The sequence below is a fragment of the Meriones unguiculatus genome, chromosome 2 (genome assembly GCF_030254825.1).
Source record: "Meriones unguiculatus strain TT.TT164.6M chromosome 2, Bangor_MerUng_6.1, whole genome shotgun sequence".
Lineage (NCBI taxonomy): Eukaryota > Metazoa > Chordata > Mammalia > Rodentia > Muridae > Meriones > Meriones unguiculatus.
In genome coordinates, this window is record NC_083350.1 from 97,588,748 (window position 1) to 97,704,504 (window position 115,757).

Sequence of the window (115,757 nt, forward strand, 5' to 3'; positions counted from 1 at the left end):
AGTTCAATTAACTTGGCCCCCAAGAACTTACTGAGACAGACTGGGGGGAGGGGCAGAGATGATATAAACACAGTGCTCATGTATGAAATGCTCAAAAACCTTTTTTATAATAATAAAGGAGACGAGTTGGAGAGACATCGTAATGGTTAACAGCAAGCACTGCTCTTCCAGAGGACCCAAGTTCAGTTCCCAGGACTTCTTTTGGGAAGAGCACAGCCACCTGTGACTCTAGCTCTGCTGCCCTCTTCTGGACCCCACAGGCACCTGCACACACATGGAACACACACACACACACACACACACACACACACACGAGAAGATATTTTCTTCAAAAATTAAAATTATTTATTGTACTTACAACACCTTTAACTCCATCCTTCATTGTTCCCTTAAGGTTTGTAACTTCCCACAGAACTGGATTAGAACACTACTGCATCTCCTTGTTGAAAGCAAAGGAATAGAGACAAATGATAATGTTTTGGGACATCAGGCAGTGATGGGATAAGAATCATACTCACGGGCTGGCAAAGTGGCTCAGGAAAAGCACAGACTGTACAAGCCAGCTCACCCAAGTACAATCTCCATAACCCACTTTCTAAACTGATGGCATAGCATGCCTCTGTCACCCCAGCACTCCTCTTGAGAGATGGAGACCAGAGTATTACCCAGAGGCCTGTGGCGGAATGGCAGAAACAAGACAGACTCTGCCTCAACACAGTGGAAGAAGAAAACTGACTCTCAAAAGTTGTCCCCCAACTTCCACATGAGCACCACACACATACATACACACACACACACACACACACACACAACATTTTTTTTGTTTTTTGTTTTTGTTTTTATAGAACTCATACTTATGAGCCAAGCATAATGGCTTGTGCCTTTAATTCTAGTACCTGAAAAGCAGAGGCAGGAGGATCACCACAAGCTTGTGGCTTTCTAGGGTTACACAGTAAGAGCCTGTCTCAAAAAAGCCAAACCAAGTAAATTACACCCGTGCACTTATTTGTCCTTGGTTGCCTGTAACACACTCCTCATTTCAGTTTGGAAAGCATCGCTCTCCATGACGAAGTACATTAATACCTTACTCTATTTTCCGGCGCTGACAATGGAGCTGTCCTTCTCTCTCCTGTACCACCGGCTGCCTGTGGACTATGAGCAAATACCGGTTGGGAAGTATGCTGGACCACCACCCTCCCACCCCATTCTGAGGAAATGGGCAGACGTTGGCTCCCTTCACCATGTGTCATTATGCCATAGGGGGGGAAATGGCTTTGCTTTCTAATCCATGCAGAAGGACTTTAACAGTCTTAGAGATGCTTAGATGGCATCCAAAACCAAAATAAACTATAAAGCCTGGTAAATTTAGTAAATGCAGTTGCAACAGAATAATGCAAACTAAAATGTTAGAAAAAGCCAAGATCACAAGGAATACTGAAATACGTTCATCACCTTCACTTTTCAATTGTGTGTGTGTGTGTGTGTGTGTGTAAGCATGAGTATGGCGGTCAGAGGACAACTTGCCTGAGTTGGTTTTCTCCTCCTATCATGTGGATGCCAGGGATCAACCTCAGGTGATCAGGCCTCATGGCAAGCAGCTTCACCCATAAGCCATTTCACTGGCCCCACCTTTGAGGTCATTGAAGTACAGATAAACCTAAGTGACCAGATGATCTCATCGTGTTGAGAATGAAGAAGAAACTCACACATCTTTCGCAAGGCTTTCTCTTAAGACAAGGGTTTCACCAGCTTATTCATGTTTCAAGAATGCACCTAAGCCACGGGCTAAGGTGATGATCATTTGTGGAACAGTGACATCTTCTGGTACTTCGGAGCATGTACTGTCACAGCATCTACACCTCCTCAGGAACCAGCCACGGTCTTCAAATTATACTATTTGTTCTACATATATTTCAACCCCCCGTGAATTCTTACATTTCTAAAATGCTTTAAAGTATTTCAAAATATCAATGGTTAGAAATAAGTAATACGGTAATTATTTATTTTGTTATTTGCTTTGTTGTTGCCTTAATACAATTTTGTTTTTCGAGACAAGGTTTCTCTGTGTAGCCTTGACTGTCCTAGACTCTCTTTGTAGACCAGACTGGCCTCAACCTCAAAGAGACCAGCCTGCCTCTCCCTCCCCAAGTGCTGGGAGTACAGACCTGCTACACCACACCCAGCAATACAAAATATTTTAAAATAACATTTACTCTACTTTTCCTTATCATCAAAAGTTATTGAAAGAGAGCTGGGGTGATGGGTCAACAGATACAAGCGCTTGCCAGACAAACATGTGAACCAGAGTTCTGCTGCCCAGAGGGCGTGGTAGCCACCTGTAAGCCCAGCACTTTGGAGATAGGGTGACCCAGAACAAGCTGGCTGAAGTGAGAGCTGCTGCCTCAGTACAGAACGTGGAGAGTGACTGAGAAAGTCACCAGGGCCAACCATCCACACCCATACACATGGGAACACACGTACACACATGCATACCACACACACCTGTGCACAGGAAAACATTATTCAAAGCCAGGAGTCCATGGTTCATGCTTGTTATCCCAGCATTTGAGAGATGGAAGCAAGGGGACTGCCAGGACTTCCAGGACAACATGGGCCATAATGTGCAACAAAAGTTATTTGGCCAACCAATGCAGTGGGGCACTCCTGTGAGTCAGCTGTGGCAGGAGAATCTCCAGTTTCAGACCAGCCTAGGATACATAATGAGACCATGTTAAAAAAAATAGTACTGGGCAGTGGGGTACAGGCCTTTAATCCCAGCACTCAGGAGGCAGGGGGAGGCAGATCTCTGAGTGAGTTCCAGGACAGCCAGGGCTATTCAGAGAAACCCTGTCTCAAAACAAACAAAACAAAACAAAAAGCCTCAATGATCCTATTTAGGTAGGCAGTAGTGCTGGCACTTTTAATCTCAAAGGCCAAGATGGGTAGAGTTCAAGGCCAGCCTAGTCCACAAAGTGAGTTCCAGGACAGCCACGGGTACACAGAGAAACCCTGTCTTGAAAAACATAAATAATAATAAAATAAATAATTATGAGAAGCAAATTTTGTCAATTCAATATGACCTCTGATTTCAGAAGGACTTTGGGAGTTAGCTCGATAAATCCCATCCCCAATATCTCCAATTTAATCTGAGAAAACGTGATTCCTCAGTAAACCTTTCACAGCAAAAGTCCCCTTCTAAAAGCATTCCTCATATCAGGGCTAAGCCTCTGCCTCCTCTATGACTTCCCTCGCCTAGTCCGAGTGCCTGCTCAGACTCTGTCTGTGACTTTCCTAGACTGGACGGAGCGCCTGCTCCCTGGCTCCCAGCCACAGCCTATGTGGCAGGGCTCTCTGGCTGCTAACTCAGCTATACCTGCAAAGCCACGGTGCAGCCCTGGGGCTACAGCCCATTCACGTGCCTGCCCCGGAGTTCCACCATTCCCAGGCGTAAGACCTTGGAAGCTTATCTTCTGAAGAGCAAATGTATTCAGATTGTGCCCCGTGAGGCATTTATTTTTCCTTCAGGCGGTCTGAAACGTACATCAGTCCACGGTGAGGAAGCACTGGTGTCTAGGGTGCCTACTGAGCTACAGCAGCCACACCAGAACGGCAGGTACTTTCCCACCCTCCCTGGGCTTAGAAGGTGTGACCCTCAATTTGCCACAGCTCTAAGCTCATTCCCTGTAAATATTTGCTCGAACTCCAAGGCAGGAGCTCCCGTGAACGTCATGTGATTCTATCTTTAAGAAAGGAAATCATGGCTCAGTGGTTAAGAGAGCACACTGCTTATGAAGGACCTGTGTTTGGGTCCCAGCACCCATGCTGTTGGCTCCCAGCTACCCGAAACTCCAGTGCCAGAGGACCGACCTCTGGCCTCTGAGAGCACGTACACTCAGGTGTACAAACTCATACCCAGGCACACACATAAAATAAAATATTTATATAAAAATGGAAGTCACAGCGAAGGAGGATTAAGAGAAACTCAGCTGAAGCCAGAAGGTAAGCATTGAGCCCTGTCTCCTGCTGACACCCTGTGTGCTTGGTATGGTACCTGCAAACTTGGCTGTCCCTTTTGCTTGTCGATATCTCATTTGCTATTTGGAGAGTAAAGAACAAACAACCAAGCAAGCAAGCAAGCAAGCACACTTATTCACATTCTAGTTTCTCTTCCGTTGCTGTGATAAAATACTCTGACAGACAGCAGGAGGCAGCGGGGTCTATTTGGCTTACAGTTCTAGGTTCTAGTTTATTTTTGTGGGGAAGGCCAGGCAGGAACTTGAAAGCAGTTAGTCACATTATATCTACAGTGAGGGGCAGAGAGAAGCAAACGTGTGCTTCCTTGCTTGGGCTCAGTTCATTTCCCCCCTCTTGCACCATTCAGAACCCCCTGCCTTGAGTCTTCCCAGGCCATTTACTTAAGACAACACCCCCACACACACACCGTGTCCATAGGACAACTCAATGTAGACAGTCCTTCACTGAGACCATCGCCTAGGATGATTCCAGCTTTTATCAAGTTGACAACAAAGAACTGACCTTCACTACCCCTGACCAGAAGCCCAACATTTGTCCTTCAGGAACTCAAAGAAACTATTCCATATTAGGAGTCATTCCTGGCACTGATACTGGTTTCACAACACAGTTCAAAGCTAAGTGTGACAAAGGTAACAGCCCAGGGCCCAGACCCAGCCAGGGCACAGGAGGCTCTAGTGGGTTTAATTCAGAATTCCTACTGCAGTGAATACTTAATTTTGAGCCTATTCATAAATATTTCTAAATGAGATTTTTGGCAATTGCTCTTGGGGTAAATGTACATGTATTTGACGCCGGAAGAATATTACTCACATAATCATAATCAATGAAGCAGAAACAGAAAATAACTCCTTAGATGTGAGGTCTCCTGAGGATACTTGCCCCAGTGGAAAACCTTTTCCTCTACTTATAAAAATGACGAGTAGCATAGCTTGGTGATGAATGCCTGTAATCCCAGGACCCATGAGCTGACAGTCATGATTTCAAGGCAGCAAGACTTTGTCTCCAAATAATCAAGTGAACACAAAGAGGACTTCAATTGTTTTTTTTCTTTTTACAGTTTTGACTTTGTTCCAACTCATTAACAAATAAGTAACTTCGGCCCAATTTTTTTTAAAAAACAGCACACAAATACACCTTTATCTGGCTCCAAAGTCCTTGCACTGCATGCTTTGAGCATGCCTTCACCATACCTCACTTTGGCAATTTCATCAATGCAGTTAGAAAGGCTAGCCATAATAAATGAGACATAAATGAGGTTTAAACTTGCACCAATGCTGATTCCTATATCCAGATTCTAGACATGTCTCTATACCATACCTTTGCGTAAAAGCCAAACACTGAGTTTATTAGCAGCCTAGGCCAGGGTATAGGGACATAAAGGGGGTGGTGTGTGAGTGTGTACCTATCAATAGATCTGTGTGATTCTGCATTCTGCTCCCTCCCTTGGGGTGTCCAGAAAGGATGAAGCAGAGTCCAGAACGGAGCAGGTAGGGTCTGTAAGATTGCCGCCCAGCTGGGAGTGTCCGGCAGGGACCAGGAGGGCACCGGACAGAGGACGAGACCGCCTCCGAGGATTTTAGTGTTACAGCCCTCTTAGCTGAGAACTATCCCAACAAAACTAGACGCTACTCAGCGAAACAGCTTATGCCAGTTTACTCACGGAGGACAAGGACTGTATGAACCTTGGGAAGTGGGAAGAGATTTTTCAGGGTGAATGCATTTCATTGGCTGTGGCTAAGATGCTGGCGATGCTCTATTTACATGAAGAGGAATTCCAGGTGCCAAGCTACGTGACCACCTAGAGAGTTTCGGAGACAGGAGGTCACAGCTACAAGCTACAAGCTATTCAGAACAGGGAGCAATCCTTACTCCTACCAATCTCAAGAAAGAGATTTCAAGGGTTAGGATATATATCCACTTCATTCTCGCTCCATGCCAGTTTCCCGGTGGCACAGTTCATGTGCCCCACAGATCTGAAGAAACTGAACCATATTTTTGCTACCATCAGCACATTTCAAAATAATGCTGCTTGTTCTTCCTTTGAGATACTGTATCACTCTGTTTCCCTGTCTTCCCCTGACCTTACTGTGCAGCACAGGCTGGCCTCCAGTGCACAATAATCTGTCTCAGCCTCCCAAATGCTGGAATTACACACACCTGCACTCCCCTGCCCAGCTCAGAACTTTTCAAAGGGGAAACTTTAATATCAAATATGCAGATACCATTCTATGCCTTTTGCTAGCAGCATCTGTAATTGTGTATCATTGGCCCACTTTAAACTAGGTTTGTGGCAGACTCAGGCTCACACAAAAGACAGAAATCAAGCTATTTTGAAATGGGACCTCATGAAACTGAAGAGCTTCTGCAAAGCAAAGGACACTGTCATCAAAAGAAAGCGACCACCTACAGATTGGGAAAGAATCTTCACTAACCCTTTATCTGACAGAGGACTCATATCCAGTATATATAAAGAACTAAAGAAGCTGAAAAGCAGCAAACCAAGTAATCCACTTAAAAAATGGGGAACAGGGCTAAACAGAGAATTCTCTGTAGAGGAATACCGAATGGCAGAGAAGCACTTAAATAAATGCTTAACCTCACTAGCCATTAGGGAAATGCAAATCAAAACAACCCTGAGATTTCACCTTACACCCATGAGAATGGCCAAGATCAAAAACTCAAGTGACAACACATGCTGGAGAGGATGTGGAGAAAGGGGAACCCTTCTCCACTGCTGGTGGGAATGTAAACTTGTACAACCACTCTGGAAATCAATCTGGTGCTTTCTCAGACAACTAGGAATAGCGCTTCCTCAAGATCCAGCCATACCACTCCTGGGCATATATCCAAAAGAGGCTCAAGTACACAAAAAGGACATTTGCTCAACCATGTTTGTAGCAGCTTTATTTGTAATAGCCAGAAGCTGGAAACAATCCAGATGCCCCTCAACTGAAGAATGGATGCAGAAATTGTGGTACATCTACACAATGGAATATTACTCAGCAATGAAAAATAAGGAAATCATGAAATTTACAGGTAAATGGTGGGATCTGGAAAGGATCATCCTGAGTGAGTTGTCCCAGAAGCCAAAAGACACACATGGTATATACTCACTCATATAGACATACAACATAGGACAAACCCACTAAAACCTGTGCATCTAAAGAAACTAAGCAAGAGAGAGGAACCTAACTAAAATGTCCAATCCCCATCCAGAAAGGCAAAGAGGATGGACATCAGAAGAAGAAGAAAACAGGAAACAACCTAGGAACCTACCACAGAGGGCCTCTGAAAGCCTCTGCCCTACAGACTATCAATGCAGATGCTGAGCCTGATGGGCAACTGTTAGGCAGAGTGAAGGGAATTTTATGTAAGAACTGGGAAATAATAAGAGCTGGAGAGGACAGGGTCTCCACAAGGAGAGCAACAGAACCAGAAAATTTGAACACAGGGAACTTCCCAGAGACTCATACTCCAACCAAGGACTATTCATAGAGATAACCCAGAACCCCTGCACAGGGCAGTTCAGAGTCCAATTTGGTTACATAGTAATGTGAAGAGGGACTGCCTCTGACATAATCTGATTGGCCTGCTCTTTGATCACCTCCCCCTGGGGGGGAGCAGCCTTACCAGGCCATAGTAGAGGACAGTGCAGCTACTTTTGATGTGAACTGATAGACTAAGATCAGAAAGGAGGGGAGAACCTCCCCTATCAGTGGACTTGGGGTATGGCATGCATGCAGAGGGAGGAGGGAGGGTGGGATCAGGAGGGGAGGAGGGAGGAGCTTATGGGGGGATGCAGAATGAATAAAGTGTAATTGATGGAAAATTTAAAAAAAATAAAAAATATAAAAAAAAAGAAAAGGAAAAAAATTTTTAATTATATTTGTTTGACAATTTCATGTATAATGTACTGATGACTCTCACCCATGACTCACACATACAAGTCCCACTCCCAGTCACGGTTTCTTTATTTTTGTGACCCATGGAATTTAACCGGGGCCATTCACATGAGCATGGGTGCAAAGCTATCCACTGGTTACTTTAACTGAAGACGATGTCCCCTTCACCAGCATCCATCAGTTGTTTCCCAGGGTAGGATAGGGTCCTGGGAGCCTCATAAAAGGAAAACTAAAAAATAATTATTAGCTAGAAGCTGGTTAACTAAGGAGGAGTAAGATGCAAAAAGACAACTAAATAGCAAGTGCTTTAAAAAGCAGCAAAGGTGCTAAGGAAAGGGCTTTATTTATTTAATCACTTTACCTGACCACAGCCCCCTCCCTCCACCAAGTCCCTCCCTCACACACCTCCTCTCCCCATTTCCCTTTCCCCTTCTCCTCAGAGAAGACGACGACCCCCATGGGTACCAATCCACCCGGGCACATCAAGCGCAGCAGGACTGCTTCCTCTCCCACGAGGCCTGACAAGGCAGCCCAGCTACAGTAAAGGGATCCACATGCAGCCAATAGTCAGAGACAGGGCCTGCTCCAATTGTTAAGGACCCACCTGAAAAACAAGCTGCAGATCTGCTACGTGAGCAGGGAGTTTACACCTAGCCCATGTGAGCTCTCCTAGGCCCAGGTTAGTTGACTCTGTAGGTCTTCTTGTGGTGTCCTTGATTCCTCCGGCCCCCTCAATCCTTCCTCTGACTTCTACAAGACCGCCCACGCTCTGCCTATTGTTTGACTGTGGGTCTCTGAATCTGTTTCCATTTCTCAGGCTTTTGTTCCAGCAACGCATTTCACTACACCTATGGTTGCAATATATAAAATGTGTTCTAGCCAGTGAGGTAGTGCACACTTGCAGTTACGTCATTGAGAAGGCTGAGGAGGGAGAAAGTGGGGTCTGGAGCCAGCACAAGCTACTCTGTGAGACCCTGTATCAAAACAAACAAGTGTATGTCTTACTGCGTTTTTGGCTAGAAAGACACTCACTCCTTGGGTAATCTGAATTGTTACAGTCATTTGTCTATTGTCTGGCATTTAATCTGCACTTGGGAAGCAGAGGCAGGTGGATCTCTATGAATGGACAAATTAACTGAACAGACACTTGTCCAGTAGTAAAAACTATGAAATCGGAACTTAATATGGCAGAGCTTATCCAAGTTAACTTGATGCATACATACTCCGCTTGCTCCCAGGTATTCGTACATACATGCATCCTTTAAGATGTGACAGGGAACGTGAGGAGGGTACAAGCACCCACAGGAAAAACAGGAAAACAAGAGAAGCAATCTATCTGTTTATATATCCCATGCATATCTCATTTCAACCTTCGAGGAGGAAAAAAGGAAAACCAACAAAATCTATCCATCTTGATTGTTGCTTACAGAAGCCCCACCAACTTCCTACTTTAAGAGACTGAAATGCTTTGTTTCTGAAATGGACTTAAGAATGTCTATTAGTTTGAAAACTGGGCTCACACACACACACACACACAAAATTAGCCTAAATACAGGGCAATTTCTTAAAAGCAGCAGCAATGGCACCAACTCAACTAATAGAAATAATGTAAACTCCAATTGACAAAGTCAGAAAAACTGTAGGAACCATTCTCTTAAAAAGATAACAGCACATTCTCCTTTATTATTACTATTTTTTTTAAGACAGGTTCTCTTGTAGCGGTTTGGCCTTGAATTCTCACAGCCAAGGATAACCTTGAAATTTCTCATCCTCTAACTCGAGATTAATGAGATTACAGACAAGCACCACCACAAAGTTTTCTATAATACTGGAGAGCAAACCCAGGGCTCCGTGTGCATTAGCCCCAAAAGCCATCTTTCAAAAATAATTTTTTAATGTGGAAGAAGGGCACACCCACACTTGTATGTGAATGGAAGCAACATCAAGTGTCCTCTTCAGGGACACCATCCACCTCCTTTGAGACAGGGCTTCTCTAGAGTGTTCTGATGAGACTGGGCTGACTGGCCAGCAAGCCCCAGGGATCCTCCTGTTTCCACCTCCTCAGTGGGATTACAAGTCTGCACCACCATACTTGCCATTTTCCATGTGTCCTGGGTATCTAACCCTGGTCCCTATACTTGCAAGACAAGCACTTTACTGGACTAGACTCCCATCCCAATAATCAACATTTAAACGAGCATGTTAAATATACATTATGGGTTTCACTATGACATTTCCATTCTCTTGCTCACCTCCCACTCCAAATGCCCTTCTTCTGTCCAACTACCCCTCTTCAACCTACCCCCAACATGTGTCTGAGTTTCATTAGGGCTATTTACAGGAGCATGGAACTTTATAATGGCTACACCACTATGGAGCCCTTCCCCATCGACTATGCAAATGTCTCTCCCTCCCTCATTGGCTATGCATAAGTCCTCAGGGAGGGGTGACCAATAAGCAACTTTTAACAGGTTTAAGTTTTAACAAGTCTAAGTGGGTTTAAGTGATACAGATGGTTACACTGTTTCCTTCTAATTAGGAATTAGTTACTTTATAAAATAAAGGAAGGCTAGAGAGATAGCTCAGTGGTTAAGAGTGGCTCAGTGGTGCTTTCCCAGAGAACCAAGTTTGAAATCCTAACAAACACACAGTGACTCACAAACATCTTAAAGCCAGATTTACGGTAACTGTGATGGTGTAAATGAGAACGGCCCCCACAAGTTCCTATATTTGAATGCTTGGTCCCCATTTGATGTTTGGGAAGGAGGAGCTGCACCACTGCGGGGTTGGGCTTTGAGGCTTCAATGGCCCACACCATTCTCAGTGAACCCCCCTTCTGCCTCACCCTTGAGGGTCAGGATACTTGCTCTCAGCTACTGCTCCCGAGCCAAGCTTCCCACCATGATGGGGAAGGCCCCAATTAAGTGCTTTCTTTTGTAAGTTCCCTTTGGTCATAACCAAGACAGGATCCACGCCCTCTGCTGCCTTTGCAGGCACTGCATGCACACAGTACACCTATATCCATGCAGGCCAAACAGCCACACACATAAAAAACTTTTTGAAAAAAATTAAAAATGTCTCAATAAATAGTAGTACTGAACTGTTACAAAGAAATGTTCTTCAATAAAAATTTTATTCCATATAAAACATTTCCCAAAAGAAATATTAGCATAGTGTTAAAAATAAATCAGGTAAAGTTGTGAAGCTGTCTGACAAAGTCAAACACCTTTTCATTTCTTGAATGACTCCTTTGCGTCCCCCAGTCCCACGTGCAGCACACTGAGATCCAAAATGAACGCTGACTCCCTGTTTGAAGTGTGCTTTCAGTGGATGCTGTCAGCATGGTAACAGCAAGAATCTGTACTTTGTAATCAAGTACTGTAACTATGTACATCATGTGCACATGTGTGTATGTTATATATATATTTCCATTTAATAAACTTAGTGCCAACACACTAAACTTCACAGGATTTATTTTAAATGATTTCTGGTTCCAGATAATTAAAAACCACAAATTGTATGGCAGCAACTATAATACATACACAGTTTTCTGGGGAGTTTTATGGTTATCACATAACGGTGGCATATACTTTTTAAAAATACAAATGACGTTTATAGCATAAGGCTCTGTGGTAGGATCAGAAGTTAAAGACACACATCAGAGAAAGGGTCAGAAGACCGAGGTGCGTCCTATTGGAAGTGACCCCTTCCTCCCAGTGACTGACTAGACACTAAAATGTCCAAACGAAAAGTTTCTGGGCCGCCTAGAAAAGAACTAAACTTCACTAGTAGTAGCTAGCGAGGATAGACTTATCACATTCACATTTAATCTGGTGGTAGCCAATGGCTCACTCCTTTTAGACTTGAAGCAACATGGCAGATCTCTCAAAAATTTACTCATTAAATATAGTTTAATTATTTTTTTACAAATCTCCTTTTGAAAATGTAATTGATATATGCTGCAACTTCAGAAGTTTGAATTCAAAATCAAGTATGAAGGCAGTAGTTGAGAAAAATCGTGTCAGAATGCTCTGTCTGTTTTCTGTACAAATCAGTACATAGCTCTTCTGTGATACAACAGGGAAGAAATGATCCTAAATATATTCAAGTAACGGCAGAAAAATACATTGCTATTTGAGGCAGATCATGCTAAAATATAATTTACAATGATTAGTTTGCATTTAGAATGGTTACTGTTTTTTAAACCAATGAAATTAATGTTACATTCTGCAGCACTTTTACCGTTTTTCGTACTAAGCATACATTCTTGGAAAACTAAGAGTGGAAAAAGCAAATGACACAACCCTTTCTCTTCGCGTTACCCACTGTCACACAAATGCAAACAAACCGGCACAGCCTCAAGACTCTTCATGTTAAATGAAGACAAATGGATACGAAGGTAGATAACAGGTGAGCTTCCAGCTACCATCAACTCAAGGTTTTTAATAACAAGAAGATTTACAAGGCAAAATAAACATCTGATTTAAAAACTGCCATTCAGGATAACTCTGTGGTCCTTTTGCACTTTGAGACTAGTAAGGACTGGATCTTTAAAAACCTCAAGAGGCCTCTGTAAGAGGGAGAAAATCCTCCATGCTTTAAAAACGTCAACTTGTTAGGATCCACACAACTTCTATGCTGGCTGGCATAACAGCAGGTGTTTTCTGTCACAGAACAACAAGCCATCTCCCACAGAAGCAGTTTCTTCAAGCTAGCCACACACTGATGTCAATCAGCTTGCCCAGGACTGAAACTGCAGCGACCCTCCAAAAAGCAGCGTGGACACCTCACCCGAAAAGGTCTTTCAAATCATTGCTAGCTGAACTGCTACTGGTCATAGTAGTTGGTGGTTGTGCAAAGTTCTGTGGGTTAAAGAAAGGATTTCCCTGCATGCCAAAGGCAGACTGTCCCATCACGTTCACCGGCGTGACCATGGCTGCGCCGCCCATAACTGGAGAACCTTGAGGAGGTACAAACTGATTCAGCCACTGATTTGGTTTCTGCTGAGACAGCTGGTTCATGCTAACTTTGGGTTTCTGTGGGCCGAAGAGATTATTAAGGGCAGACATATCAGCTGGTCTCTGTTGAGTTTGCTTCATGCCAGCAGGAGGGCCACTCAAAGAACCGAAGTTTGACAGAGTGGGAGGCGCTCCCAGTGTCATCGTGGTCACTCCAGCTGTGCTCGTGCCACTGAAGAAGTTCTGGTTTGGATTGACTGGCATGTTGAACCCTGAAGACTGAAAGCCCATGTTGGCGTTTAGGCCATTTGTCAAATTTCTCTTTGTGTTATCAATTGGTGTAGAATACATCATGCTAAGGCCCGTAGAAGGAACAGAAGTGAAGGTACTTGAAGCAGAAAGCTTAGGAGTGCTGACAGAAAGGCTAGTCAAAGATGACATGTTTTCCATCAATGTGTCTGTCAAGTCCTTAGTCTGGAAAATATGAGTAAATTATTTTACCTCCAAGAAATCCAAATCACTTCCCAATTAGTAAGCATTTGACAGAGGACAGGACAAAGGAAACATTACAGGTAATTTGATGACCTACACCAAGTCAGTAAACTATGGCCTGCAGACCAAAACAGTGACTACTTGGTATTTGTATAAGCAAATTCTGGCAATTGACTTGATGGCAGGACAGGGTTAAGTCTGAACTACAGTTAAATGAAATGCTCCCAAGACAGAACCATACTCTTCTCATTAGAACTGTATTATAAACAGGATAATTTTATACTTTTTAATTTCATCAAGATTTTTGGAGATTTATTTCCTCTGTTCTTCTGTAAGTACCTAACAGTTATTCTCGATTTGCCCTTTAACATGAAAACATTTTTGCTCCGAGGAAGAACTGCAGTGACTGAGAGATGACAAGAGGAAGGGAAGTCAGAACTGAGATCTGACAGTGAGTGGACACTCTGCAAGGAGGAGCCTTCTATGGAGCAGCAGACCAGTGTCTAAAACAGCACCCCAAACACAGAGGGCAATCAACACGGTCAGGCCATGTAGGTGCCTCTCCCTAACCACACTGCAAAGCCAGTTCAAACTGAAAGGCTGGACACAGGCCTCCAGCTGAGAAATACTTAAGGACATGATACACAGCACCCCTGAAAACGGCACTATGAGCCCACAGCTTTTCTTAGAAACCACCAGCTCACCCCATTTCTCTTGTAGCCAGAACTGAGACTAAACATTACATATAGGCAGGTTACTCAAGGGTTGCTGAAAAGCCTTTTCAGTTATATCTTTATCATATTATACTTTGAACACATCTGTACAAACACTATTGTTTAACAGTCTACTCCTCTCCAGTAAGCATGCTTCAGATTATGCAAAACCAGCAAACCTGTTTGACAGGGGCAATGGGAGTGTGCACTTGAGGCTTAAGAGGCTGCTGGCTTTTCAACTTCTGGGCCTGCTCCTGTTCTTTCGCTAATTTCTGTTTCTCTTCAAGTGTAAGCGACCCCTTAAAGCAAAGCAAAACAAAACAAAAATCAACCACAACTTTATACCACATTGGAAAACAAGGTTTTTTTTTTCTGGCGAGGTATATGTATCAGTCCACTTAGCAATGCTTACCATTTCAGTGGAAAACTAGCACTCTAGTGTTGGTGACCCTGAATCCACATCTGACCTCAGTTGAAAACCACAGGATCTGCCATACCATTTCTAGTGTAAAACAACGTTCACTAGAATTAGCAATTTCTAGTTCAACTTTAAAATCGTGGTCCAAAAAGCTATTAAGTCAGGTCTAGTGGCACAGACCTGTAATCCCAGATATTCAAATGCCTGAGGCAGGAGGATCACAAATTCAGTGACTGTCTGGAATACAGAGTGAGTTCAAGACCAGTTAGAACAACTTATAAAGACAGTGTCTCAAATCACAAACTAAAAAGAGGAGCAACAGGGCTGGCTAATGGGTAAAGCAGTTGGAGCACCTCAGTTTGCACTCCAGAACCCAAGAACAGAACCCAAGAAAAGCTAGACACATGTGATCCCAGCATCCTACAGGGAGAGAAAAAGTGGAGACAGGAGAATTTCAGGAAGCACAAAGGCCAGCCAGCCTGGCTACACAGCTGCAAAAAAAGAGATTTTGTCTCAAATAACGTAGGAAGCAAGCAGTAAGACCTGAGTTGTCCTCTGACCTCCACATGCACACCCACACACACACCTACACACACACAAGCACACACAGGAAAAAAGGCAAATGAGATGACTCAGCAGGTAAAGGAGCTTGCCACTGAGTCTGATGACCTGGGTTCAATTCCTGGGTCCTACATGGTGAAAAGCAGTCAAAAAAAAAAAAAAAAAACACGAATGCTCTGGTGTGCATACATATAACTACATACAAAATGAGTAAATAAAAATAAATACAGTAAATTAAGTAAATACAGTAAAGTAAAAAGTGGGCTGGAGATGGAGCTCAGTGCTAGAGTGCTTGCCTAGAAATTTCAAAGCCTTCAGTTCAATCTCAATACCACAAAAAATTTTAAGTAAATAAGCAACGACAGAAGAAGTAAACATTCTTTTGCTGTCGATGTCTGCATCAAGTTGATTATGAGGAAATATCAGGCAATTCCAAGTTGACATCATGCTATACTCAGTAACTGGCAAGGTAAGAGAGGTGTGATGGCGTGAGCCCATGACCACCGCTTGTAAGGGTGAAAACAGGAGACCAAGAGATCAAGGCTAGCCCCTGGCTACTTAGCAAGTTTAAGACCAGCCTGAGCAACATAAGAAACAAAAGCAAAAAGACAACCTCAGTGAATATCTGAAGGTCATAAAAGTTAGGTATTACCTCAGAATAAAAAACAAAGAAAGGCAAGGCTACTAGGCTAACAAAGAATGGGTAGTAACTTGGTATTCACCCTGACAGGAATGCAGGAAGAAAAGAATTCCAATTCTGAAAACCTGGGGCTGGAAGATGGCTCAGTGTTTAGCTCCCAGCTGCCTGCAACTCCAGCACCGAAGGATCCAACACCCTCTCCTGGCTTCTGTGGGTCACTCATGTGGGCAACCTCCCGCCACCACACACCCACACACACACCCACACACACACACTCAGCTACTAAAAAGCAGTAACTCAAGAGATGTGACAGGCACATAGCTGCACATGCAGGCACCAAGCGGACTTAAGTACAAAGGAAACCAAAACAGCTAACACAGTCCTTCCCATTCACAAGGATAGTGCAGACCATTCCTTGTTAAGGAGATACAAAGTTTTTCCCAGCAAATATCTGGTTTATAGAAGCCTCACAATAGAAATATTTTTTTAAATAGAGAAACTTACTCTTTTCTGTTTATTCTGCAGCCCATCTTCTTTACTTTCCGATTCACCACCAGTTAGAAGGTCTGCACCCATGTTATTAAAGGCCTTATCAATCTGGTGAAACACAAGTCCAACACTTGAAGACGTCGCAATAAAAGTCATTTTGTTCCTTAAAGATTAAGGACTATTAAATGAGGCACACTCTTGAGACATTTCCTATAAAATAAATGTCTTCTTACCTGGTTTCCTGCATGTATAACTTTTGTCTCCTCAGAAACACTCATTTGATTTCCTATGTCCAAAGACCTACAAGACGGAGGGAATTAAAGGATAGTTAAAAGAAACACTTTAGCTTCAGTCCTTAGCTCAGATTTCTCCACTAATTTCTACTGTTAATGTCTGCTTCCAATAATAATAATAATAATAATAGTGATGACGATGATAAGATCTGGGCAATGAAAGCCTGAGGACCTGAATTTAATCTCCAGAACTATGCGTGCAAGAGCAATGAACAAAGACCAGAGAATCAACTGGACACTCCAGGGCTAAACGGCCTACAGTAACAGCACAGCAGAAAAAACAGACCCTGGTTCAAAAAGCACAAGGACAGCTACCTCCTAAAAGCTGTCCTCTGAGCCCCATTAATGTGCCATGGCATGAATGCATCTGTGCTCACGTACACACATCACGCACACACTCTCCCTTTTTCTCCCTCTCTTAAAATACACAACAACAGACAGACAGACTGAGAGACAGACATAAATTTTAGAATAACTTCACATGGGTTCTTTCTTTAAAGTCAATGTCTAGGATTTGGGCCAACAGCCTAGCGAGATGGCTCAGCAATTAAGAGCACTTGCTACTCCTCCAGCTGGCCTGCATTCAGTTCCCAGAACCCACATCAGGTAACTCCAGTTCCAGAGGCATCTAATGCCAATTCTGCATTACAAGGTACCTATACACACAGGCGATACACACACACTGGCACACAAACATATAGTAGATAAATGAATGAACCTTGGAGAAATATTTAGACCAGTGAGATGGCTCCACAGGTTAACAGACTTGTGCCAAGCCTGACAGATGAACTCAATTCCCTGGGACCCACACAGTGGAGGGAGAAAGTAAGTCCTCCAAGCTGCCCTGTGACTTCCACACACGCCACGCACACACAATTCATACACATCACATACACATTAAAAATAAACACATGCCTTTTACTTTTTTTAAATTAATTTACTAGAAAAATATAAAAATGAAAAACTTTATACTAGTACACCACAAATCAAAGTAAGTCAGCTATTACTGTTGAAGATTTTAATGTCACTGAGCGACAGATATAGGCTGATGATTAAGCTTAGAGTATAGGGGGCTGGAGAGATGGCTCAGAGGTTAAGAGCACTGGTTGCTCTTCCAGAGGTCCTGAGTTCAATTCCCAGCAACCACATGGTGGCTCACAACCATCTACAATGAGATTTGGTGCCCTCTTCTGGCTCACATGCATACATTCAGGCAGAATACTATATACATAATAAATAAATAAATCTTTAAAAAAAAAAAAAAGCTTAGAGTATAACAGGAAATGCTGTGATATGAAAAGATGTACAGCTTGGAGAGAAAGGATTCAGAAAGGAAAACCAAAAAGGAAAGGACTGCTTTGCCCATCCAATACAAATACTCAACATTAAAATTTTGTTTCAGGCTGAAGGTATAACTTAAGGGCAAAGGTCATGTTTCATATGCGCAGGGCTCCACAGCCAATGCCCAGCAACAAAAATAAATAGTTTCCACCTATAATACATTTCAAACAGTAATTTTTTTTAGTGTTAATAACCAAATCTTATTTATTCAAAATGTTTTTATCTCACTAAAAAATATTTAACAACAGCTAGGATACAAAGTGAATAAACTGTAATAAATAAGAATAATAATATACATTTGGGCAAAAAATATTTTAGTTAGTCAAAGGTGTATGCTACATAAATTTGCTGCAGATATCCTGGAAATAATGTTCAGGAATGTTATATGATATTCCTTACATAATTTTATGCTTGTTTAAAGGGACCAAAAATCTTGATTCTTTATAACTTCAAAAACTAACAAAGCTAGTTAAATTAGCTGTGGGGTGCATCAATTGACTGAGTAGTTTGAGGTCATATTGCATGCCAGTCTCCTCATTTCTCCCTGTGGTTGAGCCACACATGCCTGACTCAATCTCTCTCAAAGAGTAATTTTATGGTGTTAATGCATCCAACCTCACAGACATTTAGAGCACAGACAACAGAGATACCAGGGCTGTTTCATCTGTTACTTCTTGGGTATTCATCTCTGTAAGTCTTTACCTTGTAGTGGGACAGAAGCTACAGATTCTGTCTGGAGACCTTTCTCATGATTCATGCAATTCTCTGACTTTCAGATGCCTCTTGGGGTATCCTTCCCTCATGTGTTTTACACTGGGCCAAATAACACAGTAAAGCTTTGGAATGAATAAAATAGCACTTCCAGCACACAATTTCCATCTTGGGCTTCTTTTGAATGCCAGTGTTTTACAGTAATTCTGAAAAACCCTCTCAAAACAAAAAGGCAAACGCTGAAGTACTACATGCTTGATGAAGAAATGGTAACACTAGGGGGCTACAGATTCCAAAAATACCTTTGTCTTTGTCCTTGCTCTTGGTGTTCAGCAGCCAGACGTGACAAGGCCACCGGCTGATGCTCACAACAGGTTTTCTCAGAAACAAAGTTTTCCTCATGTACATAAAATGCTACAACTATATCATATTCCACACGTGCATACTATTTTCAACAACATCCTATTTTCATGAACTTCAGTTTATGACTCTGTTGAAAAATTTTAAAATGCTTCCTGTACAACAAATAAAAATCCACCACTCTTCCTATTTGATGTTGCAGAAAATCCTTGCTGAGCTGCCTGACCTCACTGACCACGTGCTGCGCGCAGCCTGCTCACCTCTGCTGCTCCTGCATTACGTGCAGCTGCTCCAGCTTAGTCCTGTGTTCAGACTCCAGTCTGCCCAGCATCTCCTTTATGACGGCAATGAAAGAACTGAACTGGCACAGTGAGAGACAGATATGGTGAGGACACACAGTCTTCACTGCTTAGGTAATCAATAAAGACAACTCGGTAAATTAATCCCAACAGCCGCCTCCTCCCAGGGAACAGGACTCACGCACACAGCAAAGGCACAATGAGGGTAGTTCACTTAAACCTGGAACATCAGAGCATGTGTCCAGTCTCTGTATAGAGATGACATGCTCCCTAATAAATCCTTTACGTTCCAGAAAACATGTCTTGGGGAGTGTCACATCTTTATTTATCTAACAGCTACTAGTCAGAGGTTTTATGTAAGTTTACTACTGGCAGCACACACCAGTAATTTGTGCCAGTTAAAAAAAAACTTATTTAATGATACTTAAAAATTCTTGTTTGTTAAAAAAAAAAATTTGGCTAAAATAAGCTTTGTTTTCTGGAAAAATAGAAACATTAAATGTTTACAATTCAACGTTGATAATGGAAGTTCATAAAGTAATCAAATACTACTACAATTTAATGTAAGGAAACTTTCATTATTATAAACAATTTATTTGAATGATACCATATATCACTGAACTGAAAACAGTTTCCCCCACTCCATAAATCTTACAGGCATGTGTGAACACATGTTATGATGCTTTCAGTCTTTACAACTCTTCAAACTACAGTTATTAATATTGTGAGGTTTAATGAGGACCTTAGACTCAGCAAGACACAGAAACTCACAAGACAGTAAACAGCATTCCTGGGGGAGTCAGAACTCATTCCCTGCCCCCCGCCCCTGTGCTCTCTCCACCACATGCTGCTGCCTCCCACCACGTTCCCCAGCAGCGACTTCTTCACTATGAGTGATCAACAGTGTATTCACTTAAGTTTGCCATGACTGACTTTCTGCTAATTGGACTTCTTTATAACTAGGTATAGTGGCCGGGCACAGTGGTGCACACCTGTAATCCCAGCACTAGCATCTCTGCAAGTTCAGGGCCAGCCTGGTCTACAAAGTGATTCCAGCACAGCCAAGGTTATACAAAGAAACCCTGTCTTGACAAAACAACAACAACAACAACAACAAACAAATGAACAAAAAGTAGGTATAGCATAGTAACAAAAAAAAATTATGCCCACAGCTCAAATAACGCAGAGAGTGAACCTATGCTCAGTAACTAAGTACCTACGCTCGGTCCTTACAACACTGTCAGCTCCCGGAAGGCTGCCTCCCAACCCTACACCCCATGTAGACACTAGTGAACTCCCCAGCAGCATACATCAGGCGGATACCACACACGCATGAATTGAAAGCATTCGGCAGAGCCCCTCTGTATCTGCCTTCAGTTGCTCAACATTACACTGTGAGACCCAGCCACACTTTCTCATGGCGCTTGTACAGAAACTCATCTGCTGGTGTTGGAAGGATCTGCCTACAAGGTAGACTTTGGCTGTCTTGGAACTCAGTTTTAAGAATGCTCCCATTACTAGTGAATAAAGGTAGCCTGCAGTACTTAACTGCCTATACAAATAGAATCTTTTCCACCTTATATAAGATATATTTACACTACTTAAAACTACAGCTGACAGAAGAGGGCGCCTCGAGTTAGCACGTTTTATCATGAAATGAATGGAGACACAGACCATGCCTATCTGAAACCCAAAGAAAATAACAAAAGGTAGGAGTCAAATGATTTCAGCAGATAAAAATACCCCACCCCAAAAAGCATAAAGCTATAGGAAATAGCATTTTAAAGAAACCTGTGTGTACTAAATAGGTACCTGGGATTTTAAAATTTATTTTATTGTATTTTACGTCTGACTGTTTTGCCTGTATGTATGTGTGCCTGCACCATGTTGCATGCCTGATTTCCAAAGAGATCAAAAGAGGGCATCAGGTCCCCTGGATCTGATTGTTATGAACCACCATGTGGGTGCAAGGAGCCAATCCACTCCTTCAAAAGAGCAACAAGTGCTCTTAACCACCGAGCCCTTTCTCCAGCCAGAATGTTTTAAAATATCCTAATCAGACATGATAAAAATATCAGAAATGACAAAAAGTTGAAAACTGTTTTAGGCATATTGTACTATTTCTTTTGTTATTCACTGTCTCCCATTTGCCAACCCTCACCTGACATCCAAGGTAAAAGAAAGCATTAGGTCTAGGAACAAAGTTCAAAGGCTTACCTTACTACTTCAAAAGAAATGGAGGGGCTAATTAACTACACATTTTCCTCACCTTCAGAACTCTCCCTGCTCGGCACTCTTCCTCAACGCCCAAACCTTCCTCTGCCCCAGCTCTTCTTTCTTCACTGCTGTGAGTCACTTTTCCATCCTAATTTTATGCTGTCCCTGGCTGTCTACAGCTGGCCCTCATAAAACAGTAACTTTCAGTCTTTTACATGTTTCACTTGACACCAGGTTCTACTGTTCTCTTTCATCATCTTCTCCTCTGGCACTCATTATGATGGGGCTCCAAGAAGAGCAAGCAGAAGAGCCAGCCTTGAGCCTGTACTTGCCAAGCTACCAGTGCACACAGCTGTGAAAGCCACAGCAGAAGGCGTGCAGAGAGATCATTCCATGTAATTTCTGAACACACATCTTCTTTACCACACCTTCAAAGTTAAATACTAAAAGCAGATAGATACTTAAGTCCACCATTATTACCTTACTTTATCTCATCTCATTATGCCTGAATTACTCCCTCTCTGTGGCAGGCAGACTCTTAAAATGGTTCTCAATTATCCTCTTGTTCGTACTATTTATGTCACTATGCTCTCCCCTATTGTTGAGTATGGGTAAGACGCAAGCTTTCTTCAAAACAGCAGACTATGACAAAAGTAACAGGGTATCACACATCCTTCATTACACAAAAAGACACTGTGCCTTCAGTCTGGCTAGAAAAGGCTGTTTAGGAAAGAGAACTATGTATACAGAATTGACAGCAACATCTGGCACACAGCTAAGACCCTCAGCCCAATATTCCAAAAGGAGCCAAAGCCTGCCAACAACCATTTAGTAAGCAAACTAAGAAGCTGATGGGTCCCCAGGTGAAGTTTCAGATAAGACCCAAGTCTTTATTATATCGGGGTAAGAAACCTGTGGTTACAAATTTAAACTACGCTAAACCCTGGTGTGGCTGTCTCATAGAAAATATAAGATTAGTAAGTATGTATTACTTAAGTTATGGTCACTTGCTAGGTAGCAATAATATCCAATCACAGTCTGTGAGTATGTTCGTATCAACATGCAGCCCCAAATTTGAATTAGAGGCAAACTTAACACCATGCTCATCCTCCTCCACTAAGGCCTTTAATGTCTACCCTACTCCATAATCTTTATTAACTCTGCGGCATGCTTTACTTGTTTTGGCCACCAATATCTGTAACATAGTAAAAGCATATAATGCAAACAGCATGCAGGGAAAGAAACAATATACATAAAGATATTCTCACCTGATTGAGGTTGAGATTGTTTTCAATACTCAGGGGAATGAGATGAGGCAGTACTTTTCCAGCCAACTGCTCTTTGGTAATTCCCAATTTCTTGTGAGTAAAAGTACATTTATAAATACCTGAGAGAAAATAGTGTAAGTTTTCGAAGTTAACCCTCATGAAAATATTGTATGTACATCAAGTCTTTTGGAAACTGGTGTGGTAGGAATTTCCCCTTCTTAAAATGAGGGTGTTCTCTTCCGTGTGGACCACAGTGACTTTGGTTGTACCACCAGTCCAGGCTTAGAAACACCATGGCATGTTTATCCTATGCTCGTATGTTTAAGAGCACACAGAACTAAAGGTGTGGTTCCTATAATTCAGTAATCAGGGTATAGATACTTATCTATTTCAGACCTCATACTTAAATTTGGAGCATCTATTTCAAGCCATTTAAATATAGGTACAGTGAAGAATAGAGTCTACACTTTCATTTCTTCTCCAAGTAAAACTCAGTACAGTAGCCTTGCCTCTCGTGCTGTACACTACTTTATAGATGAAAATTATACACAATCACATCAACCTAGATTATATTACTTCTCCCCACTCCCCAATCCTGGAAATCAAATCCAGAACTTGCCCATATCAGTCATGCTTCACTATAGCCCGGCCTTCTGGTCTATCAATGTCAAAAGTCTACTTCTTTTGTTACTAAAATAGAGAAAAGTTATACTGTGTTATTTATCTACTCATTCTATAAGTGCATAATGTCACCTACCTACAAATAAAGTGCAATGATTTTATAGCTTAAATAGTTTATTACACAACTGTTATTAAGATGATATCAACGACATTAAGTTTTCAGCTACCTAAAATCCCCATGAGGACCGCAGGTTCCTTGGAGGGAATCTGTTGTAAGAAGGGTAGGATATCATCAAGTACAAACCACTTATCCAAGTACTCCAAAATCTTTCCTAAACAGACCAACGAATTCACCCGAACCTATTCAAAGAGAAAAACTGCATGTAAATTTGTCATGTAACGTTTTTATAATGTAAAATAAAATACTTAATTTAAATTTAACCTTCAAATAGACATATGCTAAAATCTCAATAAAAACAGATTTACTAAAGGAGATTCTATAAAGCACGGCTTTATTAACAGAAGAAATTCCCTCATTTACTGATTTCTCTGACATGTTACAGAAAGAACTGCAGACTGCTTCACACACTCACCCATTCGTTTCTATGGTGCCAGGGAATGAAACGAAGGCCTTGCGCCTATGAAGAAAGCGCTCACTGAGTGACAATCCCATCCTCTAGTTTGTATCAGGACTTTAAATGCTTTTATATTTGTTTACTAGTAAAACTGAGCTACAAAGGGATATATTCCACCAAGTGGCCAATTTCATGGTGATTCAGCTACTTTATGTGAGGTTCAACTCATTCTTAAAACTATACATTTTAACTGAAAATATCCATATTTATCTATGGCATACATCTATATGCTCCCAATCTCATATGAAATTATATCTGTCTTATATTTCTAAATACATCTTTAATATACTTACTAAAGTCCAACATTTGTAAGCTTTTTTTAATTTATTTATTTTGTATATAATGTTGTGCCTGCAAGTACACCTGCATGCCAGAAGGGGACACCAGATCTCATTACAGACGGTTGTGAGTAACCATATGGTTACTGGGAATTGAACTTCAGGACCTCTGGAAGAGCAGTCAGTGCTCTTAACCTCTGAGCCATCTCTCCAGCCCCATTTGTAAGCTCTTAAAGTTTTTAACTCATTCAACTTTTGATACACATCATACCCTAGGTGTAGCTTGAATTTATTACATTTATTGACTGACTGAATGTGGGTGGTTGTGCACATTCCACAACATACACGTTCTCTTCCTCCAGCAAGTAGATTGTGGAGATCAAATAAGGTCGTCAGGCTTGACAGCATGAACTTTTTACCCACTGAGGCATCTTACTGGCCCTTTTAACTGGGATTTCTATGGCAGAATACCTTGGGCTACAGAGCAAAGCCTAGGCTACAGAGCAAGCTCAAGGCCAGACTGGGCAACTCAGGAGGAACACATCCTATGATAACAAGAAGTGGGCCGGGGCTCAGCACAGAGACACACATCTATAACTCAGCACTTGGGAAGTAGAAACAGAAGGTCACGAAAGCAAAGGTCAACCAATATAGCAAGTTCACAGCCAGCTTCAACCTAGGCTACTTTAGAAACAGAACCTGTACAAAAAGGGGAGTACTTTTCCAGCATGATTAAGAGCCTAGATTTAATGTTGAGTATCAAGTCCTTCCCCAATCCCCAAGAAACTGAGTACCTTTAAGACATGTCCATAGTATTAAATAAACCATCTATCACTAAAACTCCAGTCTGAAAAAACTAGGCAGAAAATAATTCTACTAAAATTGGTACAGGAAATTCTATTAAAATTGGTACAGGAAATGAATCGTTTTCCATTTCTGAAAAATATGGACAACTATTTTCTGAAATTTAAGCACAGAATACCATAAATTCTGAAGGTTTAACCTGTTCTCAGAATCAGTTTATTATAATGAAGAACTAATGCACCTGCTAGATATATATTTAAAAACAGTTTAACTTTGTTTTCCTTTATGGTGTATAAAATACCAGATAAATCACAAAAATATTTCTTGAAACAGTTAACCTAGCTATGTATTATTTTTCTTCATTTCTAAGCAATTTCAATGAATTATTTATGTTTTAGGCATTTCTTAACTACACTCGCCAGAACCTAGAGAATAGGTCTATAAATACAATACAGAAATTCCTATCTGCCACACAAAGGTAAGCTTGGAGCACCGTAAGTTCCATCTAAAATGCATTTTCAAAAGTGAGATATAAGACGCATATCTACTCCAAAATTGCTATTCTAAAATGTATTCACTACACATCCTTATGTGGAGCATGTCTTGAAGGCCCAGGGCCAGTTAGCATTCCCAGAAGGCACAGACATCAATGGGCACTCGCACATGTACCTCTGTACCCGTGCACCCGACTTCTACCTACCCCTGCATACTTATTTATATAAATGGCATAAACCATAAGGCTTCTGAAAGAATCAAAACTATTTTAAAAAGTCAATCATAAAATCAGGACTTTCTGGAAGTATTAGGTTGTGCTCAAAACCATAAGCAGTTAATAACAAAGTCAAAATAAACCCATTTCAGTAATAATTTTTTCCTGCTACTTCAGTACTGTATGTTCCATCTCAGAGCTTTTCTACCAAGGAACAGCAACTGAAATAGATTAGACATCTAGAAAAGTAAATTTCCTGTACCAATATTAAGAGAATTTCCTGTACCAATTTTAGTAGAATTATTTTCTGCCTAGTTTTTTCAGACTGGAGTTTTAGTGATAGACGGTTTATTTAATACTATGGACATGTCTTAAAGGTACTCAGTTTCTTGGGGATTGGGGAAGGACTTGATACTCAACATTAAATCTAGGCTCTTAATCATGCTGGAAAAGTACTCCCCTTTTTGTACAGGTTCTGTTTCTAAAGTAGCCTAGGTTGAAGCTGGCTGTGAACTTGCTATATTGGTTGACCTTTGCTTTCGTGACCTTCTGTTTCTACTTCTGTTTCACTTACACTGCTTTTGTCTATAAGTCTATTAAGCTACTAAGGTGTGTTTTTCTAATTTATACTCCACGAGATAAAAATGCATGAGGCTCTTCAAAGATCAAGTTTTATTAAAAAAAAAAATGTATTAAGTTCTGGGAAATACACATTTCATGAAGGGCTGAAAAGACAGCTTAACAGGTAAAGGAGCTGCCAAACTGCCAATGTGAGTGTGAACCCTGGGGTCACAGAGTGAAAGGAGAGAACCAACTCCCACAAACCACATGCACACTATGGCACTAACACATGCATGCTCACATGGCACGCACGCAAATACATGTACAATAAGTTGCATGTAAAAGTGATACTACTATATATGTTGCCTACAACAAAGGCAAATTATATATTAAACCAGAAGAGAGTTATTTGCCAATGGGAAAATGATGTCAACTAGTGAGCAGCGAAAGACAAACTTTAATGTGTAACTACTTACAGCAAGGGAAGATGTTTGTAAACAGGCATTTTTAATTCTTGGAATCAAAGCATTTTTCATGGACGGGTAGTCTATAAGATTTGCAAAAGTTGGGATGATGTTTAGACAGAGCTCCTATTGGAAAAATAAATATGATCAGACTTAAGGAAGGCACTCACCTTCCTCTCCCACACTCAGCTAATTTGTCACAGTATAAAATAAACTTCTGACATTTTACATTACTTTGTCCTCACAGTAACTTAAAAAAAAGAAAGAAAAGAACAGTTAAAAAATGGCGTCGCTATACAGAACCTGTGACAGTGCTTCAAGGTTATCATTACAACTAGTTCTGCACTGTTGTTTTCCCTTGAGACATTGCTTTACATAGTACAGGCTGGCCTCAAACTTGCACACCTCCTGCTTTTAGCCTAAGGACTAGGACTACAGGCCAGCACCCCCAATTATACAGTTATGGTGCTAGAGAGAGCTGAAAAGTACAGGGGAGTACTCTTTTTATTTATTTTTTCTTTTTTGAGACAAGGTTTCTCTGTGTAGCTTTGGCTGCCCTGGACTCGATTTATAGACCAGGCTGGCCTTGAACTCACAGCATTCCACGTGCCTCTGCCTCCCTGAGTGTTGGGATTACAGGCGTGCACCACCACGCATGGCTGAGGTGAGTACTCTTATCCACTTATCCCGTGATTTAGTGACAAAGAAAAAAAAAATCAACCTTATACTCATAAATCAACTTAGAGAAAGACAGAAAACATAAATGTGACTTGAAATACATGGCAGAAACAGATATATCCCAGGCACAGTGTTTTTCAAACAAATTATCATGTAGCCCAGGCTAGCCTTGAATTCCTGGTCTTCCTGCCACTTTCCCTCAGTGCTGGGATTGCAAGTGTGTGCTACCACACTGAACTCCACCTTCTTTTCTTTTCAATTCTGTATTTGTGTGCCTGGATGTGGGTTTATGCCTGTGAGTCCAGAACAAAGTACTAGATCCCATGGAGCAGAGCTACAGGGAGTTGTGAGCAGCCCAAGCGGGCACTGGGAACCAAACTTCTGTTCCCTGCAAGAGCAATACCTACCAGGTGAGCGGCATACATCTTTAATCCCAGCACTGCAGGCAGAAGCAGACGGAGCTCTGGGAATTCATGGCCAGCCTGGGCTACACAGTAAGACCATCTCCACACAGAACAACAGCACCTGCTCTTCACCTCTCAACCATCTCTCCAGACCCCTCCAGCTTATTCTTTGGTTGGAAGTCAATACACAGTAGTAACACTGAATCATCCATGTAATTCAATAAATATGCTAACTACTGAGTTGCGTATAAAATGTTAAGATTTAAATCTAGAGTATGCCTTACTGTTTTTCTCCGCTGCCTCCAGCCTTCATAGAAGAAAAGCAAGCAGATACTGCACCTGGATCTGAATGGAAGGGGCCTCCAGGGCTCTGTAGACCATCGGCAGGACACTGTTCTTTATCTCATCAGGAGGGGTTTTGGTTAACAGCAAATCCATTTTTTGTAGGAAAATTAACAAAATCTATGTGAGGAATGGGAAGATGTAGTAAATTTTATAATCTTTAAGAATTTCAGTATATGCCAAAATTTAAAGTGTTTTCAGAAGAATAAGTTATGTATTTGATACTCACCATGTTGCTAGCCTGAATGCATGTAAGACAAAAACAGAAATCAAGTCTCTTACATTTCTGTAGCAACACTTACACTATTCTCAACACAATCATTTAAATTACGACTAACCTCAAAGTATCTACAGAAACATATGACTTCCCTATAAGTTCCAACTATCCAGAAAGCTACTGTGTTCAAAAAGAAATAAAAGCCAAAGAGAAGCAAAGTTAGAAAGGGAAATTTTATCACTCAGCTTCTATAAAAGTATTCAAATGAAAAGATCTGTGAAGAAAAAAAAAATCTAAAAATAAACATTTTAATTATTCCTAATATTTTTTTCCTAGCTCCCTCTACATACCTAAATTGTAAGACACACACAAAACTACTTGGGTGAGGTTTTTTTTATTATTTATTTATTTATTTATTTATTTATTTATTTTATTGTGTATACAATGTTTTGCCTGCATGTACACCTGAATGCCAGAAGAGGGCAACAGATTTCCTTATAGATGGTTATGAGCCACCATGTGGTTGCTGGGAATTGAACTCAGAACCTCTGGGAGAGCAAGCAGTGCCCTTAACCTCTGAGCCATTGCTCCAGCCCTTATTATTTATTTTTATATGTCTGAGTGTTCTGCTCACAAATATGTCTGTGCACTACATCGAAGCCAGAGGGTAGCACTGTAATTCCTGGAACTGAAGTTACAGGAGGTTGTGAGCTGGGACTCACACCCAAGTCCTCTGCAAGAGTAGCCAGTTCTCTGAACTACTGAGCCACTGTCCATATCCCAGAATACTTAGTTTTGCCAATGCTAACTTAAAATCTTTCAAGAAGGCTTATTAACTAAAAAAATAATAAGAGGAAAAAGAAAACAAAAGTACTTTAGTTTTATTCCCTGTTGAATACCATATAATTTCCTATAAACTTTCCTGTAAAATACCAAGACAAAAGCAACTTAGGGAGAAAGTGTTCACTTAGATCATAATTCCAGATGGGTTCAGTGTGGTAGGGAAGTCAGGGCAGCAGGAAGTTGAAGCAGCTAGTCACGGCCACAGAGAATGCCAATTAGTGCTCAGCTCTCTCCTTTCTTCAACACAGGACACAGGCATCAAGCGTTGCTGTTGCCCATGTTCAAACTGGGGCCTCCCACCTTAACTCATCTACTTAAGAAAAGGCCTCACAAGCACAGCCACAGGACAACCTAATCCAGAGAGACTCTCTACAGAGACAGGCCAGTACTCAAAACTGACCATCATCACAGAAAGAACAGGGTCAAGTAAGAACTGGAATCATGTGAGCCTTGGGATTTTATCATGACCGATGAACAGTTTAGGTGACGTTGTGATGCCACCAACCCTTCCTCCTGACACTGTGACAAATGTCAGGGTGCCCTTCCTTAAAGCTTATATGCTCTGTCTTTTCCTGGATAGCAGGAGCACTTCCCATCCCAGAATGCCTTCTATATTCCCCTCTTTAAGAAAAAGAAACTGGGGAATAAGCCACAAAACTGGCAGCAGGCCTCAAGGTACACACCCTTGACCCCAGCACTCGGAAAGCAGAGGTAGGCAGATCTCTGTTAGTTTGAAGTAAGCCTGGTCTGACTATGCCAAGCCAGTCAGACCTACATGGTGAGGACTTGTTTCAAAAGACGGGGCTAGAAATTATGCATTAACAGGAGGAGAGGGATAGAAGGAGACAAGAACCACTCAAATGTGCACTGTTAGAAAATGTCATGATGATCTTTAACACCTTATATGCTTAATTTTAAAACCTAAAAAATAAGGCAGGAGGGATGGCTCAGAGGTTAAGAGCACTGGCTGCTCTTCCAGAGGCCCACAACCATCTATAACTAGATCTGGTGCCCTCTCCTGGCATGCAAGGCAGAACATAATAAATAAATAAATAAATCTTAAAAAAAATAAAAATAAAAAATAAACTCTCCATTTTCAAGGGATCAATTACAAAGAACACAAAGCCATTACACCAGACAGTTAGTAACTGACTAATAAGCTACTGTCAGCCAGGAGCAGAAACACCTAATGGTATTTAGTATATGCGGACAATTCAACCTTTGAAGAAATGAGGCTAACAGAAGCTTTCAGATGATAATGACTAATACATAGTTCTAGAAAGGAGATAAACCCAGATTCAAATTCGGTTCTTATATACTGCTACATTCCATAACAGACTCTACATAATTTATTTCACTTACACATAAACATTAGATATATACGCATTCTATGTGTGTACATATATAGAATTTGCTTTTTCACCGGCATTCAGACTGCATATATACATATATTAGTCCCATGACAGTTTACACATTTTCCTTTTCTAATCAAAGTATTTATTAGCAAGAAAATAAAGAGAAACAACTGACATAAATCATCTATAAGCTAACTGCTAGAATAGGAAATCAAATAAAAATATCTAAAACTTGATTTTTCCAAACTGCTATCTTTCAATTAGGAATAATGTAACACATACAAATTTGATTGCAATTTATTTTCTAAGATAATGACTTATGAAAAACCACAAGCATTCATTTGCTAAGTTTAATTATAATTTTAGCAATGACTCAAACGACTGTAAAATAGCTTTCTGTTTGGAAAAAAAAATCTGATATACCTACCTCGGTTTTCAACATCATTTAAAATTTTTTACTTATTTTTATTTGATGTGTATGGGTATTTTGCCTGAATGTGTATGTCTGTGCCTGGTTCCTGGAATCCAGAGTTGGATCTTCTAAGACAGGAGGTACAGATGGTTGTAAGTCACTACATGGGTTCTGGAAATTGAGTCAGGTCCTCTGCAAGAGCAGCCAGTGCTCTTAAGCACTAAGCCATTTCTCTGGCTCCACTCACTCAATTTTTAAAACTCAAAAATAGTCACTGTTTTGTTCTTAGTAGTAGTAGTTATCACAATAACTGTATAAATATTCAGAAGTACTCACAACATACCTGGATTGGTTCCTGCTGTTTAAATACAGGACCAAGTTCAGGTAGGATTAATTTGACATATTCTTCTTTGGTGCATTCCTCAGCAATCAGCAAAACATTAGGCAAAACAAAGGGTACCATGTCAGGGTTTACAAATTCTGATGTCAAGCAGGGCAAAATTCTCTGCACGATGACACGCTGAAAGGAAAAATGAAAAACTTACAAATATAAAATTATTTCAGAACTTCAGTATTTGCACTAAAGTGTAAAGTGACCATAAAGCTTATGCTTGGAACTGAAATATTTTTTAGAGCAAAATAAGACTAATTACATCAAGACAAACAGCACAGGCTCAAAATGTGAATGAGTAAAACAGGCTCACACTCACTCCACCATCAGTAAATCTCTAACTAGTGTTCACGGACTGTTTTCCCTCTTAACCCTGTCATACTTATGACGCCTACCACCTAACTAAAGCATTATCCTGACTTTCTAATTGGTGATTCATTGATGACAACCATACCTATGTTTACTAGAACGGCCATCAGAAGAATGAAGTATTCCTGCTTTCTGTTCATTCTCCAAACACCTCAGTAAAGGTGTAGACAGACAATGGCAGTGACTGGCGAAGCTTTGGAAACGATTTTAGAGTCAAGAATTAATAGTTTTAAACTAGTATCTTCTTTAGCACTCATTGTGTTTAAGATGGGTTCTCAGTATGTAGCCTGGCTATTAGTTCACCTGCCCCTGCCTCCCAAGTGGGCAAAGGATGAGCTACCATGTGCAGGCTCACCAACATTTCTAATTCTCTTTGACAATCACTGCTTAGCAAGTCGGGGAAAATAAAGGAGCTGGGAAGGCCTGCATCAATACCAATGCCTCCCGTAACAGCTGGTCGAGTAGTGAGCTCCAGCGCCTGTTCTGTCTAGCACAGGCAGCCTTAATGCAGGCAGCACCCTAAGGTTCTAAATCCTATTTCTTTTGCACCATACCTAAGCTTTGGCTTCAATTTGCAGCATGTTACTGTCATTTATGGACCTCAGGTAAAGTTCTTTTACTTCTTTGAAAGAGTGGTTTATAGTAAAATCCAAGCACACATTAAATTTAAAACCCCTGATGACATAACACTCAGCAACGAACCTTAGGCAGCTTTGGTAGAACCTTTGGCAATCCTTTGAAGAACTGTGATTTCTGGAGATTATCTCTTTGGAATAAGGTATCAAAATATTGAAGTGTTACGGCACCAACATCATCAAAGAATGGAACCTAAGATTACGGAAATTGATTATTTTGGTAGATATTCAGTTAAAATTATTAGTATCTAAAATTACCAAAACAAAGTGAAAAAGTATTCAAAAACATCCAGCAACAGTCTAAATATTACATTAGATTAAAAATTACACTTAGAAAAACCCAAATAAATTTTTTCTTCAAGTGCAAATCACCAGTGCCTGTGGGTCAGCTGAGCACTAACACTATTTATAAAATACAGAAAATTAAAATAGCTTCAATAGCTGGGGCTGGCAGGATGGCTCAGCAGCTAAGAGCACATGTTGATCTTCTACAGGACATGAATAAAACTCCCAGCAAAAACATCGGGCAACTTCTGCACTCGCATACCTTCACACAGACACACGCAAATACAGCATTAAAAACAATAAACAAAATGTCTGAAAAAGAGAATACCCTGAAAACATGACAAGTACTAGCTATTTACTAAGTTAGAGACAACACTTTGACTTTTCTGGGCATCCAGAATGTCTGCCTGCCTGACTGCGACTATCAGGGTCTCTGTTTATTTGAAATCTTAATTTTCTTCACATCTGTGTACATAAATTCCTCAGCTACTTAATGTCAAAAGCTGAATATTTAATACATTCAAGGGCACAGAGAACATCTAAGGACAAAATCATGCATTGTAAAAGCTGTCTTTCTTTTCCCCTTTTTCACATTTCCTTTTGTTCCACCACCGCACACACAATACACGCACCTTTGTCATCTGATCTGCATCAGGTCTTACAGCTGGAGTGACATTTAACAGCAGCTTCACGTGTTCACGGACTTCCTCAGGTATACTTGTAAGTGAGCTAGACCCTAAACGACTCAGCTGTTGAAAAGAGCAAAGACGCATGTGAGTGTAAAACACTCCACACAGCTACCAGCCCTTTCTCTCAGCGCATCTTTTGCTGCACAGACTCTGCTCTTTCAGCATAACTAAACACATCTTCAATACTCCAAACATTTCCACTTCGGAAGTGAGATGGGCAGTATTTTAGATACTCTAATAAATGCCACAATGAAAGCTGTAGTAACTGACATAATCATTATTTACAGAAATTATTTTCAGCCAGGTGTGATGACAAATGATTGTGATCCCAGCACTCAGGTGGCAGAAGCAGGCAGATCTCGGTGAGTTCTAGGCCAGTCCAGTCTACAAAGTGAGTCCAGCACATACAAGGCTACACAGAGAAACTCTGTCTCAAAAAAAAAAAAAGAAAAAAGAAAAAAAAGAAACAGAAACAGAATTACTTTTACTGAATTAAAATTACTTTTACTTTTACAAACTTATAGTCACTTCTCCAGCTCTGACTGCCTGCAAAGACTACAGAGGATCAAGCCAGCCAGCATTCCAGCACATGGGAGAAGGCTCTACCCTCACAGAGGAGCTGTGACAGCTGATGGTTGTGGGGACAGGGTGGTCCCTGGCATGCCAGTTACACCCCAGAGGATAAGCACACACTCTTGACTATATGGACAAACTAAACTTGACAGGTTACTAAAAATCAAACAAAAAACATGAGTGGAGGGCCATGGATCAGGGAGGAGTTAGGGGAAGGGGAGGGGTAAATATGATCAAAATACCTTGTATGTGTATATGAAGTTCTTAGAGAATTAATAAAAATACTATATTTTTAAGAATTTTTTTCTGTCTACATTTTAGACATCTAAAACCAGTGCTGATACCTGATCCAGTTGTCTACTGAAACTCTTGTAAATATCCTGCTTGTTGACTTCAAATATGGGTTTCCCTTTATTAAACACAGCATACATAACAGCTCCTAAGGAATACATGTCACTAGCTGTCTCACAGCTCACAGAGAGGATGTATTCGGGAGCCAAGTATTCAGGATTTGGAAGACACAGTGATGGTAAGTTTGGGTCCCACTCCTTACAAGGAAACTTAGGCTGTAAAAAGACAGAAAGGGGATGGCAAGGTTAGAACTGCAAGTAACAGCAAACCATCACAGGTGACAGTTATCTTTAAATTGTATTGATCCAGCCAATGGTGGCAGGTGGATCTCTTGTGAGTTTGAGGCCTGCCTGTTCTACATATTGAGTTTCAGGACAGCCAGGGCTATGTAGAGACCCTGTTTCAAAAAAATAAAAGAAACAACAACAAAAATTTTGTAATGAGCCAAACAAGTGAAAATGCTACCATCACCATTAACCCTAAAACTCCCAAATCACCAAATCTGGAAAACGCATGCCACAAATACCTGAGCTGTAATAGGTGCCCTGTCACAGCGTCTTCTATGCCATACGGAACCAATTAGTGCAAAGCATGGCTGGTCTAAAGCAGTGCTTTAAGTATGAATGAACAGGTATCCTGAATTACTGGGAAATAAGTGCTTGGGAGCAGAAAAATGGAGCTCAAATCTTAGCTGAACACTCAGCACCTACCTAAACTCATTGTTTCTATACCACACTGATTGTGGTAGGGATGAAATAAGTAAATGCATTAAGGAGCTTAGAAAATAAAAGGGATGGGGGAAATAAGTAGAATGGATTATATGACTTATAAAACTGTCAAAGAACAAATTCAACCAATTTTTAAAATTAATAAAATACTTTAATAAATGTCAGCACATTATCACTGCTAGTGTCTCTGTGACGCCCAAGGAAGATCCCACATTTTCACAGGCAGGAGCATTGGTGTTAGAGGAGCACAACAGCAATTTGTACACTTGGATTTCTAAGAAAGAAATTTCTGTTTAAGTTGCTTGAATTTCTCTCGGACCCTTCTCTTGAGATATCCACAGAATTAATCATGTGAAGAATACCCTCAGGCACAGTCAGACACAGCAGTGCACTATCACCGAGTCTCACGCTTCACCAGGCCACACGACATTTTCTAGTCTGTTGTAGATGCAATCGTAGATTCCCATGATTTTAAAAATCCAAATATTAAAACCATCATTACCTCTTGTTCAGAAGGATTGCTTGATGACACACAAAAATCAAAACCCATTATTTTCCAGGCTCCACTTTTATTCAAAATTATATTTTCAGGAGTAACATTTCCATGAACCATTTTCACACTGCTATGCAAAAATGACAATCCTTCAGATACCTGGAAATGGAAAAAAATAAAATCATTCTTGAAAAAAATGGCTTTTTCTACTGAATACAACACCTGCTGGTTCTCCTACTAAGAGTTTTTACAAGTCAGCTATCTTCCAACAAAACTGAAGTTTCTTTTTATAATAACAGAAAGAAATTTCTGCTGCCTAAATTTATTCATTTGCAGAGTTTAAAACCTGAGAATCCTCATTGAGTTAGATAATATTTTGCTCAGTTTCACTTTATATTTAAGATTCAACTACGTATTTAATGTTTGCTTACTTTCACACTGAATTAACATATGCTAAATTTTATATCTGTGGCAAAGATGACGGTGGACTCACAAGACAGAAAGACATCTGAACCAGGAAGTGGGTTCTGGCAAGTGACTGCTCTCTGACTTCCAAGAAACCTCTATCCTTTGCTTTCCTCAAACTCAACTGGTCACTGCTATTCTGGTCTGCTTTTCTGGCTCCTTATTTCTATCTCAAGATATTTCTGGACTCCTGCTCTTTCTTACGGGTTCTCATTGTCATGACTCATATACTCATTGCTCCCACTGAGAAGCCTGGGTCTGTGTTCTCAGTCCAAACTTCTTGTCTAGCCTCCTCTGCCCTTCACTCTCTTGAAAGCATCTGAATCCCAGAACAATCTGAAACTGGGTTTCTGCCTTTAATGTTTTCCCTAGTTTATAATCACTTTGTCTTTCTATGTGCTAAAAATAAAAAAACTTTGAATTATCCTGGTTTTGTTTGTTTGTTTTTTAATTGAGCCAATCAGCCAGCCATGGTGGCACATGCCTTCAACCCCATAACCCCAGCACTCTGGAAGCAGAAGCAGGTGGAGGACTGCTGAGTTAAAGGCCAGTTTGGACTACATAACAAATTCCAGGCCTACTAGGAATACATAGTAAGACCCTTCACAATAACAAACAAACAATCAAGTTTATTTTTTGTGTGTTTACATTTATACACAAATAATCTTACTTTTACTTCAAAATAAACCTGGAATCTAATGCAGTTTTACCACCTTCCAATTCTGGACCATCACCATCTCTGGCCAGGAGTACCACAGCAGCCACGCCTATCACATCTCTTGACTTCAGCTCTTACCCCTTTTCTACAGCTTGTCAATACAGCCACTTGAGTACTCTGTTCAGACATAACCCGGGTCATCACTTTCCTATTCAAACTTCCTGTCTCTCAGAGGATAATCTGAAGCATTTCTTTGGCTTCCAAGACCTTGCCTCTATACAATTGAACCCTTAAAGGTCATGTAAGGTTAGCATTTATAACTGTTCCTAGAAGCCACAGGTAATTAAATAAGATCCCTCAGACCTCCACACACACACTCCCCACTTGATGGACAATAATGACAAACTTAAAATTGTTTTTAAATTTTTTATTAAGTTTTATAATCTTATTAAAAAAAAAAAAAACTTGGACTTTACTAGTGAATCTTCTCCACAGTGCTAAAAATATTACTCTGGTAAGCACAAAAAGAAACATCTTAAAAATTAGGCATATATGAAAAGACTAACAATACCTCTCAATATAGTCTCAATTTCCTTAAAGGTATTTTAGTCTTATTAAATACCTTTACTTTAATATTTAAAGTTTTGTTTATGAAATGAATTTACATAATTCAAAAGAACTTATCCAACAGCCAATAAGTGACCTTTCTCAGGTTACCAATGTGGTAACCTTCATATATTAAAAACAACTTGGTGAGGCATTGTAGTTCGAGGCTAGCCTGGCTTACACAGTAAGTACCAGACCTACCAGGGCAATATAGTGAGACCATGATTTGCATATTGCTTTGCTGGGAGAGGCAGAGCCATAAAATATAACTTAGGCCTAATAAAAAAAACAACAACAAAAAGTATGTCATGAAAATAATTTTATAAATAATTTCTTGTCAAGGACCAAAGGCTTACATAACACAGTCTACATGGCAGATAAATTTGAAATAACTAAAAATTGTTTTTAAAGGAAAGAAACCTTGTCTCATATTAAATACAACTACATACCTGAAGCAAACCATACTTAGTTTCTACATCATAAAGTTTATAATCCTTAATGTCTGGAGATATTGAAGAGGGTAGATTTTCCCAGTTACCAAGAACATTGGCTAAACTGGCAAAAACTGGTTCTGTACAGAATGCCAAGCAATCCCTGTTTCAAAAGAGAGAGAGTTACTTACTATCATTTTAGACATTATAAAAATCCAATCCACATGAAATAGCAGATAACCTCTCAAACATCAGTGACAGACTATGTGGCTGATGACCCCAGCATGACTACAGCAACCTGAGACCAACAAAAAGGCACATTTCCACTCAAACCACACGGGACAGATTATTCAACCTTTTAACTAAGTACTGTGACAATAGTGATATTTTATTTTAAATTTTAAAAGTTAGGAAACAAAATATTTCAATTGTGCTTTTTAAATGATTGCCTGAAAAAAAAAAAAAAAAACAAAGAACTAACTCAAAAACCGTTCACATATGCCAGAGGGGCAAGTCAGGGGAAGCCAGGGCCTCATCCTTCTTCAACCAAAACAGCTTTATCTATTCTCTACATCATTTTGAAAGGATTCAAAAGTTTTTGAGTTTCAATTACTGCTTTTTTTTTAATTTGTAAGATTTTAATGTTCAGAGAATGTTACCATAGATTCTCCTCGAGCTTTGAAGACAGGTAAGATCAGCCCTAAGCCCTGGCTTTTCTATTGCTTGTCTTGGGGATTCTGCACACCATCTCTGAGCCCCTCTGTCCACTTGTGCAATGGTGATAAAGAGATGCACCCTGGAGGGCTACGTGAGAATCAGAGGAGCTAACCACGGTAATCACAGACACAAGGCAGAGCACAGTGTCCAGTGTGCAGCTCAATAAACTTAGCACTGCTGTCATGCTCACCAAGCATTCGAGGCCCAACCCTAATACTTAAGGTCTTTGGTTTTGGGCTTAACAATGAACACCTACACAATGCGAAGGACAAGGCAAGCTTCAGCTTCAAGACGCCAGTCACTTAACAGCAGCTCTGCGCTCTTATCTCCTGTGTCTGTAATACACTGCTTAGCTTTTCTTCCGCCTGAAGCTATTTTTCAATTGAAAAGAAATGCAGAACTTCAATCTTTCATCTCAATCTTAATAATACATTGAAAACTGAAAATTACTTTTTCTAGTCCTTAAAGTATCCCTCTTGCCATGATTAATGCTTACTATAATTTTCATAAACCTTACAACTAAATGTTATGAAGTAATCTCTGAACTGTGTCTCTCCCTGATGGCAAATAAATTCGTAATTTGAAGGCCAGCAAGAATGCTCAACAGCTGGTGCTTGTCATGCAAGTCTATTGCCCTGGGTTCAATTCCCAGAACCCACATAATGGTGGAAGGAGAGAACTGACTCCACAAAATTACCCTTTGACCTACACACACACACCATGACATGAATGCCCGCACATAGACATCACACACACACACAAGTTCATAAATTGAAAGAAAAATGTTTAAGCTCATAATTCTATAATACTTAAATCACTGCATAGGGAGAGGAGAAAGTAAAGTACATTAATCCTTCTCACCTCAAGAAACTTCAAATGTATCATGAGATAGAAGACAAGTAGATCAAATTAAAACAACAAAGACATTTGTATAATAAGAGCTGTGAACATACTTCTTGGTAAGCACAGCACAGTACAATTGAGAGGCAGCACACACCAGTGAGCACATAGGCTCAGGAACCAACTTGCCAACCCAGGTTTGCCATTTAAATAGCATCTCCAATCCTCTGTTCTGTGCAATCCCGAGTAGTTAAGGAATGCAAGGCATCCAACACAATGGTGCCCATGGTGAATGTCTGTGCCTTTGTTTGGGAGTCATGATGGAGAGACTCACTGAGGATTTCAAAGCAAGAAACTTTCAGAAATGTGGTATGCAAAACAAAGAGAAGCAAAATGGTCCCAGCTGGAGGGAGATGGGAAGCTTAGTATCTGCCACTTGCCTGTGCCTTATCCTCAGCATCCTAAAGGCCACAGAACACAATTGGCTGACAACTTAAGACCTTCTAAATTAAGACAGGGAACAGTGGGCTAGGAAGAGGAAAGAAGTAAGTTTTAAAAACTGATTACGAATAATGTAGAAGTAATTTGCAAGGCTAGGGCATCTAAAGGATTGGTCTAGTCAAGATGCATAAATCTTATTTTCTGATTATCTCAGCAACATTTCCTAAGCTTATCTTTCAGTAAAATCAATGGTAAAATAACTGAGAACTACAGAATGACATAAAAGGACATAAATAACTGGACATTAAAGGCTTAATGTCTAAAACAGCACTAAGACACATACAAAAGTGGTACCTGAATAATTAATGAAAAGGAGACCAGAAATTCTAGCCAAAAAGCAAGACCATCCACTTCAAGCACTGACTTACCGCACAGTTCCCCCGGATCTACTATGACCACTAAAGGCAACTGAACAGAGCCTGTGACGATGAGGAAGTACTATCTCATGTGTTAAACGCAGGGGCTCACTAGTTAAAGGCTTACCAACTGCTCCTGCAGAGGACCCAGGCTCTGCTTACAGCATCATATGGTGGCACACAACCACCGCTGACTCCACTTCTGGGGTGACAACCTCTTCTGCTCTCTGAGGGCTGTACACACATGGTGCACATAAACCCACAGAAGCAAACAAACATACACACAAAAATAAACAGAAACACACATGCACACTGTAGGGAAGTATATGATCCATAAGATCTCAACACTTAGTTTTCAGACCAACTAGTTAATTTTAACTACTTATTAAGGACATTTCCTGTATGAATTTTCAAAATTTACCTTGACTCTTCTAAAGGATGCTGGACAGTAAGAAGTCGAGGGTGTCGTAGCCGGGTTAGCTGTTGGACTCCTCGTTTTAAAGAATCGATGATTTGATCCTTTTCAAATTTTTGATATTTGTCAATCAGCTTTTTATCAAAGACAAAAACAGCAACTTCCTAATTAAAACAAAAATTATGTAGCTAATTTTATCAGGAAATATATAAAAGCAGCAAAATTATATCTGAGTGTTTAACAGTCTATAAACAAATAACTAAAAGTAATGCTATAGAAATTTTAGCAATATTGAAATGATATACCAATAAAAAGCTAAGTAAATAAAGATAAGTAAATCTAAATATATTTAGAAGCTCATATAAGGAAAACAAAGGAAAATCCCCACCCTGAAACTGTGTTATAAAAAATACACACAAACTATGTGCCACTCATTTCCTCTATGCAGTACTTTTAATTCAAACAAACAAAAAAAATTTTTAAAGTGCCTAAAAATTCAAAATGCTGTTTGTAATAACAGTCTTGTACAACCCAAGCTATGTAGGTTAAGGGTGCCCATACTTCTTCAATTGCTAGAATTACAGGTCTGCAGCACCACACGCAGCCCTGTAACAAAATCCTGGGGGAGAAAAACTCTTACAAAGACAGGTTCTCTGTCAGGGATGGTCCTTTACACAAAACTTAGTCTGTAAGGCTCCTTCTTCATGTGAGTGGCCTTCGCTCTTCTCTCCTATCTGCAGTCCTCTATGGCCTGTCATCATGGTCACTGGCCCAGGAGCTGTTGCTTCACTTCTCTAAGACCATTAACAGTGCTTTCATTTTTATCTTCCCAGATACACAAGGAAAATGGGTGTTGGCTACTTACACTATCCTATGTGAACCTAGAAACAGCCTCATCAGTAGGTGACAGTAAAACGTAGTAAGTTATAACTCAGGGCCTCTAAAAAGGCATCCAGAAAGCTGAAAGCAAATTAGCATAGAACAGTAGATGTTTGGTTTGCCAACAGTCTCTGAACAAAGATTTTAAGTAAGTCTTTAAAATGTCTCCTTCACAAGCCTCTAGTTACACCTGCTACATAACTATCACTAGCCCAGAAAGTGCCTTCCCATCTCACTGATTTCTTTTTTCTCTTCCAATAATTTTTGTTTCCCTCCCCCTTATATATTAGGATTACTACTGTTCTTACAAGTCTGGAAACCTATCTCAAGACTTTATTGAAAATTTCCTAATTTTCTCAAATATAACTCTTTTACATGGGATACTCCTCATAAACAGACAAGTAGGCTAAGGATTTTAGAGAATGAAGACCTTAAAGAGAGATGACGCAAAGGAAAAGGAAAACCTAGTAATTCCAAGCACTTGGAAATTGTGACCTGTACCACAGAAAAATAAGACAGAGCACTCAATATATTTATACAAGTTCAGACCACAGTTTTCAGAAAATTTCCCTTCAAACAGCCAGCTGCCACTGAAGAAGTATTCATACAGGAAAATGAAAGATTTGATCACTGAAGATCAAATAGCACACGACAGAAAGAAATGGCCGAAATCCCTGACAACTATAAACATTAACTGTTGGGTATCTTGGGACACCACTGACTAACATCCATACGTATGCTTTGTTTCTTTTCTATTATAAGTATCAGTTTTCTGCTAATACCCATCAGATCAATGCTATTGGCCTGATCAACGATCTGCACGTTCAAGATCAAGAGTATCTGTGAAAGACACAGTTAAGTCTCATCCTGTAAATTTACTAGGGATACATTAGGATTGTGTAAAATGCTGTGGTATAAATCTAATGCAACTCCTATGTCAGAGACATTTAACATCCTAGAATACAACTAACAGTGGTTAAGGTCCAATTTCCAGGGCAGTAAGATAGCTCAGTGGTTAAGGCCACCCATCTTCAAACCTGTCAATGAGTCTGATCCCTGGGACCAATGGTAGAAGAAAAGAACTATCACAAGATGTCTTTTGACCTCCACATATGTGCCATGGTAAGTGTGCCCACATCCACTCTGTCACCCCTCTAAGAAAATACAATTTAATTTTTTTTAAGAATCCAATTTCTGAAATCACACATGTGTAAATACCACTCTTGTTACTTAATCATACACTAACTGTGAACTCAAATCCTGGCTCTGGTGAGGAATAAATTATGCAACAGGACTATAGCTAAATCTGTAGACATTAGTCTCCCAAAGACTGGACAAATGAAGTGTGTATCAAGCAAGCTCATTGCTTACAGAAACAGATAACATTTGCAGTTATGTGCCAAGCACTGAGCCAACTCCTTTTCGGGTATCACTCAATTCTTCACAGGAATCCCATCAGACATATTAATTTATATTCATTCCATTAACAAAGGACATTGGAGAGTAAGTGGTGTAAAAGACTATCACAAGTAAGATGAAGAATCAAGACTCAAAGCACCTAGCCTTTAATTCTAGAGCAAATACATCATTCTGTCAGCTCAGAAATAACACAGAACAGCCGGGCATTGCTGGCATATGCCTTTAATCCCAGCACTTGGGAGGCAGGGGTAGGCAGATCTCTGTAAGTTAAGGCCATCCTGGTCTATAAAGAGAGTTCCAGGACAGCCAGGGCTACACCAAGAAACCTTCTCTCAAAAAACAAAAAGAAAAAAAAATAAAGAAAAGAAAAAGAAATAACACAGAACAAACAGAAAATTCATGTGATGTACACCTTTTAGGTGGGGGGTCAATGAAATTGAGTGGCAGCTTTAAATTTCATATACACATTGCATAACCTTTATTAAAAAAATGTTTGGGACCTGGGCTGTTCCTGATATAGACAAAGGATTTTACAAATGCTTGAGCTCTCGAGGCTGGGATGAAAGTCTAAGCATGCAATTTATTGTTCCACATACACTTTACACACTGTCTCAAGATAATTTTTAAATGGTATTTAGGCACTTGTTTTTTAGTGCAATATGCTACATGAAACCAAATGTATAATTTCTTACTGCACACATCATGTTGTCACTCAAATTGTTGGAATTGGAGCATGTTAGGTTTAGCTTTTTAGAGTAGGCTGCTCAACCGTGTATATATATACACAACATCTTACCTCTTTGACCAGTAAGAATATGGCACAACCAGAAGGCAAAGTCTTATATGATACTAAATAAATCTAAAAACAAATGACCTTAAAGACCAGAACCTACCTAACTATTCACTTGTATTCATATGAAAAAAAATATTTTAGTAAGTGTTCTTCTGTGACACCTTTTATAAATGCATCTAATTTAAATGTGTTTTTCACAGTGTTTTTTTAAAACAGATCACATGAAATGGCTCTAGGGCTCTTGCCATTTCACTGCTCTTAAAGAGGAACATGCCAGCTCGTGAAGAAAAAGAAACAGAATCATATCAGAAGATTCTAAATTTACTGCTGTAGACCAAAGACTACAGATTCCTCCTCCATAGATCACAACAGGTTATCAACTATTTTAAAACTTTTCTGCTTCAACCAGTGAATTACAATTAATCAATTTCAACAAAATTGTGTGGTTAACTACTTCAAGCCTCTTGACGACTGTAAATTAAAACCCTGCACTCTGGGAGGACACGGTGGCACACACCTTTGATTCCAGCACTTGGGAGGCAGAGGCAGGCTGATCTCTGTGTGTTAGAGACCAGCCTGGACTACAAAGCGAGTCTAGGACGGCCAGGGCTATCACACAGAAAGTCTCCAAAACAAGCAAACAAAAGAAAAGAAAACAAACAAACAAAAAGCCTGCACTATGAAACTTCCCATCAGATTGCAGCAATGTAATTTCTAGCTTGTATTTTATTATTTTTCTGAGACTGATATGAAGAGCTGAAGCCTAAAATTTCCTAAATTAAAACCCACATGCTCAAAAAATTTCAGAGTTCAGACATTAGAGGCACTCAACCAGTAAAGTCTACAAACATTCCAAAACCCAAAAAACTCTGAACTACTTCTGGTGGCAAGCACATCACATGGCAGAAGTCAGTGTTCTCCTCTCCTCTAACACTCATCACTTCCACTAACAGACCTTCACCTGTCACACTGCAGTTATTAGAAGCTTTTTGTAACATAAAACAATGTCACAAACTTTAGCAATGTCTTAGACTTAAAAGATTCTGAAATGTTTACTGTGTACTGATTATCAAGAAAGACAAGCCATGAATGGAATTATTACCATTCTGAATTTATTTTTTCATCTTAACAGTATACAAAGTTTCAAGTATACAGGAAAAATGAAACGGTATTCTTCACTACATGATTAAGCAAGAGACACTGGGTGTGGCAGCCCACACCTGTGCCTCAACACACATTGGGCTGAAGTAAGAGGATCACCAGGTTCAGGTGAGCCTGGCCTAAACAACTAAATCCTGTTTCTAAGCTGCAAAAGCTAAAGAGCAAAACAAAAAGCTTGAGCACAAAGTATATATGTGGTGCACTCACATGTAGACAAACACTCATAAAGGTAAATAAATCTTTAAGATGAAAATTCAAAAAGTTGTATTCTGTTGTTTATTCACTGCATACATGAAGTACTACTATTCTGCTAAATGGACACATACTTAATAACACTGTAATACCTACACATCAGAGCATCGAAACCCTCCATCAGAGTAGCTTCACTTTGCAGTAGATGAATGACAATTATCAGAGACCTCAGCTGGTCAATATATAGTGTTGAGATATGGCGTGCTCAGTCACAGATGAGGCAAACATCACACCCTCCCTCCCAAGGCTCAGGGATTTGGGAGGGAAAGGAGGTGGAAAGATTAAAGAGCCAGAAGTAGTTGATAACTTCAAGGAAAGTGTTTTCCAGCACATCTGAGCAGTTGCACATATGAAGTCACAGCAACTCTGACAGTATACACAAGACTTATCAAGCTCCAGCCAGACAAAATCATAGCATAAAGGGGGGAAAGAGGGCATGAAATCCTGCCACTAGTTGAGGAGCAACTGGCATTTGATAGCTGCTGAGAAAGGGAGAGTCAGTTTTCTTCGACAGTGTGACTCCTGGAAGGTCAACCACACACCCGCACTCGCTGGGAACATAAACTGGCCTGGGTGGGGAAAGGAAAAGAAGAAGTAGCAATCTCAAAGTTGGGTGGGAGGAATAGAGAGGTTGGTTACTGGAGGAACTGAGGGAGGAGATGAATATATTCAAAATACACTGTATAAATTTCTCAAATAATAATAATAAAAAAATTTAAGTGCTGTTTTTTACTAGCCTAACTTTAAACTAAAAAAAGACTCTAAGATTACTGAAACAAATGGCCAGGTGTGATATGACTATAACACTACAGTTCTAGAAATAACCCTGAATTATATAACGAAGTGTGCAGTCATCTCAGAGCCACCAGAGATGTTTGCTCAAACTCAGACGCTCTTTCTGAGCTCTGTCTTGTGGATCATTGTGACTCACCAGCGAATACTGCAAAGCAACAACTATACTCATTTTTCATGTGATTTTTAGGCAACAGTTCTTCAAAACAATAAACTCAAATTCAAGTATTACTTACACTAAGTTAATAGGCTATTAAACGGCATGAGGAAGCTGAGATGAGGACTTACGAGTCTGAGACCAGCCTGCATACATAGTAAGTTCCAGACCCATATGGACTATAGTAGGACTCAAAAACTGAGAAAACTGGAGAGATGATAACTCAGTGGTTAAAGGTTTTTGCCACGACGACCTCAGTTTGATTCCTGGATCTCATGGTAGAAAGAGACCAACTTCCAAAAGTTGTCCTTTGACCTCCATACTATCATGATACTCACACATACACACTCACAACAAACACACTCACACGCTCACAAACAAACACACTCACACACAAACAAAGAAAACAGCTAGGGCTCGAGGCATAGCACTTGGCTGGCATGCAGCTGTCAACCATCCTTAGGTTCAATCCCTAGTGTAAAAAAAAAAAAAAAAAAGGTAGATTGCTTTTTAAAACAAAAAGGTAATAAAATATACACATAAAATTTACTGACCTATAATTATTTTCTTTTGTGATTTTTATCTGAGTTATTTAATATATTAAGCTTTATAAAAGTTTCATTTTTAAACTTTTAATTATATTTAAACATTATAACTGAATTATGCTTTTGCCTACATAATATAAACAAACCTCACCCATAAATATTGGCATGTGTATATCACATGAATATTCTGCAGTAATGAAAGTACTCTTTAACTCTAGGCTCAGCAGAATGAATAAAATATGAACAAGAAAATGTTTATGACAACTTTTAAAAGTCAATCTAATCTAGGATGGATTAGATAAGAGATGGAAAAAAGCTAAGGGTAACCCTCAGCCACATATGAGTTACATGCCACATTACTACATGAGACTCTATCTCGGATAGATGGATGGATGGACAGATGGACATGAGACATAGATGGACAGAAAGACGACAGGTAGACAGAAGAGACGGATGGACAGACAGACGAACAGACAGACAGACAACCAAGGGTAAACCTCAGCCACACAGGGCATTACAAGCTAGCCCCAGTACATGAGACCCTATCTCAAATAGATATTGATAGACAGACAGAAAGACAGACCAACTGACCTAAGGCCAGATGGCTGGATGGACAGATGGATGGATAAACAGTTTAAATATACAGATATAGCTTGATAGATAGACAGACAGACAGACAGAGATCGATCAATGGATGGATGGATAGATGGACAGTTTACATATACAGATCTAGACAGATAGATAGACAGATAGACAGACAGACGGATAGTTTAGATATACATATAGAGCTAGTTTTGTTACTGGTAAAGAAAGAAAACAGCTATACAGCAATTTAACCAGAAGTTCTAGGCACACCCTTCCTGAAACACTGTGGGGTTAAGGAGAAACCTTACCATCAAATATGACTGCAAAGCCAAATTAATTGCCCTATTTAGAAAAAAAATCATAAAAATAATTGAAAACCTCAAAATGTTTCTTCTACTTATAATTGTAGAGCTGAGAGATGACTCAGTGCACACACATGCACACACGTATGCACACACACACAAAACTGTTATTTTTAAATGTTAACAGAGGTTAGGTATATAAATAAAACAGAAACTGCATCACGTTTTAATTACTTAAACTAGCAGCCTTGAAAGTTATAACCCTAACATACAAGGCAACATGGTGGGAGCTGGTCTGATTTTTGATACTAATTCTGATACTATTTTGATACTAATTTCTGGCCCTCAAGACCCGGTTACTGCCTGGATAAACCTATCCTTGTTGTGTAAACCTGCCTAAGACATTATACCTGATTGTTTGATTAAAAGGCCTAAAACCTGGGCAGGGCAGAATGGGGTAGACGCGGCTAAGGCTCCTGGGCTTTGGGAAGAGAAGAATCACTGGAAGAAGGCAGACAGACAGAAGAGAGGAGGAAAGAGGACATCAGAATGGGTTAGCCAAAAGAAACCACATGGGCCGGTAGGAAGGGCTCCAAGGATGGTGTGGATTGAAAAGCATCAAATATCAGCAAGTATTAAAATTATGGATGGAAGGTAGCCCTGATGAGGATGGTTAAGGTGGAGGGCACTGGATGGGGCTGGGAAGTGGATAGGGAAGCGGCTGAGACAGCGTAGGTGAAAAATATGCCCAGCCCAAGGTAAATAAGGCAATTATAAAATCTAGCAGGTGCCTGTGTCTTATAATTTGTAATAGAAGGTTAAATAACACTGTTGTAATAATTATAGGGCAAATAATAAACATTATATAGCGCAACACCATTTTATTTCAACAGCAACAGTATACCAATTTTTAAAGGATGTCTATATGCATATATATGGCAAACATCTCCTGTTTATACAGTTTAGCCCAAAAATTCTCACTTTTCTTTTTGTTTTTAAGATTTATTTATTATTTATACAGTGTTCTCCCTACATGTGTGCCTGCAGGACACCAGAAACTGGATCTCATTATAAATGGTTATGAGCCACCATGTGGTTGCTGGGACTTGAACTCAGGACCTTTGGAAGAATGGCCAGTGCTCTTAACCTCTGAACCATCTCTCCAGCTGCAAAAAATTCTCATTCTTGATTATGTCTTTTGAAGGACAATTCAAAGATCAGAAATTATTTTTAAAAAAGAGTAATTGTTCAGAAAACCTCTCAAATATTCTTTTTATAATACATATATGTTTGAAAAAAGATACCTATGTTCAGATAATCATTTTAAACCTAAACATTAGACCCTAGAGAAAGACTCATGTAAAAGGAACTTCAATTCACCTGATTCAATTGCTGTCTTAGAGGATTACTGTACTGCCCAACTTAGTCTGCTAACTTAGTTTCTAGGCTCCCTACAATCTAACCTAGGCCTAGAATGTTCTCAGCTTCTAAGACTTCCTGCTCACCCTTTCTTGTTCTGGACTGCTGGTTCAACTCACTGTTCTGGCTCAAACTGTAATGGAAGTTTTGGTTTCTTTGTAAACCCAATTATGGTATATAAATGTTTTTGTTTTTATCCCAAGTTTGGGATTTTAGTTGGGCTCTAGTTTGTCCACAGCTGTTAACTGTCTCGTGCAGGGTGTGGCTTTTGCCAGCTGGTAACAGCCTGCCATAGTAGAATTCTGGAGATAAACATCTGGGAGCCTGGAGAGAGGTGTGTGGTGTTGGCATGTTGCACGGAACAGTTTGAAGAGAGCAGAGACTGGACTGTGTGGTGGTTTGGAGCAGACAGATGGAGAGAAACGCTTTAGGGCGAAGCGGCTTGAAAGAGACTGCTGGCTGCATTTGCTGTTGACAGCGATTGCTACAGCCCTAAAAGACCCACTGACCCTAAACAGCGGGGAGAAGTAAAGGGGCCCTCCCTCCCCACTAACCTCTCTCCTATGTAGGGTTGGGAGATTGGAAAGGAGTATGAGGCCTAAATTCGGCAAAGAAAAAAAAGAGTTTAAAAACAAGAACTACATCAAACTCCTCTCCCAGCTGGCTTACTCAAGCAGGCTTCTCTCTAGGGCCCCTGAATTGCTCTGCGTGGCTTCAAACTAAGTCCAGCACTCTGCTCTAATCTTCTGCTTTATTCCTTATCATTCTCTGGCTTGTTCTGTTTTCACCCATGACTGGCTTGTTCTCTCTTCAACCTGTCTCTGTATCTGTCCTGATAAAGCTGCCTTCTCTCCCTCTCATTCTCTATGTTGCTCTCTTAGGTAGTTTCCCTTTCCTCCCTCTACTCGTGAGAGTTGGACGTATCCTATTCTGACAATTCTTTCTCTGATTCATCACTTTTTCTGCCACTCAATTAGATATCATTTCAAACATGAATGCTTCCTTCTACAAACTAACTTTCCCTTCATTGTTTGGGATTAAAGGTGTGCACCACCAAGCCTGGATTTAAGCTATTCTTTACCTGAAACTTGCTTTATACCAGGCTGGCCTTGAACTCAGATCTGTTTACCTGTTTCCTGAATTAAAAGTGTGCTTGTATTCCAGTCAGATCACACAGACCTAGAAGGTCTTTGGATGTGATCTCTTGCCAGAACAGCCACGTTCTGAATTAAAATTCCTCTACAGACTCAGTTTCAGAACTATACGGAGACTCCATGAGATAAATGCTATGCCTACAATTACATGGTATTCTAAAAGTTTAGGAGTTGAGAAGCAAATATTTCACTAAAATTTCAAAACTTAAAAAGAACCTCTACCCAAATATCTGAACCTAAAAAGAGTAACTGTGACAAGGCTGGTAGGGTTGTAAAGAAACTAAGAGCTGATGAAAGCCTACATGGATCCAACCACTGAAAAAGCTAGAACAGAACAAACAGACCAAGGTAGGATTCCACAGTGATGTGAGTTCTAGGTAAAGACAAACTGCCGAGCCCCGTATGAGTGCATATGCCAATAATCCCAGCACAAGGAAGGCTGAGGGTTGAAGAGCATGGGGCTGCAGGTGCCGAAGAAAAAGAATTCAGAACTGTATTTCCATTTTGGCAATTTTTGTTTGTTTGTTTTACTTGTTATTTGCTTGTTTTGTTTGATTTTTGTTTTTGTGATTTTTGTGTTTTGTAGTTTTGTTTTTGAGAGACAGAACATAAGTTGAGTGGGTAGAGAGGATCTGGAAGGAGTTGGGTGAACAGGAAAATACAATCAAATTATATTTTATGAAAAATACGTTAATTTAAAAAGAGAACAAAAACAAGCAAACAAAAACTATGTCTACCAAGAACACTGGTTTATTCAGATACTCTACCCGAACAACCACCCACCCACCCCCGCTCCCCCCACCACCCTGTCCCAAGCACACATTTAAGGAAAGAATGGAACAGAATAAAGGCTCCTGGGAGTAGCCAGCTCACACATTCAGTTAACAGGTAAGAACAGGGCTGCGTCTCTACCATTTATGCCTGGCTCTCTGTTGTATGAGCAGCAATACAAGCTCCAACCTCATGGTATTTTAACATTTGAGCCACTAATATTAACACCTGCTCCTAAAACTCTCCGGTTAGGTACAAAGGCAAATATTTTATTTCCATATCTTTAATGAAAATGCTTTAATTCTGTAAGTTTGGTGTGGATTTTCATCTTATTCACAGTCACTACTTAACAATGTGTTAGTCATCAAAGTTCATGACCGTGCTTAACAATATCAACTTTGTCCTTGTTTACTAAGGATACACTACGATAATCTTACAATGATAAAAGCAACATTTCTTACAATATATCTTAGTCGTTCAGCAATTTATTATTGAAAGTGACTAGAGGAGCAATCTGTACTAATTCTGTGAAAGACAACTTCATTAATCATTTCTCTACTAGTCAAAATTGAGTAATCACTCACATTCAGATAGAGTTGGTGAGTTAAAAGAGAAAACAAGTTTCAAAACTGACAATTGAAATCAACCATCATTTAAAAATAAGGATCTACTTTGGATCTCAAAGGTTGAATAAATTTCCAACCAAATGACAAGAAAATCGTTTTTCTACAGAAAATTTAAACCTGAATATTTCTAACCTTAATAATCCCAACAGAAACTGCTGATAAATTTTAGCACTAATTGGGCTAGTGAGATGTAGATAAAAAGCACTTGTTGGGGCTAGAGAGATGGCTCAGTAGTTAAGAGCACTGATTCCTCTTCCAAAGGACCCAGGTTCAATTCCCAGCACCCACATGGAAGCTCACAACTGTCTGTAACTCCAGTTCCAAGGGATCTGACACCTTCATACTAATGTACATAAAATAAAATTAAATAAATAATAGTTTTTTAAAAAGGCACTTGTCAACAAGCCTAACAGACTGACTTCCAATCCTAGGACCCATAAGCTAGAAGGGAACAGGCATCAATTATCGGTTGTCCTCCAACACAAGTATAGTTGTGTGTGCACACCTGCACATACAAATAATGCAAAACATGAAAAAATCAGCCATATTTTACAATGTTAACAGGAGCAGGAGAGATGGCTCAGTGTTAATGTAACACAATGCTCTTCCAGAGAACATGAATTTGGTTCCAGCACCCATGGAAGGGAGCTAAACACCACCTGTAACTCTAGCTCCAGTGGTCTGTCGCCTCTAAAGGTCCATGCATTCATGTGCACAACTCCCCCACCCCCGACAAATACACACAGTCAATTAATTAAATAATCATCCCTCTACATTTCTAAAAACTGTCTCCTGGTCTCTTAAGCCAATTTTGTTTAACATAACTTATTTAAACTACTCCACTAAAAAAAAGCTAATTTGCCAGGCATAGTGGCACATGCCTTTAATCCCAGTACTTGGAAGGCAGAGCCAGGCAGATTTCTGTGAGTTTGAGGCCAGCCTGGTCTACAAAGTGGGTTACAGGTCAAAAACCTAGAAAGAAAAAAAAAAAAAAACTAAAAAGGAAAAAGTTAATTTGAAAAATAATTTAAACAATAAAATAAATATAGCCAAACATACTATCTATTATATTTCACAATTGTAAAAGCTATCAGGTTCAACAATAACCAAAATAAATAAATGAATGAACAAAATACCTAAAAATTAGAGAATTCTATTTTCTGTAATTCTATAGAATACAGCAAAAACACAGCACCTGGGCTGAGGTACAACTCAGTAGTAAAGCCCTTACCTAGCACATTTGAAACCCATGTTCCATTCTCCAGCACTACAGCAACAAAAGTACTTAACTCAGCAGACTTCATGCTGGCAAAATTTAATAGAATATTTTGCCAGTAACATATTAACAAATATTAAAATTTACAGATTGAGAATTTTCATCCTAAAACACATTTTTTACTGATTATTATTAGCATCTAATATGACGTTTTTATTACTCAAACAGAAGAAAACTGCAAGATGATAAGATATGTCAAACAATGAATCTATAACCAGGAGATACATGGATATTTAAAAGCATTTGCTTTGATTTCATAAAACAAAATGAGACCTAAAGAGCCCATTTAAGACTTCATGAAAGGGCTGGAATGATGGCTCAGAGGATGAAGTGCTTGCTGTGCAAACATGAGATCTAAGTTTACATCACTAGCACCCACAGAAAGCAGGCAAAGCAACACATGCCAGGAGAACACAGTGGACAGATGCCTGGGCGCACTGTCCGGCAGGTATAGACCATCAGTGAGCATCAGCTCCAGGAGAAAACTTGTCTCAAAGATAACATGGAGAGTGACTGAGAAAGACAGCCCAGTGTTGACCTCCAGCTTCTTCACACACTCACCCAAACCTAGGAATGCCAAAACCATACCCACCAAAAATGTATTCAAAAGCACTAGCATTCATTCTTAAAATCCTTGCCTGTGGTGGGTAGAAACACCCAAGTTCAAGGACAACCCTAACTACACAGTGAGTTGGAGTAGGAAGACAGCCTGAACGAACAGTGTTTCAGGGAGAAATCCACTGAAGACATGTTGGCATTTCTTAACACAAAAATGAATTTACTTTGTGGTATTTTGTATGTGTACTTTTTCAAATTACGTTAATAACTACCTGTTTTGTTGACTTCTTTGTGCCATTAAAAATCTTCCATGCCAGCCCATTGCCACCACTGGCAATGTGTCGACCAACATCAAATTCTCTAGTGACGGGATTTCCCATAACAGCACTAGTGACATCAGCTGTTACTTTTGTAACAGTACTCTTCAATTTATTGAGCATGGACTCCATGGCTGCAGTACTTGGTAGTTCAAGTTACCTAGAAACAAAAAGACACAGACAAACTGAGCAGTTTTTACTTGTCCTAGGCACATATTCACAGTAAGTTTTAAAAAATGTGGCCCTCCCTAAAAAAGAGCAGTACAACACCATATAAAGTTGTAAGTTGATTTTGAAGAGATTATGATTATTCTCTGAGAGAATATAAATTCTCTGAAGACAAAAGTATAAATTTTATATATATAAGAGTATAAATTATATATATATACGAGAGTATAAATCTTAGTCTAGAACAAACTCTTCACAGCAAAACAATAAACCCCTATTATATGTACATACATGTTTAATATTTACTGTATGCACATACATACACACACATATATATATACACACACACACACACACACACACACACCCTGAAATGATCTGAGAACATTTTCTAAACAGAGAGCATTGCTTGGTATGGTGGTGTGCACTCATAGGCCCAATTATTCATGACATTGAGTCAGGAGGATTCTTTTAATCCTCCTGACTAAAGTTCAAAACCAACTTGGGCAACCTGTGTCTCATACCCATAATACAAGCTCTTGGAAGGCTAAGGCAGGAGAGCTGTTCCAAGTGGAGGCCAAGCTGGCCTGCAGAGTGAGATCTGTCTCAGAAGAGGAGGTGAAGAAGAGAACAATGAGGAGCAGGAAGAGCAAAACAACGACAGCAGAAGCGGGGGTGGGGACGCACAAAAGCTAAGGTATGTCAAACGATGAATCTATAACCAGGAGACACATGGATATTTAAAAGCATTTGCTTTGATTTGATGGCTCCTTGGGTAGAGTGTGTGCCACAGAAGCCTGACAACCTAAGAACCCACAAAAAAATAACAGATACAATAGAGCAAGCACCCAGAATCCAGCACCCCTAACCAGGAGAGACAGATACCCAGAAGCTCTGGGCCAGCTAACCTGGAATGCCATGCTGTGAAGAAAAGATAGCCCACCTCTAAGAGGTAAAAGGCACGGGTCAGCGCCTGAGGCTGACCTCTGACCACCACAGGCCATGGCTTGCCTTCTTGCTTTCTCACCTTCTCACCCTCACACCTCCTCCTCTTCCTCTCTTTCCTCCAAGTCACACACAAAATAGATAAGATGAGGTCATAAAATGTACGTAAAATTTTATGAGGGTTTTTGATGATCATTTGTTGGTAACTGTTTAGTAAAAAGAATCATCAGTAACTTTTTCTTAATGATTAACAATTGTTTAATTTAACTTTTCTTATTTAATAATGATATCTGTTGTCCAAAGTTAATTTTCTTCAAGCAAGAACATCCCTAAAATATAGTTTCAGGATAATTTTTCAAAAAACAAATGGGCTTACACATTTCAAAGTAGAAGTTTCTAAAGTCATATAAAAAAAATTGAGAGCCAGGTGATGGTGACGCCTTTAATCCCAGAACCTGGGAAGCCGAAACAGGTGGATCCCTGTGAGCTCAAGGCAGCCTACACAGAGTTCTACATAGAGTTCCAGGACAGGCAGAGTTACATGGAGACCCTGTCTTAAAAAAAAATTGGTCTTCAGACAAGTAATAAAATGTTACATACTTGATATACAGTGTTACAAGACCCAAACAGTAATATTAAAGATGTTTGTTTTTAAGGCAAGTGGCAAGTGAGTAGAGAATGGGAGCACTGTAGGAGCAGACACATTCAGACAAAAGCCATTCACACAAAGGCAGGAAGAAAAGAAAATATGGCAAAGACACCAGAAAATCCAGATTACCCAGAGCACTGACTATGAACAAACCAGGCTAGAAGTCACAGAAGGCTTCCTGGCAATAAGTAGATGACTAATCAATCCACTGAGAAAGATGGCCAGCTACACAGAAATATGTCTTATAATCACAAAATAACTATGCAATGTAATTTTGTTACACTTCACATTTCAAATTGATGAATTAAGAAAACAGCAGTGAGAAAGGAGAACAAAGAAAAGATAAAACTCTCCTCAGAGTGATGAGAACTTGGTGACTTTATAAAGGTCTGAGACAAAACTAGGAATCCCACTCTTCATAATCTACTCATCTACAAATTCAAGATCCAAGTGAAAAAGAAGTCATTTACCAAGCCAGGACACAACTGCTTTTAGGGGAGGAAGAACTCAATTCTGAATATGTATAATTTGAGTTGCATAAATGACAATAAGGAAATATAGGGATTTTGATATAGGGATCCAAAATTCAGAAAAGAGTCTAAACTGAAGGTAACACATAAAGCATCATGAGTCAGGAGACTGTGGGCTGAGGGAGAGTCATTCAAAGAAAAGTACAATGTAAGTGTAACAAGTGGCTAAAGACAGCCCGCTTACTAATGAGTCTAAGATACACAGCCTGAAACAACCATGACACAAAATAGAAAAGGAGAGTAGGATACAGGCTAATCTTAAATAAGATTTGGTAGGTTAGTTTTTGGGTTGTTTGCTTAAAACAGGGTCTCACTGTATAGCCCTAGTTGGCCTAGAACTCACTCTGTAGTCCAAGCTGGCCTCAAACTCAGAGATCCACCTAGCTCTGCTCCCAGAGTGCTAGGATCAAAGGTTCACAACACTAGCCTGATAGAAATTTGAATGTACAAAACCAGATGGGTTTTATCTTTTCTAAAAACAATAGCTTTTCAATTTTTACTTGGTTAATGAAGAAAAGAGCTGATGTTTTTCTAAAACACAAAATTATAAGTGACAGAAATGTCTGTTTATTTCTCCTCATATTCGGGAGACATCTGAAACTCAACGATAGTTCCCCCCTTAAAGTTCAGTAAATATAAGTGAAAGTAACCGGTCTTATTGCAAGACTGTTTCACTCTACCATCTGACTCAGCATTTACCTGGCTTTCCATGGAAACAACAGGCATATCTGTTGTAATACTAGATTGGCATACACCTGGCAAAAGTGGGCAGCCTGTTACATCTGATACTAATGGCAAGGAGCTGAAGGAGATAGGAAATTACTTGATCATGAATATAAGATACACCAAAAAATTAATATTTCAATTTCATTTACGCTAAAATAACTCTTAAATATCAAATAATTAGAGTCCTTTATTGCCCAAGAATATTAAAATCTAGCATTAACATGCACTTTTGTTAAATGTCTTACAATGAAAACGTTACTTAAAATACATTTGACAACTAAAATATTTACACAGGCTTGGGAGATAAAAGGGAGGGGGAGACAGAAGAAGAGAAGGAAGGAGAAAAGGAGGAAGAGATAAAGAAACCCATCAGGCAGAAAGATCAGTTCAGGGCCCATCTCAACTAAACAGTTATTAGGTTTGGTGCCAACCTGATCTACAGAAGAGTCTACCAAAACGCCTAATGAGATGACAAAGCAAGTAAAGGTACTTGATGAGCGAGTTCCATCTCTCAAGCCCACATGATGGAAGGAGAGAACCTACTGCCCTGACTTCAATGTGACTATAGTACATGGACCCACACAAGTGCACACGCCAAATAAATGCAATTTAAAAAATATTAAAACCATACACACTGAAAGGAAAGGAAGGGACAGGTTGGGACAGGAGGAATGAAAGGAAGAGGAAGGAGGGAAGAAACATAAAGGAGAAAGGGAGAAAGAAGAGAAGGGTGGAAAGGAAGTCTAAATGTGTCATAGCACAATGTGTGAAAATGAAGTCATGAAATGCTCAAGAATTCTACAAGTCAAAGGTTTCAAACTGATAAACGGCTAAATGCCCTGAGTTATCCACATGCCTATGGACTGTCTCAGCTCTAAGGAATCAGAATCTCTAAGCTGCATTTAGAGCATTTGGATCTTCACCAAACTCTCTAGGTGATTCTGACACACAGCCATGTACGAAGATTGAGTTTTGTGTATTTAATAACCAATCCCAAGGACACTGTGGTGTAATCCCAATCCTAATACTTCCTGTGTGATGGTTACTATTGCCTGTCAACTTTACTGACCTGGGACCAACTAAGAGACATGCCTTGGGGCAAGGGGCGGTGAGGCTATTTCTTGGAAGAGTTATATCCTACAGAGTAGGCAGCCCGATATAGAGTTCTGAGGGTAAAGCAGTGCTGCTTTCACCTGCCAGCTTTCATTCCTTCCGCGTGACTGAATCTACCATGCTGCTGCCACTACAGTTGCCATCCTGGCTGACAGCAGAACCCAATTTCTTCGGCCTTTAAATGTAGACTGAAAACAAACAGCTCTCCACCAATCCTCCAAACCTTCTGCAACTGACCGGGCCTACAGAAGCACACAACCTTCGACTGGGCAGCCACCAGGGTAGCCACTCCAGCATGCAGATGGAAAACGTTGAACTACCCCATTACTACTGTGGAGGCCAAGCTAATAATAGATATTGATTCAATATAAACTGTATATATCAACAATATAACATATACATTACCTTATAATCTATATCTACAGATAGATAGATATACTCTCTTTTAGAGAACCCTAACTAATACACTCATCTACCTAACATAATTTCTATTCCATGAAGTCACCCATACTTCCTAGTGATTGTTGTAGGAATTAAAGATGATACATACATTTAGAAAAACTTACTACATTTCTGGTGCATTTAGTAAGCACTCAGTGAATCCACTCATTTAACAAACATTTATTCGATATCAAGAGATGAGGAACTTAACTATAGGTTAATGGTGTCCTGAGGAGAATCTACACTGATCAAAGTCTCCCTGAAGTGAACTGAATGATAAACTGGCATTCACTGGAAGAATAGGAAAAGGAGAACATTTCCAAGCCTTTGTGGACACTTCCAGGAAGTATAACCAAAAGCCATGTACCTGAAGGAGGAAAAGAAAGACAGACAGTAGACATGGTGACAAGGGAAGGAAAAATGTCAAAGGCACTATAGACATGAGGCTGGAAGAGTACACAGAGGGGACAATTGTGCAGGCCATACTGAGCACATCAAGGATTTCTGTTATTCCTTAAGAGGCAATTGTGATCGGATCTGTATTTTGAAAATGTCAATTCTAGCACAGAAATTATAGGGGTTAAGGACTGTAGATGCAAGAGACAAATGAGGCAGTTAAGAACTGATGGTAGCTGAAACGAGAAGCTAATACTCAAGATGAATAAAATGAGGACTCAAGAAACATTAAAAAGCACAATCAACAGAACTTTCTAAGAGATGGACAATGAGGCATAATAGGAACTTGACAATTTTCAACTCCTACAGAAGGTGATAGAAACATAAGACGACCCTATTTTTTTTTCTTGAGAGAAATGATCATAAATTTGAGCTATGTCAACATGATATAATTCCCAAATATAAAATGGATTTGTATAGCAAGGTTCTATTGTATGGAATTGTAACACACCTGTATTAGTTATGGCTCTTACAGACAAAATAAGTGTAAGGTGTATCCAAACAAAAATAAAGCCCCGTATCTTCAATTAGGTTCCTTTCCTTTACATTAGCCCCTTCTCCTCCAACCTTTATTAAGAGAGGAAAAAGCCTTCAAAGTTGAAGGGGAATATTTAAAGCAATCGCCAGATATGCTCGTGTTTTATAATGGTTGTCTGTCTGACTTGCAGCATTTTTGTTAAATTACTTTTTTTCCAAACAAAGGCATACAACTCGGAAAACTTACAGTTTTTTAAAGTGTCACCATACAAACAATCCCTGGCTTTGATGTGCCGAAACTCTAGCTGGCGACTTACAATCAAATCACTTTTAAGTCGCTGGACTGGGGTCTCTCATCAACCCTGTGAGAGAGGGAGATTCGATAATAGCGCTGTCCTTTATTATTGATCACAGGGAATGTGTCCAGTTGAATCCCAAGAAGTTTCTGCAAGCTTTAGCTGTCTAAACCTTTATCTTTTCTCTGTAGCTTAAACAAACAAGCGCACTGGAGCCCCCATGGGGATTTTATTCTCACAAACCTTATCTGCCCCACCCACCTCACACAATAACGTCCAGTCCAGAAAGACAACTACCGCCAGATAAGGACGACCGGAGCACCAGGCCTTAGCTGGCGACCCAGGCTACCGGAACCGAGTCTCAGAATCGACGGGGGCAGTTTCACCAGTCCGAGACAGCCCCGGAGCAGTGTTCAGTTTCCCAGAAGGATACCGAGATCTCCACGGCGGAAACCCGAGCTCCGGTGCCGGCTCCGGGGACTCTCCCAGCGGCGGACGACCCGGCACCGCGTCTCCCGTCACCCAAAGGCCTCGCCCGGAGTCGCCGGCCTCGGAGATCCGCTCCCTCCCGGCTCGTCGCTACCTGGGTCAGGCTTCCCGGGCCACCCACGGCCGGCCCGCGCGCCCCGGCCCGTCACTAGGCAACAGTCGCCGGCCGCGAGGCCGGGAAGGCCCGGAGCCCGCCAGCTAGCTGCAGAGCCAGAGCGCCGGGGCCCGCGCCCGGTCACTCACCTCGCAGCCGGCCACCTGGAGGGGCGGCGCTAGGGCCCGTCCCCCACGCCGGCTCCCGCGGTGCCTCCGGGCTGTGGCTACGCCGGCCGCGCGCCTGACGGCCACCGGACGCTCACTCCATCTCCTCCGCCACCCCCGCGGCCGCAGAACCCCGAGACCGAGGAGTAAAGGGGGAAGAGAGGGAAGAGACGAGGGAGGAAGAGCAGGGGAGGGGGAAGAGCACCGAAAGACCTGCCCGGTGCTGCATGACGTCACTTCCGGGTGGCTCGGCGGGGTGGGGCTTGGCCTCCTCGGTCCCAGCAGGCGGTGGGCGGGGCCTCAGGCCGGGGGAGGAGCCAGGGCATAGGCTGCGAGCCCTACCTTTTGATCTTCCCAGGCGGGAAGGGGTTCCCCGGCCTAGGCGGGGTCGACTGAGTCCCCGGAGCCGTCGAACGGGGTTCTGTAGGACACTGAGGACTGGTGGCTCACCGAAGCGGCTGGAAGGTTGGACTCTGCAGCTCTGATGCTGGGGACCCGCCCCCTTCTTGTTCCCCCCCAACCCCGCCAGGCCACCAGCCCTTGCAGGTCTCAGGACTGAGGACTTAGCCTTCTCGTACTAAAATGCCCTTAGAAACTAGGAAAGCCATGCTTCTCTCACGGAGCCGTGCTGAAATGCAGATGAAGAAGTAGGATGAGAAATTATGCGTTTCTACGAAGTTCTCAGATAACCCCAGTGCCGCTGTTGCGCAATTAGCGCAACAAGAACTATCTATCCTACTTGCTTAATGAAAGAGGTAAATTGTACCGAAAATATACGTAGACTTCACTGCTTACAGCCTCTCAGTCTCCCTGCTATCCATTCACGAGGTCCGTCCGTCATTCTGCCTCTGCCATGACTCTGCTCCGTCCGTGTGTCAGGTTAAAATGTCTAAAAGTCTAAGATGGGCAATAGGACAGATTCTATTACAAGAATTTGAGCGTGAAAGGGTCTGTGTGTGTGTGCGCGCGCGTGTGTGTTGCCCTGGTGTATTTACATGTTTGTGTGGCACAACTGTATGTAAGCGTGCCAGACGTGCACGAGGTGTGTTCCTCAGGAGCTGCCCTCCTTGTTTTTTGAGACAGGGTCTCCAAATAGAGCATGAGTCTTTGCCTCTCCATCTCCCCAGCTCTGAAGTTAGAAGCACCGCCATGCCTGGCCTTTTCTGTGGATTTAGGAGGTCCAAGTCAGGTTCTCCTGCTTAGAAGATAAGCATTGCACTAGCTGAGCCTTCTCTTTCCAGCCCAAGAGTGATGGATTTTTACTTCCGTCATTTTGTCATGAGCATCTTACACTTATATAATTGGTAATAAGTTGTTACACTGCTTGTAATTCTTCATAGTCAAGGAAAGGCTTGGATTCTTGTATTCCATACCCAAAACATCTAGAAATAATGTTCTGTATCTTTCAATTTACTCCTTTTTCATTCTCAAATGTTTTAAAATCAGTATTTACTGGAGTAGAAGGAACTAGTGAATCACTATTAAACATGGGTCTCTTTTTAGAGTGATAAAATGTTCTGGGATTAGATAATAGTGATTGTACAATGTTGTCAATGCACTAAGAAACATTGAATTAAACACTTTGAAGGGATTCTTGTTAGCAAGCCTAATCCTTTGAAGATCTTGTGAAAATATCCATAGATAAGTTCATGAGAAAACAACCATGTCACTTCTGGAAGACAGTATTTCTCTCCATCATCTGGGTCTCACATTCTTTCTTTTGCTCTGCTATGATTGTCCTGAGCCTTGGGGGACAGGGGTAATGTAAGGGCTGAAAACTCGACAGTCACTTATTCTCACCTGATGAGTTTCTGCAGTAATCATTGTTCAATACAAAATGAAGCTTTTGTGCTCCAGACTGAGCACAGCATTAATCTTGCGCATAAATATTTAGAAGGTAGTTTGAAAGTCACCTCATGCTCATTTAGCAAACATGCCATCAGCACTATTTCCACAAGAGCTATAACTTCCCCAGACGTGAGCTTTTGGCCAAGCTCACCTTACCAGGCATGAATTCCCTCCTGTGAAGTGAGTGTTAATTCCAAAAGCAGTTGGTATCCTACATAACAATCATGCCACTATTGTACCAGTGGAGACATCTTGCTTGGCAATTTTGTTGTATAGCAGTCAATTGAGTGAGACTATTGGTGCCTCTTCTCCTAGAAGCCTGAGTAGCAACTACCAGCACCACAAAAGCAAACCAACAGCAAGAAAGGTATCATCTCAGTTCCAATCGGTTTTTCTATCTTACAGCTAAAGCATGAGGTATCTTTAGCAACAGAGTCTTAACATCCAACCAAGAACATGGCAATATGCTATACCATTTTGCTGGCCTGAGACTAAGTTCTATATCCAATCATTGCAAGTTTTGTTTTGCAGTTGTTGTTATTGTTGTTGTTAAAAGGACTTAAGATATATGTTTATATCACAAAGAAACATTATATATGCACATTATAAAAATTACCAAATTGTAACTGGGCATGGTGGCACACACCTTCTATGCCAGCACTCAGAACAAAACCTGAGTCCTCTGGAAGAGCAGTAAAAGTGCTCTACACTATTGATCCGCCTCTCCAGCCACTGACAAAAAGAAGCTTTACAAAAGAAGAAGGAGAAGGAGAAGAAGCTGTTTCTGGGGGCACACCCCCTTTAATTTCGGCATGTAGAAGGCAGAAGTAGTTGAATCTCTGCGAGTCCCAGCCCACTCAGAGCTATATAGTAAGATCCTGTCTCAAAAAAAGGTGGGGGGAGGAGAAAGGAAAATCATGGTGGAAAGAAAGAAAAACAGAAATAGAAATTCTGGTGGAAAGAAAAAACAGAATCCTGGTGAAGCCACAGCTCTGTAACAATAAGGTCTCAAATTTATTTACTTTCATTTGAACTGTGTTCTGAAGTGATCGTCTTCAAGATTAAATATAGCTAATAAATTTTTACTCTTAAGGTCTATAACAGGCACACAATATATTTCATATTAGTAAAGCAAGTTCCTGAGTTTATTCTTTTTTTTTACAGAAAAAAAATCATGTAATTTTAATGACTATATTTTGGTTTATATGAGATGGGAGATGAAATGTAAAAAACTAGCAGTGCCTATGCCATCCAAAGAAGAGTCTGATCAGGTATTGTGGGACATAGCTGTCTAATCTGGTATTATGGGACACAGTTGTTTTCTGAGCACTTACGAGGCTAAGGCAGGAGGCATTCAACATTCAGGCTAGATGATGCATTGCAAGGCCTTGCTTTTGCAGGATATTTGATCACCTTGTGAACTCAGAAATTCTGTACTGGAAAAACCTGTTTCTATTTATGATGTGGCTCAGCCCTAGTACACACCTTTAATCCAAGAGCTTTCTGTAAACCAGATTAAAGTTAACAATAAGTGGAAGGGCAAGCAACCAGTTGACAGGGAGTGAACAGGAAAAACCATAGAGAGTGATAGGAAGTCCAGAGGGTGGATAGAGACGCACAGGAAGTAGAAAGGAGGGACATTCGGTTTGAAGGGTTTTTAAGACTGGAGAAGGGACGTTTTTCCTCTGGGATGTCAGCTGAGGAGGAAGGTCAGTTGGGTGCTTTATCTGCCTCTCTGAGCTAACAGATTTTCACCCCAGCATCTGGCTCCTGAGCCCTTACTGGTTAAGTCAAACATTGGGATTTTGTTTAAAGACAACACCCTGCTTCAAATATTGTTTTTAACTAAAAATTAAAGGAAAGAAAAAAAGGGTCATGAATTTGAGAGAGAGAGAGAGAAAGCAAGAACAGTGTATAGAAAGTATTGGAGGGAGAAAAGGGAAGAGGCAAAATGATGCAATTGTATTTTAATTTCAAAAATGTTTATCAAAATTGAAAAAAAGTAAGTTGTCCAAACTGAAAAGCATACGTGATTATATCTAATGATCTGATTTTGTTAGAATTTTTTTTTTTTTTTTTTTCAGAATGCTCAGGTCCTTTCCATCTCCTCGTCTCTCTGGGGTAGCATTATTTATTCCCTTAAGACACAAGTGAAAACAAAACCAAGTAGGCATCATCTACAAACATACAAAGACCGTTTCACTGGCCCTGGTGCTATTGATGTTGTAGGAAGTCATTTTATACAAACTCCGAGGGGGCAGTGACAACTCTCACTTCAAAGGAGTTGTTTGCGAAGTTCTAATGAATCACAAATTATGTGAACTGGTAAGGAGGATGCTGTTCAAAAAAGAAAAGCATTTGCAATTTGAACATTCTAACAATACTCTTCATAGGTTTCCAGACAATAAATCATCTCGTGGGTTTTAGTGAAAGACTGTATGATGCTCAGAAGGGATTAGTTGATGACATACAAACAAGAAAACGTTTAAGGTTAGTTTTACCTGACTGCTATAAAACACAGTGGTTAGATCCTAGCAGAACTGTCTTCATTGAGCTAAATATAAATGTAGTCTTTCACAGATTTTTCAGAAGTTGATAAAATTAAACTTGCATGCTAAGAACAAATCTACTTCTATATTTGTTCTAAAGCTATCGTGGAGGACATAGTACACACACTTTCTAAAATTTATAACAAGAGAAACTTTATATTTGCTCAGGAACTGCTATACTTTCTCATTTTAAAAACTGGCATCACCAGGGTTATCTAGAAAATCAGAGCAGAAATCTACTATGCCAACTGTGCTAACCTTACAATTATCATGTACATTGACTCTTTATTTGGAATCCTGATCTGTCTCCTTTTGATGATAATTGATGAAAATTAGTAGTTACATATACTGTTATAGACTACCTTAGAATTCTCTTGAAAGTAAAGAGTGTATAAATTAAGTTTTATTAAATTAAAACTTTTATTTGAAATTATGGTTCAAAATTCACATGTTCTCTTTTCACAGGCCAGAATAAGAAATTATTTAAAATTTTCTAGCACAAGAGACAGAGCAGGAAAGGACTAGGGTTTATTCATACTACCGAGTAAACAAAGTTTTAATCTCCAAATGCCGTAACTCACAAACTGTTCTCCAGCTTTCTAAAGAAAGTAATATCGTGGAGTTTTTCCCCAGAAATTTATAAAAAAAGAACTGACTTTTAAAAGCATAGTTTTGCTGGGTGGTGGTGACACACACCTTTAATCCCTGTGCTTGGGCAAGAGGCAAGCAGATCTCTGAGTTCAAGGCCAGCATGGTCTACAAAGCTAGTCCAGGACAGCCAAAGCTACACAGAGAAACCCTATCTCAAAAAAACAAAAGGTAGTTTTAAGATCAGTTTCCATTCGCAGACAAATCAATCGAGTGGAATTTTCATGGGTGTCACAGATTGTTGACCCCTCTCCCAAAATATTAGTTAGTCTTGATGTAAGCAAAATACCACAAAGAATAACTTAAAGGAAAGAATATTTACTTTCAATCGTGGTTTGAGAGATTCCAGTCTAGGTCTTTGGCTCTATTGATTCTGCACCCACGGTGAGGCAGAGAGCCAGGAGTCCAATAACGTATAGGAAAGGAAACTTGTTCAACTCAGAGTGCACAGGAGGGACCAAAGACCAGGCATCCTCTTCAAATGCGTACCCCCAGTGACCCACTGCTTGCAGCGGGGCTTTACCTCCAAAAGTTCCTAGCACGTTTCGACATAGTTTTATCACTTTAGGAACAAGCAAATTCAAATTCAAGCATTTCAAATTCAAGCCATAATGCCCACAGTCAATACCCTACTGTACCAGAGTGACACATTAGCTACATGACACATCATTATCACTCAAATCCCGTGGTTGACATGAGTCCATGATTGGCATTATATGTTGCATGGATGTAGACCAATATAAAATGACACGTAGTCTTTATTATGCTGTCACAGACAGTGGTGTCACTGCCCTAAAAGTCCTCTGTGCTTCATCCAATCATCACTTAAACTCTACAAACCGCTAATATGTCACTGTTTAGCAGAACTGGCTTTTTAGATGTGCTAAAATTAGCATGTGATATGTTGATTCTCCATCTGTGTCGTGTTAGACTTTACTCCTACACGAGATGATGTCAGACTACACAGGTGGAATACCGTAGAGCCAGGTTATTTTAACAGGAACTGTTACCACCTTACCTGGAAGTGTGGTTGTCTGCACTTCCAGAGAAAACACACAGACTTAATAATGGATGTATTTTGTAATCCAAGATCATCCTTGTAAATATATCCGTTGTCCATTGATAAACTCTTCCAACAAATTCCTTGTTCTTTCCCTTTCTCAGTGTATCCAGCCTACCTGCTGGTTCACTCTTCATCTACTTGTGTTTCAATCCTTGTAATTGGTCATGGAAAGAGACACAAGATCATTGGGTAAGTGTCTTAGGCAAGGTTTCTATTGCTGTGAAGAGACTATGACCATGGCAACTCTTATAAAGGAAAATTGGGGCTGGCTTACAGTTCAGAGGTTTGGTTCATTATTGTCATGTTGGGAAGCATGGTGGCATGCAGGCAGACATGGTGCTGGAGAAGGAGCTGAGAGCTCTACATCTCGATCCTCAGGCAGCAAGAGAAAGAGTGAGCCTCTGGGCCTGGATTGAGCTTCTGAAATCTCAAACCTCACCCCAGTGACACACATCCTTCAACAAGGCCATGCCTACTTCACTTAGGCCACACCTCCTAATAGTGCCACTTCCTATGAGCCTATGAGGCCATTTTCATTCAGAGCACCATAGATGGTCAGGAGGGATGCGGTCATATTTCACTCATGGTGACAGCCTTTATTACATTTCATCAAAACATCACAGAACCATGAACATACAGGTATGTAGAGAAGGAGGAGGGACTAGAAGAGACTTCAAGGATAACTAACATTTTAAGCAGAGATACTTAAATGCTTTGCATTTCATCCCCTCTTCACCAGAGAAAGTTTTACACAACCCTGGACACACAAGGAATAAAATGTATACAAAGCAAGTATTTATTGTTAGTATTAAAGATATAGTTTTGAAGTTATTTGCTATCGTGTGGCCTTACTGTTTATTAAAGATGAAAGCAAACGTGCCTACTAATGAAATGGGCATTCTTATTTATTCTTGCTAAAGATAGAGCAGTTGTCTAGCGTGACCTAGGTTCAGTCCCAAGCACAACCAAGCGTTATATAAATGACAAGATAACCTTTCCCATCATTTCCTCCTGAGGGCATGGGGCACATCTAGAAATGCCTATGTAACGCTGGATTAAGTAATTTGTTAGAAATTAAATAATTTGTTAGAAAAGACATTAATAATCTCTACTTATTGGCCCTTTCTCTGTGCTAAAAAAAATGTCTTAGGCATTTTATATTATAATTTTACAATAAACCCATAAGATAAAGGGTAAAAGTCTTATTTTAGTTGAGGAAACTGAAAGTCAGAGGTATTACGCTGAAAAAGAAAACAGAAGGAAGGAGGGAGGGTACAAAAGGGAAGAAAAACTGACATGCTGATGAGGTGTATGAAACATCTTTATTTTATCTTTGTTATACATACACATGATATAAAATACTCAAATAGCCCTACTGGTTTTATTATTTTTAAAATAATATTTATTTATTTATATATTTATTCCTTATTTATATGGTGTTCTGCCTGCATGTGTGCATGCACACCAGAAGAAGGCACCAGATCTCACTATAGATGGTTGTGAGTCACCATGTGGTTGCTGGGAATTGAACTCAGGACCTTTGGAAGAACAGCCAATGCTCTTAACCTCTGAGCCATCTCTCCAGCCCTGGTCTTATTATTTTTAAAAAAGATTTTCTGCCCTTCTCTGCAAACCCATCTCCTCTCCTTCAGAGGTATATATTTACACACATGTTTGACTAACATGTTTATAGTACAACGTTATGAGCTTTCAGTTTGCGGCAAATATTTTCTACAGTGTAAAACATGTATTGGGCTATTTATTTGCATCTATCAACAAGTTTAAATTAATTCATTGTATTATTCTATTAAACTGTATGAAACATATAATATGTATTATCATATTAAACAGTAGTCTAGAAATGGGGTGACTCTATTATGTTGTTTGAATTTGTGTTTTTATTTGTTAATCTTGACCATGGAATTGTTTTCTTGCTCAGCTGTGAAGGACGTCCAGAAACAACAAACATTGTCACATCTTCGTCAATGGATCCGCTTTCTAATCTTTGAAAATACTTTGGAGCCTTCAGTTACATTGCAAACGCTCCAGCTAAGCAAAGATGAAGATCTTGTCATTTCTGACACTTACCCAGAGAGAGGGGTTGATGCCAAACTTAAGTCTACCAGTGTAAGTAGCCAAAATTTTACATTGTCAAATAACTTATTGTGGGCATTTTTGTCAAAGGGCTATTAGGGCTCATGGCCTGGGGAAGCTTCCGTGGACATGACTATGGAAGTAGGAGGATGGAGAATACATGACCTGACTTTGAAGAGTGGGCCAGAGACGAACATCCATTGGCTGGCTTAGAAATGGTGTGGAGGAATATGATTGGTCCCCCAAAGCCATATAACCTGCTGTTTCTTCCTGAATAAATGAGTCTGCAGCTGCTCACCCCTGGTCTGCTCTCACCTAACTCCCAGTGTCCGTGTGGTGACTCCGCCCTGCTCACCCATTGGCCTGAACCTTCTGCCCTCATCTGCAGGCTGGACGGTCAGGAGGAGGAGCAACAATTTATAACTAAAAAGCTCTTCCATTTATTTGTTCTTGGTACCTTAAGATATAAGAACATATCTATAGTATAAGCTGATGCCATCTCTAGTTTATGAATTAATTGAATTTTCAGCTGGTGCATGCCTTTAACCCTGGCACTTAGGAGGCAAGGGCAGGCAGATCTCTATGATTCTGAGGCCAGCCTGGTATAGCAAGACCTTGTCAACAAAGAGAAGACGAGGAGGATGAGGAGGAGGGTGATAAGGAAGAGGAAGAAGAAAAGATGAAGAAAAATGGATGAAAAGGAAGTGAAAAAGGAACCAGGTGCAGTGGCACCCACCTATAAACTCAGCACTCAGGAAGGCAGAGGCAGGTGAATCACTATGAGTTCGAGGCCAGCCTGGTCTACAAAGTGAGTCCAGGACAGCCAGGGCTACACACACACACACAAAAAAAAAAAAAAAAAAAAAAAAAAAAAGGGCAAAAAACGGAAAAATCTCAATTTTTATTCTATCTTACAAAGCCAATACTGGTTATAAAGTATGAGATCATTAGAAATCAGAGTATTCATCCTCTCCCACACCATCCAAATTTATCATTTTCACTTTATGATGCTAAAATAATTTGAACATCACACTCTCTCCCAGCTTATTTATTCTATCCCTACAAGAATCCACGGTTTCATAGAGGAGATAGATATGAAAGAAAACACAGTGCATTTTAATGAGGCTTCCATAAAGTCAGCCTCCTTTGTGGACAAGAGTCCCAGGGAGCCTAGTAAATTGAATGAGACTGTCTTCCATTTTGCTGTGAATTCCAAGGTATTTGTTGTTCCTAGCAAACCAGTCGCTAGGATATAGGAGAACCTTGGCTTTGGTTAGTATTACAGCAGATGGTGAACACGATGTTTCCCCATGAGAACAAAACGGGAGATAAAGCTCTAAAGCTGGGGAACCAGTAAGCTTCAGATCGGGGAAAGATGTGGTGGTTGAAGACTTGTGGGTCCGTGTTATGGTCTAACATCCTGCTCACATATAGCAGATTTCTCTGTTATAGAACAGAACAAGAAAACCCCCAACAAAGCGCTCAGTCTCCCTGACCCTCAGTCGGGGGTAACATATGGGTACAAAAGAGAGAGGGTTTTAGGTACCTCTGAAGTCCGATTTCATTAGCATCTAGTTGAAAAGGGAAGGTTATCTGAAACAGAAGGCAATCAAACTGCCTTTATCATCTGTCTTAGTTAGGGTTTCTATTGCTGGGAAGAGACACCATGGCCACAGCAACTCTTATAAATGCAAACATTTTGAAAGACTCTAACTAGCAGTGTTTTCAAAGCAAAGACTCATGACCAAACCTTTGGCAGAGTACAGGGAATCATAAGAAAGAAGGGGAGTTAGTCTGATGGGGAAGGGATAGGAGCTCCACAAGGACCAAATATATCTGGGCACAGGCTCTTTTCTGAGACTGACATTCAACCAAGGACCATGTATGGATATAACCTAGAACCTCCACTCAGATGTAGCCTGTGGTAGCTCAGTAACCAATTGGTTTCCCAAAGTGAGGGGAACAGGGACTATTTCTAACAGGAACTCAATGACTGGCTCTTTGGTCTCCCCATCCCCGAAGGGAGGAGCAGTCCTGTTAGGCCACAGAGGAGGGCTTTGCAGCCAGTCCTGAAAATACCTGATAAAACAGGATCAGATGAATGGGGAGGAGGTCCCCCCTATCAGTGGACTTGGAAAGGGGCACGGTGGAGATGAGGGAGGGAGGAAGGGACTGGGAGGGAATGAGGGATCAGGACACGGCTGGGATACAGAGTTAATAAAATGTAACTGATAAAAAAAAATTAAAAAAAATAAATGCAAACATTTAATTGGGGCTGGTGTACAGTTCAGAGACTTAGTCCAGGGGACTGGAGAAATGGCTCAGCAGTTAAGAGCACTGGCTGTTCTTTCAGAGGACCCAGGTTCAGTTCCCAGCACCTACACAATTTGTACATCTAGGGAATTTGATGCCCTCTTCTGGTCTCCAGGGGCACTGCACTGCATGCATATGGTACACAGACATACATCAGACAAAACATCCATGTACATAAAATGAAAAAATTACAGTTTCAGAGGCTTAGTCCGTTATCATCATGATGGGAAACATGGCAGCGGACAGGCCTGCATGGTGCTGGAGTAAGAGCCAAGAGCTCTACATCTTGATATCCGAAGTCAATGGAAGGAAAGTATCCCACTGTGAATGGCTTGAGCATATATAAGACTTCAGAGCCCACCCCACAGTGACATACTTCTGCTACACACAAGGCCACGCCTACTCCAACAATATGGCCACACTTCCTAATAGTGCCACTCCCTATGGGCCTATGGGGGCCAATTACATTCAAACGACCACACCATCCTATCCTTGTCTGTGATCCTAAGATCTAGAAAATAATGAATCCCACAGATCCTGCAAGTTACACCGTTTTCATCTATTAGGAGAGAAGGAAGGAGGAAGGAAACGGGAATAGATACTCAAGGATACAAATTCATACAGGGTTGGGGACATAGCATAGAGGTAAGAGTGCATGCCTAGCATGCGTGAGGCCCCTGGGTTTCGTCCCCAGCACAGGAAAGAAAATTATGTATCGCTCCAAACTCCATTCAAAGAAACTGTCTGAGGAAATTCTTTAGTCAGAGCACAAATAAATAACTAGATCCCCGAGATGGGGAAGAATAAGAAGAGGCAGAAAACCAGTAGGAGCTTACAGTTTAACTGGTGTGGCCAAGGTTGAGCTCAAGAAGGAACAAAGTCTAAGCAACTACAAGAAGGGGAGAGTCCACCAAGCTGCTACAGGGAGGGCGCGTGCATGTCAGAGAGCAGAGTTTCTAGAGAAGAGGTCCTAAATCTGTTGTATGCCTGGGTATTGAAAACAGTAAGCAGTGAAAAGCGGAGTGCATAATATGATGAGATCAGAACCCCAGTGTGTACCCAAGTTCCAGTGAGGCCATTACACGAGAGTCACTGCAGAGTCTGAGCCACACAGTGGCTGATTTTACTGGCATTTATGAAGACAGCTTTGGCGTTTAAGTGGAGGGTAGATAAGACAGGAGCAGAGATGACAGCAAGAACACATTTTAGGTGGCACTGAATTGATACAGGCAGAAGGCATAAGTGAATTTTTCTCTTCATATATGTGACATAAATAATTTAAAAGTTCATGACTATTGGTGTGGTTTTGTTTTGTTTTGTTTTCTACTGTTCTTTCATATGGAAAGCAGCAGTATCGTAAAGAAACATATTGGTTCACATTTTGTAGTACGCCACATCCAGAGAAAGGGAACTTGACATGAACTAGAGGAAGTTATGGTGTAGATCCAGGAAGCAGGAGGTTAGACACGGGGTGTTTCAGGAAGCCTGAGTTGGGAGTCTTTATATACAGAGTGTGAGCGTGCTCCTGGCACGGGATGTTTTCCGTTTTCCTCATGCTGTCTGCTCTCCAGAACGACTTTCTTCCAAACATGCCCAGGAATAATTTCTTCTCTCTCTCTCTCTCTCTCTCTCTCTCTCTCTCTCTCTCTCTCTCTCTCATCTGCATGGGATGGAGGCTTGGGGGTTGGGGTGGAGGGAGGGTTTCTCTGTGTATCTGTTGTTCTAGAACTCACTCTCTAGACCGGGCTGGCCTCAGACTCATGGAGTTCCACCTGCCTCTGTCTCTTGATTGCTGGCATAAAAGACGTGCCACCATGCCCTTTTCTACACAGTTGTTCTGACCTCCACTCCAACATTACCCTTCAGAAAGATGGAAGCTTCCTTCCCTGGCCAAAACAGCTGCTTTCTTTAACCTCTGTCCTGCTTTATGTTTTCTTTAGGCACATGAAACAGTACCTAAAATTATGTACTTACCGACGTATTATTCATTGTCTTTCTGTCCTCTGAGGCTGTAACTTCATTAACCTGCTTATTCATCACTTAAAACAATGCTTAGCACAAAACGATCACTCAGATTTTATAACTGAACTAAAGCAGACACCTACAAGGCTAAGAAGTGACTATGGAAAGGTAGCTGGGGGAGGGGTGTGCTACCACTTAGTGCTATAACAGCTGCTTAGCACATATGAGGCTCTAGATTTGATCCCCAGAAACAAAAACAACACAAAAAAAAATTGAAAAGAAAGATGGGGGGAAGGATGGAGAGTATAAAATAAAACTGAGAAGTAACCTGGAATCCAGGATGAAAACACTGCCTGGACATAAGTTTTTGCCCTGGTGACTAAAGAGTGGCCTCTGTGACTGAATGAGCAGAAGTGTGGCTCCAGACTGGTCTTGCTATCTGGAATTACCTTTGGTACAACTGAAACTGGAAAAGGAATAAACTGATCCAATTTAAGAAAATGTTTTGCCAGGTGCAGTGGCACACACCTGTAATCCCAGCACTGGGGAGGCAGAGGCTGGCGGATCTCTGTGAGTCTGAGGCCAGCCTGGTCTGCAAAGCAAGTCTAGAGCAGTCAAGGCTACACAGAGAAAGCCTGTCTCAAAAAAAGAAAAAAAAGAAAGAAAGAAAAAAGAAAAAGAGAGAGAGAGCAAACAAGGCTCCATGTATACTGTGGAAGTTTTCTGCACATAAGAACCACCATTTACAAATAGACCGTGTGATGGTGATATAAAGCTCCCCAGGCAAATAGCATCACCAAAATAAGAGTAAACTCTGTTATTCCAGACAAACATTTCTCTAATAATTCATTAACCTAAGTTCAAATACAGTACAAGGACAACAGCAGAAAATCGAGTTTAAAAATACTAAAAATATTTCCTATTCTGGCTCAAACTCCTCTCCAAGCTGACTGATTCAAATCGGCTTCTCTCAGCTTCGACTGAACTGCTCTAGTTGACCTCATACTAACTTTGGCAATATGTTCTAATCTCCTGGGTCCTTCTCATTCTCTGGCTCTTTCTGTGTTTCATCTGTGTCTGACTTGTTCCTTCTCTGCAACTTGTCTCTGTAAAACTGCCTCCTTCTCCCACTCTCTTTCTTTCCCTCTGACCTGCTCTCTTTTAAGTCACCTCTCTTTCCTCCGTGTTCTTGCAAAAGTTGGGCATATCCTATTCTGTCAAATCTCCCTCTGATTCATCACTTTGTCTCTCAATTAGACACCACTTTTAAACATGGATACTTCCTTCTACAAACTAACTTTACCTTCATTGGGATTAAAGGTGTGTACTAAGAGCATGTCTGCATTCCAGCCAGATCACACAGACCTAGAAGGTCTTTGGATGTGATCAGAGCAGCCATGTTTCTGGATCAAATCTCTACAGGTTAATATTTTTTAATTTATTTATTTTTATTTTATGTGCACTGGTGTTTTGCCTGCATGTTTGTATGCATGAGGACATCAAATCACTTGAATATGTATTATAGACAATTATGAGCTGCCATGTGGATGCTGGGAATTGAACTCTAGTCCTGAAGAGCAGCCAGTGTTCTTAACCACTGAGCCATCTCTCCATCCCATCCTGTTAATACTTTTGAGATACAGTTTCACGCAGCTCAGAAATACCTTGATCTTTCTGTGCAGCCAAGATCAACTCAAACTCCTGATCCTCCTGCCTGTCACTCTCAAATGCTGGGACGACAGGTGTGCCGCTATGTCTTTCTCCTCCTCTATTTTTAAATGATTGTTGTGGTCAAGTATGTTAGATGTCAAAAGATGGGAGCTATGGAGATGGCCCAGTCAGAAGAGTCAGGCCAGGAGTTCAGTCCTCAGCCACCACGTAAACCCGGTGCAGTCCATCCCTATGGAGATGGAGAAGGGTGTTCCCTAGGGCTGGCCAGCCTGGCTAGCTGAATCGCTGGCTTCCATCCACTGAGAGACTTCTCTCAAAAAATAAGGTAGAGAGCAATTGAGGAAAACACCCAATGTCAAGCTGTGGGCCCATACACATACACACCCAGACATATACATGCAACACACACAGAGAGACCCAAAAACAAATAAAAATTATGTAAAAATACATATTAACAAAGGCTACGGTAGGATTAAGCTTATTTTTAAATTATATCTAAAATAACTTTACCTGTGTATTTTTTCTTCCTTTTTGAGGCCCTTTTTGACTGCCTTTGTTGTAAGAAGGTAAAAACAGTTGTGGTGGGGGTTTTTTGTTTTGTTTTAAGACAGGGTAAGTTGTAACACAAGCTGGCCTTGAATTTATCATGTAGCCAATGATGACTTCAAGCATCTGATACTCCTAGTTCCACCTCCCCAATACTGAGATTACAAGTGTGCACTGCCACACTTGGTTCAGCATATATGTGTGTGCATGTATGTACGTATGTGTGTGTGTGTGTGTGTATGTGTGTGTGTGTGTATGAGATAGAATCCCTGGAGCTAGAGATACAAGCAGCTAGCAGTCATTGACTGGTTGCTCCAGTCCTTTGTAAGAATATTTCTTACTCATGGATCCAGCTCTCTAACTCCCAACATATTTATTTTTTTGTATATGGTGTTTGACTGCATGTCTGCGTGTATGCCTATAGAAGGGTGTCAGATCCCCTGGAAACACGAGTTACACAGACCGTTGTGAGGTGCCATGTGGGTGCTAGGAATTGAACCCGTGTACTCTGGAAGAGCAGTCAGTGCTCTTAACCACTGAGCCATCTCTCCAGCCCCCAACATATTTTTAAGTAACATTTTTTTTTTTAATGGAAAACTGCTGCAACAGACGGCCATGAGTGTGAGGGTCAGAATGCCTGGGAGGCTGAAACAGGACAGTCATGAGCTTGAAGACAGCTTGAAATACATAGTGCATTGGAACCTAGCCTGGACTGCATGAGATTTTGTCACACACACACACACAAACACACACACACACACACACACACACACACACACACGATATATGCATGTCTTATTTAAAAGCATTGTGAATTTTTAAGGAAAAAAAACTCACAGAGAGGTTCTAAATTTCTTTGTGTGAAATAGACTCTCTCAGCTGAAAGTGCCTTTCCTGTTCTATAAAGGTGAGGCATATGGCAGTGTGTATATCACCACACATATCCATTTAATGCAGTGAAACAGTGGCACCCAGGAAGTATTCTGAGACTAACATCTGGAATGGTGTTGAAGATTTCAAAACAAATTGTATTTGACTATCATTACTACACTAGTTTATTACATTCACATTTTTATTATCTTTAGTTTTTGAGGAAGAAAATAAGTGTATTACAGATGTTTTAACATTTCTGTTAAATAGTATGTTTTTTTTTTCCCCAGAGGCGATAATGAATATAGGAGTTCTCTATACAGTACCCTACACAATAAGCACTTGGGAAGTAAAGACTTATCTTGAGGGCCATGCAATGAAGTGAAGACACTTGCTGCCAAGGTTGAACGCCTCAGTTCAATTCCCACGACCTCATATTGAAGGGAGAAAACTCTGCAAGTTGTTGGGTGACCTACAGAGAGGGGGTGGGGTAAATTTTTTGAAGAGTTATCTTGGGCTAGAGTTATAGCTCACTAGGTACAGTGAATGAGGAGCAACCATGAGGCTCCAGGTTCAGTACCCAGCACTGAATACGCTATGCCAGTCATCCTTGACTACACAGCAAGGTGAAGGCCAGCACGAGAACCCATTTCTAAAGGATACATATATATATATATATATATATATATATATATATATATATATATATATGTTATCTGGCAATATTTTCCCTAAGTTGTTTCATTATTTTGAGTTTATCTCTTATTCAGTAAAATTGTGAAGTTGTTTCAATTCCACAATTGATTTTTAAAAATTGTCTCTGTGTATTGTATCTCTTGTCCATATGTTTTGTTTTTTGTCCATATGTTTGATTACCTAAAATATATGAGTATTGATTGAAAATGCTCCTGATACCGATGAATCAGGCTGACTCTATTTTAAGATGAGAAGCTATCTTTTCACAAGGTCAAGATAAGTTCATTCCTACTTTCTGTAGATATTAAATCTTACCAGGTCTTGACCTAGTTTCTGGAATTTGATGTGTTCCACACCTTATACCCTAGCTTCCACCGTGATAAGATTCTCTGCCAAATAATTTTGAAATGTTTACCATGTTCCTACAATCAAAAACCCTTGAAAACCCCCTCTCCTTGGGGCTGGAGAGATAGCTCAGTGGTTAGGAGCACTGACTACTCTTCCAGAGGACCTAGTGCCCACATGGCAGCTCACAATTGTCTGTAACCCCAGGATCTGATCTGACACCCACAGGCATACATAGAGAGAAGACATACATACATACCAATGCAAAAAAATAAAGAAAGAAAAGAAATTCCCCTAGCCTTATAGTTTTGGGGCAAATACAAACCCCACCTCCTATGTCTGATGCTGTTGTCTCAAACCCCTCTTTAGGGAGACAGCTGGCAGAAAATAAAGCTTGCAATTTTTCAAAAGATTTTGAATAATAGTCTACTCTCCTTCAATGGGATTAACAATAGCAAAGACTCATCTGTCCCTTGAATTGTTTTAAAAATAAGAGCAGCCCAATGACAATGTGAACTCTTTTTAGTTGTTGATTTTTTTTTCAGTTTTCTTCCCCAATTCTTTTTCTTCTTTTTTAAAGTTTCATGCTTTCCAACCCTTGACAGAAAAGCAGTCTGAAAAACAGGAAGAAGAAACAATTCAGTAATTTTATCATCTGGCACTTGAAATTAGTGTTAACTCAGTATTTCTCTGAAACAAACAAAAACAAAAACTAAAAAACAACAACAACAAAAAAGGAAACTAGTTAACAAGTTCAAAAATACCACCCAGAAGCTTGGAACTGACATTCCTGAGGCAAGAAACTCCACTTTGTAAACACAAACAGTTGCCTGTGGTGGTGTTGCCTCTGCAAGAGAGGATAGTCTTCAAGCATGTTCGTAGAATCACGTTTAAAACATGTTATTTTTAAAAAGGAGTGCAAGTTAATCTTTGCCTTTGCTGAGTCATTGGTGTGGCTAGTACCACTTGCTAAATGCTTATTGAGGATATAACACATTTCCTTAAGTCTTTTTTCCCTTTTCCTGCCTGAGCTCTCTGGACAAAAATGAGCATTTTCCTTAGAATGACATTATTTCAAGCTATTCCCTGAGGTATAACTTCATGACTGTGAATCATGGATGCAAGGCTCCGAAGTTTGGAGCACTTGTTGCTCATTCTGAGGACCTAGGTTCAGTTTCCAACATCCACGTGACAGTTCACAGCCGTCTGTAACTCCAGTTACAGGGGATCTAATGCCCTCTTATGGCCTTTTTAGACAACAACAGACACACATTCATGCATGTATGTGGGACACATACATACATGTCAGCAACACAGTCCCACAGATAAAGTAAACAAATCTTTTAAAAAAAAATTTAGGTAGAAGATTTAAAAAAAAAACAAAACTAAGTATTTTTAAATCATAAGTAGCTAAAAACCACATTTTTACTCATTCTCTCTAACCCTCTTTTGACACCCAGGATTTTTATGGTTTTCCTTTTACTAGCTAGTTTACTCTCTGGCATTATTCTCTTTATGTGGCATAGGTTACAGATCCAACTTCTGCTGAAAGTTACATGGAACAAGACAGCATTTTGGGAACATATTTTTGTCACTAGTCATGAGGAAAGTGGAGTTTAAAGTGTAAGTGCTCAAAAAACACTGAGCTGGTATCAGTTCCATCTTATTTTTCAAAAGCTGTTTCACTGGTCTTGAATGTGAGTGCTTAGATCCAAGCTCCTAATTAAAACTATACAGACATATTTATAAAAATGCCACAGTGAAATCCATTACTTTGTGTGTTAACTTTAAAGTTCATAAGGAAATGAGAGATGGATCAGCAAAGTAAGGGAGCTTGCTGCAGAAACATGACTCCTCAGCTTCCATTTAAAAAGCCAAGCACAGCTGTGTATACCTGCAATCCCAGGACTATCAGGGACAGAGACAGGAGGATCCCTGGGGCTTGCTAGCTGCCAGCTTAGCTCCAGATTTGGTGAGAGACCTTGTCTCAGGGGAAGCCCATGAAGAGAGTTCTGTATTGATGCCACATTAAAGAACAAAGAGACTCCGTGTTTTGGAGTAGTTTAGACCAACAATGAATACAAAATTGAATTCTCTATTTCTTTCCTTTGGTTATTCATTGTGTCTGTTGTCTGTGATCTGTGTCTGTCTCATCTGTTTATTATATATGTCTGATGTCTATTGTTATGTGTGTGTGTGTGTGTGTGTGTGTGTGTGTGTGTGTGTGTGTGTGTGTTGTGGCCGGGACCAGCATATGTATGTGTAATGCCTGCCTGCCTTGCTGTTTGTCTTAACAAAGAATTTTGTTCTGTGTTTATTGAACAGTAAAGAAAACACAGTAGGAGGAAAGAATGAGAATTTTTTTTTTCCCAGAAAAAATTTAACAGAGCTTACAAGGAATCGACTCTTACTGACCTGGAATGCTGACTCAAAGCTGCAAACAAATGTTATCGATCTACATCCACATGATCCTTCCAAAATGTATAGTGGATTTTGTTTACCTGAAGATTCTTTTCAACCTATTGGCTGCTTTCAGCAAATGATTACAACATACATACACACATACACACAACACTATTCTTTGTCAAGGCATGAAAGAATAAAGACATAGTCAATGATTAAAGCTAAGTGTACAGCTTAGGTTGTAAACGCTCATTACCTGGGATGTCTAAGGCACCCTAGGTTGGTTATATTGTTTTCTGAAAGGCCACTTAAATTTAAACAAGGTAAGTACACAGTGGGGAAATATATTGAGTACATAGTTTTAAATGGTCTCAAAGTTTATCCTTACTTGGTTGCAAGGTCTGGCAAAAGTTCAGTTTCTAAGGCCAGGTGGTGGTGGTGCAGGGCTCTAATCCCACTCAGGAGGCAGAGGCAAATGGATTTCTGAGTTCCAGGGCGGCCTGGTCCACAGAGTTCTAGCATAGCCCAAGGGTACACAGAGAAACCCTATCTTGAAAAACCACAAAAAAGAAAGAAAGAGAGAGAGAGAAAGAGAGAAAGAAAAGAAAGGAAAAGTTCAGTTTTAGAAGGCAAGAAGTATAAGGGTATTCTCAGAAAATAACCCTTTCCCGCAGTATTGATCGGTGGTGCAGACCAGTGGCTCATTACAATGAACATTTGCAAGTAAAGCTGTTTAGGCAAAAGGGTACACTGTGACACACTGTGATACACTGTGACACACTGCAGCTTCCATGGCCAACTGTTCTTTTCGAAATTATTTATTTTATTATTTTTTAATTTTTATTTTTATTTATTTATGGTGGGGTGGTTTCAAGACAGGGTTTCTCTGTGTAGCCCTGAAGGTTGCAAAGGTAGATATGGAGGGAGGGGGAGATGAATGGGATTGGGGCTCATGATGTGAAATTCACAAAGAATCAATAAAAGTTAAAACAAACAAACAAAAACCCCACAAAGATTGACTTTCCCATTGTGTGTGTGTGTGTGTGTGTGTGTGTGTGTGTGTTTCTTTTCAGAATTAGAAAGGTTATTAATATACCTCCAATGTGTGAACTGAGAGGCTGGCTCATAAGAAACCAAAAGAATATCGTAAATGTGCGGCCATCCCCCACGCCAACCCCCAGAGAAAAAGCAGGAGTCTCAACATGAACTGGTAAAAACCACGGGTCATCAGTGCAACTGACAGACACTTTGACCAATACTCACATGGTATTACTCTGCCATTGGACCCACTGCTCAGAACAGAAGAGCTTTTGGCAGACATCTTCTGTTTGAGCCTCAGGTTTTGTATTTTCAATTTCTAAAATAAAGCTATCCCAGATTTGATCTATCATCCTTGAAAATAATCTGTAATGAGTAAAACTAACAAAGGATAAAAACAGGGCCAGGCCTAGTGGTGCACAACTTTAAACCCAGAGCTCGGGAGGCAGAATCAGGTGGATCTCTGTGAGTTTGAGGCCAGCCTGATCTGGAGTGAGCTCGAGGACAGCCAAGGCTACAGAGAGAACATTTTTCAAAAGTTGATTAGTTTATTAAAATAAAATTAGGATTAATGGGACTAGAGTGGTGGTTAGATACCTGCACAAAAATCCAAAGGGCTGGAGTTCGAATCCCAGCACTCACATAATAAGCCAGTCATCCTTGTTACACAATTGTAGCCTCAGCTTCAAAGGGGAAGGAGATAAGTGGATCACTGGGGCTTTCAGCCTAGCTGACAGAAAACATGAGTCCCAATTCAAGGAGAGATTCTGCCCCAAAGGAATAAGTGAGGATAGATAAAAGAAGATCCCCAGCAGTTCCTTCTGGCCTCTGCATGCACACAGCTATATGCACACACATACACACAGACACAAGTTTATCAGGTAAAGATGCCTGTAAACCCCAGTACTCAGGAGGCTTAGGTATAAGAATTGCCATGAATTTGAGGCCAGCCTGAGCCACAAGGTAAGTGCCTTGTCACTTAAGGCTGCAGAGTGAGACCTATCTCAAAAAAGAAAGTGGTGGCGGTGCGCGTGTGAGCGTGTGTGATTTTGTATTTACATTTAAGTCTGGGTCAGATAATAGCAAAGGTACTGGCATGGATTGACTCTAACAGTCCATGTGGGCTTACGCTCTGAACACGTTTTTCAGCTAGTGGTGCTATTTGGGGAAGCTGTCAAATCCTAGGAAGTAGGGCCTCCCTGGGGGAAGTGGGTCATGTTTTATATAAATGCAATGTTATTTGATCTGAATGATGCTTACAATATTCAAATATATAATTCAGACTTGCTTACAGAGAAAAATGTACATCTCCTAAGTGGTTCTTTTGGGTTCTTGGGCATGATTTCTAAACAGAGATCCTGGAACCCATTAACTTTCTGCCATCTAGTGACAGCTATGTATATTTATTATTATTAGGCTTAGAGGGAATTAAAATCCTAAGGCTAATGCCGTTCAATTTTAGACTAAATATTTTGGAACAGAATGTTTATGTGTAAAGCCTTTTCTTTTTGTAAATAAATAAATGTTTACCTCCTGGTAAAATATTCAATAAAGTTCCACAAGAATTTATTCTGGTGTATAATGCTTGAGCCATGTTTCAACTATGACTCACAGCTTGGGGCATGATAAAAATTCTTCGCTTGATCAAATTTTAGATTTCTGAACTTTCTCCCAGGCCCCTCTGTGTACTTCCTTATCAAATCCTGTTTTAGCAGATAATCCTGCTTAGTTGGTTTAGCAGGAAGCTCCCCCTCTCCGTATTTAGTCAGTATTCTAACCCTCCATCATGCCTCTGGTGTTCTCTGATCACCCTGGTCTGTCTTCTGCAATTTAGAATCCTCTCTGTGCCTAAGCAATTCTATCTACTGACCCAGACTTACTCTGTTTTATGCTGCTCCAACAGAATGCCTGGATAACTACAAAGAGCAGAAGTGCGTTTCCTGGAGTCCTGAAGGCTGTGAGATTCAAGGTTCAAAGACCCATCTCTAGCAAGGGTCTCCTTGCTGTATCATCCATGATACACAAGAAGGGACCAAGTTCTTTTATCCAAACCCCACTCTTATGATAAATAACCTCCTCAGCAAAAACAGCATTCATCCTTTTTGAGGGCAGATCCCCTACCCCAAGACCTAAAGATCTGCTGAAGAAAGACCCCCACCTCTCAGTGAACACTTTCACTGGGGTTCCATTCCACCACATGCTTCAACAGCACATTCAAAGCCCTTTCCTTCTCCTCCTTGCCTGTGCCATCCAGGGTTAAGCCCAGGATCTTTGCAAACTTCCATAGCAGTCGTGCCTACATCTACCATGGTGGTGCTGGCCAAAGTCTAACACTTGTTAAACCCCGAGAGCCGGGCATGGTGGTGCACGCCTGTAATCCCAGCACTCAGACAGACGGAGGCAGGCAGATCTTCAGGCCACTGAATAGCATGACTGTTAAAGCACTTCAGGATTAATTTGAAGCCCACTCCACAGGAAAGTCATGCCTGTGAACCTGCCCAGAAGCTCATGGCTTGGGAGGTCATAGGCCATAGGTGAAGTTACTGCTACACTGTTGCTTTGCTAGATGGACATGGTGTCAATCTACCCTCTAGGTGTTTATGTTTACGCTCGTTGATTAGTGTTGTTCCCAGTCTCCGCAAGAGCAGCATCTATCTGCAGCGCGCAACAGGTAATGCAGAGAGAGAGACTCAGGCTCGCTCAGCTCTAAATGGGACGTTTCTATCACCCCTCCAAGGTTCAAGGAGCATTACAGAAAGGGGAACAAAAAGAACGCGACAGCCGGAGAATGAGAAGTACTGTGAAATGTTGCCCTCTGAACACAGCTGACGCACCCATGAACTCACAGCAGCAATGATTTCTTGACTGGCCATCAGCAACAGTCATGGATGTGGCAGGGGCTCATGAAGCCTTAGTCTTCCCTGAGCAGTTGATTGCTGAGGGACAGGGCTCATATTCCTGTGGTGTTGACAGCCATCTAGGTTGCTTCTATTTCTTAGTGATTGTGAACATGAATGCACATGTAGTAGTTCTATGATAGTCTTTGCAAATATGCGGCGTGTTACAGCTGAAGCATGCGGTAGCTCTAGTTCCAGCTACCTGAGGAACCACCACTCACTTCCTCAGTGGCTATGCCAACAGCGAATAGCTGTTCCCTTCTCCACATACAATCTCTGTTGACATTTGTTTGTTTGTTTAATCTTAGCCATTCTGAGAGAAAATAACAGCTCCAAGGAGCTTTAATTTGCACTTCCCTGATGGCTACGGATGTTGAACATTTTAGAAAACATTTTTCAGCCATTTTTTTCTTTTGAGAACGTTTTAGTTCCATAAATTGGATTATTTTGTTGGTGTTTAGGCTTTCTATTTGTTTGTTTTTGAAACAGGTTTTCTCTGTGTAGCCTTGGCTGTCCTGGAACTCACCCTGTAGACAAGGCTGGCCTCAAACTCAGATGTCCACCTGCCTCTGCCTCCCAAGTGCTGGAATTAAAGGTGTGTACCATCCTCCCTCTGTTGTAATACTAATAATATTTACTACTGGTTTATCTTTTATTAAAGCTTGCTATTAATCCTAAACAGCTGTATAACCAAATCACCATACAGAGACTGGGTTTATTTAGTTAACCTAGAACACAATGCTAAGTAATAGTTACTCCCTCCTGAACCTCCAAGCCCTCATAGTTTCCTAACATTTATTTCCCACATTATGCTTGCTTTTAGTGATATATTAGGTCCAGTCCATCTCTCCACCTCATTTCAAGATCTGTCCTCCAGCTCTGCTCTCTTGGCTTTCCTCTCACACCTTCTCCCACTCATTTCCTGCCCTCTGGCTCCTCCCTTTGTACAACGTTGTAGCTAGTCATTTTATTTTGGCCTGTTTACACACAGTTGAGACAGGATGCTTAGAGTAAGTATCACAATGCAATATCCGGATTGAAACCGGGGGGGGGGGGGGGGGAAGAAATCAGCTAAACAAGAGTAAGATGTATACATTTCAAAAGAACAACACCCCTCTGTTGTTTTTCTTTGTATATGTTAGACAGTAACTTTCCACCAGACATACAGCTGACAAAGGTTATTTTTCCCCATTCTGTAGGCTGCCTCTTCATGAAATGATGATGTTTGTTTGTTTTTAATTTTACAAGGACCCATTGTCAGTGGTTGGTCCTAATGCCTGTGCTGCTAGGTCCTCTTCAGAAAATTCTTTCCTGTGCCTCTAAATTGAAGCATATTCCCTACTTTCTCCTGTAACAGATCAGGTCTCTCATGGAGGTCCTTGATCCATTTTTTGCTGTGTATCATGCAGGGTGAGAGATAAGGATCAAGTTTCATTCTTCATGCAGCCATTGATCCATTCTTGTGTTAGGGCACGTGTTTTCTGTTTTTGACAGTTCTGACCTCTATAGATGCAAGACCCCCATGGGTTCCTTTGTCTGTCACACATGCAGGCTAAGCAATCTCTGACTCATTTGCTAATGTCACTGTGTTGTGTGACACTATTTGGGGCAAGGCATTAACAAATGTCTACTCATCCCAGAAAAGGAATGGACAACAGATCAAAGTAACAGTATTGCCAAAGTCCCACTTGGTGAACCAATGAGTTTATTGGGGTTACAGGATATGGCTGAGGGATTTTATATATAGGAGCACGATGTCTCAAAAAAAAAGGCCACGCCAGCATGGGTAACAATTCAGAAAAAGCTGAAATTTTGCAGTGATCTACATGATTTACAGGTCAGAAAGTGTGTTTTCAGCATTATTGCTAACACATGCTGGGAAGAAAGAGGCCTTGTGACTCCGCTAAGTTTTACTAACTTTTTCAAACTTTTAAGTTGTTTGCTTTTTGTGTCTCAATGACCCTCTCTTTTTAGTTCGTCTTGAGTTTTAAGGAGCTTCCCTGCAAAATGGCATGTTTAACCCAAGGAAATTACCAGCTCATTCCTTAAATTGCAAAGCTATTGCTTTGGCAGCGCGGAGCTCAAACCTAGGCAAACGTACTGTCACTAAGCATTGTACCGTAATATGTGTACTACGGGTCACATGAAAGAACTTCTAAAACAAAGAGAACGTTCCTGCAAAATAGTCGTGACCACAAACACCATAAACACCTTCATTCTTTCAAACTTAGTATACTGTGTAAAAGAGAAACATTATGCATACACATTTAATATTGGTCTTTCCAACTTTATTATGTACAAATAAGAAAAACAAACTTTAAATAAAATACACAGTTCTAAGAGAGCATAATCTTATCAGTCTGTAAACACTTCAGCCAAGCACAGTCAAAATTACACAGTATCTTCTAAGGAAGACTGGCGAGATATTTAAATTTTGTTTTCAAGTATGAAGAATTAAACATTTAGTCTTTTGCTTCCTCATGAAAAATAATCTATTCTCAGACACAGTGTAAGTATTGTCATAGCTACTACTACTAAATGAAACATGGGCTGAACTACAGTTTGCTGTAATGCCCTGCGAACATCCACTATGACTCAGAATACTTATATAGGTTCAAAACCTTAAGATGAAAAATAGCACAGTCTTTAACCTCCTTTAAAAGGAACTTTGAAATTAAACTTCTCAAGACTTTCATCCAGAAATGTTTCTTAAATATCAAATTTCTCTTCACAGACACTATGTCCATTTTCTTCGTAATCATCTCTTGTAACCACCATATCTTCAAAGTCATCATTTTCAGATATCAACTTTCCACCTTCCCAGGAATACGTAATAGGGCTGAAATAGAGATCACAAAAATGAACTCAGCCACCAACCAACGATTCATAGAGCAAATGTCGATTACGCACTAGGAGACTGAAAGTTCTACTTTGGAAAGTAAAACTGCGTTTATGGGTTAAGCTCTTCCTCACCTGCACAACACAGTGGATTGTTTTTGGGTTTTTTTTTCCCTATTTGCCCTATTTGTGGTCCTTCTACTTTTAGTGAAAACCCCAGAACATAAACAAAAGCTGGTGAGAAGTAAACGGGGAAAATGCTCTAGCTCTGGACCTAAGTTGAAGAGAAGACATATTAACCTAATTATTCTCCCAGCAGGCCATGGGCCAGCTATGGGTAAATCCTACTTTAGAGATGGGAACGGGAAGTCTAAGTTACCCTGCAGCTGTGGCGTGTAGACCTAGCAGCTGTCTCAGCAACACTTTCAGTCTGTACTGTGGCTGCTATAAACAGACAGACGGTAGATAAAACCCACCAAGTGAAGCACTCGATTTGCTTTGCTGTCTATAGCCACACATGCTTTATGCTGACTCAGTTCTATTTTTCTTCTTCAGCTGAGATCAGAACAGGTGAAGAGAATTGTTCTTACACACAGCATTTGCAACCTTTTATTAACAGACTTATTGATATCTTTATATTTGTACGTGTAGGTTTTTTTCTGGAAGGAAACATGCACAATCATGATTCATCACATTAAACAACAAAAGCTATCTGGTCAGTCCCTTGGCCTCAGGCAGGTATGTGTAGGATAAAAACCCAATGTCAAGAAGTATATGAACATTACTGCTGACAAAAAAATTATTCCAGCATTTAATGATTACTTGATACTTTTACCCAAAAGTTAAAAATGGAAGTTTTATATAGGTGGTGCATATTTATAATCCCAACACATGGGAGCATGGGCCTAACGACTGTTAGATTGGGGTCTGATGGAACTTCATAACAAGCAACACTGGGTCTCAAAAAAAACAAAACAAAACAAAGGAAAACAGAAAGTGATGCAGATGAGACCCTTCAATTAATGTCTACTGACTTTGAAAAGTACTACTTCAGTGTAAATTTAAATTTAATTAAAGTAGAATCTTATTTTTAACTTTGCCACTAACACTAGGCAATCTTTCCGTTAAGAACTCCTGATTTGGCCATGATGTGGTGGCTTGGCCTTAATCCTGGCACTCAGGGGGCAGAGGCAGCAAAAGAGCAATCTCTATGCATTTGAAGCCATCCTGGTCTACATAAGCTAGTCTCAGACTAGCTAGTGAGACTATTTCAAACAAACAAACAAACAAAAATCAAAATACCCTACTAGCTCGCAGGCTAAGTTCTTGCTAGCAAATCCTGACAACCTGAGGTTAAACCCTGGGACCCATGTAGAAGGAGAAAATCAATACAGTTGTTCTCTGGCCTTCACACACATGCTTGAAGCATCCACACCCCCAACCCCACACATCATATACACATAATAACAATAAAATGAAAGCCCTCGTGATTCAGGTAATATAACTGAGCTTTTACTCTGGTCACTGCTATGAACTGACCATAAGGAACCAGGGTTTCACAAGGCCTTCTCTCTCCAATGTCAAATGCAAAGCTCTAAGCAAAATGGTATATAAGTCCATTCATACAGTTGTAAAGATCTACCTTAACTTTTTTTGCTCAAGTTGAAATGATCCTATTTGCCCTTTTTCATAAAGAGAATAGGTGACATTAAAAGTTTGTTGTTGTTTTTTTTTTTTTTTTTGAAACAGTCTCACATTAACCAGGCTAGCTTCAAAACTGCTTTGTAGCCGAGCTTGGCATTGAACTCCTCGTTTTTCTGTCTCTTGCTTCTCAAAGCTGGGATAACACACCAGCACAACCATTCCTGACTTCATAACAATTCTGAATAAAAAAAAACCTAGTCAGTTACAAAGGCTCACTGAAAACATTTAGAACATAAAAAATTCCAAAACTTATGAATTGATAGTGTTTCTCTTTCTCTCTCTTTGTCTTTTTCAAGACAAGGTCTCTCTGTGTAGCCTTGGCTGCTCTGGACTTGCTTTGTAGACCAGCCTGGCCTAGAACTCAGAGATCTGCCTGCCCCTGCCTCCCTGAGTGCTGGGATTAGACAGGTGTGCATCACTTCTGCCCAGCTGATAGTGTTTATCTTAATAATTCAGTTGTTAACCTTCTCTTCTTGATAGAGAGAACTTGTCACAAGGTGGCACGTCTAAGATAAATTTAGTAAGAATTTGGTTTTTTTGCCTATAAAAATCCTTGGAACTAGGACTGACACAGATAGGGGAAAAGTTCATGTTCCTGGGCTCCCATCATGTGTCAAATGCTGTGGTTGGCTCTCCTAACTCACTTAAGAGTTAAGATTTTATTTTGAGACAGAATACAAGGATGCCACTGGGAATAACCTGCCAGCATCTAAACAGAGCCAAGCTTTAACGTCACGCCTTCTACTCCCCAGCTCTGGCAAAAGGGTTCCTTTATAAACCCACACTTACTTCTCAGGCAACACAACTGAAACGTCATAATCTGTTGGCGTCAAACACCGAACTTCTGAGTAAACCCGATCTCTGAATCCCGGGAAAAGTGTATTTCCTCCCGTCAAGACAATGTTCTTAAAAAAATGTGGCTGCATTTCTTTAAAAGAAAAAAAAAAAAAAAGAGAAAAGTAGAGAACAACGTTAGAAGATCTTCTCCCTGGAAGGACTCAGCGAGCATGTGGACAAAGAGCAGTCGAGATGGCTGGAAACCACAGCCTCAGAGGTCCACCATTAAGATTAAATGTTTTTCCTTTGTTGCTGCTGTTGTTGAGACTGGCTGCACTATATGGACAAGATGGCCTTGAATTGCAATCCTCCGGTCTCATTCTCTACAGCACTGTGGTTAGGACATGTGCCACCACACAAAGCTACATTTTAAGATTCATGAGAAGGTGATATGGGTGCAGACACTAAAGACAGTGAAATGTGACCTCACAGATCTTTAAAACAAAAAATTAAGGTGGATGAACTACTACCTATGGATTGTATATGCATGGAAGCCATATATAAACAACTTTCTGTAGCAGACAGGCATTGAATCATAATTATCATCCTTCTCCCCAAAAACAAAGTGGGTCTTCACTAGAGATGAGATTATAAACTTCTGTAATAAAAAAGGCCTTCTTTGATATTTTTAATTAGTCCAAATTTCTATGTTCTCACACTAAAAACAGATATATCTATTCTATGATATTTACCTTTGATGGGAAAACACTCATGATCAATAGCCTTTAAGTAAAGATCTAGGTGTGAACAAACACACTAAAGGTAGATGACGGCAGACACTAGGCATCACAAGGTGAACTGGCATTACAAACCTACAGAACACAACTGGAAAAGCTATCAGGATGTAATGGGCACTGGCCACACCACACCTACTGCTTCTCCTCATCACAATAAAGCTGCCTTCCAGGAGCACTGTACTGATATTACATATGTAATGACAGCAACTTCACATAAACCGGGAACCAGGAACACAGCTGTAGCATTACTCACTTTCCTTTTCATTTTGGTTTTTAGTCATGGAAAAGTACACTATATGCACTAGATTTCTTCTAATGCCATGACTGTTCCTTATAGAGAAGGATAAAAGCGCTGGAGAGGTTATGGCTCAGTGATCAAGAGAATTAACTTCTCTTACAAAAACACCTGAGTTCAGTCACCAGTACCCACATCCAGCAGTTCAAAACATCCAGCTCCACAGCATCTGATGCCCTCTTCTGGGTTCTGAGGGCACCTGCATGCATGCGACACATAAACTCATACAGGACAACCCCACACACATACAAATATAAACAAATAACTCCTTAAAGTAGGACAGCCAGGGTCTGGAGAGATGGCTCAGAGGTTAAGAGCACTGACTCTTCCTCCAAAGGTCCTGAGTTCAATTCCCAGCAACCACATGGTGGCTCATAACCATCTATAATAAGATCTAGTGCTCTCTTCTGGCATGCAGGCACACATACAGGCAGAATTCTGTATAAACAATAAATAAATCTTAAAAAAAAAAGTAGGACAGCAAGATAGGAAACTACTCTAAAATCCCAGGACACTAGTTACTTAACATATACTTCAGAAGAATCGGAAATCTCTATGAAACCCTTGACTCCACTCGTTTTGATTTTGTTATTATTTATTACTACTGTATGCATGCCTGTACACACATGCACACACGATACGGGAGGGACATTCATGTCAAGAGCAAGTGTAGCGATCAAATGATAACTCCATAACATTGGTTCTCTCTTTCTACCTCTATGTAAGCTTTGGGAATTAACTTAGGTTGTCAGGCTCATACACAAAGGCCTGGGCCATCTTGCTATCTTAATAAAAGTAAGTCTGATTGCTGGAGTGGTGGTGACACATGCCTTTAATACTAGCACTTAAGAGGCAGAGGCAGTTAAAGATGGAGCTGGTTTCCGCCTTCCACCTTCCCGATGGTGAGTGCTCTCTGTCAGGAACAACTCCACATTTGGCTAAGGCCGAGGATCTGGCTTGCTTCCATGTATGTGGACCTATCTGCATTGCCCCCGTGGCATGCCTGGGTTGGCTACCCAGAGGCTATTTAAGCTGTGGGCTGGCTTTCCCCGGGGTCCGAGGATTGTTCAATGTTCCTGAATAAACTGCATTGAAAAAAAAAAAAAAAAAGAAATTTAACACTAACAGTGAAAAAAAAAAAAAAAAAAGAGGCAGAGGCAGGAAGATCTTCATGAGTTTGAGGTCAGCCTAGTCTACAAAGCAAGGACAGCAAGGGCTACACAGAGAAACCCTGTCTTGAAAAACAAAAACAAAGAAAAGTAATCCTGTATGTTATTCTAAATATCACAAAATGAATAAGCTAGTCTTATCAATTGCTGAAAGAGCAATCCATTAAAACCTTTAGATTTTGATTCTGAATACATTTAGGTTAAAACTTTCAGTTCAGTCTTGTAGCACACCTATAATTCTAACCCTGAACCTGAAGCAGGAGACCCTGAGGTCAGGCCAGTCTGAGCTATAGAGCAAAACTGTGCCAAAAAAAAAAAAAAAAAAAAAATCAATAGACTTTTCTCAAATGAATAGAGCTATTTAGTACTTAACTATATTCATGCTTAAATAGACCATCATGACTTTTGCAAAGTATGATTTGTGACCCAGAACAAATCAACCAACAACTACTTAAATGCATTATAGGATCAGAAAATCTTTTCCAATAATACAGGTGTCATTGTTTGAAATTACTTAAGAAACAGTACTATGATTATTATTTTTCAAAACTATTTCTCTTCAACATTTTACTCTGGTCATTAGCAAATGTACCTTCAGGTAGGTTTTGAATTGAATAGACAATAGCTTCCGGGATCCCCATCTCCTGAATGCCAATGTCAGAAGGATTGAAGAGTATTTCTGGAACAGCAAATCTCTCATTGGCGAGGCGAAGAATCTGTTCCCCAGACTTATACTTTCCACTCAGTACCATCTCTTCTCTTGGCTTAAAGCAAAGTGAGGTAAAGCATATGAGCGACATTGCCTTGTTCATATGACAAATACCAATTAGAAATACATAATACTAGACAGTGACCATGTTTTATTAGAAGTCTCAAGATTCTCAAAAATTAGAAAAATATTTTCTCCCTCCTGTTGTCATAGCATACAAACAAAAATGAGCTCAAGAGGTAGAGGAAGGAGGCTCTCTGTGAATTTGAGGCCAGCCTGGGCTACATAATGAGTTCCAGGATAGGAGGGAAGAGGAGACTAATTAAAAAAAAAAAAAAAAAATCAATGCTACTATGTCCATCCTACCCCACAGACAATCTACCACCTTTACTCCATATGTCTTTAAAAGAAAGGAAAGTTCACAGTCAGCCTGTAACAGCAGTGATTCCACTGCTAAACAGAGATTATGCAGTACGAGTGTCTACCCCCTCCCCCGTGCTCCTGCCCCTCTCTAGTTACTCCCTACTTCACTTGTTTGTTGGACACGCAGCTGCCATACTCCACAGATGGTTCAACAACCATGCACACGTGGGCAGCACTGAGTAGACTCAATGGGTAAAAAAATGCAGCACATTCTATCGGGAAGAAAGAATAGTGGTGGAGACAGGGAGGAGCAGGAGAGGAAGGAAAGGAGGGAGACCTGAAAATGCACTACACGCATGTACAAAATCCTCAAACATTAAAAAATAATTTCCAGCCAGGCACGGTGACAACATCTGTGATCCCAGCACTTGGGACACACAGCAGGTGAATCTCTATGAGTTCGAGGACAGCCTGGTCTACAAAGTGAGTCCAGGACAGCCAAGGCTACACAGAGAAACCATGTCTCGAAAACAAAAATCCAAATAATTAAGCAAAGTCATGTTTGTTTGGTTTTTTTAAAATCTTTTCTTTGTTTCAAGACAGGGTTTCTCTTTGGCTGTTCTGGACTCCCTTTGTAGACGGGCCTGCCTCTGCCTCCCTGAGCGCTGGGATTAAAGGCATGCGTGCCCTACCACATCCAGCTCAAGACATGGTTTTTATTACTGCAATGTTTCCTTTAATGCCAGCTTGTAGTGCACCTATATAGCAAACACAAACTTTACATGAACCAGGATATTCTCTTCTTTACATTCTGCTAACCTGCCCTTCGGTGAAGGGGCTAGAAAAGGGCTCTCCTTCTGAAACACCCACATCATAAAAAAATCAGTCCTGGTCAACCGTACAGTCATCATCTCTTCAAGATTCAGGTATAGTCATTCACGTCACCCAGATGATAGATACAAGTTTTCCACCACAGCATACTCAAAATACGTGAAAATGTATGACTATGTGTGTAAACACATGTATGTGCAAATATACATATACATTATTGTTTCCTTAATACATATTGTAGTCTTCCCCAATCTTTCATGTTAATCACATGGCCACTGCCTAATACAGCACACACTACCTAGCATATGGTAGGTATTCAATAAAATCCTGGACAATGGCATGCAAAAACAAAACAAAACAAAAACAAAAACAAAAAAAAAAACAAAAACCAAACAAACAACAAAACAAAGTGCCTCTAACTGCATGAGACATTTTATGTACATTATCCCACAAGTATCACATAACACTGAGACAGACATGCTGTCATTTCACTCATGATATATTAGACTCAGGAAGGTTCCGACTTATTCAAGGTTTATCATATCAGCACACCGGAAATATTCCCTTTCATCATAACCTGGATATGAATGACTCAGCTTGCTATCAATTGGGAACACGCTGCTCATAACAAATTTTATATAAAACTTTCCAGATAATTACACAACATCACTAAAAAAACCAAGGAAAGTATAAATGTAAATCACTTCTAACCCAATTAAATAACTGCCACAGTGAGATAATAGTATTATTCTCCACAGAAGAAGTATCATTCTATCTTAGGTAGAATGGAAAATATTCTCTCTAAATTTACAACTTAACTTACAACTGACATTAAGCCTGGTAGGGCGTATAAACCTGCAGTCCCAGCACTTGGGAGGTTGAAGCAGGAGGACTGTGCAAGTCTGAGGCCAGCCTGGGCCTATTTAAAGCAAAAAGAAACTAAACACACACACACACATGCACACATGCTGACTTTAGATTCACTTTAAAAGTTTAAAGGATAATTCATTCATTTTGCCAATACTGGAAAACTACCTGAGGCAGACACAGGCTGAAAGACATTAAAGGTTTACAGCTGTTTTAAAGCCCTGATTAACAGAACATGATCAGGCTGACTGACCAAATACCTAACCAGGGAAAAGAGCCAGCACTCCGTGTCCTTGCTGAATGTCAACTCCAATGCCATTAGTCATTAATATGTAATCTGAAAGTACAAGTAGTTTCTCTTTTTTGAGGGTACAATTCTAAAGCCTTTTTGTAGACATAGACAAATGAAGAGATTTAGACGGCTTTGGGAGGCTGGTCAGAGAAATCCATGATTTACTGAATGGCCCTCATACATTTATTTCTAGCACCATTACACAAACTATCAGTTGTGCTATAATGGTTCTGCAGAAAGTGGTAATCACTAGAGACAAAGGAATATTCTCCAGTTAGGTCTGTTAGGTCTGATGGTTTACACTTTAGCAGGCATCCTCTTTCTGAGAAGAGATTAAATAGAATTTCTGTTGTTTGTCACCCATGATATTATAGACTCCATTTCTCCATATGTTGTTACTGTTCATTTTAACAGGAGAAAATCAAAGCTTCAAATTTCCCAAGAGTTCTTGACTAATGTATCCTAGTTGAAATTAACAATAGCCTAAGTGGTTGGGTATGGTGGCACATGCCTTTAGGCCGGCACTCAGGGAGGCAGAGGCACACAGATTTCTCCAGGCCACCCAGGTCTACAAAGCCAGTGCAGGACAGCTAGGCAACACAGAAAAACCCCGTCTCGAGAAAAAACAAAAACAAAAACAAATATAGCCTACGTGTGGCGGTTTAAACAGGAACGGTCCCCACAGGCTCATAAATTTGAATGCTTTGTCACCAGAAAGTGGTACTATTGGGAGGTGTTAGAGGAAATCTGCCACTGCCATGTTTCCTGTTGAGATGATAATAGACTAAAGCTCTGAACTGTGAGCCAGCCTCAATTAAGGTTTTCCTTTGTAAGAGTTGCCTTGGTCATGGTGTCCCTTCGCAGCAAAAGAAACCCTGATTAAGACACCTAGAATGGCAAAGCCCCCTCTGATCCACGAATGACTGCTTCCTAGCGATTGACCAGTGTGTGCAAAAACTAGCAACTGTGGGTCCTGCTCTACAGCTAGCGACTGCTGTAGCTGGAGACTCCCTAATCCCCCAGCTGTGCCACACTAAACACACCAGGATCCAGATGGGTCACCCCTCCCACACTCAGGTCAAGGCACCAAGCCTTGGATCCACGGCCACAGCAAATGAGTCTGTAGGAAACTAAACAAGTGCAGGCTCTAACTAGACTCTGCTCACAAGGTCACAGGTCAAAAAAACCTGCAGAGTCGTAAAACCACTTGCTTCTTGTCCCATGTCCAACTGTCTGTCTGTGTGCCACCCCCTCCACCTCCTGCTCACCCCTCCCCCAGGAAAGATAATGAGTAAATCAGTGATCAACTGTGAGAAACACCTCAACAATGCAGGCCCACGGAGCAGGTGCTGGTCTGAGAAAACAAGGAAGAAACTGGCTTAGGTGATAATGTCTGATGATCTAACGGCATGTCACTCACAGGGCATGAGAAAGTTCTTAGAAAGGAAAGAGTCCTAGTTAGATGTTCATTATCCAGAAAAAAAAAATAATAATAAGCTTTCTGACTTAGGAACTGAAAACTCCCAGGAAGATGAATGGAAACCAGGCAGCTTCTTAACCCCCTTGATTCCAGTGATCTGTCGTATTGGGAGAGACTAGATCATGCTGACCAGCTGCAGGCCCCACCTCTGCGGAACAGTCAGCTTTGTACCCCGTCTGACTGTGGACCTTGCTGATAACTGGATAGTAAAACTGTAGATGGTCAATTGTGTCTAATGAGACAACTCTGTGGTCTAAATATTTGGGGAGATTTTCCTTCCTGAATTTTGATCTGCATTTCACCTCTGTAATGTGGTGGTGGGGGGGAGAATTTCAGATATACTAAGTACAAACTATATAAAACACATATACCCAGTAAGCAGCTCGATACAATTTTACAAAGAAATTATCATGCCTTTTAAAATCTGATGTTCACCACTCACATAGTTCTTTGAAACTATGTAAAACTAGGTTAATGCTACTGTATTCTAAATAAAGTATTCTATATAGACTTAATGTGTATATACCTTTCTATTGTTTTTTATTAAACATTAATTTTGGGATGGATCCATGGTAATCATGTAGCTCTACCTTGTTTTCATTACTGTTTACTATATGAACATATTAAAATTGTCTTCCTTATAGCTTCCTTATAGGCTACTGCCAATTTCCCACTATTCTAAATGAATACTATATGTCTCCTTACATTTCTGAGTAGAATTTTTGGTTGTTGTTGCTGGTGGTGGTTTTTCGAGACAGAGTTTCTCTGTGTAGCCCAGGTTCTCCTGGAACTTGATCTGTGGACCAGGCTGGCCTTGAACTCACCTGCCTCTGCCTCCCAGGTGCTGGGATTAAAAATGTATGCCACCACTGCTGATCTGAAAATTCTAATTTCCCAAGAGTCTTTATCAAGCCAGTAACCACAGGGTCAGACTTTACATTTACCAAACACAGAACTGTCTTTTCCTGAGCTGACCAAAGACAAGAGAAAATTATCTTCACATTCAAGATAAATTGCTTAACACTTAGAATATGCAGTGAATTTTGTCCTTCACAACAATCTTAGAAACTTACTAATTAAATTTATCTACTTGTGCCTAAAGAAATGGCTACAAGGAAGGCAGTCACTGAAAGACCCCGTCAATCCAGCTAGTTGGGAAATGCTTTGCAAATGTGGCTGAAGTTGTCACTTGAGAAGATTATGAAGATTAGAAGATATTACGAAGGAGCTTGTTTTTAATTACCTTACAGGATCTGGAGAGAGGGCTTAGCAGTTAGGAGCACTGGCTGTTCTTCCAGAGGATTCCCAGTACCTGCACAGAGGCTCACATCCTTATAACTCCAATCCCAGAGGATGTGACACCCCCTTCTGGCCTATGTGGGCGAGTACATGGTGTGTATACATACACGAACACAATATACCCACACATAGCAAATAAAAATATAAAACAAAAAAAGAAATTTAAAAATTACCTTACAAAAGCCCTTTTTAATTGTACTGAAGTCAGGTAAAACATAATCAATCATCACTGTATTGTCTTCTCCTTTTAACCTGAAAGACGAGACCGATTTGTAAAACTTTGTAATTGTTAGCATCTCCTGAAAATCAATTCTCCAACTAGCAGGTAGCATTATACATACTTAGCAATATCCATGTCTCTGTAGAAATCCTGAGACACATAGCATACGTCTTCTTTCACCTGATTAATCACGTGAGTCTCATCCATAACATGCAGCTGCCTAACAAACAATATATACATAACGTGAGAGCTGGCAACAGTCGTGACACTTGCCTCCAAGCTTGGTGAGCTGAGTTTGGACCTACACGTTGGAAGGAAAGCATCAACTCCCACAAGTTGTCCGCTGACCTTCATGCAGGCATGCACGTGCGTACATATCCTCCCCCACACAAGACAAATGTAGCTCACAAAGAGATAAAATTTGAAATGAGAAGCAACTGAATGCAAGGTTAAAGTATCATCTAATTATTCTTATTTTTGTTTCACGTATGTGTATTCTGCTCGCATGTTCACTTGTGTGCAGTGCTCCAGAGACTAGAGAAGGGCGAGAACTAGAGTTATGAACAGCTGTTAGCCTACATGTGGGTGCAGGGTCCTCTTAACCACAGCAAGTGCTCTTAACCACAGAGCCATTTCTCCAGACCCCAACTACTTCTCTAGGGCTGGCATGCGCACACACATGCACACGGACCAAAAAAAAAAAAAAAAAAAAAAAAAATCTAGAATTAAATTTTCAATAAAAATGGTTTTCAGGGGAGGGAGGGTCTTACAATCGAGAAGTAAATTGATTTTTTAAAACATAGTTTTTAGGAAACATTGAAATTCTAAGGTGTTTTTTGTTTGTTTGTTTGTTTGTTTTGGTTTGGTTTGGTTTTCGGTGTATTCAAACAGCTTCACACTTGTCCAGATTGGTACAGAATTAACTATGTATCCCAGGCTGGCCCTGAACTCATGGAAATCCCCCTGCCTTAGCCTTCTGAGTGCTAGTGTTACAGCACTATGCCCAGTTTGAAATATTAAATTCTTGAGTGTGTAAAACAAATCTTAACTCTAATTCTCATTTAGATTATCATATTTGAGTGTACACTGTTCCTTAAAGGGCAAACGTCAGTTCAGCCATATAGAAGGAAGTTCCAAACAGGTGCTATATGGTCCTTTCTGACCAAGAAGTAAACCATCCCTCAGTCAATCTCAGCACTACTAGAATGTCTTCACTTCTGACATTGTCTTTGCTGATCATAAAGCATATGAATTAGCACACATACACAGAAAATAGACAATTTGATGAATAAATCAAAGAAAATACAAAAAACAAAAATTTTATGAGGTAATTTCTTTGAATACTTTTCTTTGCACATTAAGTGTATTATATGCTACATGTTTATTTTATATTTTCAACTAAATATTATCCCACGAAAATTTTTATCTACTAGCATTCTTTTGTTTTCAGACAGGACCTCAATATGTAGCCCTGGCTAGCCCTGTCTGAGAACTCACTGTGTAGACCAGGCTGACCCAAATTCACAGATATCCACCTGCCTCTGCCTCCTGAGTGCTGGGATTAAGAATATGCACTACCATGATTAGCTACATTATTAATGCTTTAAATGTAGGGTTTGTTTTTATTTCTACTGCCATACTGTCAACAAGATTAATCTACTAACGCATATTTATTAATGTTCCTTAGGTTTAAAGTTTAGATGAGGAAGGAAAGAAGCTTAAATGTTAATGAATAATTACAGTCACAGGTTGGAAGCACAATCTACCAACTGGGTTACCTTACTTCCACAGGGTCCAGTCTGTTCATATATGAAAAGGTACTAAGGGCCCCTGAGAGACTAAGAAAAAAGTGCTCACGATAGAATCTGTGAGGTATTTACCATGGTCTTTGTGGTCAGTGAACTTTCAAAACTTGCTTCCTTTCTTTGCTTTTTAAACAGGCATTATAGGCCAATTTCATCTTCTCACCTTCATACCACTGAGATGGGAAGCTGAGTTAGCTATGACTGTTCTCAGGTATCAAGGATGAGATTCATCTCAGAACCAGAGGTTACATGTGAAAACAGCCTAAGACTCAGTGAACTAGGGCTGTTTTTGTCCCTGTGTTTCCCTCAGTTTATTCTGAGATACAGTATCACATGGTTTTAAAGTTGTTTCCACTCGTGGAAATGTGGGTCAGTGAGAATGTCCACACAACAAATCTGCAGCAGCATCTTCTTGGTGACCCACTCATGTACATTGTAAAGGCACATTATAATTCTTATGAGCAGTCCTTTGAGAAAGAAAAATCGTTTGTCTGCTTTCATTCATTTTGCAAGGCCCTAAATAAACCATTAACTGAAATGAACCTGTGATTACTACGGGAAGCTAACATGTTTTATGTCTGGGAATTTTCCATTTGTATCTTTTAGCTTCAAATTCCTAAGAATTTTTTATTTGTTCTCCATCCTGAAAAACATTTAAGTAACTTCATGGTGAGGCAGTATTCTTCGAGGGGATCAATGAGCACTCTGACTGTAATCACGTAAGGAACAGATACCTGAGCGGCAACTAGATCTAGACTGTCCCCTAAGTTCCTGGCATTAAAGGCTTGGTGCTACCAGGAAGATGAAGCCTGCCGGAAGGAAGTTAGGTCACTGACAACATGCCCTTCAAAGGGATACTGGAACTTCCCTTCCTGCTTCCTCTATGCATCCAAGCCACCAGTCTTCAGCTACCAACCTCCTTTAGCAAGTGCTCAGGCCATGAGTTATTCTGTTGCCACTGGACTAAAGTTTTAGAGCCAGGCCTCTCCTCCTCCTGCTCCAACTCCCCTTGGGTCCACCCTGTATTATTTCTAATACTGATGCATATGTAAAGCTATATTTGCATTTTTAAAAATTCCTTGAAATTTTCTGGTTCTACAGTTTTGTTGATTCCCCTACCCCGTACCCCCTCCATTTTTTCTTTATTGTTTTATTATGTCTGTCTCTGTTGTCCTTTCTATCCGTCTTTTCTTTTTTCTTTTTTTTTTTTTTTTTTTTGGTTAGTGTCTGTGCCTATTCTAGCTAGATTATATACACAGTTGCCTCCCTTCTGATGGAGTTGAGACAGGGTCTCACTATGTAGCCCAAGGATGGCCAATACTATACTCTTGATCCTCCTGCTTCAGCCTCCTAAATGCTGGGATTATAGGAGCCCAGGATGTTAATCTTAAATCCTCAAATGCATTAAGCTTTTCTTTCTTCCCAATTTGCTTCTTCTCACCAGTCTAGGGAAGAGAAATATCACAACATACTGAAATCCAGCCTAACTGACTTAGTTCAATAGTACATCACATTCATGTAGTCATAACGTTGTGAATGCTGTTTATGAGTTTAGAATGTTTACACTTCAGGTGAGAGAAGACAGATTTAACCATGGCAAAAGTACCATATGGATCTTATAAACTTGGTAATTAAGAAGAATTACAGCATTGTGCTCAATGTGAAAAGCCAACCTCTAGCTGGGTGTGGTGATCCCTCATCCTCCCCAAGTTCAAAACCAATTATTACCTGTAGGATATGATCTCTTTTAGATGGTTCGTTAAGAGTTTTCCGCCCACATTTATCCTAAAAGGAAAGAATTCAACTTTGGTTCAGTTATCACATATTTCCCCCTAAGAAATAGCATGAAAATGACATAAATTGAGAAAATTAAAAGTAAGCATAGCTCACCGAATAATCGCTTCTTTTTTCTTTTTGCTTCTACAGTAGGGAACTATGTGTGTGAAGGAATAGCCACTATCTACAATGATGCAGCATAATTCAGAAGGGTTATCTCGGAAATACCTGTGTGCACTAAGAGCTCCAGCTGTTAAAAGGATGAAAAAAAAAACGTTAAAATACATAAATAACAATAAAGAAAACAATAAAGAAATAAAAATAATAAAGAAAAGTAGCAACCTAAGGCAAACAGAAACAACAACAACAAAAAACTGTATTTAAATCAAGGGCAGTGGTGCACACCTTTAATCCTAGCACCCAGAAGGCAAAGACAGGCGGATTTCTGTGAGTTACAGGGCCGCATGGAAACTCTGTCTCAAAAGAAAAAAAAAAAACAAAAACAAACCCACAAAAACAAACAACAAAAAAGCCTTTAATTAGAAATGTTAGGGCATGGTGGCACACGCCTGTAATCCCAGCACTCAGGAAGGCAGAAGCAGGTGGATCTCTATGAGATTGAGGCCAATGTGGTCTACAAAAGGGATCCAGAACAGACAAGGCTACACAGAGAAACCTTGGAAAAAAAAAAAAAGTTCACTCTTAAAAGTATTTGTAGCTGTTTTTTTAGATTTCATTTTAAGTTCTGCGTATGTGTCTGTGTTTATGTGCATGTGTGTGTAGGTGCCTGCAGAGGCCAGGGAACTGAGTTACAAGTGCTTGTAGTAGCCTAACATGGGGCCAGCAAAGCTAGGTCATCTTTGAGAACAGTAGACGCTCTTGAAAGCCATCTCTCCAGTCCCTTTATAACTGTCTTAAGATCTCAGTGTTTAACCTTTTAAATGCCACACTTAAATGGTAAATAAAAAAGCAAAGAATATGACCTTTTTCTTTTGTTACTGCTGGCTTTATTTTGGAAGGAGGGACACAGGACAGAAGCTAACTCCTCAGCTTAGGACTCATCACTCAGCTTCTTTTTACTCAGCTTCTTTTGATGGGAGGCTATCACCAATCCTCCTGCACCAGCCTCCCAAGCTGCCACAATCATAGGCCTGTGTCACTAGGGTAAGCTAAAGTTCTAGGCTTAAATTAAAAATTCTGTGTTCTGGGAACTGGAGAGACAGCTCAGACAGAGGTTAAGAGCATGGGCTGCTCTTCCAAATTTCCTGGTGGCTCACAACCATCTATAATGAGATCTTGTACCTTCTTCTGGTGTGCAGCTGTACATGCAGACAGAACATTATACACATAACAAATAAATCTTTTTTAAAATAATAAGTTTAAAAAACAAAAAAATTGTTTTATTTCCTTCAGACCTAAAAACTCCCATCCAGTACTTGAGACTCTGAGTTTCTTTGCCCCACTCATAACCATCCTCATAATTTAATGTCAGTAAAACCTTTAAACTTACCATTTACTCTTAATACTGCTTGGAACTGATATTCTTCAAATAGAATTTCATTCATTGATTCTTGAATTGAAGTGAAGTTAAAATATGGTTCTGTTATAATAATATTAGTATCTAAAAAGTCAACCTGTGGGAGGATAAAAACCCAAAAGTTTTATAATCTATAGTAATTATCATCAAATTTGTTTTATATATATATAATAAACAAAATTATATAATCCTCACAATAATACTAAAAACTATAATCCTCACTTAATACATAAACCGAGTCACAGAATAATGAGTATGTTACCCAGTTTCATATAGTCACTTAGGGCCACAGCTAGGCTTTGAACTCAGAGTCTGGTTACAATCTCACCTCAACAAAATTAAATTTACCATGGGACAGCCACAGCATGAAACTGTTAAGGAGAGCAGGGTTGCCGCAACCCGTGTAGTGGGGCCACCATTCCTGTTACAGACAGGAGGAAGGCCAGAAGCTTCCCCAGGGCTTTCTGGAGAACTGTTATGTGCAGAAAACTCCACAGTATACATGGAGCCTTGTTTGCTCTCTCTCTCTTTTCTTTTTTTTTTTTTTTTTTTTTTGAGACAGGGTTCCTCTGTGTAGCCTTGGCTGTGCTGGCTTTGTAGTGTAGGCTGGCCTCAAACTCACAGAGGTCTGCCTGACTCTGCCTCCTGAGTGCTGGGATTACAGGTGTGCACCACCACACCTGGCTTTTGTTTGGTCTCTTATCCTTTGCCTTTTCCATAGCGGCAATTCAAAGTTCAGGTTCTGGACCCAGGACACCGCCGTCCCATGTCACCCTGGGGAGGGCTGTTCTTATGAACGTGCTCTGACAGCATCTACCAGAACTCCTTATCTTCACAGTTAGCCTGAGTGAAGGTGACGGTGGTGCATTTCTTCCTGGTGACTAAAGTCTGTCTCAGTTTCATACTTCCCTTGGGCTTCTTTCCTTTCAACACCATGGTGAATGGAGGAGAGTTTTTCCTACATTCTTGGGGTAGATTAAAACTTGGCCATCCTCTCAACTTGTCTATAGTTATATTATAGTTGTGAAAAACATAAAATTTGGGGCAGGACAGTTAGCTCAGCAGTTAAAGAGCACTGGGTGCTCTTCCAAAAAAACCCAGGTTTTCAAATCCCAGAAAGGGGATCTGACATCTTCTTTAGCCTCTACAGGTATTACATGCCTGTGATGCACAGACATATATGCAGGGGAAACACCTATACACAGAAAGTAAAATGAATACATTGAAAGAAAAGAATCAATCCTTGCTGGACTCAGTGGTGCATGCCTGTAATCCTAGCAGTCAAAGAGGCAGAGGCAGGTGGATCTCTGTGAGTTCGAGGCCAGCCTGGTCTACAAAGTGAGTCCAGGACAGCTAAGGCTACATAGGAAACCTCATCTTGGAAAAAAAAAAAGAATCAGGGATTGGAGAGAGAGATCACTAGTTAAGAGCTCTTGCTATTCTTTCAGAGGACTGGAGTTCAGTTCTCAGCACCCATACCAAGCAGCCCACATAACCATCTGTAACTCTAGCTCCAAAGGATCCAGCACTTTCCATGGTCTCTGTGGGCACCTGCACATACATGGTATACACTTACACACATACACAATCACTCTCACATACACATATAGACATGTACACACATTCATGCACACACACACTCACTCACAAAGACATACACATGTACATAAATAACTTTTTTAAATCTTAAAAAAACATAAAATTCTTCTAACAGCTATATATTCAGATATGCAGGCCAACATATATTTTTGTGAAATAAAAAGGGTATGGTATATGCCTGATAATAGTCTAAATACTGGCCTGAGGATATAGCTGAGTGATGGAAAAATCACCTAGCACAGAACAATTTCATGGGTTTGATTCTCTAGCATAAGGAAAAAAACAGTAAAAACAGGAAATAATTTTTTTTAAATTTTATTTTATGTGCATCATTGTGAAGGTGTCAGATCCCTTGGAACTGGAGTTACAGATAGTTGTGAGCTGCCATGTGGGTGCCGGGTCCTTTGGAAGAACAGATAGTTCTTTTAACCACTGAGCCATCTCTCCAGCCCCAGGAAATAAAAATTTAATACCGACTTTCATATGGATTATCTGTACTCCACTTAGTTTTCAACCTGGAGGTTTTATTTATTTGTACTTTGGAAATATTTATAAGATCACACTTCAGACATATGCCTTTAATATCAGCAGCACTCAGAAGGTAGAATTTGAGACTAGTCAGTTCTACACAACAAATTCCAGCCCAGCTAGGGCTACATTGTATGGCCCTGTCTCCAAAAATAAATGAAATCTAGAAAAATCTCTGTCCAGTACCTTGAGTACATAAGTTTTTAAATGTAAGTCCCCAGTTTTCCTATGAATTAAGACACAGAGATAGATTTAATACATACTCTAACTTGTTACCTGATACATTTCTTTTCCAAAAAGATAATCCCAAACTTGCCGCTGGACATCCCAATTCACCAGGTAGCCCTAAAATCAAGAACAACATGAACCCCTTAATTATCAAGAATACTTCAATAATTTTTAAAAATAAGATTAAGGATGAGATGGTTCAAGGAGTAAAGGAGCTCGCCTTGCAAGCCTGGTAACCAGAGTTCTACCCCAGAGCCGACATGCAGAAAAGCGAAGAACTAATTCTACAAGGCTGTCTTCTCATCGTCACACACAAGTCCAGGGGCGGCATGGGCCACTGCTCATATCACACACACATACACACACCCACACACGTAAAAACTAAATCAGATTCACATGTTCTAAATCCTGAGTTCTAGCTCTGAGTGGTAACCTTTTCCAACCTAATACTGTCAGGTCAATTGCAGAGGGGGCGCTTGCCTCATGAACAGTAACTAAGATGCCAGTGGTTCAGACAGCATGCCAAAATACAAGGCACATATACCGCCTAGTTTCAATTAAAAGAAATCCAGTATTCTAATGAGTAACCCAAGCATAGTTATTTTTACTAAAACAATTTCATTTCGTCATTTTAATTAGATTTTTAAATTAATTAGTAAGTTTATTTATTTGGTTTTTCAAGGCAGGGTTTCTCTGTAGCCTTGGCTGTCATGGACTCACTCTATAGACCAGGCTGTCCTCAAACTCACAAAGATCCACATGCCTCTGTCTTTCAGAGTGCTCGGATTAAAAGTGTGTTCCACCACCACCTAGCCATTTTAGTTAATCTTAATTAAAACTGAAACAAACTTTTCTTAGACATCTAAAAATATTTTCACTTGTACTCTGTAGCTTCAGCCCAAGAGGCATCTGCCACCTATGACTTCTGCCAGCATCTGCCTCACTTCCAAGTGCGCACACATATACACACGCACACACGCACACACGCACACGCGCACACACGCGCACACACGCGCGCGCGATAAAAGAGGACTGTGCTGGGCTCCATCCCACATGGGTATGCAAGTTGAAATATAAAGGATAAAAAAATAAAAGAAATACCTTTAAATGTCGGTTTATAGGCTGGAGAGATAACTCATCAGCTAAAGGTGTTACCTGTACACCTGACCATGCAAGTTTGGTCCCCAGCACCTGCAGCGCAGGCTTTAATCCCAGCACCCCTATTGGAGAGATGGGAGGGGAGACAGGAGAACCCCCGGGGAAGCTGGAGCGGCAGCTACCCTAGAATACACAGCACAGTGGCAGAAACAAGACTCGGCTTCAGCAAGGTAGAAAGTGACCACTCCAGAAAGTGTACTCTAACCCTACCCCCACCCCCACAATACAGGCTTATAATATCAGAAATGAAACATAATTGGGTTACCTTCTGAAAGGGAAGGATGTAAAAGAGTCCTGAAGGATCTTTTATTTCATCAATCTGGTTAGCGGTAAATGTTTTAAGACGCGCTGTCTTTGATCTGAACTGACAATTGGGAATAACCCTAGGTGCAAAGAAATAAACAATTACCTTCCACCTATTCAGTTGCTAAAAAGCCCTAGTACTCGGGCTGGAGCGACAGCTCAGCTCACAACAAATAAAAGCACTAATACTTAGCCATCACCTGTGTACTAGAGGACTATGTATTCACACCGGTGTTTCTGTGACCAGTGACTTCCACCATGCCTTGGGTGGCTGTGTGTAAGGCGCTGCTGTTAGCAGGTTCTCAAAGGATCTTACAGAACCCTTGGGTGGGCGTGGCCCGGCTGCTGCATAGAGGAGGGCCAGAGCTGGGTTTGTTTTCTTCCTCCTTTGCATTCTCACTTATTTGGAGAGTAAGCAAACATGGGCTTATTGAGAGTTAAAAGAATCAGCTCCCTGAAGGAGGGAGGAAACTAAAAAATTAGAATAGAAAAAAAATATAAATATCAGCTATTTTGCTAAGTATTTTATAGCTACAAGTTAGCCCAGAAGCTGCCCTGTACAAATCACAATGTAGATTTAAAAAAAGATGTTGCCTTACCAAGACTGAAGACTTTGATCTCTGGCAATCCTTAATTCTATCTGGATTTTTTTTCCAGCATTAAAGTAGATTTTAGATAAATGTATTTAATGTATATGAGTGCTCAATCTGCATGTACACCTACATGACAGAAGAAGGCATCAGATCCCTGTATCAGATTCCCATGTGGTGGCTGGGAATCCAACCTGGGACCTCCAGAAGAGCAGGCAGTGCTCTTAACCTCTGAGCCATCTCTCCAACAACTAAAGTAAACATTCTTAATAAAGTTAAAGTTCAAAATTTTGGCACACAGAGTACAAAATGAAGAACCACTTTAAATTTTTTGTTTTGTTTGCTTTTATTTTCTGTGGTTTTGTTTTCCAAGACAAGGTTTTGCTATGGCGCTTTCTGCTGCCTGGAACTTGATTTGTAGACCAGGCCAGCCTCAAACTGCCTCCCGGGCTGGGTTTAAAGGTCTGCATCATCATACCTATCACACAATACCTTTCAAGATGGATGCTGACCTCTATGAGCTTACAATCCAGACAGGATTATAAAATCGAAGCCATTATCATCCATGTATGCATATACTCACACACACACCATGATATTGAGATAATATTATAAAAAGGTTGTGCCAAGCTGGAGCAATGACTCAGCAGTTAAAAGCACTGGCTGCTCTTCCAGAGGACCCGGGGTTCAATCCCCAGCACCCAGCTCACAACTATCTGTAACTCCAGTTCCAGGGGTTCTGACACCCTCATACCAAAGCACATGAAATACAATTAAATAAATTTTCTTCTAAAAGGTTGTGTCTACTTTCATGTAGTACACACTATCAATATTTTTTCTGCCTGTGTAAGAGTTCTTGGAGGGCATGATTTTAAAATCAGCATGGGCTGGGCTTAATGTTGCATTGCCTATAATCCCAGATATTTGTGCAACAGAGGCAAGACTACCACTTGAGCCTGGGGCTGGAAACTGGCCTTTCAATACAGTGAGACACTAGCTCTTAGGAGAAACTGGTGTGGCTCAGGAGTAAAGCAAATCCTTGAAGACCTAAGTTGGACCCTAACACCACAAATAAAAGAAACTGCCCTGCTGTCAACTGCATGGCTGTATTCTAATATACTTAGCCAATTTGCTATTCTTGACTATTTTAGCTTGCTTCCCGTCACATACTTCATTTTGCTAACTGTGCATGCTGTCCATAATAGAGACTAACATTCCTGCACTTACCCTTCTGAAGTATCTCTAAATAATTTCTTAAGCATACACAAAATTGCAGTCAAAGTATATGAAAAATGATACATAATGATGATACACACTTTCAGGGGAAAAAGTAACAATTTATAAACATGTCTCTTGATTTCTTTTTTGTTGTATTTTTATTACTTAAAACAATTTTTAATATTAAATATATTTTGATCATAGTATTCCTCCTCCCAAGTCTTTCCAGATCCTCATTCCCTCCCTACTCACCCAACTCTTAAGTTCTTTATCAAAAAACAAAAACCCAATGCAACAAAATCCCCAAGACAAGAAAACAAAATAACACCCCCCCAAAAAAAAAACCCACTAAATTATAACCAAATAAAAGGACACATAAAGATGGTGGAGTCCATTTTATGTTGGTCAGCTACTCCTGAACATGAGGCTGCCCGGGAGTGGTTGATACACCCAGTATCACTCCATTGGAGAAAATGAATTTTCCCTCTCCCAGCAGGTGTAAGCCACACTTCAGTTGTTAACCTTTATCTCAGTGGCTAGGTTTTAATTCATTCACTCATCCACTAATTAAAACAACAACAACAAAATAAAATACAATGAAATAAACCAAAAACCACAGCATCGAAATTTTACAAGACAAACCAACACAAGAGCCTAAGAGAGGGTTCAAGAATCAGAGAAATCCCATAAAAACACTAAAGTAGAAGCCATACTGTAAGCCCAGAAGACCTGGTGCAGACCTGGTCTGCTGTGCTTGCTGCTTCAGTCTCTGTGAGTCTGTGAGTTCTGCTTCTGTTGATTTAGAAACCCTCGTTTTCTTGGTGTCCTCCATCTCCTCTGGCTCTTACAATCTTTCTGCCTCCTCATCCACAGGGTTCCCTGAGCTCTGAGGGGAGAGATTTGATGGAGGCATCCCATTTAGGGCTGAGTATTCCAAGATCTCTCACTGCATAATGTCTGGCTGTGAGTCTGGATTTCCGTCCTTAACAAGAGATCAGGTAGCCAGGAGTGATGGGTCATGCCTATAATTCCAGCACTGAGGCTGAGACAGGAGGATTGTCATGAGTCTGAGGCCAGCCTAGTCTACAGAGTGAATTCTATGGAATCTCAGGCCACACTGTGTGACCCTGTCTCAATGAAGAATTACAAAGTAGGAGGAGACTATAGTTCAGTGTACACCGATTGCCTAGCATATGTTAGGCCCTTGATTCATTCTCCAGCACATTACAAACAAAACAAAAATCCTGTTCTATATATGTGCCAGTTACATGCATGTTTACTTATTTATTTATATGTACAGGTATTTTTCCTGCACTCATTCATTCGTTCATTCACTATTTATTCCTGTGTATCGGACTTTTCCTGCATGTGTGTCTATGTACCATGTGGGTGTGTGCCTGGAACCTATGGGGACCAGAGGAGGTTGTGTGATCTCCCAGGATTTGAGTTTCAGACAATTGTTAGCTGCCATGTAGATACTGGGAATTGAACCTAGGTCCTCTAGAATCTCAGAAACGGCCTTTAACCATTGAGCCATCTCTCCAACCCCTTGTACCTGGTTCTCACAGACAACAACAAGAACAAAACACTTAAACAGAAGCCTTTTTTAAATAAATGGCTTCCATTCACCACTGAAGCTTTGAGAAACCGGTAAAAAGAGCTGGGCAAAGAAATGTAGTGCTTGCTCATCATGCAAGAGTTCAACAACTAGTGTCTAAGAAAAAAATTCAGTAAAATGCCCACTTCAGCCTGAAGTGGCGGCCCGCCATGTAATCCTGGCACCTAGGAGGGGGAAGCAGGAAGTTTAAGGTCATCCTTTATTGCAGGTAGTGCTACAAAAGCAGCGGAGGGTGTCATTCTATGGGAGGATACTATTTACATATGCAAGGTCCTGGGTTTCAGCTCAAGAACTGAGGAAAGTTTATTTATTCAAACATACATTTTACAAAACATATCTTAAGATGCCACTGTAGCGTTCCTGATTTTACCAACCAGGTTATTCAAGTAGGTTGCCCAATGCTTTCAAACTCCCTGGACACTAATGTTGTGGTTTTACAATTTGGGGGGCAAGGGGGCATTGAACCTTTTGAGAATCCGATGAAAACCTACAACTGCGTTGCCCCCAAAGGCTAGCATCCCCAAAACGTTGCCCTCTTTCCGAAATTTCATCAACTTTGTCTTTGGTCCCCTGGATCAAAAAGGAAGCCCATTTACTGTTACCAAACGAATCAAACACTCCACTCCACCTCCGCAGCCCCGAGCCCCAAACAAAAATCAAAATCAATTTCAGTTCAAAGCATCAAACCCACCAACCCAGCTCCAAACTGAGCATCCCTCCACAGAGGCTGGAGCCGCGCGAGGGCGTCTGCGGATCCCTCAAGTCGGAGAGCACAGCCTGGGAAACCACAAGGCTTACACGCCCTGACCCTCGGGAGACAACGAACACTTACGACACATTGTCATGGCTGTAACCGATTTTGGCGTTGTAGGCTCCGTTATCCAGCACTAAGGTCGTCATTTCGGAACCCACCGCGCCGGAGCCGAGTCGCTTTGCCCCGCCCCGCTTGGGTCTCCTTCGCTCAGGCGTCTTCCGGTACTCTATGGTTTGCGGGGAGCGGGCCGTAGCATGACTTCCGGTTACCCTGGCAACGTAGTACGCCGGAAGTCGGGCAGAAGGGCTGCCTTCGCTGTCGGCAAGCATTCAATTTTCAAACCCCCGATATTCAATAGCAGAAACTGCTAAGTACTTTTCCTCCCGTTTATTTTTTTCTGCACTGCGCACATGCGTGCTTGCTCTCCAGGACTTAGCTTATGTGTCCTATCTACAAAGGACTTCTTGACTCTGACATGCTCCCTCTGTTCTGATCCTAGAATTAGATATCCTTCTTGCGTAAAGCGCTTCTGTAAAACGAAGCGCTTGAGTTTCCTAACGTTAACAGAAACAATTCTGATCTGGGCATGGAGGCGCACGCCTTTAATGCCAGCACTTGGCAGTCCTGGACTCACTCTGTGGTCCCCTGGTCTACAGAGTGAGTCCAGGACTGCCAAGGCTACAAAGAAAAACCCTATCTCGAAAAACCAAAGGAAAGAAAGAAAAAGAAAAAAGAAAAAGGGGCAGTGGTGCTGGAGAGATGGCTCAGGCTCAGTGGTTAGGAGCACTGGCTCCTCTTCCAGAGGTACTGAGTTCAATTCCCAGCAACCACATAGTGGCTCACAGCCACTACAACGGAAACTGATGCCGTCTTTTGGCATGCAGGCATACATGCGGCTAGAGCACTCATACATAAAATTAATCTGTCAAAAAAAATTTTTTTGAGCTGGGCGTGGTGGTTCTTGCCTTTAATCCCAGCACTCGGGAGACAGAGGCAGGTTCATCTCTGGGAGTTCAAAGCCAGCCTCGTCTACATCCTGAGTTCCAGAATGTATGAGATGCATAATAGAGAGACCTTGTCTCAAAAAAATGGATTGGAATCTGGACTCTAATAAAAATGAACCTGTAATGGCTGCGTAAGAACAAGCTGCTCCACTTTCCTTACACAAATTAACTAGTCTTTACAGCTCCAGGAGATAAAGAGCTAATACAGCCTCAGAATTTAAACTACGACTGTGACAGGAAATGCTTAAGCAACTTAATCAGCCTTAATCACAAATAAAACAATACACATCATACTATGTTACAGAACTGTGAGTGAGTGTATATATGAATGTTAGAAGTCAGGTACCAGCCGAGTGATTCCAGCACTCAGGGAGGCAGAGGTAGGGAGAGCTCTGTGAGTTTGAGGTTGGCCTGGTTTACAAAGTGAGTCCAGGACAGTCAAGGCTACACAGAGAAACCCTATCTTTAAAATTAAAAAAAGGATACTGTTATCATTCTTTTAAAAATTTGTTTAATATCTTGAGATAGGGGTTCATGTAGCCCAGGATGGCTTCAAATTTACTCCATAGAAGGATGCTCTTGAACATGGGACCCACCTGTCTCCACCTGCAGGAGTTCTAGAATCACAGGCCTATGCCACCTTGCCTGGATAGTGTGGTACTGAGAAGAAAACAAAACAAAACAAAAGAAAAAAAACAAAAAACAAAAAACAGGGCTTCATGTGTGCTGGACAAGCATTCTATCGATGGAGCTATATGCCTAGCCCTCATCATCTCTTAATACATGATCACTCTCTGTCAATCTTCCTGTCAAAGTCCTTCAAACCAAGGTGTCTATCTATTGGCATCTATATTGATTTATATTTAAAAGTTAATTAGGGTCCCACAGTGGTGGTGCACACCTTTAATCTCAGCACTGGGGTTAGGAGTGGGGTGGGTAGAGGATCTTTTCGTTTGTGGCCAGCCTGGTCTACAGAGCTAGTTCAAGGACAGCCAGGGCTACACAGAGAAACCGGCTCAAAATCAAACAAACAAGTTAATTGGAGTGTGGGAATGAAGCTCAATGGTGGAGTGATTTCTTCTGGGCTTTGATCTCCAGCACCATAAAAAAGGAAGACTTCACTAAATGTCTAAAGTTAATTTTGTCTAACATCGTCACTCTATTTTTTACCCAACTCAGTTCTAAAGTGATAAGGTCTCAGGCTGAGGCAGGAGGATCAGCTGTTCCATCTCAAGCTGGGCTACATAGCAAGTTCAAGGATAGTACTACATGCAGAGTTCTAGTCTCAAACCCAACAAAACAACCCCAAACAAGAAGTGATATGCTTTTTAATCCAGTCAAGTAACATATCTTTTAAATCTTACATCATAAAGCAGCCATAATTTCTTTTTGTCTCTCATCCTTAAACTGTGCTCTTTCTATCCTGTTTCTCCTCTTGTGCTTCAGCTCTTTCTCATTTAAACATCAGTTTATTCTTTTCTTCTTTCTTTCTTTTGACAGGGTTTCTCTTGTGTAACCTTGGCTGTCTTGGAACTAGCTTTCTTGACCAGGCTTGAAGTCACAGAGCTCTGCCTGCCTCTGCCTCTCAAGTACTTGGATTAAAGGCATATGCTTCTACCACCCAGCCAAGATTATTCTTTTTTTTTTTTTTTCTGAGACAGGGTTTCTCTGCGTAGCCTTGGCCGTCCTAGACTCACTTTGTAAACCAGGCTGGCCTCCAACTCACAAAGATCTGCCTGCCCCGGGCTCACCAAGTGCTGGTATCACAGGCATGTGTCACTATGCCCAGTGCCAAGATTCTTCTTGTTGTTGACTTTAGTTATTGAATAAGGTACTTCCTAAACCAGAATTTCACATCTTAAATGTTTCCACCCCAAATCCTGAGGAAGCCTTAAAGACAAAAATGTAACACTAAATACCATCTTCCCATAATCACTTGTTCTACCCACCTTACTCATCTCAGTTATCGGTTTCCTCCAAACTCAACCCAGTGTTCCAAGCTAGACCACAATTACTGTCAACTTTTACCCTTGGCTAAATCTCTGGAATCGATGATTGATTTTGCTTCATCCCTACAGACACTTCCTTGTCTCTCGCCTGAAATAATGCCTTCCCAATTCCCTTCCTGCCTCCATTCTCTTTTCTCCTCTGAAATGAAAGCATAATTACTAATAAATATTTGTATAAATCAGAAATCTGATCAGCCTCCTACTATGGGTTGTGTTGACTGTCAACTTGACAGGATATAGAACCACCCTGGAGACAAACGTCCAGGCCCATATGTGAGAGATTATTCTAGTTATGTTAATCACTTTATGAAGACGCATCCTAACTCCCAGACTTACTGATGATGTGACTCTGATTCCTGTGGAGATCATGTAACCACTGCCTCCATCACCTGCCACTGTGACTTCCCTGTCATGATCATATCTCCAACTGTGAGCCAAACGGGAACTCTTTCTCCCTTAAGTGAATTTTGTCAGTTATTGTATACAACAATGATAAAGGTAAGTAATACAGAGTATCAATGCCAAGAAGTGGGACTGTGCCTGTGATAAACCTAGTCATGTAATCCCTAGGTCTTTGAAACTTGTTGGTAAGAGGAATGTCGATAGTTTTGGAACTTCGGGGTGGAAAAGCCTGTAGCATGCTGTAAGCAGAGCATAATGGCCCATTCATGGAGAATTTTTGAAGTCTAGAATACCAAGGGACATGCAGGCAGCAGAGCCCCAAAACATGAGGATTGGGAAGAAAAGAAAGACACTGGGAGGGAACTGGGCATTCATGTTATGTCCTGACAATTAATCTAACTGCATTCTGCCCATGTTCTTGGAATGTATGTGAGGCTGAATCCAGGCGTAATGGACTAATTGGTTGGTAGAAATAATTTTAAGCCTTGCTCGGTGACACAGCCTGTAATCCCAGCACTCAGGGAGGCAGAGGCAGGTGGATCTCTGAGTTTGAGACTAGCCTGGTCTACAAAGCAAGTACAGGACAGCCAGGGCTACACAAGAGAAACCCTGTCTCAAAAAAAAAAAGAAAGAAAGAAAAAAAGAAAGAAGAAAGAAAGAAAGAGAGAGAGAGAAAGAAAGAGAGAGAGAGAGAGAAAGAAAGAAAGAAAGAAAGAAAGAAAGAAAGAAAGAAAGAAAGAAAGAGAAAGAAAGAATGAATTTCAAGCTAGGTTAACATTCAGGCTGTAAATGATTACTGTTTATTTTTTTTTTTCATGTAGGTCAAGAGAGAGAGAGAGAACACAAAATTTGAAGTAGACATATTTAAAATGTGCATTTTGGAAAGAAACTTTGCACTGGGAAATGTATTCTGAGGGTAAGACCCTGCCCATTTAAAAGTTCTGTCTTGTCAAAACACAAACTCTTTTGAAATGAGAACCCAAATTGAATGCTGCTGAAAGAGTCTCATTCCTCAAGAGCAATTGCCTAGGGAAATATTTCCCCAGGGTCAGCACATAGAACCAGATGCAGCTGTGATCTAAGGGGCTGTACTCCACCCCAAGTTCACAGCTGAGTGTGGCAGGATTGTCCACGGGGTACTGGCTCTGCAAGCATAACAGATGCAGGATTAAAGGGGCTATGGAGTCTTGTGCCACAATATCAGAGAGATAGTGAGACCAAGGAACGTGAGACTGGGCTGAGAGTCCCTGAAGGAAGGATCTGACCACCGCATAAATAAGTAAAGCTAAAGCCCACATTTAATAGAGACTCCAAAATATTGCAGATGCCAGGACCTTTGAATGTTCATGGAGAGATGCTGTCCAAAAAGAAAGCATATGTGTGCTGCAGGCGATAGAGCTGGAGGAGCTACCCAAGTCCTTTGGAGCCCACAAGATTCTATCACGAGAGCCAGATGACAGGTAAGGAGACAAAGGAATTGGTGTAGGGCTGCAGTTTTGCTTTGGTCTGATCTTTCTTTACATTGTCCCTATTCCTCTTGTGTTTTTTTTGTTTTTTTTTTTCTTCTTCTTCTTCTTTTTGTTTTTTATGACAGGATTTTTCTGTGTAACAGAGCCCTGACTGTCCTGGACTCGCTTTGTAGACCTGGCTGGCCTCGAACTCAGAGATCTGCCCGCCTCTGCCTCCAGAGCCCTGATATTAAAGGTGTGCACCACTGCACCAGGTTCCTATTCCTCACTTTTAGAATAAGAATGTTTACTCTGTGTCATTGTGTTGGAAATATGCAACTTTTTATTGTACAGTTTGCTAATAGTAAGGAGATTGCCTGAGTTGCAGAAGAGACTCTAAATGCTTTTGAACAGTGTTAGTGAAGAAAGGTCAGCGGCTACCAAATCACCAAATCAGTTCCGGATGTACCCAGACACCAAATTCTCAGCACAAAGGAGATTTATTACCCTGGAGTGATGTGTGTGTGTGTGTGTGTGAGAGAGAGAGAGAGAGAGAGAGAGAGAGAGAGAGAGAGAGAGAGAAAGAGAGAGAGAGAGCTACAAAGGCAGCAGCAAGCAAAAAAAGTAAGAGAAGCAAGAACAAAAGAAAGTCTCTCTCTCTCTCTTTGTGTTTTGAGACAGGGTTTCTCTGTGTTTCTCAGTTTCCCTGGCTGTCCTGGGATCACACTGTAAGACCAAGCTGGCCTCTGCCCCACAGATTCTGGGATTACAGGCTGCAGTCTCACCCCCACCCCACACCCTTCTCGAGAGAAGGCGTTTCTGCCAGAGTGGGTTTTTAAGGGGAAAAGGAAAATCCTGACTGAACACATTAGCAAAATAATGAAATTTGACTGTGGACTTTGGTGTTTTGTCTCAGGAATTAGACAGTGGCCAGATAAAGGAATGGACTAGTTTGGACTTTGGGACTAGTTCTAAGAATGTAATGGTTTTTGGCAAGGGAGAAGAAAAGGGTAAACCTGTCTGTAATGTTTGTCATGCGGGGGGCCCATTGGAGTCCCCTCAGTGAGGACTGTTAAAAGAATAATGGAGTGAATGAATTTTGCATTATGAGATGGC

At 40.6% G+C, this 115,757-nt stretch overlaps 3 protein-coding genes across 10 annotated transcripts; 1 reads left to right on the forward strand and 2 right to left on the reverse strand.

Annotated features, from left to right (window-relative positions):
• Positions 1-11,393: 11,393 nt before the first annotated feature.
• Positions 11,394-60,249, reverse strand: Scyl2 (SCY1 like pseudokinase 2). Of its 3 annotated transcripts, none has more exons than XM_060377888.1 (18): positions 60,063-60,249; positions 53,485-53,689; positions 40,530-40,687; positions 37,713-37,857; positions 35,544-35,693; positions 34,307-34,528; positions 33,333-33,449; positions 32,483-32,608; positions 31,364-31,540; positions 28,191-28,313; positions 26,782-26,895; positions 23,546-23,678; positions 22,698-22,816; positions 19,174-19,274; positions 16,442-16,508; positions 16,224-16,316; positions 14,280-14,399; positions 11,394-13,369 (listed from the first exon to the last, which is right to left on the reverse strand). In XM_060377888.1, exons 2-18 carry the CDS (start codon positions 53,659-53,661, stop codon positions 12,725-12,727), a joined length of 2,787 nt encoding a protein of 928 aa, XP_060233871.1. In that variant the 5' UTR covers positions 53,662-53,689; positions 60,063-60,249; the 3' UTR covers positions 11,394-12,724. The 3 variants fall into 3 exon arrangements, with proteins under 3 accessions (XP_060233871.1, XP_060233873.1, XP_060233872.1); XM_060377890.1 differs by lacking the exon at positions 60,063-60,249 and adding an exon at positions 59,592-59,739; XM_060377889.1 differs by lacking the exon at positions 60,063-60,249 and adding an exon at positions 59,282-59,403.
• Positions 60,250-60,307: 58 nt separating this feature from the next.
• Depdc4 (DEP domain containing 4) lies at positions 60,308-68,624 on the forward strand. The gene is given in 5 exon segments (XM_060378621.1): positions 60,308-60,521; positions 64,013-64,032; positions 64,034-64,179; positions 64,181-64,344; positions 68,128-68,624. Coding segments are annotated over 5 exon segments (798 nt in total). The 3' UTR covers positions 68,382-68,624.
• A 16,665-nt stretch (positions 68,625-85,289) lies between these two features.
• Positions 85,290-110,001, reverse strand: Actr6 (actin related protein 6). 6 transcript variants are annotated; one of them, XM_021645706.2, is made up of 11 exons: positions 109,857-110,001; positions 105,561-105,678; positions 104,186-104,254; positions 101,756-101,879; positions 100,360-100,495; positions 100,198-100,254; positions 96,786-96,884; positions 96,618-96,696; positions 91,196-91,367; positions 88,355-88,493; positions 85,290-85,862 (listed from the first exon to the last, which is right to left on the reverse strand). In XM_021645706.2, exons 1-11 carry the CDS (start codon positions 109,922-109,924, stop codon positions 85,733-85,735), a joined length of 1,191 nt encoding a protein of 396 aa, XP_021501381.1. In that variant the 5' UTR covers positions 109,925-110,001; the 3' UTR covers positions 85,290-85,732. The 6 variants fall into 6 exon arrangements, with proteins under 6 accessions (XP_021501381.1, XP_060233874.1, XP_021501382.1 ...); XM_060377891.1 differs by lacking the exon at positions 109,857-110,001 and adding an exon at positions 109,716-109,830; XM_021645707.2 differs by lacking the exon at positions 96,786-96,884.
• Positions 110,002-115,757: the final 5,756 nt, after the last annotated feature.

Excerpts from the sequence above, each read along its gene's own strand:
- Scyl2 (XM_060377888.1), bottom strand. The coding sequence starts at position 53,661 with ATGGAGTCCATGCTCAATAAATTGAAGAGTACTGTTACAAAAGTAACA. Across the intron at positions 33,450-34,306 it reads TCAGTAGACAACTGGATCAG|CTGAGTCGTTTAGGGTCTAG; the intron begins GTATCAGCACTG and ends TCTTTTCAACAG. Across the intron at positions 14,400-16,223 it reads TGCAGAATAAACAGAAAAGA|GGGTCGCTTACACTTGAAGA; the intron begins GTAAGTTTCTCT and ends CTTTGCTTTAAG.
- Actr6 (XM_021645706.2), bottom strand. The coding sequence starts at position 109,924 with ATGACGACCTTAGTGCTGGATAACGGAGCCTACAACGCCAAAATCGGT. Across the intron at positions 91,368-96,617 it reads TTAAAAAGGGCTTTTGTAAG|CCAAGAGAAGAGATGGTACT; the intron begins GTAATTTTTAAA and ends CTTTGCTTTAAG. Across the intron at positions 85,863-88,354 it reads TCAGTTGTGTTGCCTGAGAA|CCCTATTACGTATTCCTGGG; the intron begins GTAAGTGTGGGT and ends TCTCTATTTCAG.